This window comes from Sinohyriopsis cumingii, chromosome 5 (genome assembly GCF_028554795.1).
Source record: "Sinohyriopsis cumingii isolate HCF-2022 chromosome 5, ASM2855479v2, whole genome shotgun sequence".
NCBI lineage: Eukaryota > Metazoa > Mollusca > Bivalvia > Unionida > Unionidae > Sinohyriopsis > Sinohyriopsis cumingii.
This window is the reverse complement of record NC_142965.1, coordinates 5401352-5545530: the sequence shown is the minus strand read 5'-3', so window position 1 is coordinate 5545530 and position 144179 is coordinate 5401352. Positions and strand designations below refer to the sequence as shown.

Below are 144179 nucleotides of genomic sequence, written 5' to 3'. Positions count from 1 at the left end.
TTGATTGTGATTGAGGGTAGAGCTTTGGCCTATCTGATATTTGAATTTTTTTTTACAGATGTTTACTTAGATTTGAGTTCAATGTTTACGATTACATGCGAACTTAGAAAAGTGAAATTAACATTTATTGGATGAGGTAAACACATATTCATTCCTGTTTTAAGTTTAGTATGCGAATAATTTACTAATGTTTTCAGATATAAATTTGAGAGATAATTACGTTAAATTATTCGTTGGAATAGCAAGACTTCATGAACATCGCGACGAATCTCTCTGGGGAATCTAAGTGTGCTATGCTCTTTCAATGGCATCCATGGATGACCGTGTCAAAGTCTTTTGTCAGGTCAATTTATTTCGCAAATAGGTTCGAGTTCTTGTTCTTGGCATTTCTGCTTGTGTTGATAAGCTACAAACACCATGTAGGTGGTCTCTCGTACTTTCTCTGAAGCCACACTACTTTCTGGATGCACAGTTGTGGCAAGTATTTTTGCTGACTATTCACAGCACAGAGATCCCTATGGTTGTAGCATAATTGTCTCTTGCCTTTGTGTTAGTACAAGTGTGCGATGTATGTATTCTTGTACTCCTGTGGTTTTGTTCACTGAGTTCACATTGACTTGGAGAGATGAGTAAGTTTCTGTGCCGTATGAAAGCCTCGGGCTTTGTAGACTTCGACTATTAAAGCATCTAGTCCAGGTGCTTTGCTATTTGACAGCATGTCAATTACTTTCACAGTTTCGGTCAGCGTTGGAGGATCAGTAAATGTTATGTTGATTTCCATTTGGGGAAGTGGATCATCATTGCGACTAGTATAAAAAGGGTTATGGTCAAGATCGATAGTTCATTGTGACTACCAAGACCAAGCGAACAAGATGAATACTTTCAGAGAAACACAAAACAAGTTCAGAAAGGCACAATTCAAGTTTTGGGCTTCTGAAGTGGAATGTGATTGTGAGCCTTGCGATGGGAACGATGCTGTACGTTGTGACCTTAGCGATGCCGTAAAGCATCATGGAAACTTTGTTCTCACAACCCCTATCATGGAAAGTGATGCTGTGCGTGTCAAACCTGAGGGATGCGAAAGCGATGCCGCTCGTCCTCTTGGACACTTTACTGGGTTTCGTTTTAAAGGTGTATGTCTACCTTCACGTCTACCTCCCTACGGATGTCATCCAGTCCTGAGCAAACTCCTGTCCATGTCACCCAACCCTCATCGAAACGAACCTGTGAAAGACGAATATTCGTTTCCTGTGCGTTTGTCGGAATACTGCGACTTTGAAAATCGTCTTCAATCGTTCAAAGGAAAATGGCCTAAGTATCTGGGAGGACCGACCCCCGAAGAATTAGCCAGAGCCGGATTGTTCTACTTGGGCGAAGGACATAAAGTCAAGTGCTTCAGTTGTGGTGTGTCACTTCACCACTGGGAACCGCAAGATTCGGCCTACGTAGAACATGCTCGTTGGTCACCGAATTGTCATTACTTACCCTTAGTGGGACCGAGACATTGAAGGAACTTACCATGTCGTTGAAGAAGAAACCAGACTGGTTAGGAATCAAATGTTGGACATCACCGAGACCAGTAATTAAACTTCATTTCAAAAGCGATATTGAATCATTACCTAAAGAACTGCAAGAGAAGATTTACAAGGAAGTTTGGCAGGGACTTGCCAGAGTGAAATCTCAATGGGTCACTGTAGAACTTTTGTGTCGGGAAATTCATAAGAGGAAAGTGAAAAAAGTCAACCAGTGTGTTAGATTTCTTTGGGTCAAGTGTGCATTCGTCCTATTATATTACTCTAGACCGTTTACATCAAAAGAGTTCAGTGAGATTCTTGGACGTTAACCTGAATGGCAGTGGTCAGAAATTACTTACTATGTGGATTACATTTGCTCTAGGAGAAGATTGTGAATTGTACTGACTGACCTATTCATGGATACTTTACAAGAGAACATTCGTACTTTGCCTGTGGAGTTGAGAGAACGCATTTACCGAGAACTGATCAAAATACAAGTGAAACGCAAACGCAAAGTTATTCATCCGTTTTTAAATTATGCTCTGTTCCAAAGTATAAGAAGACTGATTATGAGTGAATATTACATCAGGCACAAAGGTAAACGAGGCTATTGGCCACCTCCCAAGGATTCCAAAAACAGTGTATATACTTATGAATACTTTACAAGAGAACATTTTGGAATTGCCTGTGGAGTTGAGAGAACGCATTTACCGAGAGCTGGTCAAAATACAAGTCAAACGTAAAGAACAGTTGCATCCGTTACGTCACCGGTGTTTGAACCACTGTTACCCGAATGGTATAAAAGAACTGATTCGTCAGAAATTGTTTCAGTGGTCAGACCTTGTTCAACACTTTCAGTTAGTGAATGAACTAAATGTTCGTAATTTTGGTTACTTCGAGATTCACCTAGAGCAACGTATTGAGGAAGACGAGTTAAAGGATTACCAACATATTTTACGTGGAATCTGCTTAGCGGAAGACGAAACATCTAAACAAACTCTGACGTTTCGGTTACAGTATGCAAGATTTAGATTCCCTACTGGAGAACGAAGATGTCTAGTTAGAAAGTACCTTTATTGCTTCCGAAATAAAGAGACTATAAAATCAGGAATCCATGCCACGGCTTATGTCACAAGTGATTGAACAGATTCCGTGGAAGGAACTCAATGACCATATTCAAACCGTGGATCATTACCATCAATTATTACAAGAACTGTATCCATTCAATTTGGGTCGACGCATAGTGTGTGTCTTAGTGACTTGTTTTCTGGGATTTCGTTTACCAGCCGATTCCTTGTGGACTCTTTACGAACAGTACTTACCACCCAAATGTCCTTAAATGGTCACGAGAGACTCCTTTTGCTCAAAGCCTCACGTTTTCATCTGGATACTTCTCGACCTCTACGGGAAAAAAAAGATTCGTCAACTTTTAGCTACCCAAGACGTGTATGACGATGTGTGTGTAGCTTGTGACTTACACTCCCATTGGACAGATGTCCGTGACTGGAAAAATGGGGGTTTTGAGGCTTGGACCCAAGAAGTGGCCCAGTATGCACGAGAGTTGTTCAAGGAAAAAAGTTACTTTTCAACCTGTGTTATTGACAGTGCCAGAAGAACCCGTCACCCAGGACAGGACTGTCGTGGACATGCCTGAAAGACCCTTTCGGGAAGACACTTGTGTGACCTTACCCCCTATAGAACTGGTCAGAACATTATCCAAAACATGTTGTACAGACACTTGTGCTTATTCCACGTTAATGGTTTTTATATGCCTTTTATCCTTGTACTTAAGCCTTTAGCTTTTATGTATTTTTGTCTTTCGTGTTCATGTTTAAAACATTCAATAAACGTGTTCTGAAAAAGTATATAAACTCTTGTCTTGTCTGTTTTCGTGTCACAAGTGACTTTCCTAACACTATGGCTACCTCTGCTGTTTCTGCTCCCTCTTCCTCCACTGTCAAAGTCATCGACGAACACTTAGATCGTGCCAGTTGGGAGGCTTTGTATCTTCGCCATCCCTTTAACATGCTCATTGCTGGACCTAGCGGTTCAGGCAAAACCGAATTCGTCAAACGTTTGATCGAGCATAAACATCATTTGATGGATCGACCACCTCAGCGCATCGTGTGGTGTTACAAAGAGTGGCAATCGGCGTACAGCCTCTTGCGAGAAAGTCAAGGCGATTCCATCGTGTTTGTGGAAGGCATTCCTAAAGAAGACGACGGCATCGTCTCTGACTCCCGTCAAACCCATTTGGTCATTTTCGATGACATGTTAGGAGAAGACGAAGAAGAAATTAAACTGTGGTTCACGCGCAAAGGGCATCATCGTAATGCCAGTGTCGTTTACATCAACCAAAATTTGTTTCAACAAAGTAAAGCCCATCCCACCATCAGTCTCAATGCGCATTACGTGGTCTTGTTTAAAAGCCCTCGAGATAAATCGCAAGTGTAAGTTTTAGCCAAGCAGTTAGGAACGCCTTGGCTGACTCAGGCGTACGACGATGCCACTCAAACTCCACACGCCTATTTACTCGTCGATATGAAACCTAGGACCCCCGATGATTTGCGATTTCGTACCCAATTGTTTCATCACTGGGGCCAAGACGGAGGGCCTGTCTTGTACACGTATCCGTCATCGACTTAACTTCACTCAACAAAAAAATCTATAAAAACTTCAGACACTTTTCGTCTGTCTCACACAGTTTGAACATGACGTCCCTTCAGTCGGATCTTCCCGTCAAATTGATTAGTGCCTTGTATGGCATCAGTCGAGAAAAAAATCCACAAATACGAGCTCGTGTCTTAGAAGCTAGTCTCAAAGAAGTCTTACGATGGTTCACGGTGACTGCACGTCAATTACTGCAAGGGATCATTCAGATTCCTCATCAAACCAAACGCTTTTTTGATCGAAACAAAGTCGCTTTGACCCAACTGGCCGATCCTCGCATCGACACTCAAACCAAAAATCGAATCATTTTGAAACCTGGAGGGAGCGGTACTCTAGGAGGGGTCATCATTCGCTCTCACTTAAGATGGAATCCTAATGCCCCCAAAGTTCTCCCGAAGAAAAAAGTCAAACGAAGCTCCAAGAAGAAGAAGAAAAAGACCAGGTCCCCAAGGAGACCCGTGTCTGCAAGAACTTCTCCAGTGGCGGGACCCTCCTCTTACCAGACACCACCCCGGAAAAAGAAAAGACGCCCCCAGAAAAAGAAGCAGAGAAAAAGTCCCCAGAAAACTCCACAGAAGAAAACTAGTCGCAAGAGAGGCACTTCAGCCAGGACGCAACCTTACACTCGCAAACCACGACCTGCCACGGCCGTGACCGCGTCTCCGGCAGCCTCAAGTTCATCCACTTCCCCGTTGATGACACCAAGAACTGAAGAGTACTTGGAGACGTTGATCACACCAAGAACTTCTCCGTTGATGACCCCAAGAACTTCCCCAGTGGCAGGACCCTCCAATTTAATGGCAGTGGCTGCTGCTCACAAAGTACCTGCTCCCAAAATCAAAGTTCAAGAAAGATAGGGCATGTTATAAAGTTTATTGGATTTGTCCAAGCAAGAACTGGCTCGATTTAGTCCGTTACGTACCCCTGCACGACGTGTCATGCCTGTCCTGAAGTTGATACGAAGTAAAGACAATCAGTGGCGACGCGTTCCAGTATAAAAAAGGTGTGTGACCAAGTAGGGTATCAGTGTTTTGGTGCTCTTGAAGATGTCACCCTCCAGAAAACATCCCTCTTCTAAACAACCCCAAGGAAAGAAAAGGAAAGGACTGCCTCCACGTTTAGTCAAAACATGGGGACCTGTTATCTGTCCTGTCCAAAGATTCTCCGCCCCTACGAAAAAAACTCATTCAAACAGCCTCCAAAGAGGTCATCGATACCGTGTGCGAATGTTGTTTGAACGTTTTGAAAGGCACGATCCCTTTGTCCAAACACCAGAAACAATGCTTAGGCAAACATCGTCACGTTCTTCGCCAAATGGTTCAAAAGAAAATCCCCATTCCTCAAAAGAAGAAGATGTTGGTCCAACGTGGAGGAATTTTACCCCTCTTGTTAGGTCCCTTACTGAAAGGAGTCTTGGGAACCATGTTGGGAGGACTGATGGGAGCAAGATAAAAAGACCCTCTGAAGTCCCAAGATCTCAGAATCGACCCCTGACAACCCCATGGAAGGACGAAAACTAGCTTTAGTGCCTTACAAACGATGGATGGAATACCATCGTTGGCAAGAACAACTCACCCCGCATTTACCTCCTAATCCCCATTTGAGCGAGATGTCCCAGTTACAACACGAATTGCAGTCCTTGATGGATCGCCAAGATTTGTCCGAAACAGAAAAATCGCAAAAGTACGGTCAACTCTTGCAACGACTGCAACTCTTTCACCAGAAAGCTTTAGACGAAACAGCTCTACCCACTCTGAAAGATTTTAAGACCTTGATGAAAAGTCCAGCACCATCACCAGTACCATTACCATCGCAACCAGTGACCAAGACAGAAAAAGGAGAAGAAAAAGAAGGGTTTCTAACTCCACCAGAAAAAGTACGCAAGTTAACAACACCACCTACCTCCAGAATTGGATGGATTAAAAAGATGATGACCACCCCTTCTTCATCAGAAGAGAAAAAGAAGGTGAAGACAGAAGTGAAACAAGAAAAAATATCCCCTGTTCAGGCAACCTCCTCCTCCTCCTCCACACCTATTGCCGGTCGCACATGCAAAGCATTACAATCCAAGAAAATACCCCAAGAGAAAAAGAGTAGCATCTTCCAAGAGTGGGTGCCTTATTAAGAAACCAAAAAAATGGAGAAGGTGTTAGCCAGCATTTACTACGATCCCTCCCATCCTGCAGGTTACGCAGGAGTTCAAAAATTGTATCGTGCTGCCAAAACGCGACTGAAAAGTCTCCGTTTACCTCAAGTTCAACGATGGTTACAAGAACAAGCTGCCTATACTTTACACAATCCCATTCGACGCAAGTTCAACGATGGTTACAAGAACAAGCTGCCTATACTTTACACAATCCCATTCGACGCAAGTTTTCCAGAAGTCGCACCCGAGTGGAAGGCATCGATCATCAATGGCAAACCGATTTAGCCGATGTCTCTCATTTGGCCAGCTACAATCGCGGGTACAAATATTTGTTTTGTGTCATTGACGTCTTTTCCAAATTTGCCTGGGTCGTACCCTTGACTTCCAAATCGAGCAGTGAGTCAGTGCGAGCCCTGCAACGAGTGTTGAAACAAAGCGGCCGTCACCCTCTTCGATGGCAAACGGACAAAGGCACCGAATTTCTGAACCAAGGTTTCCAAAAAGAATTAAAGAAACGTGACATTCATTTTTTTACCACCGAGAATCCCGAAACCAAAGCCAGCATCGTGGAACGTTTTCAACGCACTTTGAAAGACACGGTTTAGGAGATATGCTGAAATCGGCCTTTCGTTCGGTGGCCCCGGTGTTGAAACCGATGGTGACACGCGGATTGCACGCCTTGAAAGATGCGGCATTGACGCAAGGCAAAGAATTTCTCCAAAATGTCATCATTGACAAACAAAACCCAAAAGAAGCTTTCTTGAGGGCAGGCAAAAATGTCTTGCTGCAAACGGGCAAAGACCTTTTGGGCCGACGAGATAACCTATAAATGCCCTGCACGCTACCGAGTCAGGCATTCAGCAAGGACAAGGCAGAAAGAGACGACGAAGAAAACACCCTTTCACCAGACTTTACACGTCTAAAGCTAGAAAGGCAAAGAAAAGAAGAACCGTCCGAGACTTAGACGTTTTCGATTATTAAGACACAGAAAAAATGATGCACCGAGAGTCTTGTGCCTGTTCCAAGTCGTAAATGGATCTGTTTGCCATGCCCCCCACGATGATGACGATGCAAGAATCCCAGTGGGTGGAATTTCACCCCGTCTCCTCTTTGACCGATTCCGCTCCCATCGAGTTTGAAATCAAAGGACAACCGGAAGATTACATCGATCTGAATAGCAGTTACCTGTACTTGAAAGTGAAAGTGATCAAAACGGACAACACCAATCCAGGACGCGATGCTAGAGTAGCTCCTGTCAACAATTTCATGCATTCCTTGTTCAGCGAAGTGGACTTGTACTTGAATAACAAACTGGTCAGCAGCAACATGGATACTTACCCGTATCGTGCCTACTTGGAAAATCTCTTGACACGGCAGGTGTAGGCACGTTTATCGACACAGCCCTAACAGAAGATGACAATCCTCACAATGTGGGGTTTAACGACCGTCGTAAGAAAATTCTGCAAAGGCAAAGTTTAGAATTGATGGATCGTTTGCATTTAGACATGTGGTTACAAGAAAAGTATTTGCTGAACGGGGTGGATATCCATCTGAGACTGAATCGTAGCAGTGCCGCTTTCCATTTGATGGCCCATGCCAATGAATACAAAACTATCATTCAAGAAGCCCGACTTTACGTGCGTCGTGTGGAAGTGTTACCCAAAGTGGGAAACGACGTCAGTCAGACGTTGAGCAGAACGACCGCCAAGTATCCGATACGACGCGTGGAAGTGAAAACGTTCACCATTCCTGCTGGACAGCGATCTATGATCGAAGATCATCTGTTCCAAGGACAGTTACCCAAGCGTTTGATTGTTGGTATCGTCAGAAATTCAGCCTTCAACGGAATGTACAACGAAAACCCTTTTGAGTTTCAACATTTTGGCGTGTCCAAGATTGAAGTCAGTCGTGATGGCAAGACCTTGTGTACCCGACCCTTTGAACCTAAGTTTGGTGCCGCAAAGAATTACTTGAGATCGTACTTGTCCGTGTACGAAGCCACGGGACAGTTAGGAACCAACACCAGTCACGGTATTTCGTACGAGGATTATGCAGGAGGCTATGCTTTGTGGGGTTTTGATTTCACTCCAGACCAAGGCAGCGACGAGGGACATTTCCACCCTATAAAATCGGGTCAGATTCGTGTGGAAATTCAGTTTGCAAATCCACCTCCAGATCACACAGTGAACGTCCTCCTGTATGCAGAATTTGACAATACCATAGAAATCAACAGTTTGAGAGAAGTCATTCTAGACTATTAGAAGCTATGGAAGACTGTTATCCCTCTTTGCCTAGTGGAGAAACTTTGGATATGGAATGTAAGGAGACTGTGGAAGAAGAAGTTATCATGATGAAGTCAAGATGGCCAGAACAAGAAGCCCATTTAGTCTCCTGTTTTGCCAAACACTTGGTCGAAAAAATGACGGAATTGATCAAGAAAGATTGCTATGGATGTCAAAACGATCATCCCAGTCAAATTCAATACGATAAATGCCTGATGCTGAGTCAAGAAGAAAAATTGGACGAGTATCTGGACGAAGCTTGGAGTCTCATCTCGGACGAAGTCGTGTTGCATCAGTGGTATAAAGACTTGCGTGAACATTCTTGTCCACCATTAACCACTCAAGAGATCCATCGTATCGAAGCTCTCCTGAATCAGAGTGAGGAGACGAAGCGAAGAAACGGTTATTTGTCAGACATTTTCAAGCAAAAAGTCAGGATCGAATTGATCACTTATTATTACCTGTGAAGAAGAAGAAAAAAAACACACAAAACATGGATACCTGGGAACTTTATTACCTTTTGAACCACAGTTCGTACACTGCTTCTTGGAATCCTGTCGTCTGTGCTAAAGATGAACTCCCTCGTCGTAAACCTCAAGATCATCTAGCTTATGCGATCAACACGGACGACAGTCATCTCCCAGGAACCCACTGGGTAGCCGTCTACTTTCCTCAAGAAGGATATGTGGAATATTTCGATTCGTATGGATTGCCTCCTTTGGAAGACGATATCATTGACTTTATGAGAAGAAATGCTCAGACCATCCGATTCAATAATGTGAAATTACAAGGCACAGATTCCTTGGTGTGTGGACAATATTGTGTGTATTTTCTGCATCATCGCAGCCTGGGTTATTCCTTAGAACATTTAGTGACTCATTTTGATCCTCGTTCTTCTTATAGAAACGATGTGAAAGTAGATCAATGGTTTTGTGACCATTATGCTTATCTTTTGTCTCAAGCTAGGAAACGTAGTGTCCATCAATGGCCTAATGACTTCCAACAGTGGAAATCACAATTTCATTCACAACGTTGTCAGCCTTGTCCAAAATAATGTGTGAGTTGCAAAAAAAAAAAATGTTTGTGTTTTGAAAAAAAATGTTTGATGTTATATTGTTAAAAATGTTAGAGTTGTTTGTTAGTGTTAAGTGATTTTGAATAAAAAAAATGTTGTTTTGAAAAAATGCCTTTGTCTTTTGTTTGGCTATAAGAATTTTGATTCATGCTCTTTGACTTCTTACTATCCCTCTCATGGCACTCATTGAACGTTCCGGCTCGAAAACCGTGGAGGGATGTTTTCCTTCACGTCCGCTCTTTGACTTTAAAGCCGGGGGTAGCCGACAGTCTAACCATCCATTGTCGACTCATCCTCCTACGAAGATGTGCTCCAGACTAGCTAAGCTACGAAGCCTACGTGAATTTGCATAGGGTCATACACAGTCTGATACCGAAGCCAGAAGAGATAGAGAATGTGAGAATGTTAAAAGTCACTAAAGACCTGATAGAAGAGCTCTTCAGAGAAGAAGTGAACAGGGAGAAAGAAGAATGGACAGAGAAGTACAGACTTCAGAGACAGCAGCAACAGCAACAGCAGCAGCAGCAGCAGCAACCTGAACCTGACAGAGGCTTTGTCGATTGTCGTATCGACACCAAAGAGTTCTTCTTCTCTTTCCGAAGAAGCAGACCTATCGTCAGAAAGTCTATCGTCAGAGGACGTCGCATTCTTAGAACTAAATTATCACAAAACATACCAGCAAGGAAATTAGTCCATCAATTAGTTGAACAACTTCCTATAGACAACCTCCATGCAGAAATTGCAAATCACTATGACAAAGAACCATGGATAAATATCAACCCCACAGTTAACCCCCTCATTACGAAATATGGCAATAAAAACGAACAGGAACTCATACTAAACACAATCTGTGCAGAAGAAATCAACTCAAAATATTGCAACTACAGTAAGATTTACACAGATGGATCCAAAATTACAGAACCACCCAGAACAGCAGCAGCTTACTTAATCCCCGAACTTAACATTAAAGTAGGACGAAGACTACCTAACCTCTGCTCTATATACACAGCTGAATTCTGGGCCATACTTGAAGCACTCAAATGGATCAAAGAGAACAAAATACCACAAGCGGTAATAATAAGTGACTCGCTAAGCGTCATAAACTCAATACTTAATAACAACACCAAATCAAGAGAAAACTATGTTAGGAAAACCAATTTATTGTTAAAAATACTGAACAATAATAACTTACAAGTAGAATTTATGTGGATACCATCCCATATTAACATACCAGGTAACGATATGGCAGATATAACAGCTAAACAAAAACTAAACGAAACCACTCACATCAACCTAGATTATAGCATATGCGAACTCAATAGAATATCTAAAACCCTCATTGATAATAAATGGCAGGAATTATGGAACACAAGCACTCAAGGCAGGAAACTAAAAACCATCATTAAAGAAGTATGTAGAAATAGGAAACCACCCAAAACAAAAGGCAGTGAACAAAAATTCATAAATAGAATACTCACGGGCAAAACCAAGCTGGCTAACAGCTTCGGACAGTACATAGGACCACAACCACATAACCCTAACTGCTACCACTGCAGGGTCCCAGAAGACATAGAGCATATTTTTAACAACTGCCATACACTTGAAAAAGAAAGGGCTAAGTTTAAAGTTAAACAGCATAATATTGGATCCCCTGCAACATACCCAGAATTCTTGATAAACACAAACCCCAATATTAATCTAACATTCAAAAATATCATACGTTTTATACACGAATCCAATCTAATCAAAAAAATCTAAGAAAGTAAATCAAAGACCAGTTAAAAATATTTCAAATCACTCTTTGGGAATTATGACAGCCGGCTCGATCTCGTGGATTCACAGACTGACACAGCCGTTCATAGCCCGAATAATAAAAACCAGTTAAGGACGAATATTACAAAATCACTGTTTGGGAATTATGACGGCCTGCTAGGTCTCGTAGGTTCATAAAATGACATAGCCGTTCATAGCCCGAATAATAAAAACCAATTAAGGCCACAAAAAATTAAAATAGGAAAATAGGAATTAATTAAAACAGGACTCCATAATAACATAAAAACAACCATAAAACAAGTTTTCATTCCAAACCAATAAGATAAGGAATCAAAATAAATAAGGAATTCATAAAAAAAAAAAAATAAGAAAAAGAAAAAAAAGATATACTCCTAACCGTCTCCTTGTCTCTAAAACAACATCTCGCTGAACTTTTAAATAAAGCTTCCACAGCTATTTCTACTAACATACTCAGCCAAATCCAGGCAATGTTGGCAGACGACCCTGAAGAATTTGAAACTTCCACGCTGGCAGCGGCCCTGTAAGTATCATCATCCAGCGGCGATGAAGCTGATGAACCTGCACCACCTAAACAGAGTGGAAAAAAAGAAGGCTCTGTCTACCGGAATATCGGACTGGGAAAGGCAATTGATGATATCAAAAAAGCGGGCCACTTCGTCAATGCCACAAGACCAGGTGTCCTAATGTGACGTTATCGCTGCCGACCAATAGTAGCGGGAGTCACATACTGCTTGGTTTGACACCTGGGGCATTTCGATCCTACCAAGAAACACGAGTGTGTGGTGTGACTATTCCCACTCATGTTTATTAGAATTTCAGTCAGGTTGTTAAGGACTAGTTAGTCCTACACCTGAGTGGCTAAATTAAAAAGTACTCTTTGAGTACATAAAAGCCTGGGGGATGAGGCTCCTTTTCCTTCCCCCAGGAGTAATTAAAAATCACGCAGTGCGTGAATAAACAAGTGGTACATGTTCAAAAGAACGAAAACCACTATAATCCAACTAATTAACTAACTAAGCATTCTTAGAAACTAAAAGATTGCCATAGCAAACAAAAAGAACAAAAACAAAAAAAAAAAACAGCCCTTTTCAGGGCTACCCAATACTCTAGAAAAGAAATAACAATCGATTTGCCAATGTGTGTATGTAGAGTAGTGTGAATATAAACACTGACTCTTTTGTGGTGTGAGTGTATGTGTTTGTGTGGATAGTAGATTGTGATAATGTTTTATTTTTTGCTGTTTGACGTGCGTGGAGAGTAGATTTGGGGTTTGATTGCTTTGCGTATGTGGATAGTATATTATTTGTTTAATGAAATTTTTTTAGAATAGTTATAGGTAGTATAAAAAAGTCAGTGAGTGTTTCTTTTAGGTCCGCGCGTTGTTTGGTCATGATCTAGGTAATATAACTTTTGATGAATGCAAACAAGCCATCACTGATAAGAAAAAAGCCCTCAATAAATTCAAACGCACTAAAAACTCTATTGATTTCACTATATATAAACAAAAGGAGAAAAACCTTAAAAACATAATTAAACAGGCAAAGGAATCAACTTGGCATAATTACTGCACGAATATCAATATCACAACTAGTACCAAACAAGTCTGGGATAAGATTAGATCAATTAGAGGAAAGACAACTAACACCACTCCAAAAATAGCTGGAGCCATTACTAATAAAGAAAAGGCTGACCGACTAGCTCAGCATTTCTCAGATATGAGTAGCAACACCAACCACACCCCAGCATTTCAATTACATAGGGACAAAGTAGAAAGAACCCATAGTAATCTCTTTAAAGACCTCGGTCCCAAAGTCTCGAACCTAAATAAAGACATTACAACTTACGAATGGGACCTAGCATTGACAACCAAAAACGAAACTAGCCCAGGGGAAGATCAAATAGGATACACAATATACAAAAATATCCCAAATAACATTAAACAAACAATTATTAAATTACTAAACCAAATATGGACCTCAGGCAAACTACCCGATAAATGGAAACACGCAATAGTAATTCCAATACCCAAGCAAGGAAAAGACCCTAACGATATTAGCTCCTACAGACCCATTTCCCTAACAAACAACATTTGTAAGATCATGGAAACCATAGTCACCAACCGACTCAAACACCACCTAGAGAGCAATAATTTAATCTCCGATAATCAATGCGGATTTAGAAACAAAAGATCCAAAACGGATCAACTAATACGATTAGAAACCGCAATTAAATTGGCGTTCAACTCCAAACGCAAAGCTGATAGGAATTTAATTGCAGTATTTATTGACCTCGAAAAGGCATTCGACCTTGTATGGACCAAAGGCTTATTAGCCAAACTCAACCACTACGCCATCACAGGTCGAATGTTTAAATTCATTGAAAACTTCCTCGCTGACCGTAAAATATCAACCAGAGTCGGCGACACCTACTCTGAACCACACACACTTGAAAACGGTACACCACAAGGGAGCGTACTCAGCCCAACTCTTTTCAGCATCATGATTAATGACTTGGACACCAACTTAACATCAAAACTAATTGAACTCTCACAATTTGCTGATGATAGTGGATTATGGAGAGCAGGAAACCCTTCCAACCACAAAGTAATCAGCGATATTCAAACAAGTTTAAACAAAATAGGGAAATGGGCTGATAAATGGGGTTTCAAAATATCCCATGAAAAAACCATAGCAGTATTATTCACCACCAAACGTAAATTACAAAATCAGTTTCCCAAACTCACCATCCAAAATCAAGAAATTAAATTCGTAAATGTAACACGATTTTTAGGAATGCATTATGACTCCAAGCTAAACTGGGGACACCACATAAACGAACTAGTCAAAAGGTGTAATAAAGACCTTAACCTCCTTACAACCCTTAAAGGAACCACCTGGGGATCCAATCAAGAAACCTTACTAGCTTTATATAAATCGTTAATTAGATCTAAACTAGATTACGGATGCCAAATTTACAACTCGGCACCGCAAAATAACCTCAAAAAACTAGATAGCATACAAAGAAAGGCCCTAATTATTTGCACTGGTGCACTACCATCCACATCACTAGTGGAACTTCAAATCTTAACTGGAGAACTGCCGCTCCACCTTAGAAGACAAGAACTCACCCTCAGATATGCAGCCAGGCTAACAACACACCCCGACACACACCCCACCCGGCTAGCTATAAATAAATGCAACATACCTTTTAGAACTAAATTATCACAAAACATACCAGCAGGGAAATTAGTCCATCAATTAGTTGAACAACTTCCTATAGACAAACTCCAAGCAGAAATTGCAAATCACTATGACAAAGAACCATGGATAAATATCAACCCCACAGTTAACACTCTCATTACGAAATATGGCAATAAAAACGAACAGGAACTCAAACTAAACACAATCTGTACAGAAGAAATCAACTCAAAATATTGCAACTACATTAAGATTTACACTGATGGATCCAAAATTACAGAACCACCCAGAACAGCAGCAGCTTACGTAATCCCCGAACTTAACATTAAAGTAGGAAGAAGATTACCTAACCTCTGCTCTATATACACAGCTGAATTCTGGGCCATACTTGAAGCACTCAAATGGATCAAAGAGAACAAAATACCACAAGCGGTAATAATAAGTGACTCGCTAAGCGTCATAAACTCAATACTTAATAACAACACCAAATCAAGAGAAAACTATCTTAGGCAAACCAATTTATTGTTAAAAATACTGAACAATAATAACTTACAAGTAGAATTTATGTGGATACCATCCCATATTAACATACCAGGTAACGATATGGCAGATATAACAGCTAAACAAAAACTAAACGAAACCACTCACATCAACCTAGATTATAGCATATGCGAACTCAATAGCATATCTAAAACCCTCATTGATAATAAATGGCAGGAATTATGGAACACAAGCACTCAAGGCAGGAAACTAAAAACCATCATTAAAGAAGTATGTAGAAATAGGAAACCACCCAAAACAAAAGGCAGTGAACAAAAATTCATAAATAGAATACTCACGGGCAAAACCAAGCTGGCTAACAGCTTCGGACAGTACATAGGACCACAACCACATAACCCTAACTGCTACCACTGCAGGGTCCCAGAAGACATAGAGCATATTTTTAACAACTGCCATACACTTGAAAAAGAAAGGGCTAAGTTTAAAGTTAAACAGCATAAAATTGGATCCCCTACAACATACCCAGAATTCTTGATGAACACAAACCCCAATATTAATCTAACATTCAAAAATATCATAAGTTTTATACACGAATCCAATCTACTCAAAAAAATCTAAGAAAGTAAATCAAAGACCAGTTAAAAATATAACAAATCACTGTTTGGGAATTATGACAGCCGGCTCGGTCTCGTGGGTTCACAGACTGACACAGCCGTTCATAGCCCGAATAATAAAAACCAGTTAAGGACGAATATCACAAAATCACTGTTTGGGAATTATGACGGCCTGCTAGGTCTCGTAGGTTCACAAACTGACACAGCCGTTCATACCCCGAATAATAAAAACCAATTAAGGCCACAAAAAATTAAAATAGGAAAATAGGAATTAATTAAAACAGGACTCCATAATAACATACAAACAACCATAAAAACAAGTTTTCATTCCAAACCAATAAGATAGGGAATCAAAATAAATAAGGAATTGATGAATAAAAAAAAAAAAGAAAACGAAAAAAAAAAATAAAAAAATAAAAAAAAAAAAAAAAAAAAATATACTCCTAACCGTCTCCTTGTCTCTTAAAACAACATCTGGCTGAACTTTTAAATCAAGCTTCCACAGCTATTTCTACTAACATACTCAGCCAAATCCAGGCAATGTTGGCAGACGACCCTGAAGAATTTGAAACTTCCACGCTGGCAGCGGCCCTGGAAGTATCATCATCCAGCGGCGATGAAGCTGATGAACCTGCACCACCTAAACAGAGTGGAAAAAAGGAAGGCTCTGTCTACCGGAATATCGGACTGGGAAAGGCAATTGATGATATCAAAAAAGCGGGCCACTTCGTCAATGCCACAAGACCGGGTGTCCTAATGTGACGTCATCGCTGCCGACCAATCGTGGCGGGAGTCACATACTGCTTGGTTTGACACCTGGGGCATTTCAATCCAACTAAGAAACACGAGTGTGTGGTGTGACTATTCCCACTCATGTCTATTAGCCTTTCAGTCAGGTTGTTAAGGACTAGTTAGTCCTACACCTGAGTGGCTAAATTAAAAAGTACTCTTTGAGTACATAAAAGCCTGGGGGATGAGGCTCCTTTTCCTTCCCCCAGGAGTAATTAAAAATCACGCAGTGCGTGAATAAAAAAGTGGTACATGTTCAAAAGAACGAAAACCACTATAATCCAACTAACTAACTAACTAACTAACTTTTGTTTTAGCGGGATGTTTTCCTTCACGTCCGCGCTTTCACTATAAATTAAAAATCACTCGGCAGTCTAGCTACCCTTGTTGATTGATCAAGAGAATGAACACCAGACTAGCAAAACTGCTTGAACTTCATGTACACCTGGAACATGCCAGGCGTATAGTGAATGAGCTGGCTGCAGAGGCCATAGTAGAAGAGGCAAGGATAAAGAAAGAAGAGGAGGAGAGAAGACAGAGAGAACAGGAGGAAAAGAAAATAGGAGAGAGGATGACTTACAAGATACCAGAGACAGAGGATTGGGGTGCTGAAGCCAATCACCCCGCCTCTGCACTCCCAAGAAAAAAAGTAAAAGGAGACTGGGGAAGAAGATGTGTGTGTGGTGCCAGGCCTGGAAGGTGCCATCATTAACCAGGTGTCATTGGAGTTCAAAAAACAAACAGGGCTACCCAATACTCTAGAAAAGAAATAGTAATCGATTTGCCAATGTGTGTATGTAGAGTAGTGTGAATATAAACACTGACTCTTTTTTCTTGTGTTTGTGTGTTTGTAAGCGCTCAAGTACGTTTGTGTGGATAGTAGATTATTGGGCTTTGTAAGTGATCACGTATGTTTGTGTGGATAGTAGATTTGGGTTTCATTTTAATGCTTTGAGTGTGTGAATAGTAGATTTGGGGTTTGTTTATTGCTGCTTCACGTATGTGGACAGTAGATAATATGAAATGAGAAAAGTAGGGGATGTTTTCCTTCACGTCCGCGCGTTGTTTGGTTATGATCTAGGTAATATAACTTTTCTCTTAGGGGGATGTTTTCCATCACGTCCGCGCTTTTCGTATAAGAACCCACAAAGTTCGTCGTTCGCACCATTCTAAGGAATAAAAAAAGAAGATGGAAGTGTCCCAACTGTTTAATGATTTAAGGCATGTTTATTTTTGGATGGTGGATGGTGAATATGGAGTTGAAAGGATTGAAAGAGATTGGAGGTTAAGAACAAGTCTGCACTACGTGAACGAACTAAAATTAGCCAGGGAGATGATAGAGGGATTAAATGAAGAAGAAGTGAAGAGATTGAGAGGGCTGATAAATCCCCCTTATGTCAGAGTGGGGACAATAAGAGAGGCCATGGAGAAGGTAAAAGAAGTAAGAAGGTTCTTGGAAGAGATAGAAAAAAAGTCAGAGTGGCCCTTTGTCAAAAGGAGTGTTGAACAATTGAAAAAAGGGGAAGAAAAGATGAGAAAGGTGATAGATGAAGAAGTGGAGAAAATAAAGGACAGGTGGGCAAAAGATAGAAAAGAAGAAGAAAATAGAAAGAAAAAGGAAGAACTGGATACCGGAAACAGAAAAGAAGAAGAAGAAAGGAATGATGGAAAAAATAAGGGGATGGATAAAGAAGTTAAGGAGTTAGAAGAAGAAGAAGAAGAAGAAGAAACCCAAAGGCCCTTTTCAGGGCCACCCACATTTCTCGAAAAGAGATAGACTTTCAATTGCCTACCCTATTTTTTATTTATTGTTTTTGTTTAAAAAAAATAGAGACCCCTCCCTGTTTCAATTTTCGTATGTTCCATTTCCATAGACCCATCAGGTCGGGACCTTATTAAGATAGGGTCCCGACCCTGTTCCATTTTCCCTTGTCGTTCAACAGATCCAAGATTTTTTTTTCCATGTTCAATTCCCCTTGAGGCTAGAGTTGCCCATGATTTTTTCCCATGTTCAATTCCCTCTGAGGCTAGAGTTGCCCATGATTTTTTCCCATGTTAAATTTCCCTTGAGGCTAGGTTTGCCCATGATTTTTTCCCATGTTAAATTTCCATTGAGGCTAGGTTTGCCCAAGGGGTCCTGTAATGCTAATTTCCACTGAGGCTAGGGTGCCCCACTTCACTACTTATGTATGAATTTCCAAGACAGTAAAAGCGAAAACTGAAATGTCCAAGAATAACCAAGTTGCCACCTATCGAATTTCCAGGAGGTTAGAAAACTGTTTAAGAGAGAGAGAGAGAGAGAGAGAGAGAGAGAGAGAGAGAGATTCAGTCAGTTTGTTTTCTCGACTAGGAGGCAGAAATAAATGGACCCGTCTTTGTTCCACAGTGTGTGAGGTTTGGACCAGTTCAACCAATGTGTGGTTTGAAATTTAAAGTTGTAGTATAGAAAAAAATATAGTATGTGATACAAATACTAAAGTTGAAGTATTACGGAATTGTCTTAAAATTCTGAAAAATAATACAAGTTGGTGTTCAGGTTCCACTAACCTGGGACGATCGGTAATACAAGTTGGTGTTCAGGTACCACTAACCTGGGACGATCGGTAATACAAGCTGGTGTTCAGGTACCACTAACCTGGTACGATCGGTAATACAAGCTGGTGTTCAGGTACCACTAACCTGGGACGATCGGTAATACAAGTTGGTGTTCAGGTACCACTAACCTGGGACGATCGATAATACAAGTTGGTGTTCAGGTACCACTAACCTGGGACGATCGGCAAATATTTTCTATTATGATTCAGATTCAGTCTTTGGACAAAGTCAACAAAACAGGTGTCTTCGTTGACTCATTACAAATTGTACCTTTAGGTACGGCAAGAAATATGAGTGAAGAAATTAGTGACGCAGCATTAACATTGCTTATGTGATTGTGTGTGTGTGTGTGTTTGTGTGTTTGCACGCGCGCGTGCCATAGAGAGAGAGAGAGAGAGATGGGTTGCTGTAAGGTTTGAGGCAAGGGAAACAACTCGGACAGGAAGTATTTGGTCTCAGTGAGAGACCGCAGCCAGTTATCTTCATTTTAAACCGATAGGTGGCAGCATGGAACAAAGCGGTCCAAGATTATTTCTGGCATATATTTCTATCATAACATACAAACAATAAAATATAGCATCTTCATGTTGCTTTACAAAATGTCTCAATCGGATAGTGAGATAGGATTTAAAAAAACACGAGGAGCTAAATTATCCGGGTGAAAATGCAGCGTTCCATTTGTAACTATTGTTTAAGAGATTTTCGTTAGGTAACACTAATCATGCGGTTTTATTAAGGCCACACTAATCAACGGATAAGAAAATGAAGTTACTAGCATTAAAATTTTATATAAGACCAAAATTGGTGAGATATACCATTTTAATTAAACTGAAACAGAAGATTTTATTGTCTTGTAGTGCTAATATAGTATACATTTTGATATACCGAAAAATGAAATAAGACAATAATAGTTTTCACTGATACATGTATTATCGCAGTTTTGACAATTATTTATCGCTCGATTTATCAACAATATATTGTTCCGGCTAACGATAAACTCCGAGGATGACCAAATATTGAGACCGGGTTTTTCTCTGGCTCCACCTGTTAAAAAGATAACTGGCTATGATCCCTCATTGCACTGACACTGAAAATGTAAGAAATTAATTGATGGTAATCTAAATTGTATCATTGTATGAAACCGAATACGTTAAAACTGTAAAATATACAATAATTTATAAAAGATAATTTTATGAAGTTTCCATTTTAAACATTTTAATCATATAAAAATATTTTATTTTCTGATAGAAAATGGCTTAGAAAGAAAAGAACATTGTAAACTCACTGCCATTGAGTTTTTTATTGACTCTACTTCTAAACCTCGAGAAAAAAGAAAATTATTCTTTATTCAATGTACCTTTTCAAAAATCAAAATCCTTAATGTTTCAGTCCACAGTAACAAATATGGTGGACTCTGGGGATTTACGTAATCCAGTCAAACCGAATATTGCGTGTGCATGTCTAACGTATACCAATAACCTTTCTGACATGTCAATCAACTTACTCAGCGAATGCTTATCTACTGTCCATCACACCATGCCTTATGTAAGCAATATAATGACAAAGATGTTACCTCAGGTCTGATGTAAGTAAGATAATGACAAAGCCGTTACTTCATGTCTGGTGTAAGTAACAGGTTTAATAATGTGGGACAACAGGTGTCATTCGTCTCACAAACAGGCCCCGTATTTAGGAAACTAATGAACTCGAGTGCACGATTGAACTGATTTTTAACTATAAATGCTGAAATGAAAAAAAAACAAAAAAAAAAAAACAACGAGTTTATATACTTGCAGTTGCAAGATAGCATTATATTTAGTTTAAGAATATTGTTTAATACGATTGGTCCTATGCAAATGTAAAAAATAAAGCATATATACAGTGCCGGATTAAACCCTGTGGAGGCTCTTAGGCCGTCAAAATCTTGGAGCCCCTCCCCCCTCGCAAATTATCTCCTAATACGTTTTATCAATATTATTTTCAACCGTTGTCGCGGGGCCCCTAGGCCGTTGCTTACTCTGCCCGCAACTTAAGTTTGGTACAACTCGGAAAATCAATGATAAATGGATGAATAGAAAAATATCTCAGGAGTAAAACAAGCCACAGAGTACGGTCGTTTGTCTTCAAAGACGGCAATAGCAGAAGGAAATCTAGGGTCAAGGGTGAGCAAAGTTTTTGGAAGTTACTTACCTTGTCTCTTTTATAGCATGATAGACAGGGTCCTATGTCAGAACGGGTCATGTGTGTAATCTTAGGTAATTTTGTCACTCTGTATGATTTTATTCCTTCAGTTTATTGCTTTTTTTCAACATCAAGCTCGCGCGTGTCGTTTGCAGAAAGGTTCTCTGTTTCACGTATGAATGACTCTTGTGAGGTTTTCTATTCTTCATGCATCTGACCATAGTTTGCCTTACTGTAATGGAAAACTTTACAAAGGGATTTCTTCACTTTGAATGTGTAAATCGCTTCATTTTCCGCAATTGTTGATATGATATCGCATTTGATGATCAATGTTTACTTATTTGTACAGAACGAGTCTAGCAGCTTGGACGAAAATTCAGCGACCAGTGATGATGCATCTTCAATATGTTTCAGGAAAGAGACCTTTGTGATATTTAGTAGCGATAGGCATTAGGTGTTGTTTATTGCTTATGGTGCTGGACACTAATTGTCCCAGACAATATCCGCCAGATTGAAGTCACCATCTAACCAGAGGTGCGCACCACATTGGTTTCTCAGTTCCATTGGTGCACCTTGTTTGGATGGGTTATGGATGGAAATTTGTAGAAGACGCCGACGTATAGGTCTGTTTAACCTTGATCTTGACTCAGAATTTTTTTATATATCAAAGTTAATGTCTGCCTTAATTTCTTCTGACTCGCATATGGCACACTGGTCAGATACTAGGGCAAATACAACGCCATCTTGGGATCCATCTCGACTATTTTTGCGTTAGGACATGATGTTTTTTGGCAATACTTCAGCTGGATTATGCTGCTGTCTAGTCATAGGTCTGTGTCATTGACGATGGTGTTTTGGCTAGAGGAAATTACATTACTAAGCAGTCCCTCTCTCCGCTGTTTGTCAGTAGATGAGGAAGCAGCGGGGAAGCTAAAGCATGTCTCACTGTCTGATAGGGTGCAATCACTAAGGCAGTGCTAGCTGTGTCTGATATAGAAGAGAAAAGTGTCGAATATTCCTGTAGAGAAATTTTGCAAACCTTATTGAATTCATTCCACGCTGACGTTGGAGAAGGTTTTTGACACATCTGGCATACACCCTCGATACCGTACTTTACATGAGTCATATCACGCACAAAGTGTTTTCAATCTACAGGCTTTGTTTAAAATCACACAAGGAAACGTGATGGTTCTTGTGGCCAGATTTTGATTCAGCCACCAACAGGCAAAACTGATAGAGAAGAATGGTTCTTTTACATTCAACATGGCTATTGTATAGAAGGTAATGAGATGGGTGGAGATCGATAATCTTGGACGAACCTTATCTAGTACTGGTTGTAAATAATTAATTTCATCTTCTGGTAATGCATCAGTAAAGGTTTTGTCTATGATGAGGGTAAGGGTGATAATAAAAGGCAAGGATAATTCCTAGGAAATGTTATACCTGCTGTGATTTCTCAAATTAAATGTGTCGGATGCTTACAAGCTGGAGATGCATCGATGGATGTGCAGGTGAGTGACCAGCGTCAGAGTAACAAGGAATGCTCAGAAATAAAATAGTTTGAGCTGGGATACTTTGATGGCCTTCTCAAAAGGTGTTCTCATCAGAAGACAACCATGTTATGATGGTAAAGCTGGCATGATAATATCACCATGGAATATTTGAGGACTTTTTTTTAATAAAGTGCAATTTTTAGGATTGTAATTTATTTTATATAATTTAAATAAAGATAATATTTGTCAGAATTTTTGTTTTGTGTCGCTCAAAACTGCATACCTTTAATAAGACTGTTAGAATTTTAATATTGTAACACAAATTGTATATCTTCAGTAGAGATTAATATTGTTCTTATATACACAACATTTTGTACATTACACCAAAATATATTATTGTGTTTCTGGTATTTTCCAATAAAGAAAGGTAGCAAGACAGTACATACATAAGAAAAACTATTTACTCCAGCAACATTCCTCGCCGCATACTTCACAGGAATACTGAGATAAAGTAATACAGTCAGTCCAAGTTTAGCAATGTATGCAATTTTCGACGAGGCAAAACATTATTCTTGGAAGCGGAATGTAAAATGGAGAACGCTTCGAAAATTTTAGGAATTACGATCGGCTTTCCGATTTCCGAGAACACAAAAGTTGAAGCTAGGTGTTATAATACATTACCTATTAAAGGTGAACCAATCAGTGTAGGTAATCCTATATGTACATTCCGCTCTCGACGGCATAGTGAATTGCTACGTTGCAGACTCCAGGTTTTGACTTCCTTTTGCAAGGTAAGATAAATGTGCTTAGTCTTAGTGATTGCTTTCCTAAATGTCTCAACACATGGACAGTTGAGAAGAAACATATTTAGAAAATATTTCACGCACTTCTAAAGCGTTTGCAATCATTTATTATTATATAATATTAAATTTTAAATAAAGTTTATCATGGATTTGTTTTGTTTGGAATTTATTGATTTTATATTTTTAGGATTTACTTTTGCAGAAATAGTTTGCTATCAACTTCATAATAATTAATTTAGCAACAAAATACGTTTTAAATTACAGAAAATAATATTTAGTTTTAATACAAACATTCAATAAAATATTTTGCAAAATAATTTGGTAATAGTTTGTAACATTTATTTCTTAAGCATTTTTGGTTTATTGGTAATTTATTCGACATTTAATTCCAAAATACATAAATTACATAATTCGGTGTAATTGGTTAGATTCAATAAATATAACAATTTTATTATATAAATATTAAATGTAAAACTTGAGTAGTAAATGGGGATACCCTAGCGACAATGGGAATTAGCATTACAAACACCCCTAGGACAATCTGGCGACAAGGGAAAATTAACATGGAGAAAAATCGTGGGACAATCTGGCGACAAGGGAAATTAACATGGGAATAAATCGTGGGTCACTCTAGCGACAAGGGGAATTTAACATGGAACTATAGTGTGGGTCTGTCTAGCGACAAGGGGAAATTAACATGGGAATAGAGTTTGGGTTTGTCTAGGGACAAGGGGAATTGAATATGGGATTTTTTTTTTAAATTTAAATTTAAATTTAAATTTAAAAAAAGGGGTAGGCAATGGAAAGGCTATCTCTTTTCGAGAAATATGGCTGGCCCTGAAAAGGGCCTTTGGGTTTATGTTAATATTAATATTAACATAGATGGCATCTGTCACATCTTCTTCTTCTTAAACTCCTTCTAACTGCCGGTCCATACACAAGTACCCTCTTGAGACATCCTTGTCTTTCTATGTAAACTCTCCTCATCCATTGACTAGTATCTGTCCTATCAACAACAGTCCACTTGGACCTGACATACATGAGCATGTCCGTCCTAAACATCATGGAAGACACAAGGGTGGATGACCCAACTGTGGTCCACATCTTGAAGCGACGAGAATAGGTGAATCAATGCAGTGAACTGCGCTTATTTATAGGTACAGGAAGGATTGAAACGGATTGAATTCATTCACCAATCCGAACACGCGTTACAAAATTCAGTCAGCCGGCATCCAATCCGAAGAGAGCAGTCTGTGACGTCACGTGGTCTATATAGATTCGTTAGCGCTTGTGTGCAGTCAATCTATGCGACAGTGATTCAACATGACGGAAACTCAGAAAACGATCCATTGGGGTACACCAGCAGGGGAGACTGCCCAAGGGAACCCGGACTTACTTTCAGAAGAGGTACATTGGGATTTTGTGGATTTTCTTACCTCGCAAGAATTTGTTCCGGAACCTTCGTTACCTTCTTCATTACCGCAAGTGGAGAAATTTAGACAGAGACAGAAAGAAGAATTGGAGAAATTTATGCAACGACAAAAGGAAGCGGAACAAGCTTTTCTCCTACAGCAACAGCAACAGCAACAAGAAGAGGTAAGAAAAAAACAACAGCAACAACAGCAAGAAGAAGTAGCAGCAAAGAAACAAGAGGGTGAAAATCAAACGGCTACGGTACTGTTGGACATTTTAGCGGAGTTAAGAAGTCTGAAACAAATGTATCAGACTTCTTTATCACGACCGAAGAGAATACGACCTTCTCGAGCTAAACACGCCAACCCTGTGACTAAGCCTGTCGTACCACCCTTAGTGATTTCAACCCAATCATCAGAAGTAGGCCTTGGCCGTGGCAAAGGCTTAAGGCAGTTAAAGTTGATTGGTTAAACTCACCCCTACACCAAAATAAAAAGGCCCTTTTCAGGGCCACCCACATTTCTCGAAAAGAAATACAATTTCAATTTGCCAATAACTCAAAAATAAACCCCACCCATTTTACCCTTATAGTACGTGTCTGTGTATGAGTGCGTGAGTGTAGCTTCTTATTTTAAAATCAAAACTCAAAGACACTTACCTTATATCATTCATGTATTCTTTTATCCATTTTTTACAATCCAATTCACAACACAACACTTTAATTAAAAGTTCATTGACTTCTTCTTTCTCCTTGTTTAGTCTCTCTGTTTTTTGAATTTCTTCACCGTTTTTTCCTCATTTTCTTCCCTTCTTCTTTTCTTCTCCTGTTTCTTTGCTTCTTTTAAATAGAATTGTCTTCTTTCTTCCTCTGAAGAATCCCTCTCTTCTTTCGAAGAATTCCTCTCTTCTTCCGAAGAATCCCTCTCTTCTTCTGAAGAATCCTTCTTTTCTTCTGACTCCTCTTGTTTCTTTTTTGGGCAATCTGGAGACCAATGTCCTTTTTCTTTACAATAATAACAGGTATCTTGACTTTTGTCTTTTTTAGCCCCTGTTTTTTTTTTCTTTTTTGACGGTCTGGACACTCTGAAGACCAATGCCCTTTCCTCTGACAGATATAGCAAGTATCCTGACTCTTATCTCGAAAGGAAGGAGAGTAGTCTGTCGGCTGGTCTGAAGAGAATTTTCTAATGACCCCTCGCAAAGCTCTGACGAAACGTTCGATTTGGTTAGTCTCTTCCATCGTTCTCCTCGGTTTGAGAGTGAAATGAATAGTGAAAGGACAAGACACACCCTTTTTATATACGCTGGTTTGCCATGACTATAAATTAGTCTATGGTGTTTGAACTTGAGTCATTTGACGTTTTGCACTCAAGATGAAACGATCCTATTCATTCGAGAAGAAAGAAGAAGAAGAAAGTAAGAGGCAGAAACGTGATCTATCGCCTCGTACCAGGGCTGAAATCTTGGCACAAATTCATGCCAGTGATTTTGAAGAGGACATGAGTGAACCAGAATCCGAACCCTCTAAACCAAGTTCACCACCCTTAGTCAACCCTGAAAAGTACTATTCCATTCGAGAGACGGAAAAGCGCTCCTCTAGAAAATTTAGAACCACGGCTTACACCTACACGGTGAAGTTTAAAGATTTCAAGGCCGACGTACCCTTGGAGAAAGCAGAAGGGTTTATCACCGAGATGTGGGATTCTTTGCTCACCGCACTCAAGCGACAATGTCAACCCAAAGAAGACGATCGCTTGACACTATCCATAGATCACGACGGTTTGAAATCCCCTGTTTGGATCGAGTTTAGCAGACCCGCAGAACTAACCCCTTCCAAAATCATGGACAAGATTCAACACGTACAACAATCTAATGACCAGTTTGACATCACCGATGGTAAAGCCACACTGAAAATGGCCCACGTCTCTCTTCCTCAAGGGACAGGACGCAAAAAGATGTTATTGGTGGACAACCTTCGCAACACCAAAACAAGTCTCGTCCAAATTCACAACCCTCAAGACCAGATGTGTTTAGCCCGTGCCATCGTGGTGGGACGAACCTATGCCAACAAGAACGACACGGTAGAATGGAAAAGAACCTGGAAAACTATTCAACGATCCGATCGAGCCAAACAACGAAATGAAGCAGAACTCCTGTTACAACAAGCCGGACTGTCCAAAGACACACCTTGTGGCATTCCTGAGATGCAAAAATTGCAAGATGCCCTAGCTCCACGCTACACCTTGAAAGTGCACCCTCAAGAAATGCGTGGAACTCTGTTGTTTCGAGGCCAAGATTTTAAGGACGGAAAATACATTCATGTCTATTATCACGATGAACATTTCGATACCATTACCAGTATCACTGGATTCCTGGGATACGGTTATTATTGTGAGAAATGTGATTATGGTTATAACAATCGAGAGCAACACAAGTCTTGTGGATGGAAATGCCCAGGATGTTTGGCCTCTCCACCCTGTCTGAGCGAAGAACCAGTGCCTTGTTCAACTTGTCTGCGCACGTTTGTCAGCCCTACCTGTTACCAGCAACATTTGAAAACACAAGGTTCACAGAAGAAATGTGCTTGTCAACTCCTGAGATTGTGCCCTACGTGTGGACAAGGCATACGTACCAATAGTACCAAGGCACACGTATGTCGAGGAAAGAAAAAATGTCACATTTGTCACCACATCGTGGACTTGGAACACCAATGTTACGTGCAAAAATACCAACCCCCACCAGAGGAAGAGGACGGTCACAAGAAGAAAGGCAATTTCATCTTTTTCGATTTCGAATGCATGCAAGAGACCGGCATTCACATTCCTAATTTCTGCGTGGCTCATCGAGCGTGCGAGAAGTGCATTCAAGAACCTATCTTCAGTCATTGCCCTCACTGCAGCAAGATTCCTGGAGGACGTGAAAAAATCTTTCGAGGACCAAACACGTTAGCCGATTTTGCCCAATGGGTCTTAGACCCCATCGACAAGACGTGGAGCCAAGAGGACATCGAACGTTACGGAGATTCTCATCGTCATGCCACGGTGATGGCTCACAATTTCTCCGGATACGATGGACAGTTTCTTCTCAGATACTATACGGAACAAGGCACCGAGCGTCCTAAAGTGACTTTGAACGGAGCCAAAATCATTTTCATGCAAGTGGGACAAGTACAGTTTAAAGATTCGATGAGTTACTTGGCTATGCCTTTGAGTCGAATGCCTAAAACGTTTGGAATGACAGAAATGGCTAAAGGGTACTTTCCACACTTTTTCAATACGGAAGCCAATCAACATGCCGTTCTACCCCATTTACCTGAGGCTCACTATTACGACCCCGACAACATGCGTACCGAACAACGAGAAGCTTTCTACGCTTGGTACCAGGCTCATGCCTCTGACCCCTTCGACTTTCAGGAAGAAATGTTAAAGTATTGTCGTTCCGACGTGGACATTTTACGACGTTGCTGTGGAAAATTTCGAGAACTGTTCATGGAACACGGAGGGGTCGATCCTTTGAAAGAAGTTTGCACCATTGCCAAAGCGTGTTCCTTAGTGTACCGCCAACGATTCATGCCTGAAAACACCGTGGCTGTCATCAGTCCTCAAACGACCCACTATGTCAAGCGTCAATACTCGGTCAAAGCCCTACGTTGGTCACATTCCTTGTGCGACAAGGAAGACAAATGGATTCAGCATGCCCGCAACGGAGGAGGCGAAAAGACCATCGGAACGTATTCGGTAGATGGCTGGGACTTAGAAAACCCCAAGATCGTGTACGAGTTTAACGGTTGCTTATTTCACGGATGTCCCATCTGTTACCCTGACCGTGACACCAAAAATCTGTTTTTGCAACGAACCATGGAATACTTGTACCAGGACACTTGTCAGCGACGCCTAAAGTTAGAACAGCAAGGATACCAAGTGGTGGAAATGTGGGAACACGAGTACGATCACCGTTTGAAAACCGATCCCGAGTTTAAACGCCTCGTGGAAAGTTACCAGTTCATAGACCCGCTGAACCCGAGGGATAGTTTGTACGGAGGAAGGACCAATGCCACCTGTTTGCTGTACCAAGGCGACGAAGAGAAATGAGAAGAAATCAAATACTTGGACGTGTGTTCGCTGTATCCCTTCCTGTAGGGCACCCGCAATTGTTCACGGAACACATCGACCTGAAAAACATTCGACAATACGAAGGCTTGATCAAGTGTAAAGTTTTGCCTCCCACGAACCTATACCATCCCGTCTTACCTCACCATTGTCAAGGCAAACTGATGTTTCCCTTGTGCCGTACTTGTGCCGAAACGTGCAACCAGGACCAACCTTGCCATCACAGCCAGGAAGAACGTGCCTTGACGGGAACCTGGGTCAGCGTGGAATTGTTCAAAGCTCTGGACATGGGATACCAACTGTTAGAAGTGTACGAAATTTTCCACTTTCCCAAGACACAACAATACCACAAGGGTGACCCTACTCAGAAAGGCATTTTCGCCGACTACGTGGATGCCTTTTTGAAACTGAAACAAGAAGCCAGCGGCTATCCTTCCTGGTGTCACACTCCCGAAGACCAAATACAATTCAAAGAGAAATACTACGCACAAGAAGGCATCTCTTTAGACCACATCGAAAAAAAACGAAGGCAGGCGATCGTTTGCCAAAGCGATGTTAAATTGCTTGTGGGGTAAAATGGCACAACGACCGTGTTTACCCAAGACGGAATATTTGACACAACCTTCCCGCTACTTCCAGATGATTCACGACAAAACCAAATACATGAAACACGTGGACGTCGTTCGAGAGGATTTGATCTTGGTCAATTACGAAGAAGATTTGGACTTTGTACAAGACGACCCTTTTGGAAATGTCATCATTGCGGCTTACGTGACAGCTCATGCTCGCTTAAAATTGTACGAAGCTTTAGAACTGTTAGAAGAACGCGTCCTGTACTTTGACACGGACAGTTGCATTTACATCCATCACCCGAGTCAACAGCACCCTGACATCGAAGGAGACCGTTTAGGAGCCTGGACAGACGAGCATCCCGACGACAAGATTCTAAGTTTCGTCAGTGGTGGTCCCAAAAATTACGGCTACGAATACCGGGACAAACAAGGAGAAGTGCACACGACGTGCAAAGTGAAAGGACTGACTCTGAATCATCGTACCAGTCGAGTGGTCAACTTTGGGGTATTGAAAGAAGCCTTGCAATCGGGAGAGGATGGAAACTTTAAAGTGACCACCTATCAACCGAACAAGATTGTACGTTTACCCACTCACCACATCGTCAGTCGACCCTTGGAAAAAGTCTATCAAATTGTATACCAGAACGAGTGCGACTTCCCAATCACTTCACCTTACCTTATGGACACGTCGGTATTGGTCTGTATATAAAAAGGAACCCTAGGCAAGATCGATAGTTCATTGTTCATTGAAGTAACTTACCATGTCGTTGACGAAGAAGAAACCAGATTGGTTAGGAGTCAAATGTTGGACATCACCGAGACCAGGGTTTTGAGGCTTGGACACAAGATGTGGCCCAGTATGCACGAGAGTTATTCAAGGAAAAAAGTTACTTTTCAACCCGTGTTAGTGACGGTGCCAGAAGAACCCGTCACCCAGGACAGGACTGTCGTGGACAGGCCTGAAAGACCCTTTCGGGAGGACACTTGTGTGACCTTACCCCTACTATAGAACTGGTTAGAACTTTACCCAAAACATGTTGTACAGACACTTGTGTTTATTCCACGTTCATGGTTATCATGTGCCTTTTATTCTTGTACTTAAGCCTTTGGCTTTTATGTATTTTTGTCTTTCGTATTCATGTTTGAAAAAAAATTCAATAAACGTGTTCTGAAAAAGTATATAAACTCTTGTCTTGTTTGTTTTTCGTGTCACAAGTGACATATCTCACACCATGGCTACCTCTGCTGTCTCTGCTCCCTCTTCCTCTACTGTCAAAGTCATCGACGAACACTTAGATCGTGCCAGTTGGGAGGCTTTGTATCTTCGCCATCCCTTTAACATGCTCATTGCTGGACCTAGCGGTTCAGGCAAAACCGAATTCGTCAAACGTTTGATCGAACATAAACATCATTTGATCGATCGACCCCCTCAACGAATCGTGTGGTGTTACAAAGAGTGGCAATCGGCGTACAGCCTCTTGCGAGAAAGTCAAGGCGATTCCATCGTGTTTGTGGAAGGCATTCCTAAAAACGACGATGGCATCGTCTCTGACTCCCGTCTAACCCATTTGGTCATTTTCGACGACATGTTAGGAGAAGACGAAGAAGAAATTAAACTGTGGTTCACGCGCAAAGGGCATCACCGTAATGCCAGTGTCGTTTACATCACCCAAAATTTGTTTCAACAAAGTAAAGCCCATCGCACCATCAGTCTCAATGCGCATTACGTGGTCTTGTTTAAAAGCCCTCGAGATAAATCGCAAGTGCAAGTCTTAGCCAAACAGTTAGGAACGCCTTGGTTGACTCAGGCGTACGACGATGCCACTCAAACTCCACACGCCTATTTACTCGTCGATTTGAAACCTACGACTCCCGAGGATTTGCGATTTCATACCCACTTGTTTCACCACTGGTGCCAAGACGCAGGGCCTGTCCTGTACACGTCTCCGTCCTCGACTTCATTTCACTCCCTATAAAAAAATCTATAAAAACCTCAGACCCTTTTTCGTCTGTCTCACTCACAGTGCGAACATGACGTCCCTTCAGTCGCATCTTCCCGTCAAATTGATTCGTGCCTTGTATGGCATCAGTCGAGAAAAAGATCCACAAACACGAGCTCGTGTCTTAGAAGCTAGTCTCAAAGAAGTCTTACGATGGTTCACGGTGACGGCACGTCAATTACTCCAAGGAATCATTCAGAGTCCTCATCAAACCAAACGCTTTTTCGATCGAAACAAAGTCGCTTTGGTCCAACTGGCCGATCCCCGCATCGACACTCAAACCAAAAAACAAATCATTTTGAAACCTGGAGGGAGCGGTACTCTAGGAGGGGTCATCATTCGCTCACTCTTAAGATGGGATCCTAATGCCCCCAAAGTTATCCCCAAGACAGACGTCCAACGAAGCCCCAAGAAGAAAAAGACCAGGTCCCCAAGGAGAACTTCTCCAGTGGCAGGACCCTCCTCTGACCAGACACCACCACCACCCCGGAAAAAGAAAAGAAGCCCCCAGAAAAAGAAAAATCCACAGAAAACTAGTCGCAAGAGAGGCACTTCGGCCAGGACGCAACCTTACACTCGCAAACCACGATCTGCCACGGCGGTGACTGCGTCTCCGGCAGCTTCACGTTTGTCCACTTCTCCGTTAATGACACCCAGAACTGAAGAGTACTTGGAGACGTTGATCACACCAAGAACTTCTCCGTTGATGACCCCCAAAAGAACTTCCCCAGTGGCAGGACCTTCCAATTTAGTGACAGTGGCTGCTGCTCACAAAGTACCTTCTCCCAAAATCAAAGTTCAAGAAAGATCGGGCATGTTACAAAGTTTGCTGGATTTGTCCAAGCAAGAACTGGCTCGATTTAGTCCGTTACGTACCCCTGCACGACGTGTCATGCCTGTCCTCAAACTAATACGACGAAAAGACAATCAGTGGCGACGCGTTCCAGTATAAAAAAGGCCTGTGACCATGTCGGGTATCAGTGTTTTTTGGTGCTCCTGAAGACTCAAAGATGTCACCCTCCAGAAAACCCCAAGGAAAGAAAAGGAAAGGACTGCCACCACGTTTAGCCAAACATGGGGACATGCTATCTGTCCTGTCCAAAGCTTCTCCACCCCTACGAGAAAAACTCATTCAAACAGCCTCCAAAGAGGTCATCGATACCGTGTGCGAATGTTGTTTGAACGTTTTGAAAGGCACGATCCCTTTGTCCAAACACCAGAAACAATGCTTAGGCAAACATCGTCACGTTCTTCGCCAAATGGTTCAAAAGAAAATTCCCATTCGTCAAAAAAAGAAGATGTTAGTGCAACGTGGAGGTATTTTACCTCTCTTGTTAGGCCCCATACTGAAAGGAGTCTTGGGAACCAATGTTGGGAGGACTGGTGGGAGCAAGATAAAAAGGCCCTCGGAAGTCCCAAGATCTCAGAATCGACCCCTGACAACCCCATGGAAGGACGAAAACTAGCTTTAGTGCCTTACAAACGATGGATGAAATACCATGGGTGGCAAGAACAACGCACCCCGCATTTACCTCCCAATCCCCATTTGATCGAGATGTCCCAGTTACAACACGAATTGCAGTCCTTGATGGATCGCCAAGATTTGTCCGAAACAGAAAAATCGCAAAAGTACGGTCAACTCTTGCAACGACTGCAACTCTTTCACCAGAAAGCTTTAGACGAAACAGCTCTACCCACTCTGAAAGATTTTAAGACCTTGATGACAAGTCCAGCACCATCACCAGTACCAGTACCAGTACCAGTCCCACCACTACCAGTGACCAAGACAGAAAAAGGAGAAGAAGAAGAAGAAGGGTTTCAAACTCCACCAGAAAAAGTACGCAAGTTAACAACACCACCTACCTCCAGAATTGGATGGATTAAAAAGATGATGGCCACCCCTTCTTCATCACAAGATAAAAAGAAAGTGAAGACAGAAGTGAAGACAGAAGTGAAACAAGAACCGATATCCCCCGCTCAGACATCCTCCTCCTCTTCGACACCTATTGCCGGCCGCACACGCAAAGCATTGCAATCCAAGAAAGTACCCCAAGAGAAAAAGAGTAGCATCCTCCAAGAGTGGGTGTCTTATTAACACACCAACCAACACAAAAAAAATGGAAAAAGTCTTAGCCAGCATTTACTACGATCCCTCCCATCCTGCAGGTTACGCAGGAGTTCAAAAATTGTATCGTGCTGCCAAAACGCGACTGAAAAGTCTCCGTTTACCTCAAATGCAACGATGGTTACAAGAACAAGCCACCTACACTTTACACAAACCCATTCGACGCAAGTTTGCCAGAAGTCGCACCCGAGTGGAAGGCATCGATCATCAATGGCAAGCCGATTTAGCCGATGTCTCTCATTTGGCCAGCTACAATCGTGGCTACAAATATTTGTTTTGTGTCATCGACGTCTTTTCCAAATTTGCTTGGGTCGTACCCTTGACTTCCAAATCGAGCAGCGAGTTAGTGCGAGCCCTGCAACGGGTGTTGAAACAAAGCGGTCGTCACCCTCTTCGATGGCAAACGGACAAAGGCACCGAATTTCTGAACCAAGCTTTCCAAAAAGAATTAAAGAAACGTGACATTCATTTTTTTACCACCGAGAATCCCGAAACCAAAGCCAGCATCGTGGAACGTTTTCAACGCACTTTGAAAGAACGCATGTGGAAATATTTTACGCATCACCACACTCTGAAGTACATCGACATCTTACCGCACCTGGTGCAAGCGTACAACCCATCTTACCATCGAAGCATCGGACGTGCCCCGCAAGACGTGACTCCCGACAACGAAGTGTTGGTGTTTGAGCGCCTGTTTGGTACGTCCCCGACGAGGGCTGTCCCCAAGAAAAGTGGAGAGTTGGCCGTAGGAGATTGGGTGCGCATTGGCAAAACCAAACGCACTTTCGACAAAGGTTACTTACCTAACTGGACCACCGAATTGTTTCGCGTCACTGGACGAGTGCATGGCCGTCATCCTGCCGTCTATAAATTGGAAGACATGAACGGAGAAGTGCTCAAAGGAACGTTTTATTTGCCCGAGTTACAACATGTCACCAAAATAGAAGACGACGTGTACGACATCGAAAGCATTCTCGAACGCAGAACCCGTAAAGTGGGCAAACGACGTGTCAAAGAAGTCAAAGTACGTTGGAAAGGATTTCCACCCAGTTTTGATTCTTGGATCGACGCTTCGCAAGTCATCGACTATAAAAAGAAGTGACCATCATGCCCTTTCACACAGCAGACGCAGCTACGTCGACCACTCCTCCTTCACCTAGTTCTTCTGTGCAAGATTTACAAAAACAACCCTTGTGGGTGTGGTGTGGAGAACGTGTGCCTAAAACGCAAATCGTCTTTTTCTGCCAAATCTTCGTGGTGTATTGTGTCATCGGGGCAGCCATCGCCAATTTGAGTTTGCAACAAGGAGACAAACAATTGTGGACCATTTTATTGAGCAGTTTCATCGGTTACCTGCTTCCTAATCCCTCCCTGAAATTCACCTCGAACGGGAACCCCGGGAACCTTGTGTCCAGTGCCAGTGCCAGTCACCACTTCAATCACAACCAGAACCCCATTTTAGACGGAGACACGCCTCTGACGTCCAGTAACCCCTCGGACAGCCACAGAACTCTGGAATTATGAGTCACCAAAACCAATTTTACTTAACCTTACCCAGTGACAGTTCCATGGAGGTGTTTCCCAAGAACACGTTGTGCTGTTACACGGCCAAATTACCTCAAGCCATCCAGTTAGATCACGAAGCCCATTGGGAAGTGGCTTTAGTAGAAATGATTCACCCGACCCAAGTCCTCAATGTCCTTCCCAATCAAAATTTTTTTGATGTGGAAGTTCATGACGAGCAAATGCAACAGTGGATGGATAGCAATGTCAAATATGACAAGAAAACCCGTACACAAAAGTACACCACCTATCACTTGTTCATTCCCCCAGGCTATTATTTTAGTGGTCAACATTTGGTCAGCACCATAACCTCCAGGTTTAATGTCGTGTTTCTGAAAGCTTTGGAGCATGTCAACAAAAATGTCACCATGGAGTACCACAAAGCAGCTCGTCGCTTCTTGATGAAATTTGAACGGAGTAAAATCCTGTCCATTTTATTTTGTCCTGAATTGTTTGACATGTTGGGCGGAGACATGGACATGAGAAAGACCATGATCAAGAAAAACGAATTACCCATCGTTTACGACAACGAGTCTTTTAGCAAGTTATTTCGTGCCCCGGTAGAACTGAACCAAGGACTGAATTTGATGTTCGTGTATTCCGATGTGGTGGAGTACAACGTGGTGGGACACACCTCCGTACCGTTACTGCGTGTCATTCCTTTCAAAGTGGATTCTGCCACGAACACTGACGAGGAAGGTGGAAACACTTACCACGTCCACCGCGAATTTGTCCATCCTCACTATTTGCCTGTCAGTAAGTCGTATTTGGACACGGTCAACATTGCTATAAAAGGAGATCTGGGACAAAATATTCCATTCATCAAAGGAAAAGTCACGGTGAAACTCCATTTTCGAAAACGGTTCTCTCACGACTCTTAAGTCATGTATCCAGTGTACCGAGGGGTTGCTCGACAGCGAGGACACGGCTTAGGAGATATGTTAAAATCGGCCTTTCGTTCGGTGGCCCCGGTGTTGAAACCGATGGTGACACGCGGATTGCACGCCTTGAAAGATGCGGCACTGACGCAAGGCAAAGAATTTCTCCAAAATGTCATCATCGACAAACAAAATCCTAAAGAAGCCTTCATGAGGGCAGGCAAAAATGTCTTGCTGCAAACGGGCAAAGACATTTTAGGCCAACGAGAAACACCTATAAATGCCCTGCACACTACCGAGTCAGGCATTCAGCAAGGACAAGGCAGAAAGAGACGACGAAGAAAACACCCTTTCACCAGACTTCAAGCGAGAAAGGCCAAGAAAAGAAGAACCGTTCGAGACTTAGACGTTTTCGATTATTGAGAAAAGAGACAAAAAAATGATGCACCGAGAATCTTGCGCTTGTTCCAAGACGGAACTGGATCTGTTTGCCATGCCCCCCACGATGATGACGATGGAAGAATCCCAGTGGGTGGAATTTCACCCCGTCTCCTCACTGACCGATTCCGCTCCCATCGAGTTTGAAATCAAAGGACAGCCCGAAGATTACATCGATCTGAATAGCAGTTACTTGTACCTGAAAGTCAAAATTCTAGATAAGACTGGAGGTGCTATAGACGATGAAGCAGTAGCTCCCGTCAACAATTTCATGCATTCCTTGTTCAGTGGAGTGGACTTGTATTTGAATAACAATCTGGTCAGTAGCAGCATGGATACTTACCCTTATCGTGCCTACCTGGAAAATCTCTTGACGTACGGAATAGATGCCAAGAACACTCATCTCAATGCCTGTGTGGTATGGGAAGCTGACGAACCTACCAAGTTTGAAATATTGGAAACTGATGAAAAGAAAGACAACAATGATGGATTTGTAGAACGAAGAAAGAGAATCACGGGAGCCGACACAAGTTTAGAACTGATGGATCGTTTGCATTTGGACATGTGGTTGCAAGAAAAGTATTTGCTGAACGGGGTGGATGTCCGCCTGAGACTGAATCGTAGCAGTGCCGCTTTCCATTTGATGGCTGATAGTGACGGTTACAAAACCAAAATCCTAGAAGCCAGACTCTACGTACGCCGTGTGGAAGTGTTACCTAAAGTGGGAAACGACATCAGTCAAACGTTGAGCAGAACGACCGCCAAGTATCCCATACGACGCGTGGAAGTGAAAATCTTCACCATTCCCAAGGGACAGCGATCCATGATCGAAGATCATCTGTTCCAAGGACAGTTACCCAAACGTTTGATCGTTGGTATCGTCGAGAATACAGCCTTCAACGGAGCTGCCGAAAAAAATCCTTTCTACTTTCAACACTTTGGCGTGTCCAAAATCGAAGTCAGTCGCGATGGCAAGACCTTGTGTACCCGACCTTTCGAACCTGACTTTAAAAAGAAGAATTACTTGAGATCGTACTTGTCCTTGTACGAAGCCACCGGAGAGTTAGGAACCAATACCAGTCACGGTATTACGTACGAGGATTATGCAGGAGGCTACGCTTTGTGGGCTTTCGATTTCACTCCAGACCAAGGCAGCGACGAGGGACATTTCCACCCTATAAAATCCGGCCAGATTCGTGTGGAAATTCAGTTTAAAGACCGAGACCCTGATGAAACGGTGAACGTCATCCTGTATGCAGAATTCGATAATACCATAGAAATCAACAGTTTGAGAGAAGTCATCCTAGATTACTAGAAACCATGGAAGACGGTTATCCCTCTTTACCTAGTGGAGAAACTTTTAGTGTTGCATTGTTGTTAAAAAATGTTAGAGTTGTTGTTTAGTGTTAAGTGTTTTTTGAATAAAAAATGTTGTGTTTTGAAAAAATTGTTTGATGTTATATTGTTGGATTATTGTTAAAAATGTTAGAGTTGTTGTTTAGTGTTAGGTGATTTTTGAATAAAAAATGTTGTGTTTTGAAAAAAATGCCTTTGTCTTTTGTTTAGCTATAAGAATGTTGGATTGATGCTCTTTCATTTCTTACTATCCCTCTCATGACACTCACTAAACGTTGCGACTCAAAAACCGTGTGGGGGATGTTTTCCTTCACGTCCGCGCTTTGACTTTAAGAACCGGGTTGTTTCCAGTCTAACTATCCATTGTCGACTCATTCTCCTAAGAAGATGTGCTCCAAACTAGCTAAACTCAACGAAGCCTACGTGAATTTGCATAGGGTCAGACACAGTCTGATACCGAAGCCAGAAGAAATAGAGAATGTGAGAATGTTAAAAATTACTGAAGACCTGATAGAAGAGCTCTTCAGAGAAGAAATGAACAGGGAAAAACAAGAATGGACAGAGAAGTACAGACTTCAGAGACAGCAGCAACAGCAGCAACAACAACAACAGCAGCAGGAACCTGAAGCTGACAGAGGCTTTGTCGATTGTCGTATCGACACCAAAGAGTTCTTCTTCTCTTTCCGAAGAAGCAGACCTATCGCCAGAAAGTCTATCCTCAGAGGACATCGCATTCTTAGAAACTAAAAAGAATGCCATAGCAAACAAAAAAAAAACAGCCCTTTTCAGGGCTACCCAATACTCTAGAAAAGAAATAACAATCGATTTGCCAATGTGTGTAGGTAGAGTAGTGTGAAAATAAACACTAACTCTTTATTGATAGTGAGAGGGTATGTGTTTGTGTGTTTGTGTTTGTAAGTGGTTAAGTAAGTTGGTATGGATAGTAGATTAAAATGATGTCTTTTTTTTTGGTGTTTGAGGTGTAAATTTGGGGTTAGATTGGATTGCTTTGCGTATGTGGATAGTCTATTGAAGTGATTTATAAAAAATTTTAAAATAGTGATGGGTAGCATAAAAAGTGAGTGAGTGTTTCTTTTAGGTCCGCGCGTTGTTATTTTTTGGTCATGATGTAGGTAAGATCAATTTTATGTTTTTAGGGGATGTTTTCCTTCACGTCCGCGCTTTCACTATAAATTGAAACTCGTTCGGCAGTCCAGCTACCCTTGTTGATTGATCAACACCAAAAATGAACACGAGACTGGAGAAACTGTTGGAACTTCATGTGCATCTGGAATATGCCAGGCGCATATTAAATGAACTGGCCGCGGAAGCCATTGTGGAGGAGGGAAGGATAAGAGAGGAGGAGGAAAGAAGAAACAAAGAAGAGGAGGAGAGAAGATATAAAGAAGAAGAGGAAAGAAGATACAAAGAGGAGGAGAGAAGATACAAAGAAGAGGAGGAGGAGGAAAAGGAGAGAAGAAGAAGAAATTTCAGAATCCCAGAGAGCGAAAATTGGGATTCTGAAGCGACATATCCTGCCTCTGCTCTCTCCCCCAGAAAGGTAAAAAGTAACTGGGGGACAAGATGTGTATGTGGCGCCAGGCCTGGAAGGTGCCACCATTAACCAGGTGTCCATGAAGTTCCAAAAAAACCCAGCCCTTTTCAGGGCTACCCAATACTCTAGAAAAGAAATAACGATCGATTTGCCAATGTGTGTAGGTAGAGTAGTGTGATTATAAACACTAACTCTTTTTTAAGATAGTGTGAGGGTATGTGTTTGTGTGTTGGTGCTTGTAAGAGCTAAGGTATGTTTGTGGGAATAGTAGATTATGGGTTTCTTTATTGTTTCTTAGCGTAGGTGAAGAGTATAGTTAGGGTTCTGTAAGCGCTCACGTACGATTGTGTGGATAGTAGATTATGGATTAGTTTATTGTTCTTAGCGTATGTGGAGAGTATAGTTTGGGTTTTGTAACCGCTCACGTACGATTGTGTGGATAGTAGATTATGGATTTGTTTATTGTTTCTTAGCGTATGTGTTTGTGTGTTTGTGTTTGTGTGTTTGTGTTTGTGTGTTTGTGTTTGTACCCGCTCACGTACGATTGTGTGAATAGTAGATTATGGATTAGTTTATTGTTCTTAGCGTATGTGGAGAGTATAGTTCGGGTTTTGTAACCGCTCACGTACGATTGTGTGGATAGTAGATTATGGATTTGTTTATTGTTTCTTAGCGTATGTGTTTGTGTGTTTGTGTTTGTGTGTTTGTGTTTGTACCCGCTCACGTACGATTGTGTGAATAGTAGATTATGGATTTGTTTATTGTTCTTAGCGTATGTGGAGAGTATAGTTTGGGTTTTGTAACCGCTCACGTAAGATTGTGTGGATAGTAGATTATGGATTTTGTTTATTGTTTCTTAGCGTATGTGGAGAGTATAGTTTGGGTTTTTATTATATGAAATGAGAAAGTATAGTTTGGGTTTTATTATATGAAATGAAAAAGTAGGGGGATGTTTTCCTTCACGTTCGCGCGTTGTTTGGTCATGATCTAGGTAAGATCAATTTTACGTTTTAGGGGGATGTTTTCCTTCACGTACGCGCTTTAAGTATAAGAACCCACAGTATTCGTCGTTCAAACCATTCTGCAAAGAATAAAAAAAGAAGATGGCTTCTAACCAAATGGCCAAAATACAAACATTACAAGACGTTTTAGACAACTTAGGAATGATGGAGCAGATGTTAATAAGACTGGTTGAAGACCATTATTCCTATAGTCCCCATCGTGTAAAGATGGAAATTAATAACTTAAAAAAGGTAAAGGACAAGATTAGTGGTGTCATGAAAGAGATAAAGGAGGAGAAGGAGGATGAAGAGGAAAGAATAAGAATAAGCAAATGGAACGAAAAGATTGAAAAAGAAGAAGAAAATGAGAAGAGGAAGAAAGAAGAGGAGGAAGAAAAGAAGAAGAAAGAAGAGCAGGAGAAAAAGAAAGAGAAGAAGAGAAAGAGTGTTGGAGATAAAATAAGAACTTGGTGGAGAAAAAGAAGAAATTAGAAGCAGAAGAAGAAGAAAACCCAAAGGCCCTTTTCAGGGCCAGCCATATTTCTCGAAAAGAGATAGCCTTTCCATTGCCTACCCCTTTTTTTAAATTTAAATTTAAATTTAAATTTTAAAAAAAATCCCATATTCAATTCCCCTTGTCCCTAGACAAACCCAAACTCTATTCCCATGTTAATTTCCCCTTGTCGCTAGACAGACCCACACTATAGTTCCATGTTAAATTCCCCTTGTCGCTAGAGTGACCCACGATTTATTCCCATGTTAATTTCCCTTGTCGCCAGATTGTCCCACGATTTTTCTCCATGTTAATTTTCCCTTGTCGCCAGATTGTCCCAGGGGTGTTTGTAATGCTAATTCCCGTTGTCGCTAGGGTATCCCCATTTACTACTAACTTGATTAGTGTGTAATTTGGCTATATCGAATCGAGTGATGTTTGATTTCATTAAAAATTGCTACGTTGCAGACTTCAGGTTCTAACTTCCTTTTTCCAGTTCGAACCCTGTACCTACCTCTCAGCAAACTAGAGATGTAATATTCACATCGCAGGAGCGTCACCGCCTGCTAAAAGGAGGCCATAATGACATTTTCCTCTCTTTCTTTCTATCTAAGAAGTGTCCCATCAATAAATAGGGCATGAAGAAAATAACATTACTCAAATAAACTGACCACAACTATAGGTTAAACGCCCCATTGACAAAATTTCTATCGTAAAAGTAACGTTGGTTAGTGGGAAAGAATCGAGAGCTAGACAAAAGTCACCTATTATATGTGAAGTTACAATGTCGATTGATCAGGATGAACTTTCCGCGATTCCTACCACAGTATAGCGTAATTATATCAGGGACTAAAAATTTAATATTCTAGGGCAGGGGCCTGTCACGTGCTTTTTAAATTACCTTCTCTTGGTAGATAAAAACTATTTTGCTCTGATTTATTGCAAAATAACGCCATATTATATGCCAAAACCCTATTTTTTTATTAGGACGGAAGTATGATTACCCCCTCCAATGTCCCCTCCCCGTTAGTCTAAACAAATACGAAAACAACTTTGTTGAGACAACAAAATCTATTTCATTGATTACCTAACTCTATGACCTACCACTGAATCATCATATTCGTCATGCAAAATAGGGTTGGCATAGAAACGCTCATTATTCTTCTACTACTTATCGGGTTTATATTATTATTACAAACTTTCGCGCTTAGCGATCCAACAATAGCAAAATTGAAAATCAGCCTGGACAGCCCTCTGAATCTCTAAAATTTCGTTTCGCACTTAGCGAATCACTAGGGGGTATGTTTACGCACAAATGGTAAAACATAACAATTACCCAAGATAAGAGACATCCAACGTCATTCGACCTGATCGTCAAGCACTCCACTCTGCCATATTTTTATGGTGGCTCATACTGTGATTTATATTTCACACACAAATTTTACTATTATTATTTGCACACAAAATTTACTGAGTATCTTTTTTCGAATTTCGCAGCTCTGTTCGATAACATATCTACGAGCAAATCACCTTTGACTCGTAGTTCCTGTATTAGGTCTATCATGATTAATTTCTCACCACGGAGATAAGCTCGAAGTTGAATAAGAATTTTATTATAAGTCGTTATTGCTATTTTACAAGACACAATTTTGTCTGTTATTTATTTTTTCGTCATTATGAAACTGTTTCGGTTATTATTTTAATAGCGGTAGTAAAATTATTTTCAGCTGAAACCTTATTGATCAGAGCACTAAATTTTTTATTGACAGGATCGGCAACAAACTCTCTGTACTTATCATACACTTCAGAGGGGATATCATCATATCTTATATCTAGTAAAACTGGGGATGAAAATGGGGGATCAAAATGCGTTGGTATTTCAGCAATATCATTAACTCTTTCACGATAAATATCTTCTGTTTCGTCGATATAACTAACAACATAAGATAACTGACCCAGTTTAAAATGTTTAAGTACTAGATGCTGCCTGAGAATTGCATAAGCTGTTGCAAAACTCAAAAGACTGAGAATATCAGCTTCCCTTATATATATGGCGGGTAGATTTAGGTATCCAGCAATCAGTTCTTTGACATTGTTGTATTTTACTTATGTCAGTAACTTTCCAGCTTCTTTCGTAGAGTTTTTCAACGCAATTGTTTTAGAACTATTATGTATTTTATAATCTTTAGCAATAATGGGTTTCACAGTTGAAATTTCGTCAAGCTCTCTTGATAAAATACATCTCGTTCGACATCATGATATAACTCAATCTTAGACTTTTCTATATTGCCGGTGAGAGAGACTATCAGAACTAGATATGCTGTGGTTAACAAGTTAGTGTCAGCAGTATTATCTACTATTTCTAAATGCGTCTTTTAATCATAATAGTCCATGCCGAGTACACAAAATACTAGACGTTTAGCAAATGTGTCCTTGAGCTTACTATTTTTGAGAAACTTGTGTTTTTTTCCCCAGCTAGTTTGTCAAGCTCGTCGTCAATCTTCTTTAGTCGCTCTTGTTCTGGTTTCTTAACACCATGAAATTTCGTTTTTACAAGGTTAGATTTATCAATCGTCAAAACATTTTCTTTATTTGTCAACTTTTAATCGTCGCTCCCCGCAGTCACTTACAGGACAGTATTTACTAATTATATCAAAGTCTCTGATAGCGTAATAAAGTTGATGGCCTCTCATTCCTGAAACCCTAGCAAAGTTATCACTGTTCTCGGTTAAACCGGGGGACGTAAAGTTAATATTTTCATTCGAGCAATCATATTTATCGCTCTCGTTTCCTCAGCACGTTCTGGGTCTAGCGAATCAGCATCAGCTATTTCGATCTCCGTTTTCGGGTTTAGTATAAAGTTATAAAACTCTTTTGCGACCCTGATTTATGGAGGATCAATAGACATTATATATCACAGCTACATTAAATCACAGCTCGTTAGAACGCCAGACCTATACTAGGTCGTCAAAAGTAATATATCTTAAACATTGACAAACCTGGGTATGGACCTCAAGCGCCGATAACATAAATCCGGAAATACGAATATTTGTTTGTGGTTTCCGCAGGATAAAGTGTAAATTGCTGAAAAGTAGTAAGGTGACCAATTAATATATCATGCAGTATATTTTTAGCTCGTTTTTTCATACCACCACTCTCGCGATTTGGTAACACTATTCACTTACTGTTTATTGGTAAGATCGGATGTATATACAGGCACGTACGTAGACGTTATCTTATTATCAACCATATCGATAGCACCTGTAACTGTACCACCTGATTTTTTTAGGATAATTAGCATCTGCGGTAGTAATTGTACTCGCTGATGCTGCACTTATTTCAGCATCCACGTACAGTTTATTTGTTACATCAAATCCGTCGACTGGATTATAAGTAGTTGTTATTTTATTCGAGCTCATGTTTAACGTATCTGTCATTGTATCACCGGATTTTGCTAACTCGTGATGCAATATTTCCTGCTATCATATCGTTTATTTGTTAAATCTGATGCCGCTGATGAAATTACCGTAGTTGATATCTTATTCCATCCCATGTCCAGATTTCCCATCATGGTATCACCGGAGTTTCCTACTCGGGATGCAATATTTGTTACTATCATATTTTCGACGTAATTTTTATTTGTTAAATATGATAACGCTGATGCAACTGCCGTAGTAATCTTATTCGATCCCATGTCCAGATTTCCCACCACAGTATCATCGGATTTTATTACAAAGTTGTCCTTGACAAACATTACATTTGTTAAAGAATGTCATTATATGATAGTTAGACGAACAGGATTGGTCGAAACTAACTTTCTTATGGATCTGTTACTTAACGACCTCTTCAACTACGATCAAATTTTTATTTACATATTAAATCCACATCAAGATAAGTACGAACTGCTTAGCGAATATAACGAAAAGCTGAAAAATGTACTTGGCGTAGGCAGTGATATGTTTATCACAGAACAACCGGAAGATCTAATTCCTATTGCGGAGCTAGATTCTGACGAACATAAAATATTTTTCTTGGATGACATTCCGCTCAGCAATTGAGAAATGAACAAGATAAAATCGTATTTTCCCTGTCACGCAAGACAAAATGTAATGCAATATACCTAGCGCAGGGATTTTATAATATTGATCGATTCATTAGGCGAAATACTGGCTGCTTCATAACATTTACCGGACTATACAATATCAACGTACAAAATATAGCCAGAGAACAGTGCGGGTGAGTATTAAAGGATAAATTTGCCGAACTTTATCATAACGCTACATGTGATGGCGGACATAGTTTCGTTTTATTTGATAAGCTAGCAAGAGATCAAAATCGTATGTTCAGATGCGGAATAGACAGGTTTTTAGACCGTGAAAATTAATCTAACGGTAAACTGGTCTTACGGTAAACATCTATAATTAGTCGAACAAAATAAATAAAACGAGAAAATGGACGCAAAACGAATATAAGTTCTAAAGAAGGTTAAAAAGGAACGTCGAGGTCTACAGCAGACAGCAGAAGAAACTGCCATATTTTTAGGCCAGTAACCAAAGCAGTACTTGGCAAACAGCCAGATATTTCTGCGGCATCTCCAGACGATCTTAAAAAAGTTATCAGAGAAAGAATTACTTGGTCTAGTTGACGAAGGACATAAAAAAAGTTTTTGAGCGAATAGGGGGTCCAAAAGAACTAAAAAAAAGTCTTGTATCAGATTCAATAAGGCGACAGGAAGAGTTAGCAAGGGACAGAAAAGCTCCTACTGATAATATGGTCAAGGGAGGATCAAATCAGGCTTTAACGAAAATATGCAAAAGAAGAAATATAAGAAGAACGTTATAACAATTTTTTGAGAGATCATATTCCTAGAGAACAACGTGACATTTATCAAGTTCGAGAAAGGCCAGCATATAAATACAACAATTTCATTGAAATTTTGAAAGAAATTAAATATGCAGGCATTAAAGCTGAATAAAATATTAAAAAAGCACAAACTGAAGCAGAATTTTTCAAATTCTATAATGATATGCGTGCTAGATTTATTGCTGGTGTTATGTTTTATACTGCAAACAATTATAGAAATAGAAAATTACCATATAAATCGCCATTTTATAAGTTATTTAATGAAACTGACAAAAGACGGAGGAAATACCTGAAAAGAACGGTGATGGTCTAAAGATCTTTAACTCGATCGCTGAAATAGTTGATCGACTGACGTTATTAATAGCATAAAAGGAAGCTGGGAATACCAGCGCAGAAATTGACAACCAAATTTTCGAAATTTTCGATCAAACGGTTATCTAACATCTGACTGATATTATATTTTACATAGTGATCTGATTCGTTAACCGCAAAGCACAAACTGTCAGCAGTTCAGTTTTATCTATCAAATTAAATAGGAATGTTATCAAGAATGTTACTGCTTGATTCATCACAGACTGCAGAGGACAGTGCAAACTTCTCTGTTATTTATAATCCACCAGCGATAAACAATACGAAATAGGTTCAGTTTCAGGTACTGCTTGGCACGCTATGGCAACTATTAGAACTAACGTAAATGACGATTTCACATTTCGATCGATCCAGCCACCAGCTATCTGGCCGGATTTGGATTTCTGTTAAGATAACACAAGGCGCTTATAAGGTTACAGATCTAAATATAGCCATACAGTTATTAATTACAACTAAAGTTGAATCTGCATCAGATAATTATGAGCTCATTCTAAACTATAACACACCGTGTGCCTGAATCACTTTAAAAAAACGGTTTTATTATCGATTTCAACACCACAAATAGCATCGGTCCGTCGTTTGGATTTTCTCAAAAACAAAACGGTTCTCAATCGCAAAGTGATTCAATTTCATACGATGGCGAATCACCCGTGGACATAACGGAAGTAAATTTAATTTTAATAAACTGGTCTATTGCAAGCTGGTCTATACAGCACGTGGTACTAAAGGTCAAACTATGTATTATTTTAGTGCAGATGTACCACCTGGATCGCTAATGCAAGTAAATCCAAGACAGATTATCTTTTATCCTGTTAGTGTTTAAATTCAAATATTTTCTATCACAATGACACTGACCGTTCAAATCGGCCATCATCTAAATCTCAATAACGAAATTGTAACATATTATCTGCACTTGAGGTCAGTGAGCTCTGCTCACCACGGTTAAATAATCACAGTGAGCTCTGCTCACCATGGTTAACTAATCACAGTGAGCTCTGCTCACCACGGTTAATAATCACAGTGAGCTCTGCTCAGGCAAATCACATTCATTTTTATCGGACAGTTTTGTTTAATAAAATGAAAGCAGATATAAAACAAGCCATTTCTGAAATATAACCAACATCAGAAACTACTGCGGCGTTAATAAAAACGACAAAGAACACTGCTATCTCCACCAGGCATAACATTATCATAAAATTAGTAACTAAAACGAGACCTGCTCGACCAGATATTTCGGCGTTCTAATTTGTCTAACAATAACAGATAAAGAATGACTGTCAAAACTTATCTTGACCTGACCGAGGAAATACCAACAGATAACTCAACAACAGAATTTGAATATGTTTAATATCTCGGTGAAAATTCAAACGAACGTAACAAAACACTCATTCGAACTTTTAATACGAGACACAAGGACGTATTTCTGCTACCACACAAAGCCGTACTTGAAGTACGAGGTAGTATAATGACAACGACAGTACCACCAGTGGCTATTGCAGCTGGTACACAAGTAACAGTCGTTAAAAACGGTTGGAGTTTGTTTAGAAGTGCTAAACACGAACTAGCTAATCAAGATATTTCCATGCACATGCTAATTGTAAGTACTATTCTTAACGTAGCTTCATTTAGCGACGACTACTCGAGATATATTGCAACAAATATGCTGTGGTTAAAAGATACTGGAGTTGGAGATGTTTCATCTGAATTAAGCAAAAATAATTTTAATTAAATTGCAGCTGGAGCTGGTGCTGCTGTGACCTAACTTTAGTGACAAATTTCCAATTAATAATGTTGTAGAGCTTGGAATTGTTGCACCAGATGCAGATGCAAATGTTAATGTTGTAAGAACTCTGCTGACAACTAAGTATGCTATTCTTGGAATTCCTGCACGAGGTGCGGCAGCTACATCAACACAAAGATACCTTTTGTAAAAGAATAATACGTACACATATCAGAAAAAGAGCGAACGTACAACGAAGGTTACGCTAAATGACGAGCGCTTACAAACAGTTCCAATCAAATAACTATGACGCTGCCGCTTAGTACAATATTCGGATTATGCAGAGACTACAATAAGGTATTTCTTGGTATCAAACATACACTTACACTTGACAGAGCTGATCGAAACTATTGTCTGATGCGAGCTGGTGGTGATGATGCACAATTTGTAATTCCACGACTAGAGCCATGTATGCCACATGTCGTTCCATCGATTGATGAATCAACAGAGCTTGAGACAATGCTAAGGAGCCATCCATTGAGTACGTACGCAAAAACTGGCAAAGCTTGATCTCCCGTCCACATGCGTACTATTTTACACACACCCGACCTGCGTACGTACTCTTGACGCACCCCTCCCCCAATTCTATAGAACGGCCTCTATTTAATCCTCGTAGAAACCATAAAGAATTAATAATATTTACATGTTTAATAAAACAGATAATCTACCGACGCTGAATGTCTGGCTGCATCAAAGAAATAAGCTGCGTAACTTTAAACAGTTTGTCTAGTGTACGCTAAAATTCAAACGCCGACTGATCAGTCGAACAGGTTACGTATTAGACAAATTAATTTCCAGGTCCCCGCCCCCCCCCCCCCCCGTTTCCTATGCGTACGTACAATATCAGTAGACCCCATTCGCAAGCGTATGCATTTGGGTTACCTACCTCGCCCTCCCTACGTACGTACTAAATTGACGGCCCCTTAAAGCATTCACAATAAAGATCCATTTTATACAAAACCAAGTTTATCAAACCGCAATACCGAATTCGATTAATAATACATGGAGAATAACAACTGCACCGAGTGAACACTTACAAAGGCATGTATTTATTGTGTTTGAACGACACAATATACTTGGAAGTCAGCTTCAAAACAATTCTGTGTTTGATAGTCCAGATGTCAGGCGAATAATTGTCAGAATAAATTATAAGCAGTATCCAGAATGAGCGATCGAATGTAATTTTTCAGCTGCTGCTGTAGCGCTAGCTGGCAGAGACGTATCTCGTGCTTACATGTATCTGATGCAAGCAATGCAAAACTATCAGGATGCTGATAGCAGATCTCAAATTTCGATGGAAGAGTTTAGAACACTTTATCCGATATTTATTTTTATATCAGCAAGCATAGCGAACGAGCAATCGGACTGAATTCTGACATTGAAGTCACGTGGTCACTTGGAAAGGATCCAGGTTTTATTAATTGTTATTCTTACGCGCTAATTGTATCTGTACGAAACTTCTGACCAGGGTATTATAACTTGGGTTATAACTTTACCAAACAATCGTGCGGTGGAGAATATTCATTTCCTGGTTAAGAATTACTACCACTGTTAGGTCTTCTGCACTTGAAAATTTTATCAGAAAAGCGGGCAGAATATATTGATTCTCTATCAAGCGGTGAAATTAATGCATTACATAAATTATCCAGCAGAAGGGAAAAAATGCAGAATGAAATACATTGTGCATGAAGTGAATTTATCGCCGGGACAAGTAAAACAAAGCCTAGCACAAGCTATTGTTAAACGACAGTCTGTTTCGTTTAAAGTAGAATTCGGAACCCCGAGTGTTGACTTTTTACCAGCAAAACTAATGAGGACACAGATGTAAATAAGTGAAATACGAATGGAAAACCTTTTATTTTAAATTAATCAGCAGCGCATGTTACTGTTATGTCTATATCGCAAGCGAACCGAGGCGGTTTTCTGGTACCTGCATTGGAAACTATTGCTAAAACGGTGCAACCCAAATTACTTCCAGTACTGGGCACCCTGCTTCCTCAGGCGCAATATCCGGTGCAATATTCGGTGCTACGAAAAAAAGCTGTGTCTAGTGAGGGTATTAAACAGTTAGTATAGCATTTCACTTTTGTCTAACAATTACAAATAAAAAATGCTCCAGACACGAAGCGTTCAGAAACGTAAAACAACAAAGAACCCTAAAACAACCAAAAAGGACGAACCGGAAAGTAGTCCAGGGTGGATTCATAGGGCCGTTGCTAGCAGGACTAGCGGGAAGTCTACCTCCCAATATGCTCGGGATAAGGCGTCAGAGAGGACTAATGTTACCTGCTACTCTGCGATCCATCCACTAAACAACTTCGAGATCCTGGATAAACTAATGGATGTCAGCGGATTTCAAGGAATATTTTCTAAAGATGAGTTATCACTTCGCTCTCTGCTAGCTGCAGCTAGCTGTGTAATAAATATTCAAAGTTTTAACGACGGATCTGGCACGCATTGGGTAGTTCTTCATAAAAAAATTTATTTTGATTCGTTTGGGCTCCCGCCAAGTGACACTATCAAGCAGTACGTGCTGTCGTCCCAAAATTTAAAAAAATCAGTTATTCGTCTGATCAACTACAGCCAGTAGGAACTGCAGCTTGTGGATATTACTGCGTTATGTTTATCAAACAAATGTCCAGGACAAATGGTGATTTTTTGAAATTTATATTACAATTTGCACCTAAAACAAGCTTGGAAAATGACAAAATTACAATTTTATCTAACACGCAAGTATAAAAATGACTAATTATTGCCTGAAATGCAGAAGGAAAACGGAAAATACAACAGAAACCACGGAAACCACATAAAAATAACAGACTAATGACGAAAATTATTTGTGCTATCAGTGGCCGAAAAAAGAGTATGTTTCTCAAACTTGACCCACTATTACAAGGAAATCAGGGAATGCCAAGAATTTCTAATAATATTTTAGTCGACGATTAAATTATAACAAAAATGCAAGGTAAAGCGTGTAAGTGTAAAACTGACCACAATCTGTGTTTCAAGCAGGATAAAATAGTAACTTACTGTCAGTGTTGTAATAAACGAGTTGTAATCGTATCCGGCTTAGATATTCACAGATTAATTGGTGAATTACCAAAACCTAAAGGGGGATGGACCCTGCCACTCCACAAATATACACGGAGTTGGAATCGTCTCGATAAGCAGCTTGGTCAAAATGACATTCCTATCTCGGGATAGGAGACGTACAATCAAGTCGATGAAATTGCAATGCGACATGATATATGTTACCTTGACAACGAAAACGGTAAATCTGGTTGCGTCCGTATTATGCGTAATGAGCTAAGCGATATAAAACCGAAGGGAATAAGGGAGCGAATTGATAATTTATAAGCCTCGACTCGGTAAAAAATGTACTTTATGATGATGGACCGCAGAGCGGTCTCGCACATGAACTTCACAAACCTTAAAAAAGTTTCTACGACGAAAGGTTGTCGCAAACTCACCTGGTGATATATGGGCAATATATCTAGCAGATACGTCATATATTGTGAAGCATAATGACAATAAAAAGTACCTGATGAATGTAGTTGATAGTTTTAGTAAATACGCGTTTAGTTACCTGTTACAGATAAGACACGTAAAACCATAACCAATGCGTTGAGAGAGATTATAATAAGCACATAAAGTAAACCGAATAAGGTAAGGACAGATCACGGAGCAGAGTTATTTAATAAACAATTCGAGCAGTTTCTGGAACAAATTAACAAAACCAAATACATCACAGGGAATGAAGGGAAATGGGTCGTCGTCGAAAGATTTAATCCTATGCTAAAAGGAAAGATCTACAAACAACTCACAGCCAAAAATACTAACAGATACGTCGACGATCTGCCAAAAATCGTGTCAGACTATAATAACACAAAACATAAAACAATTGGATTGTCACCAAATGAAGCTGTAAATAACCCAGTACTGGTGAACGAGAATATGTACCGAAGACACAAGTTTAGCTTGGGTGATAGAGTTAGAATTTCACTAGTGAAGAAAACATTCGAAAAAGGATTCACTCCTAACTGGTCCGAGAAAGTATTTGTTGTGGATAAAATTTTAACAACAATACCTGTAAATTACAAGCTGAAAGACACAGCGGGAGAAGAAATTATTGGCAGTTTCCAAGAACAGGAGCTACAGCGGACAGAGCCGGATATATTTGTCATCGAGCGAGTGATAACAAGAAAAAGAAAGAAACGTTTGGTTAAAAGGAGAGGTTATGTTGATAGTTTTATTAGCTGGATACTAACTAATGAGATCAAATATCTTTAATGAGATCGCTAGCGATCCAAATGCGTGATGAATAGCATCAAACGATCCAGTTGCCATAAATCTTTCTTTTTTCAAAAGGACAGACTTACATTTCACTGGCCGGAATAGTAACATTAAATATTTTCTTCAAGTTGTTGTTTTTGCGCACTCTCTCATTAAGTTAAAAAATCTTAACACACAGAAAATCAGATTTTATATTTTTTCGACGGCCATAAATTTCTAACTGTCCACGGTTCATAAAGGGCTTTAATAACGTAACTCCCAGAATATCGGGCTTTCATAGACTGTAAAATTAAACTTTTTTTATCCTCTTAGCGAGGTGATATTTCACATTATACCGCGATTTTGCTGCTACATAATTTTTCTCGTCTTGATGTACTATACCTGTCTCAACTGCAAATTTATCCCCGTGTACAGGAAATAGATATGTTTCTAGATCGAACTTTAGATGTTTTACATCTTGATGTTTTATACGCTGTCGATTAATAGTGTTGTAATTTGTCGAATCCTGATGATCAGGCTGATCCACTGTATCACGATCAATATTAGCGTAAAAAAGAAATTTGTTTGAAACATCTTATGACTTTTATCTAATTTACTGTAATAGAATGCCGGCCGAAATAAGAAAAATAGTCAAAACTAAAATCTTGAAAATTAACTTCTTATTCGATGCTGTCAAGTTGTTTATGAGCAATAAAAAATTACGTGAATTTTCTAATCGAAAACGATACTTACTCGGCGTTTGGTGTGCTACTAACAGATTCAGAACTTGATAAATATTAAAAAAATATATTTGTTAGATATGATAAACGTACTGTTTTAAAATGGGCCCATTGTTCTTTGACAAGGGAAAATCTGAAAGATATTCCAAAAATTGATCTGGACAGATTTGTTACTCGAGCTAATATTAAAAATCCCTTTGATCTGGAAGAGGCTGTAAGAAATATGTTTCGTGGTGACAACATCGTAGCAGCTCGCTTTGAAGTAGAAAGACAAAAAAAATTAATTTTTTTAAGCAGCACAGAACTTGATCATATGCTGAAATACGAACAGATATTTGTTGAATACGACAAGGAAACCTTAAATAAGTATTTCAATAGTGAGGTAGCAAATATTTTAAATGGCAGGTGATTCATATCGAACATATCTGCAAAAAATTTGATTGATCTTGGATGACTGTCCAAGTATTTTAATGTAGCATAGATTGACGTAAATGGCATTTCTTCACCTGTGACAGAATTATGTGCTATAACAGGGGGGATAGATTGTTTAAGATTAAACTTACCGTTTCCTCGACGAACCTTTTCTTGTTGTGTAACAAGGTCTAAATTCTAAAGTCTATTATTAATTTTAATTCTGTTTCTGTGGTCGATAACTAAACCACTTGGGATAGGCCCATGAAAAACCTCGAACACAAACCTGTGAGATCTGTAACAAACTTTATTAGTATTATTTCCTCTAATGACAATTTGCAGATATCCGGTATTATTAATATTTTCAATATCATTCTTTGTTTTAGTATTTCGGATAATTCCCTGGTCAGAAGTTTCATACAAATCATAAACTGGATGACGTTGAAATTCGTCTGGAATGAAAAGTTGGCGCCTAGAATATCACCGCTAAATAAAGTCCAGATAAATACGTGTAAGAACATCCCGGTGTATTCGCTATCATTAGCGCCTTTCACTTACATCCTATTACCCACCGGCGTTAGAATTCCAATTGCAATTTTGTTTGGTTTTTATATTTATCACAACGCCAAGCTTGTTACCAGCAAAGAGGTTATATCTCTGGTGACACCAGAAAATCTCTTGATGTCTGGCAAGATTGTTGACGATTATCGGCATCTAGTAAAAATTTCCTATAATATATTATTAGCTTTTCCAAATCTTTAATTGCCAATTTTCATAGAAACTCAATTAAATAAATATAAAACAGTATATATAGGATACTGAAACTTGTCGATATATCAAAGAATAGTGTGTTCTTGATAGAAAGATATCGACCTATAAAAATTGCAGCCTCATTTGCTGGTTGCGATTCCATAATAAACTTTTATTTACAGATTTCTCCAAGACAAACTTATATCGTCTGCTTCAGCGAACAATCAAATCCCAGTTAACCACACACAAGGGTCTAAAGTTCATAGTGCAGTTCTATAACAAGCTTTCTAACCTAAATATATCTCTGGATGAGGATACATTTATTGATCAGACCGCTACGTCAAAGCACCTTGCGTCAAAGCAGCTTGCTAATCCTTATATTATATGAAAATCTAATCGAATCAGGGACAGATTTAATGTCTTTGTCAGATAATATATTTCAGGATATATGGAGAAAAAAAATAGATGAGTACACAACATCGGGGTCTGGCTGGAAATTTGAAAAGATCACGAAAATACTGTTCCACACTATGAAATATAGTCAATTGCATGTAGCTCATATGTCGAAATCCCGACTAAAAAAAAAAACTCAAAATGTTGTATTAGTATCCAGAACCATGAAAGAAAATGTTTCCAATGGGCCATACTTTCGGCGTTAATTCCTGCACGAAACCATCCTTATCGAGTATCAAATTATATTGGTTATGTTAACAATCTAAATTTTAGCGGGACTGACTTTCCTGTTGTTGAGAATCAAATTCCAAAATTCGAAAAACAGAACAATCTCCTGATTCCTGGAGGTATTAATGTATTTGGTGTCAATGACAAACAAAAGATATACCCCATATATGTCAGCAATCTAGCATATCAACAGACAGCAAACTTACTATTTTATAAGTATCATTACGCGTGGATAAGGGGGCCCCGAGTGGCCAAGTGGTCTAAAGCACTCACCGTTACGGATCACTGCCATCTCACCTCTGTCTGCGTGGGTTAGAGTCCAAGGCTCGGCTAGCGCGGGTACGTGGGAAAGCCTGCCAGTAGCTTCTCGTGGGTCGGTGGTTCTTCCCTGGGTTTTCCAGGGTTCTTCCTCCACCAGTTATACTGGACGACATGTATAGCCTATCTTGTGCTGAAAAATGGCGTTAAACCCTAGAACAACAGCAACAACGCATGGATAAAAAAGCTTTAATGGGCTAGTCGGAGGTTAGTATACCAAGCATAAGGAAAAACAATATATATGTGTCAGGTGTTTGAATAGCTGTATTTCCCAAAGTATACTTTATTGACACCTCGAATATTGCTTTGTTGTTCAAATATTATCTATGCCTAACGAAGATGAAAAAATAATTCAATTCACAAATTACAGACACAAGATGAAAGTGCCTTTTATAGTATACGCAGATTTCGAACCTATTTTACTTCCGGTGCAAGGAGTAGAAAATAACCCTTACAAATCTTCAACAAGGAAAATACATGAACATATTCCCTGTGGCAAGGTGCATACAATTGTGTGTCCAGTTGGTAAATTTTGTGGTGTCAGGATAATGTGACTGGGTGGGACAGCATACTTCATGTCTATGTTATGATGCCCCAGTGCTATAAATCACTATAAACTGCCACATTGCAGACATCGTAGCGATATGACTGAGAAAGTGTTAAAGCTACGTTAAATAACCAAATCACATCACATCACATCGACCCAGCGTGGTACTATTCAGCACCCGGATTAAGTTGGAACGCATTACTGAAACACAGTAAAAACAAAACTTGAGTTGTTAACAGACTCTGATATGTTCCACTTTACAGAACGTGAAATCCGAGGCGGGATTAGTATCATAAGAAAAAATATGCCAAAGCTTATAATAAATATCTACCCGACTATAATAGTATATAACCATCAAGTTGTATAGCCTAAATAGATGCTAATAACTTATATGAAAACGGCCTATCGGAGTCTATGCCGTGTGGCCGGTGTATGAGGATCACTGAGGATCAGTGTTTTAAAGAAACTGATAAAACTATACTGGATGATATTAGTTATTTCACAGAAATTGATATTGACTATTCCAGTGAGCTGCACGATGAACATAACGACTATCCATTCTGTCCAGAGTCGATGCTGATATATTACAGTTTATTTTCAGAAAAACAGAGAAGTCATTCGTCTAGTGCTAGCACTGGTGGTAAATATGTTGTTACGACGAACAGCTGCCAAAACAAAATTCGATTTTTTTCAAGCTCATGAATAACAGCGTGTTTGGCGAGACCATATAAAATATTAGAAAGCGAGTCAATAGTGATATAGTTAATAACGTGGAACGTCGTAATAAACTTGTAGCATCTGATGATTTTGTCTGTATGAAAATATTTAATTAAAATCTAGTAGCGATTCAACGAAGAAAGTTGAATAAGCCAGTTTATGTCGGTATGGCAGTACCTGAATATTAAAATGGTTAATGTACCAATTTCATTACGATTTCGTCATGGTTAAGTGGCCTGATGCAGAGTTGTTTTTTACTGACACTGGCTCGCCTATGTACAATGTTAAATCTGACAATATTTATCAAGAGTTTTATGATAATATAGAGATGTTTGATCTTTCAGATTATCCAAAAACAGCAGATTCCACTGTGATGATAATAAAAAAAAGTCATAGGAAGATTTAAGGGTGATACAAACTTTGTTCCTATCGTTGCGTTTATCGGAATGTGTGCTAAAATGTACTGTCTAAAACTAGATGATAATAAAGTTAAAAAACGAGCTTAGGGAATCAAAAGAAATGTAGTCGGCAAGGTGATAGTATTCGATAATTATAAAGCTGCGTTAGACCGATTTTCTAGTTAAGTTGAGATGATGGCAATAAGATCAAATTGTCATAAAATTGAGACCGATGTTATCATAAAATCTGGTCTTTGTAATTTTGATGATAAAAGATACTGCTCCGATGGAATTAATACATTTGCGTTGGGTTATTAAAAGTCTGATAGTGTTTATTTTAGTAAGGTGGATTTTCTAGAATTTTTTATTACAATAAATCTCTAGCCGTTTCATGTAAAGCTATGTGAATGTTAGGTATAGTACAGTTTTGTGTGAAATATAAATCACAGCCACCATACTGTAAAATAAATAGCAAAATGGAGTACCTGACAGTCGCGTTTGCTCAGCCCCAGTTCGTTAGTCGTGTATAAACTAAGGTATTATTACAAGCCATGTTTTGATGTCTAAAACTTTCCGCAGACTAGAGTTAATTTCTTACGCAAGGTTACCGTGACCAGAGAGAAGACCCGTCATCTTGGATCGGCACAGGCGTTAGACTTGCCACCTATGTGTTACAGCTTAGTCCTAAGATCAGAGGAACCCGCGAAGGAACGGGGCGTGTTCTAAATCCGTCCCCACGTGGACAGACAGCGAGAAGAACATTGTACACTAAGTTTGACTGTATCGGGTCAAAGCGACAACCAATCAGAATTGTGATAATAATTTCGATCTAGCAAGCAAAACTTTTGTCTCGCCTTGGAAGATTGCTGAGCAATATAGGATTACACTGAGGAAGCCACTCGTAATTTGGCGATACAACTTAGAGAGAAAGGAAAGACAAAGACAAAGCTTCGTAAAGGTCAGTAAGTTATTTACTCGATATTTGCAGAATATTACGGCATTGTAATTTTAATTATGTGTAGTATGTATACTTAATTTGTAGGATCGTTTAGTACGTAGAATTACCTTTGTAGTGTTTAATTTACATGCGTATTTGAGAAATGAGCTTGAGCATTATGTAGAGAATTATGTAGATTGCTAGCTTATGGTCAGAATTAATTTTGTAATTCGCCATTAGGTTACTTCATGGTAGACTAATTCATTTATTCATGTGATATGTTAGATTTTACACATGCTTGAATTGTGAATTTGGAAAATGGTTGAAGCGTGTAAGATTAGTTAAGATGGATGTATGGATATATCAGATTATGGATATTTGAGTATTTGTGTACTTTCTATGAGTTGTAATGTAAATAAATGCGTCTGATTGCTGTGATATTGTTTAGTATATTGGGATTAGGAATACGTACTGATGTGACTCAATTTATTGATGTATGTATGAGAAGTAACTGATACCGTACTTTTATTATGACGTTGTTTTACCATACAAGACCGTATGAGTATTTCGATGTGAATGAATGCGTGACCGCATAAATTTAATAGCTGTTATCTGATGATAGGCTGGATATAGTGTGAGATGAGAGGGATAAGGAAAATATTGTACCGTCCTTGTATTTTTACAGGAAGCTTTTTTTTTTTTGGGGGGGGGGGCAGAACTTTCGGTTTAGTTTAGTCCCGAGTCTCTGATAGGGGAGACGGAAGTGAGCCTAGCAGAGCAGTCGGAGTCGATAAGTCTAATCGGTGGAGAGAGTTGAGGAGGAGGAGGAAGAAAAGGAGTCGAGAAGGATAAAGTGGAGAAGGAGGAGGAGTATAGAGAAGTCTGGAGGAAGAGGAGAAGGATTTGGGAGAATAGGAGAGAAGAATACACAGATGAGTAGAATACAAGAACAGGTGGAAAGCAATCTCACACTACTAATCAAATGATGCAATAGGCTATCACAGGGTCGAGCGGAAGGAAAGTACTTGGGAAATTTTAATCATTAGATTATTGAATTGTCATTACATTGTGATTCGTTGAATTTCACTTTTTGTATATTCAGTCTTTTAACCGTCGGCATTGCTGACTGGGGACTCTGAGCTTTACATCTATCTTTCACTAATTTAACTTCCAACCAAAATCGACTTCTACAATAATTTAAATAGTATATTGGGAGCACCCCCATTCCCCCCACCTTCTCCAAACCATAACACCTACCACAGTGGCGGCATAGCAACCCGACACACCACACTGACGACCAGGTTGAAAGGCGTTGGATATCTCTTATCTTGGGTAATTGTTATATTTTTCAATTTGTGCGTAAACATACCCCCTAGTGATTCGCTAAGTGCGAAACGATATTTTAGAGATTCAGAGAGCTGTCCAGGCTGATTTTCAATTTTGCAGTCGAAAAGAATTGCTCAGCGCGAGAGTTTGAAACAAAATACACCCTAAGCAAAACCAGGACGCTTTGAACTTCGGAGGTGCCAGGCGAGTTGCACCTGGATTTGGTCTTTTATAATTTTAGAATTACCCGTTTAAGTATATCACGTCTTTTTCAACGCTCTCAGGCGATTCCCCAATTATAATAGCTTCTGTCGCAGAACGCATTTTTCTGGATTCGGACGCATGAAGTAGTTTCCGCTAGTCGATCTATCGTTTGTCTGTACGCGTCAACCACACGGCCACTGAGCTTTTACAGATATACACATGAAATTTAGATATATATCTATACGAAGCAGATACTGATTTGTGTAAATCGATTTTTTGTAAAATCTCAGCGAGTTATTAATAGATCATTAATAGCATTAGACATGCGACATGTGGAAAATCCCAGCGAGTTATTAATAGATCATTGATAGCATTAGACATGTGACATGTGGAAAATCCCAGCGAGTTATTATTAATAGATCATTGATAGCATTAGACATGTGACATGTGGAAAATCCCAGCGAGTTATTAAGAGATCATTAATAGCATTAGTGGAAAATCTCAGCGAGTTATTAATAGATCATTAATAGCATTAGACATGTGACATGTGGTAAATCTCAGCTAGTTATTAAACACGGATTTTAATTTTGTGTGAAGTTAGGTATAGCAACTTTGTGTGAAAATATACACATAAAAATCGCCAGAGATTTGAAGAAAAAATCCGCAATAGTAGAATATAATGAGCGTTTCTATGCCAACCCTATTTTGTATGACGACTATTATGATTCAGTGGTAGGTCCGAGAACTAGGTAATCAATAACGAAATAGATATTGTTGCCTCAACAAAGTTGTTTTGGTATTTGTTTCGACTAACGGGGGGGGGGCCTGGGAGAGGGTAATCAGGCCTTCGTCATAATACAAAATAGGGTTTTGGCAAAGAAACCTCATTACAATCTACCACTATATCCATTATTTGCATAAGAAGAAATTATCTTCGGATCAGCTCAACAAAAAAAAAAAAAAAAAAAAAAAAAACTTGCGTCCCTTCACCCGAAAATAAACAGTCAGTACTTTATAAGAGACGAATTTGATATGTTAACGTAATTGCTGGATAAGTTGTAATCTAAAACAAAAGTTGGAATATTAAGCTTACACTATAGGTGACACACCGTGAAAGACATTGCGCTGACATTAGAGATGATTGTTTATAAAACAGAAATGTTGACACTGATGCCTACAATTCATTAGCTACACTATTGACATAATAGACAGGGACACTCTGTGTTGGATGACATCACCAGAGTATGATAGAGAGGACCAGTACACATAAAACACACACATAAAACACACTTACTCGACAAAGGAGAAAATATTTAGCTGATTTGAAACGTTACTTAAAATTCAAACCGAAAACAACTGCTTTCCTAATAATCTCAGTCCTACAAAGGAACACAATTTCTTGACTCATTAGCATACACTAGTAGATAATTAAATGTAGAACATTTATATTTTTTTAAACGGAATGTTTTTCCAAATGTTGGATTTGGCTCGAAATTCTTTCACAACACCTCATTTGGCCACCACGCTAACTTACGTAACACGTGTCAAACAAGTGTCTAAAGAGCGGCTTGGGTTATTGTTACTTATCCGGGTACGTACTTCTTTAAATAAGATCATAGGGACATAACAACGAACCAGCCTGTTCACATCCTGTTCCTATGTATCTGTTCCTAATATCTTACGGCATGGTTATCCATTCATACACTCTCCATCTCTCTTACTCAATACATAAAACGTGTCGTGTCATTTATATATTCCATACCGCCCACTGTGGAAAATAAAATCCGTCCCGAAGTTATGTGAACAGTGGAGTCCCATTGTAATGTTTGATAAAATATATACTAATATCTCAGATGAGACTTGACTAGTTTAACATTGTCTTATTGTCAGCTGTGAGAGAATATCATTTAATGTCAGTTCCGGTAACATTCGACATGACGGTGGTCATCAAGGGTTATGCTCGGCTCGTGCCGCAAGTCAAGAGTTCTTTTGCTAGTTTATCAAAATAACAAATGGATGTGACGCTATCTCAGTCTCAAATGTTCTGGTATATGCTGCTCATCCCCACCCCACCCCAGCCATCCTTATCTATTCACAATAATATATGATTAAACAACTGAATGTTCCATGACTTAAAAAAATATTAGGACCTAGTATCGAAGTATCGAATGCTGCATTCGATACTAGGTCCTAATATTTTTTTACTTCGATCTCGTTCGATCTGTTCAAACCTTTTCTCACATGAAATAATTGTACTGACTACTTCAAACTTCTCTTTTATTGGCATTGTTTTTAACAACGCCCCAGTATAGGCATACTGTTTTATCCCTTTGACTCATGTTCGCATAGTAATAAATAAATAGATAGATAGACAGATGGCCCTTCATATACACAGGGAGACGCGGATGGCTCGGTCATGAATAAAAGATACTCACTGATTCCTGGGTGTTGGGAGAGTGGCGATGGTTCATAAATAAACAAAATAGTTCCTGATATGCTTATTTTCTATAGCAAATGAGTCAATGAGTCAATCAATTAGCTTTGATTTTTAACTGTTTTCATTTCGTATTTGATCTTCATCTGCATAGATACATACATATGATTGTGAAGCATGGTTTTGACTGCATTGAGCAACATATCGGAAATATCATGCAATGTTGGGGTGGGGGGGGTGAGTCTATTAAAAAGCTAGCGGTCATCTTGGTGCTAAATACGATAGAGATGACCTTATCGTTTGCAGATGAAAGATCACATTGGTAAATACACTAGATACACTGGAATCCGACCTCCATCAGAGAACTTACATGTATGTGACCGAATCAGTTTAGTTTGATAAGAAAACATCTTTTTTTTTTCCACAAAAGTAAAAGACATAAGATCTTTTCAATGACCGATATGTTGTTGAAGGAAGGTGTGTTCTAATTTTGGACTAAAAAATGAACTTAAAATAGACTGTGACGAATTGTGTCTTTTTTTTCTTGGGTATTAAACCGTACAACAGTGATAGTCTTGTTACCTGTGACAGGGTTCGAAATAAGGTCACATCACTTCAAGTGACTGACTGGAATTGTTTTGCACGACTTAACCTGCAATATAGAAATGAGGAATTGTATTGCACGATTTGACATGCAATACAGATATGAAAACAAGACTTCGTTTCGTCGCAGCACCACAGCATGGATGGAGAGCAAATGCGCGGTACATATTTTCATTTAGAGAGATAAATGTCTAACGGATAATTAAACAAAGAAAATTCAGTCAGATTTATGATCTGATATATGTTAGCAATGAAATTACAGGTTGAGACAGTATTCTTTAATTGCATAAATGTTGTCTTTGACAAGTATTTAATATGTGATCGATGTTCTTACGAAGATCAATAGAGATAGATGTAAAGCCATACTACAAAAACCCCATACTCTTAATGTTCTTTAATCAAATTTACGATGAAAGTAGTGAATTAGTGAATGAAACATTTGTATTCGGGAAATTATAATAGCAACGTACCTGCAATAATGATATGAAAGCAAGACTAGTTTTTAATCGAAGCAATAAATGAACGAGAATGGATTAAGGTTCAAGGAATTGGCACTTTCTATTTACTGGCCTGCTCATACCAACCCCTAATCTGACGAACTAATAGCTGTAACTAATGTATGTGTGGATTATACTTACGTCAAAAAATATCACGTTAAAATGTCTTTGTATATGACTGTATGGGGTTCGTTAGGAGAATACTTTGTATATGACTGTATGGGGTTCGTTAGGAGAATACTTAAACGGTCAATAAGTTCTTCTCTGACACTTCGAGTGCGGATGCATTGACACTAGAATGCATCAGTTTTATTTGGAAAGTATGAAGACAAGTTAAATGTTATTATTATTATCCCTGAAGACCCCCTTACACCACAAAAGTAGAGACTGTCTTGGTTGTTCAACTTTGATGATGACGATGGTTATGCAGCCCACGGTGACTACGCACGGGGTTCCTGAGTCCTAAACTGGATGTACACAGCACCAAGTATGGGTAGCATAACAAAACCCATGCGGGAGAGCTTTTAAAGTGTCGTTGCACAGGGGCGATCCCACTCTCTCGGCCGTTGGACCCAGGTCCCAGTGGCCCGAAGAATCCCTACGGCTGGAGACTCCGTTGTCCGTATTTGATGGCCATGACTTATGATGTGCCTCATCAATGCCCTTGGTACTCCACATTACCTTGCTGGTCCGCCGTCGTGGCTGTTGGGTCGATTATGAGCTCATCCCCCACCCACCCAGTCAGCCGGATCAGACTTTCATTGGAAGGGTGGGTCCTTCGTTTTAACCCATAGGTGGGGCAGTGGTCGGTGTAACGCCAGGGCGCGTCCACACGCCGGTAGGCCTGCACGCCACACCTCTTGGGCCCACTGCTGCTTCCAGATGCCCTTCAGTTGAATCTGGGGTTAAATGATGCCCTGGTACAATTTGTTGCCACGAGGAGCACTGCGAGAGGCTTGGGGTTGTCGAGGCTCTATACTGACAGGGGGAGGCTTAAGCACTCAGCTCCCCTTTTCGCCATTGGATTTTTGGGGCTAGCCATCGACAGCATCCGGAAAAAGAAAGTGCAAGCACTGGCTACAACTACACTACTACGCTAGAAACATCACATACACCTTGTGGCTGTGTAACAGACTGTGCAAGAAAAAAATATAACCACCACCTCACCACAAGAAGGACATAGTAGAAGAAGTAAACCGATGTAAGATGAATTATAATTAACTTTCTGATGACTCAGGGCTGTACTATATATGTGTTGTTTGATTGAATTTTAATGTATTTTGCTTTTATGTTTTTACTTTCTTTATTATAATGCATCTCAAGATTTCCACATCAAGATTTGGATTTGCTCCTAGACAGATCATCCTAGGCGGAAATAGAACTTAAAGGTACTCTCTCTCTCTCTCTCTCTCTCTCTCTCTCACACACACACACACGCACGCACACACACACATGAACGCACTCACACGGAGGGGAAAACAATTGAGACTTTTTCCTGGACATTTTGTATGCATGTTTGCTTTGAGATGCAAGCAAAGCTCAACATAAAATTTAACTGGACCTGCAACATTAGGAAACAATAACCTAGTTGACTTATGTTTGAATCATTAAAAATTCTTACAATTCCCAGTTAAAATGACGGCTATTTTACATCTCTCTAAGTTGGTTGAAGCAAATTTTTTTTTGTTCTGTAGTTGTTTATTTTGCTGTGTGTAATTACCACATCGTCGACATCCATCTCGCGACCAGTCGTTTCGTTGTTCGAAGAAAAGCAATTTTACTCGTAAAACCTAACAGAAATAAATTGTAAAAAAAAATAAAGTTACTTGAATACTTATAATTTTCATGGACGTTTGGAGATCAGTTGAAACATTCATCGACATAGAAAATGTGAAATAAATCATTAAAGTTCTGTTCTATCGCGGTGTTCCGTTTTTGTTTTGTTTAACGTCAACCTCGGTAAAATATGACTTTCGTTTTGTTTGGCGCTAGTTGAGCCTAAAATATCCAGGTTTAGCTTTGTTTCGAAGAAATGACATGTGCATGACAATGTTGAAAGACGGCATGTAGTTACGGAGGTATGACAGCCGTTTTTATTGGCTCGTTCCGCCCGCGGCACGTTGCTCCTGACAGATTGGCCAAGCCCGATATAGTCTATTGCACATAGGAAAGACTAAATCTTCTGATATTTTCTCTTTTGGGATTCCGTTCTTTAGAGCCTCAAAGGAGTGCATTGCTAGCAGCATGCGTTCATCTAGCTCTTGACATGTTTGAAATCTACGGATGAATTTCGTCAAGTGGAGATGAATCGTGCTTTTGGAAATCGGCAGGGTTGATTTTTCAATACATATCGGCTTGTAGCGCGTTTTGAATTGTACCTGCTTATTTGTAGTACTTGGATTCATCTTTCATTCTAACAACCATTCCATTGTAAGTAGCCGAATCCAACTAATGGGTCCTATTCTTGCACGTCAGTGGAATGAAATATCGGTGGTCTGCGGGATGACCTTTAGTAAATTGGACACACCTGAATTTGATCAAATTATTGCCCTGTGCCTGCGGTTTTATTTCCTTGTGAGGGCGTGAAAGATTGCATGTATTCAATTTTTGCTATTTATTATTTCTGATGTCATATCTTCCTTGTGCCAATTTCTCAACGATAAACATAAGCATTCTGTGTGCACTGAGCTGAAGAAGAGTTATTGAAGATAACAAAGCGTGTTTTTAAAATAGTGTATATGAATGATACAGTGTATCATAGTTTACATCTGATTAGTCTCTGCATGGACTTAATGGACTATATGGACTTATGGACTATATGGACTTAATGGATTTAATGACTTAAAATTGGATGAAATAAATCAAGACCGCCGTCTGTTGAATTCAGTATATGAAATTCTATCAGAGAACGACGAAGATCCTCCGCACTATATGATACCACCAGTGTTACCTATCCATGTCTCGTGTATACTTGTGTGATTCCTTCCTCATGGATAGCATATTTTGAACATAAAGATAACAAATTGACAAGGGTGTATCCAATTCTATACAAATGCAAAGACACTCAGAGGAAGGTAGTCGCACAAACAACCCTGTTCCTGATGGTACCGGTTCAGCGCGGAATGGTTATTACAAGCCATACGAAGAACATATACGAGTGTCTCTTGACTCCAGAAGGGATTCTACTCAAGACCGAGGTTCAGTGGACCCAAGGGGAGAAGATTTTCTCTTACATGGTGGTGTTACTAGAAGAAATCAGTCTTGGCCCTATGTCGATTATTCCGAAACATCTGAGACCACAGTAAGTATGAAACAAACATTACATTCCTGCCGAAGCAGAAATGAGGCAACTATGTCACCAGTGAGAATCGTGTTTTCTTCATACAAAGTATTTCTCATTGAGGTTACAAAAAAATAGGAAAAGAAAGAGATTTAATGTTGTTGTTTCTTTTACTTACATTGAAATATCAACTGAATTAAGTTGTATGTGTGGCATTTACACTATCTATGACAACTGGTATGTCCCATTCTAAATTCTGAATACTAATCGTACAATTCTTTTCTTTATCTTATTCGCTCTTTTTTGATGACTATTAAAGCAGGTTTATGGAAACTCATGACAAATCAATTTCAGTCACTTGTGGAGGGAATGTGTGTGTAGATATATATGTGTGTGTGTGTGTGTGTGTGTGTGTGTGTGTGTGTGTGTAACACGTTGGTATATTGAAGAAGTACCAAAAGAGCAAGGGAATAAACTATTGCACGAAACAGTTTTGACTGTGTGATGAAATCGATATCGATCCAAATTAAAGGCTGTTCTCCTTTTGTTCTCTTATAACTGGATACAAACCTGAAGGCCTGTGCTAACAATTAACCAATCGGAATGCAATGTATCGCATGGTACAGTACGATTGCAAGCACTTCGCATAGCCAGTTTAGCGAAAACAAAATCGGTCATTTCGACAACTTACTTTTTATGGCTGTTAACGTAAGTAATACAGTACATATAAACATCAAATTAAATGACCTTACATATTCGTTCTTTAAATAGCAGGATTATGTATATTTAGCAGTAAAGCGTCTGGCGTAATTAATCAAAGCATGTATCATCGCTTAAATATATAACTACAGTATTATTGAAAACGCTATTTTGCTTGAGTGTCGACTCTACTTTTTAACAGCTAACATGAATAATTTTCACAAATGTGTTTTGAGTAGATCTGTTTTTCCCACACGAAATCCTATAGTGTCCGATATAACTGAGCAGATTGTGTAAAATATATTTGCAGATAAAATTAAACTTATTTGAAGGAAAGTAGTGTTATTTTTACTTTCAGATCATGCATTTTGTTTTGAAACTAGTGTTTAGCACAATTTGACAACACGAATTGCCCCTAGCCCCCCCCCCCCCAACAAACAATAACAGAAAGATAATCATCTATACATGGACACAAATAGGGAAGAGGGCATGATATAAATGATAAAATAGTAGATTCTTGTCTTGTATACTATTTTCTTTACATAGCGAAATTGCCAGGCACACTACTGTCTAATTAACTTTCTCTTGTTTAAAAGTGAGAAAGACAGCTCTAATATTGTGGGGTACACTGTTCTAATTAGATAGTGCGTACTGTGAGACAGTCCAACAAGGAAATTTCCTTCTACTTCAAGAAATATACACAGCCCCGAAATACCTGTATGTAGCTAACCGAATCTAACAAAGAATACGCTGATGATGTATCATCCTCTAACAAGATTAATGATATTTCTCTCTCCCAATTTTATAAAATCATAAAATATTATAATAACGATACTGATATATAATATGCATGCAGAATATGTCGGACGCGGATGTCAAATGGAGATTCAAAAACAGAAATATGCAGAGTAGCACAATTCAATGATAGTGATATGGAATCGAATAAGCAGATGATATATAGAAGTTCTGAGTGCCAACCCATGTTGCACGAATCAAAACATGGACGAAAGAATTATACGAACAATATGCACTCTTCTGCAAACAAGAGACTCATCCACTTAAATTCGATACCGGTTCGAGGTCGAAGTGTTAGTTTGTTGAATAGTGTAAACTCAGACTTGACAGATAGAGAATTACAGTCAAATATGGAAATAATTGTTTTGAATCCTCATAATTGATGATTTAATGACTGCAACATTTGCAGTTTGTGGCACTTTAGGAATCTATTGAACGTGTGATTCGATCCTTCCAATTAATCATTAATTTTAAGTCACATATTAGTACCAAAATAATAGCTACTCAGATCCTTCCAACCATCAGTTTTAAGCCACATATTAGTACCAAATAACATATTAGGACAAAAAAGAACAGCTACTCAATTTAGTTTAACACCGTTTGTCAGTCACTTAATTCCAGGATTTGAAACATCCTTTCATGTTGGTTTATTTATGACAGTATTTTACAAAGTGAATGATGGTCGGCAAAAACAACATAGTCCCCGATTTAAAAATGAATACCGTTAATATGGGTAACAGGCATATATATATATATATATATATATATATATATATATATAGAGAGAGAGAGAGAGAGAGAGAGAGAGAGAGAGAGAGAGAGAGAGATAGTGAAATGCATCTTGATACAAGTATTAGTTAAGTTTCAATTGTTAATTTTATCAATGAAAATCAGCTGGATATCATAGACAGACAGCTGGTTATAGAAAGGAAGTATAGCAAAACGAAATTCAGCAGAATATCACATAAAGATGACTGATGAAAGAAAGGTACAATAGCAGACAGAAAAGGGCTGAATTAGAAAATAGTTAATTAATCGGTAATGTGTGTGTGTGATTTAGATTTTTAACGTAGCTTTAACAAAATTTCAGTCATAACGCTACGATGTCTGCAGTGTGACAGTTTTTAGTGATGTCTGATACTGGGGCATCATGCCGCAGACATGTAGCATCATGTCCCACCCATCTACGTTATCCTTACACCAGGCTGACCAGTCATAACACTACCGCTCTTAATGCTGAGCGCCTAGCGATGCAGATGTTAGTACCATTTTTTAAAATAGTCTTTGGTATGACTCGGCCGGGGTTCGAACCCGTGACCTCCCGCATCCGAGGCGGACGCTCTACCTCTAGGCCACTGGAGCAGTTTCACGTATACACTTAATTACCGTATAACGCGTATTTATCGTGTATTTTCCATATACGCGTATCTATAAGTATACGCTTATTGATCGTATGCGCTTATTATCCAGATTCAACATTATGACGATATTATGTCTTCCATTAAATGTCTTTCCTAGAATAAAACGTGTAGGAAAAGCTTATCCTCCTTAGCAAAGGTTGAAAGATTTCGAAATGAGAAAATACTGGTGTCATTTGATTACTGTCTGTCTGTATGTATGTATGTATGTATGTATGTATGTATGTATGTATGTATGTATGTATGTTATGCGGCAGTTTGCAGTTCGGCCACAGATCTCTAGGAATTTATTGTTCAATTCCGAGGGCAGCTACGTTAAAGGGTTTAACAGTGGTCACCAGTTAAGAAATTCAAGTTTGCAAACCGATATCAAAATAGAATCATCTAAATTTCGACGATTTGCTTACTTCACGTCTGTGCCGTTGTGGTTACCGATCAAGGTGCATTGCAGGCTGATTGTGTCATCGCACTCGTTTTTCGTCATTATTTATGTGTATATACGTTTTTATCATTTTCCCCGCCTAGAGTCAAATAAGTGTGATATTTACAACTGTGGTTAAACATACATTAATCAGCATTTAACAAAATGTTGCTAGATGAAGCCAAACGGTTTACAAACAGGATACGTGATGACTAGTTTGTAGGTTGGTTCAGATTGGTGAAAAGAAAAAACATCATTTAACTTTATATTGTTTTGCGTTTTTTACTTTGAATCGAATTCAGCAAATTTCATGCTTTATTTAAATAATAGCAAATCAGGAATGGAAAATTTGAACAAACCCATAGATTCAGCTAATATCGAAATCTGGCAAGCAGTGTCGGCTGCTATGAATTTGTTGATTCACGTTCCTTCCGCGAATATCTCAAATGCAAAGGAGTATATGAAAATCCATATCCTTTTTTCTCTCAATACAACGATTGATAGTTTATCGGAATATAAACTCAGAGCCAGTTCTACAAGCAATACAAAGACGCTAACAACATTTTTTTATTTCAAGTTAGCATGTACATTTGTTTATTGACACTGATTAATAGGAACCTTCAAAATCCGGACACTACCTCATTTTCCCGATTATGCTGAAAGACATCGATACAATAAATTAAATTGCCATCTGCATCTGACCTCCTTGATCAACCTGCACCGAATAAGTATAATAAATCAGTGTCAGACCTCATGACAATGTAAAGGAGTTTGCGACCTTTATGTATCTATATTCGTCATTTGGCATGTGAGATGAATGGCTTCTTTTAAAATGGACATACCGATGTAAGAAGGCAATAATTTTGACAGCATCTAAGAAGATGGATTAAGTTTCAGATATATAGTCCTTTACAGAAATAGAAGAAAGTAATATTTCAAGGTCGATTATGCAATCGGGTCATCTCAGTTTATCAAATCCACCAATCAGGTCATCTCAGTTTATCAAATCCACCAATAACCATTGATCTAACTCCAAGCTTTATCATTATGTCATGCCCTTTGATCCTTTAGTAAGATCACATTAAATGAGAGAGAGAGAGAGAGAGAGTGTGGTAAGGATGTGTTTTGTCACACGCTACTGCGTGCCGATTAGAAGCCGATATTTACAATGATTTGGAGGACACGCATCCGATACGTTGCCTATTTTAGTACACCGACTGTTTGTAACTTTCTGCAATGGCGATTGTTGATAGCTTGTATAGAGTTATACACCTTATACGCGTCTAAAATTCTCTTAGTATCTTCTCACCGCATATAACATTGAATATCTTCTCAGCGCATATAACATTGTCTGAGTATCTTCTCAGTGCATATAACTTTGAGTATCTTTTAAGCGCATATAACATTGCCTGAGTATCTTCTCAGCGCACATAACATTGAGTATCTTCTCAGCGCATATAACATTGTCTGAGTATCTTCTCAGCGCATATAACATTGTCTGAGTATCTTCTCAGCGCATATAACATTGTCTGAGTATCTTCTCAGTGCATGTAACATTGTCTGAATATCTTCTCAGTGCACATAACTTTGTGTAGGTATCTTTTCAGCGCATATAACATAGTCTGAGTATCTTCTAAACGCATATAACATTGTCTGAGTATCTTTTCAGCGCATATAACATTGTCTGAGTATCTTCTCAGCGCATGTAACATTGTCTGAGTATCTTCTCAGCGCATATAACTTTGTATGAGTATTTTCTCAGTGCATATAACTTAACTTTGTCTGAGTATCTTCTAAGCGCATATAACATTGTCTGAGTATCGTCTAAGCCCATATAACATTGTCTGAGTATCTTCTCAGCGCATGTAACATTGCTTGAGTATCTTCTCGGCGCATATAACATTGTCTGAGTATCTTCTCAGCGCATATAACATTGTCTGAGTATCTTCTCAGCGCATTTAACATTGTCTGAGTATCTTCTCAGCGCATATAACATTGTCTGAGTATCTTCTCAGCGCATTTAAATGTTTCTGAGTATCATAACAGTTGAGTGAATATTTACAAACTTAATCAATATCATGCCACGATTTAGAGAATTATGAGAACTTGAAACCAAAAAATAGACTTCATTTGGTTTCTCAAGGGCTGATAAGTCATTACATTTTTCAATATTAGTCTATTTGGATAAGGCTATTTTTAACACGCGCTTTTCGACACGCGCACTAGTCATAATAAACTTTAAGATAAGTAATCATGTTTATTTAAAAAAAATTAGATTCCACTAATGTTTTAACTTATCATATTGCTTCAAAGTAGTTGTTGTTGTATGGTTTAACGCCATTTTTCAGCACATGATAGGCTATACATGGCGGCCTCTATAGATGGTGAAGGAAGAACGCGAGAAAACCCCGGAAAGAACCACCGACCCACGAGAAGCTACTGGCAAGCTTTCTCACATAGTGATACCCACACTGGCCGAATCGGATACTCGAACCCATGCAGACAGAGGTGAGATGGCAATGATACGTAACGGTAAGCGCTTTAGACCACTCGGCCACTAGTGATCCAGTGCTTCAAAGAAAACAGCAAATCTAAATACATGTTGTAATGATTTATTACTTCTAAACAGACAACATATGAACGAATATTATCAAAGTCCCGAGGATCGTTCTTGGGCCTCTTCATATTCAGGTAAAAGCAGACACAGGGCTTATTTATTATAACCAAGCGATGGTAGTCAGGTGCGGATTTAGGACGGGGTGGGGTTTGGTGGCAAAATCAAGCTAGTGTGAGCCCCTTCAACCGCCCCTTTCTAAAAGTGAGCGCGAAACAACTGGTATATTTCCTAGTTTTATTTAGAGTTAGATGGCTAAAATTGTATCCTGGAAATATTTGCAACGATATTGCTTCTGGAAGATTCGTACTATGGGCACCCACCGGGGTTACATCCTACAGACCATATGCCAAGTTGTTTACCCACCGCCAGCTTAAAATATTCTTCGATCCTCCCCTGGTGATAGCGGGATGGTGTGATGATGATGGGCTTTACTATCTGTATGTAAGAAATGTGACGTATACATTTTGTTTATATTTAAAAAAAAGAACCTATTCGAAATTTTAACTAGATGGACATTTCGGTATGTTGATATAGGTCAACATCGTTGATTTATGCATACCGAGACCATTATCTCATTGTTATCGACGTTCGCTCAGATAAGTCAATTAAGAAAGGATGAAAAACTTTCTTCTTATCTCCCTACTCCTCCGATGGCAGTCATATAATATTCTGTTGTTGTTATCGTCCCCCGACTCGTGTTGTGGAACCCATTTGTTGAAAAAAGCCTCACACTTACGTGACAGACTGACAATAACCTTTCACCTTATGTAACTGGCCAATGACGAGCACTAAGTGCATCATAGCAACACAAGAATACAGGATGTGAATAATATGCAAACGCACTGAAAAATGAGATCTTATGATAGATTAATAATCTTTTAAAGTATTTATGTAATGAAGCGCATGTACACAGGGGCGGATTAAGGCTCACTGGTGCTCTAAGCACTGACAAATCTTGGTGCCCCCCTCCTTTCCACGTACACCTGGGAAGATAACCCTAGGGTGCACCATGATCAAGAAACAGAACATTATGATCAATTTGCACTAGTTTTATCAATTTTTTTTTTATAAATCTTCATTCGTTTTTTTTCTTTTCACCCTTTTCTCAACTTTGTGGTGCCCCCTTTGGCCCTGGTGCCCTAAGCACGTGCTTAGTCCGCTTAATGGTTATTACGTCCCTGCATGTACATAAATCTTTGTGTCGCTATCTTAGAGATTTACAAGCCGACATGGTAATTAGGATGCATAATGAATTGATGTTAATTTTTTTAATTGAAAAGAGAGATGTAGTTATCATTTAAATTCATGTATCAAAGCATTTCTTTGAGTCTAAATCGTTTCCTGCTTGAATGAGTAAAATTAGGCACGCCTTTCCAAACCCATCAGTCAAATCACAGGCAAAACTTATCAATTTATATTTAAAAGATGGCTATCGATTCATCAGTCAAATCACAGGTAAAATTTGTCATTTTATATAAAATAATGGGAACCTATTCATAGTCAAATCACAGGTAAATTTGTCAATTTCTATAAAATAATGGGAATCTATTCATCAGTCAAATCACAGGCAAAACTTATCAACTTATATTTAAAAAATGGCAATCTATACATCAGTCAAATCACAGGTAAAATTTGTCAATTTATATTTAAATAATGGCAATCTATTCATCAGGGTACTATTATATTACCATTCGCATTTTTTTTAATGCCATTTTTTTTCTTTTTAACTATCGCTCATAAAAAGTAAAGTGGATGAAAATACAAATATTTCTAACAAACAATATCCTCTTTGAAAATCGTATTGATACACCTTAGTCTTTTACAGTTATGTTTTAAGCTGTTTAAAACGAGCAAATTACAATAACGGGTGTATTCTGCGCGAATAATACAAACTTCCTTTCTTTGTGAGAGGCAAGGTAATTTTAATCCATTGAATTATAACATATATAATACTACTTGTGCATAATTTCAAGGTTCGAGATAAAAAAAATAGTTAATGAAGTACGCATTTTGTGTTAGCAATTACATGCAGTCAAAACAGTGTTTGCTACAAGCGTGCAGTACAAATTAACCACACAAGCAAAACGTTCCAAGGACTCACGGTACAAACGATATGGAAAAATGGGGACCAGTCTAAAAATGGGTGAAGATAAACCGGAGCATATGTTCGTTTCGACTAGCCATGAATGGCAAAAAGAATTTTTAGGGCGCTTGTCCTATTTGTAACTGAAAATAATAGAGACAACGTTTTATTAGTGGAAGTTGAGTCCTTTTATAGACTTGACTTTGGAACACACATTACTGAAACTATCACCTGATTCTTTAAGTGCTGAATGGAAAACTCGTGTTTCAGATATATTTGGATTAAAAGTACGCCACAGGACATTGCTTTCTCCATACAGAATTATGTATTAAGCATGGGTTTTTACTGAAAAAAATAAATGTAGATCACGGGCATTCAGAAATTAAAAGTTTTTGAATCGTTAATATAATCGTTTATTCATGGATTGACTATGGGAGCTGAATTAATACAGTGAGTCTTGAAGCCAACCATAACTACGTAAAAAAGATTATTCACCAAAAACGCGTTTTTAAAATTTAAGAGGGATAAATGTTATAATTGTCCCTTTATATTATGTAGTGTTGCGAGCATGTCATTTATATTTTGTATGACTTTACACTATTGTCGTGGCCTTGGACAATTGATGGGGACGCTAGTGGTAGTCAGATCTCAAGAAGATGGACGTGGATCTGTCTGAGATTGACCTTGTTGAACTTCATAGTCGTTAGCTTGACCTTGTTGAACTGCATAGTCGTCAGCTTGACCTTGCTGAACTGCATAGTTGTTAGCTTGACCTTGTTGAACTGCATATTCGTCAGCCTGACCTTGTTGAACTACATAGTCGTCAGCTTGACCTTGCTGAACTGCATAGTTGTTAGCTTGACCTTATTGAACTGCATAGTCGTCAGCATGACCTTGTTGAACTGCATAGCCATTAGCTTGACCTTGTTGAACTTCATTTAATTATTCTGAAGTCACATGCACTATACTCAGTAGATCAAATGCGATTCTCATTCACGCCGTATTTGCTGATTCAGATGCAAAACAACAAGAAGAGTAAAACTGGGTATGTAATAAGAACTCACTGTCAAAGAATTTCACAATCAACGTTAAGACGACCCTTTTCAAAGTCAGTACTTGGAACGAATGTGTCGATTTTCAATTTAAGATCGCTCTGTTTAAAGCCAGTACTTGGATCGCATATGTCGATTTTTCAAAGACAGTCGCGTACCCACCCACCTACCCCAAAAAAGCAACAAAAACAAACAATACTGGAATCTGCATCTGTGACCTGGGATTGGGAATTCTGAATTAATCAATGTTTAACCTTAACGCTACTTAACAATTTAATCAGTTCATGAACCGTGCGTAAATCTTTGCCAGAGTCTTTATCCATTTTATATAACTAGAAACTTCACATTGCATTATTATTATTATTATTATTTTTCTCATTATTCTGCAATAACATTTTAATGATACAGTTCAGATACAAACTTCAGCACGCATAATTTTACCCAAATATACGTTTTTGTTCTTTTGTAAGATCTGGTCTTAGCTGAGTTTGTTTTTCGCTACGCATTGTTTTTATTCTGTGTATTTTGCTTGGAATTTGGTCAAATCAATTTGATTATTCGTAAGGATAACACGTAACTATGCTGATAAACCTACCTTGATTATTTATGATCACATCTTGCTATTCTGACCCCAACATTAAATTTTGATACTGTTTTTCTTCTTCTTTTTTACTCATCATTATTGGACTCTTCGTTTTGTAGAATTACCATGTTATTCAATCATCTAAACAGTTTGTTTTCTTTCCACTTTTGGGTTAGGTGTTTATTTTGTGTTTGATAGTTGTTTCTTTCCTGACAGACAGCATCGTTAACTTTGTCGAGAATATATATCACTAAACCAGTAAGCACGTGCTCGTAAAGAATTCAAATGGAAGAGGAGATTACCTCGCATTATACGGTTCCTCAGAATCGTGACACACCTGTCAGAATGGGATGAGCCTGTTGAAATTTTATTGTGTAATACATTAAGCTAATTAGGCTTTTCCTTCCTGTCAAGATGTACTTCTGTATTACTTTATCTTTGCCATTGTCCGAGGTATTTTAATTTGGTTGGAAGATTTAGACCAAAGAATTTTGTTTAAAATATTGTGACGAGCCGCTTATAAGAGCCGCGTTTAATTCAAAGCTTAGTCTAAATTACATCAACTGTACAAGATGTTTTATTCATATATATATATATATCAATGGTTCCCAAACTCTCTCGGGTCACAGCTCCCTTGGTTATCCTCAGCACCCACATACCTTACCCCCCTAAAAAGCATTATTCAGCATTATCGCCCCCCCCCCCCCCGGTAATCCCACCGCCCACTTTGGGAACCACTTATATATAAACTGAAAGATGCAATTTGATAGATATACATAACACCATTGAAAGGAGTGTTTGTTTTTTTACAACATTATTCAATGTTTCTTCCACTTTCTTCTACACTATAATGTTAGAGTCATTTGTGTCGAAGGGTTGAAACTCGGCATAACTATATACGATCACTACGGGGTGTGTCGCGTGGCACACTGGGGTTTTATTTTCAAGGTCAAGGTCACAGATCGACAGTTTATGTTTCTGATTTCTAACTTAAGAGCTGATGAAAATAAATGGACGAAACATGATATGTTTACATATTGTCACTCGAAAATATGTATGCAGGACGCCTTGGGGATGATACCTCCGGTCAATGGCACATATTACTATTATTAGAGCTTTTTGTGTCTGCTTGATATAATTTTAGCCGTGTTGATGTACCATGATGAACCATGGTACACATATACTTTTCAGTCTGACGGCATCGCGTGAAAAGAACAAGGTTTAGTCTTTAATGTCAAGGTCACGGATATTTATTTATTTTTATCTTTCTTCTGCGTTGTATTGTTACTGCTCTTTGATACAGGTAAATACAACAGGATTGCTTTTTGTGTCTACCGAGTAATTTTACACTTCGGGACTAATTGTCATGGATTGGTAGGGAGCTAAAATTTCACTGATATTTCTTGTCTCTCGCGATGACAAATTCGAGAAAATGAAGCACAGGACGATTACTGAAGTATGTACATGTATACGTCATCAGAGGCATAAAACTTGAAGTTATTTATTTTAAAAGTTTGAGTTTTCTCACCTTATTCAGATATCCTTTTCTTGTTCAAGTTATATTCCAATTACGGTATATTGATGGAAGTTATTAGACTTTCTTCGACCATCCAAGACAAAGCCTGATTATCATTTGCATGCAGGACAAAACGGCTACTTAAACAAAACCACAGAGAGATTTTCCATGATTATGTTTTCGAACCGAATAACAGCCATTAGCATACGAACAATGTGAATTTCTCCATGTAATCTTCGTCTTCAGTGTAAATACAGATACAATTGTCATTATGTCTGCCAAAGACTCCATTAGTGAAAATATTTCTATCAGTTCAGAAAAATATAAATTTAAATAAAAACTCCACTTTGTGCTTTTAGATTAAGCGTTTTCTAAGAGTTCGTGGAAGGCAACAAAGGTCTATAGGCTTGCGATAACTCTGATAATTGTACCGAAGAATTATTTTCTTCTCTTTTGCACCAAATGCTTGGTGAACATATTCTCGTTTCTCTTTTACGACATACATGTTGTAATGCCATCAGGTTTCTCTGTGTTAAAAACTTCGATAATGTTACCTTAAAGTTGAAACAATCCATGGTCGTCTGCTGGTTCAGGTCTCTATTTAAATGTACAATTATTCAGACGATATGATAACTAAAAACTAAACTACTAAACTATTAAGTAGACAAGATGGCGGGCTTGAATAAAGTTCAGGCCTGCTTCTGAACCTGACTATACACTGCCGCCGCTCTGTAGGTCAGTAACAATGTATAAATGCCCTCACGTAGACATTCAAAACTTGACCTATTTACACCATCAAACGACCCGTATGAACTGATTTGTCCGCAAGATATTTAAATCCATCAACTGGTTCTTATATATATATATATATATATATATATATATATATATATATATATATATATATATATATATATATATATATTAGAGGCTCTTTTACTCTTACGCGTACTTTAAATTAGTTAAAATATACCGTATGTAGTCGCGTATAAGTCGAGTCAAACTGCACAAAACAAAGATACTGATCTGCCTTAGTATAATGCACCTGCAGATCAGGGCTAATGCTATTTGTTCTTCTGATTACTCCTAACAAACTCCATAGACCCAGATGTGCGACCGCTGATCTGGGTCTGCAAAGTTTGCTGTTGGTATCGTCTTATAAGCGAGTACAGACGGTTCTTTGGCTGCACCTCTACAGCATTGGAAACCACGAAACGGGCAACATTGCTCTTCTTTACAAGGTCTTAATTTCAGGAGGCAAGGATGTATTGATACTGTTACCCGAACATCTTTCCTAATCTATATTCATCTCCTAATTTTGTTTTATGTCACTAAATTAAATACTATCTCTCCAAGATTAGGAAAATCGATCATTCCGGTCTTCATTTCTGATTATGTGCATATGTATACGTATATGTGATTGTACTTATAACAAATGGAAAGGATTTATTTTTATAGAATGACATGCTTGATCGAGTGACACGTTTATCCGGTTTTGATCGAGTAACACCTTCGTCTGATTTTGATATTTGATTGAGGGACACCTTTATCTGGTATCAGCGTTACATGGTAACAGTCTTACAAGTCACGTAACTTGATGAATGAGGGTAATTAATAGACGTACTTTGGGCACAGTATCGACCGTCTGGTACTATGAAGAATTGGAAAATTGAAACAAATTGCTTTAAACATTTTTTCTTTTTGCTCTCAGATAAAGCTGTAGGTAACAATTTATCACAATAAACAAATTCATGTCCAGTACAATAAGTACTAAAAAGATAAACCAATTTCTTAAAAATAAAAAATAAGTATAAATAATAAATAGCAGAGATAAATGTAATAAAAATATGCAAACGTAACATATAATGGGGAATAAAGACTTCTTTACATTATTCTAAAAAGGTCATATAAACCTGGTGACAGTGTTCTTGATGATACAATCACTCCTTATCTTGCAGAAGCAGAAGCTTTTAAATTCGTTGACCAATAAAAATGTTCCTGTTTGATGATACAGTTACTCTTTATCTTGGAGAAGCTTTTAAATTCCTTGACCAATAAAAATGTTCCTGTTTGATGATACAAGCACTCACTATCTTGGAGAAGCTTTTAAATTCATTGACCAATAAAAATGTTCCTGTTTGATGATACAAGCACTTCTTATCTTGGAGAAGCTTTTGAATTTGTTGACCAATAAAAATGTTCCTGTTTAATGCTTAGCTTGTTGTGTGCAAACTTACACCGCGGTTCTTCCTTCGGCACAATATCGACACGACATAATTTGAAGGAGTATAAGCTATAAGTGAAAACTGGTTTTCCTTTTACAGTCCTCTGACAGACCAACAAATTGTGTACGAGTGCTATTTTTAAATGATTTATTAGCAAGGACATACATTATTTATCAAACATCATCACTGAATATTTGACATATCGCTTATTATTACTAATGAAAGAAATACGTTAAACGTGGAAGTTCCCATAAACACACAAACAAAGATACATGCACCCCCCACCACCCCAAAAAATGTCGATTCAAGAATGTGCTATTCTGATGCGTGAGTCACAAAATTAAAACTGGCTTGATGTCGTTAAATGCGTGCAAACTGCCTAAATAAAACTGGCTTGATGTCGTTAAATGCGTGCAAACTGCCTAATTAAAACTGGCTTGATGTCGTTAAATGCGTGCAAACTGCCTAATTAAAACTGGGCTGATGTCGTTAAATGCGTGCACATTGCCTTTCAAAGTGTGTATGTATGATTTGGATTTTTAACGTAGCTTTAACAGTTTTTCAGTCATATCGCTACGATGTCTGCAGTGTGGCAGTTTATAGTAATGTCTGGCACTGGGGCATCATGCCGCAGACATGTAGCATGATGTCCCACCCAGTCACATTATCCTGACACCAGGACGACCAGTCCTAACACTAACCTCTTAATGCTGAGAGCCAAGCGAGGCAGCTGTTATTACCATTTTTGTAAGTCTTTGGTTTGACTCGGCTGGGGCTCGAATCCACGACCTCCCGCATCCGAGGCGGACGCTCTAACCACTAGGCCACCGGAGCGGTCCTTTTCAAAGTAGTTTCCATGACACGTTTTTGTTTGTTTGTTTGTTTGTGTGGCGTTTAAGGACACATAAGTATGGAAGAAATCAGAATAAAGTGTCTTGTACAGAGACACACAACAGCCGACCAGGAAGGATACAACAAACCCGTGACCACTGAGTTCCGATACCCATTACTCTGCCCATATGAAGTAAGAGATTTACCGGAGAACGGTCGATTTTGTTCTAAAATACGCTTGTAGTACTCATATCGTGCTCTTGTCTTTGCGTGATAAATACTGTTATTAGTTTCAACTCGCCTAAACAATGTCTACTCACATTAAAAAAAGTGCAAGATGTCAGCGATTAGACGCTGTAGATATTCGTCAGCTATTAGACGCTGTAGGTATGCATCAGCTATTAGACGCTGTAGATGTGCGTTATCTATTAGACGCTGTATATATGTGTCAGCTATTAGGCGCTGTTGATATGCGTCAACTCTTAGACGCTGTAGATATGCGTCAACTATTAGACGATGTAGATATGCGTAAGCTATTCGACGCTGTAGATAAAGATCAATATTTAATACAAGTTCAAGATAATAAATTAGAATGAACTTTATAATCAAACTGTTGTACATTTTCGTTAAATAATAAAATTTAGACTTTTAATAGATGAACAAAAAATTGATTGCTTTTGCACGCAAGGTGTCTTCTGTCAATTCTAAGAAACGTTGTGTACTAAACAGCCTGATGCAATTCAAAAATAGTTGCCATCCAGGGATTTAAAAAAAAGAGAGTTTCTACTTGCCTTGAACCCGCACGTCTTCTGCTATGAGTGGCTAGCTTTTTTTATATAGCCGACTCTTGGTATTTCGCTGTTTATGAAACCTCTTCAGATTGAGAATTACGGGAGGTGTACAAGCCTCATAAAATTTTCAAGAATAACTTTAGCTCGAAATACCTAATTAACAAACATATACATATCTGTAATTATTAAACAATAAGAGCTGAAAAATTCACTCCATATCTTTAGTTAAGAAATGTGACAGGGACCAATTTACGAAACTATCCGCGGCCATCCATATTATGTGATTGCAGTGACTAAAGCCCCCACCATCATTACAAACAGCCATGAACTTGCAGAAATAAAGTAAGCGTAGCGACCATAAACCTGTCTGAAAGAACATATGCATATGTGATTGATTGCAATGATTACGTCTTGATTCTCATCAATAAACTGAAAACGTTCTTCAGCCTGGGATCTGCAGTATTAATAATTACTTTGTCACCGATGAATCTTTGAATGTCATATAATGATGAATCATTACATAATATCAAGAACAGTATATTTTTTAAGTACGAAATACTTATTAAAGTTGTGAGCAAGTGCTTAATTGCACATTTGTAGAAGCAATATATCTTTATCAGCCATGAACCCTAATCAGTTTAAAACAGTTCAAAGAAATTTTGCAGATGCTGTCAAAATATGAACCAAAACTTATCTGAATAACAATGCCTTAAGCAGGGGTAAGATTGTTTTTTTTTGTTTTTAGATACAGCTTTTTCTTTCTGCTTTGTCCACACATACTGTTTTAGCACGACGGAAGCGCATGCACACAATACAGTCTGCACCCATTATTCCAAACCCTCGCTAAACCCAGAACAAATTCACCACAACAGATTTTCAGACTTATGTAATCCCGCGTCATACAGCCACCTTCGCCTACCGCCACCCGTCAGACTAAATTTTGACACGAATGCCATTTTATGCACTAATTTAACTTTGTTATGACGCAAGTTATTCCGGCAGGTATTCTGTTTTTAATCATTCTTTCAGGAATGAATTGCCAACAGTATATTCCTTACACTCTCGGATGGTATCAGCAATAGATGTGTTCCTTAATGACGAAATCTACCATCAGCAACAAGTTTTTACTTAGCTCCAGCGACATGGGATGCTGCTTTCTGCTTCCATTGACGCATCTCACGCTCACTCACGATTATCAAATGAAATAGATTTAAGTTTTACATATTGTTGTCAAATATAAATTATTTTACATTTAACTTATGTTTAACTTATCAAATTTTCTTTATGCTATATGTATCAATCGTCAAGTGAACTATATATTTAGCTGTCGATGTTCTTTATGATAGGCGAACTCAGTACCCCTTATAACGCGAATCTCTTTATAAAAACAATGGTACGAACAAATTGACATTCTAGAATAGATCATACATACATACAGACAGACAGACAGACACATGCATACATACACACACATGCATGCATACATACATACATACATACATACATACATACATACATTTGAAAGACTGGTAGAAGGAATCTTTGTACAAAATGTACATGAGAATACAATGGTACATACGCACTAATTCTTAGCAAGGCAATCATTCAGTGCAATTGACATTTTTGATTGTTAAATGAATTTAAATACAAATGCACAACTAGCAAAATCGTGTCACATGAATGTTGTTAAACATAAGCTTATAATTTCGTAGATATGTCATAAACAACGACTGAATCATTTAGAAACATATACATAATATAACGAATAAACGTTGGCAACAATGTTGATCTTTGTGGTTTTGTCACTAAGTGTTATGACGAAGTTCACGATAGACACTTGGGCACGGTTTACAAGAACGTGACACATTCTCAGAATGGGATTAAAATGTCTTTTTTTTAAAAAAAAAGAAAGAACTATAACAATTCTAAATAAATTTGTAAATTGTGTAACTAACATCAGAAAACTGAATGTAAGAATAAATATCGCTGTAAAAAAAATTGTGCCTAACCTCAATAGATTTACGTAAACTATTTTAACATCTTCTGATTAGATAATACTGGTATCGGTCGATGTACGTAACGTTGTGTAACGTCTTCTAGTTAGATAATATCAGTATCGGTCGATGTACGTAACGTTGTGTAACGTTTTCTAGTTAGATAATACCAGTATCGGTCGATGTACGTAACGTTGTGTAACGTCTTCTAGTTAGATAATACCAGTATCGGTCGATGTACGTAACATTGTGTAACGTCTTCTGATTATATAATATTGGTATCGATATATGGACGTAAAGTAGTTGAACGTATTTTAATTAGGTAATATCCATATCGGTAGAAGTACGTAAACTGGTTTAACGTCTTCTAGTTAAATAATAATACCAGTATCGGTAGATGTACGTAAACTGGTTTAACGTCTTCTAGTTAAATAATACCAGTATCGGTAGAAGTACGTAAACTAGTTTAACGTCTTCTAGTTAAATAATACCAGTATCGGTAGATGTACGTAAACTGGTTTAACGTCTTCTAGTTAAATAATAATACCAGTATCGGTAGAAGTACGTAAACTAGTTTAACGTCTTCTAGTTAAATAATACCAGTATCGGTAGATGTACGTAAACTGGTTTAACGTCTTCTAGTTAAATAATAATACCAGTATCGGTAGATGTACGTAAACTGGTTTAACGTCTTCTAGTTAAATAATAATACCAGTATCGGTAGAAGTACGTAAACTAGTTTAACGTCTTCTAGTTAAATAATACCAGTATCGGTAGATGTACGTAAACTGGTTTAACGTCTTCTAGTTAAATAATAATACCAGTATCGGTAGAAGTACGTAAACTAGTTTAACGTCTTCTAGTTAAATAATACCAGTATCGGTAGATGTACGTAAACTGGTTTAACGTCTTCTAGTTAAATAATAATACCAGTATCGGTAGAAGTACGTAAACTAGTTTAACGTCTTCTAGTTAAATAATACCAGTATCGGTAGATGTACGTAAACTGGTTTAACGTCTTCAAGTTAAATAATACTAGTATCGGTAGATATACGTGAACTGGTTCAACGTATTCTAATTAGGTAATATCCATATTGGTAGATGTACGTAATCTGGTTTAACGTCTTCCAATTAAGTAAAATATCGGTATCGGTAGATGTAAGTAGAGTATTTTCTTCTGATTGAGTAACATCGGTATTTAAGAAGTAAAATTGTTAATACCGACGAGTATCTAACAAAATCATATTGCTTTATACGTTTTTCGCATTTATGCACACATTACTGAAACAATCAAAAGGAACAATTTATTGATTGATCCGGTTTTTCCGCTTGACTTGCACACTTTTTCACTTTTCATGTGGGTGGTGTTAGGAAGTCTGATTCATGCCAGTCCTTGTGTTAACACTCAATCACTTGTCTTTACCGTCTGATACATTTTATGCAATACGATACGTAACCAGTCTTTGATTTCACACAATCCTCGGCGAGGTATTGTCTGGCTCGAACGAAATAAGCTTGTTGTCTAAGTGATGTGGACTTGCGGTAGGTAGATATTCATTTCTAACACGGTCGTAAAATGCATCTTAGATCCATTGTTACTCATTTTCAGTGTTAATTATAGATGCAAAACAAAATGATTTTATTCAACAGGATGTTGAGTCACATTCTATCAACGAAGTAAATTTATCATTTATTTTATTTCACTAATAATTTCTATTATCTTAGCTTATCTTATAAATCATATTATTTGCTTTAGTTACTCAGTGTTTTATTCTATTTTTTCCCCTTTTTCTGTTTTCCATTTATATTGCTGGAAAATATTTTTGTTCTGTATATAAGGAGGTACTCATAATTGAAAGAATTATATTTTCATCAACAATCACTGCTTATCTAATATCGTAACATCTCGTTGAGAATGGAAACTGAATGACTGAAATAAAAGTCATTGTACTCTAGAGCGGCTGAATTTAGTCTGGTTCCGGGCCTGTTCCATGCAATTAGAGTGGTTCAGGAACAAATGATCATAAACCAGTTTGTTGGTCAAACATAATGCTAGAACAGAGAAGCAGACTTCCTTGACAGCACTTAAGTATGACCAAGCGGTCCATTTGGAAAGGTTTCAATACAGATAACCCACACTGTATGGATTTCACAGTTTTAAAGGAACTTGTTTTTCTAATTATGTTTTAGATATTTGCGGAACAATAAAAATCATAAAGGATATTGAAGTTTGGTGAGATAAACACGCCTGTGCTCGTTCTACATGGCGTCAAGGAATAATGTTATAGTACAGACCTATTGACGCCAAGTACGTTGATTTCTTCTACTTTGTGTTGTGGGTAGGTGTGTTCTTAAGATAGTCGTCTGCACACGTGAATCGTCTTACATGGATATAATCAGGCACTAAATTCCAGAGAAAGAAGCTTAACAAACTGCAAGAAAATAATTTATTCATAGTATTCATTTTTAGAGTAGCTATATATTTGCCTTCAAATACATGTACTTTAGAAAAACAAAATTCAATCGACGCCCTCTAATTCTGTAAGAACCATTTTCAATACACGTCAGAACATACAAGGTTTATCCAAAGTTGGCGGAGAAAAAAACTCCGCCAGGCTGCGATGTAGTTTATGATCGGCACTCATCATTGAAGAGAAAAACACGTCAAAAGCCTTACATGGACTAAATTCCTCCAAATTAGTTGTGACAGCATTAGCATTATTATGATCAGAAAGTAGTTCTGGTAAATGTGGTATATAGTTTTAACGGAATAACGCATGACATTTCAAACGTTTTGGTAGAAAAATAACTTTATGCAAATTAGGAATGAGCGGTTTATATTGTATGTAACGATATTCTTGGAATTCGCACGTGGACGAAGGCGTTCATCACAAATAGTATTCTAAAATAAAAATAATAAACTTTAAAGGATTTTTTTTTCTCTGTTCCATTCTGGAAGTAGAACTTATTTGAAGTTGCATGGAAATTATTAATTACATTTTAATGCACCATATCTTGCACAGGTGCATGAAAACTGTTATGTTTCTCCATATCTTGTCAAGCTGCATGAAAACTGTTATGTTTCTCCATATCTTGTCAAGCTGCATGGAAACTGTTATGTTTCTCCATATCTTGTCAAGCTGCATGGAAACTGTTATGTTTCTCCATATCTTGTCAAGTAGCATGAAAACTGTTATGTTTCTCCATATCTTGTCAAGTAGCATGAAAACTGTTATGTTTCTCCATATCTTGTCAAGCTGCATGGAAACTAATGTTTCTCCATATCTTGTCAAGTTGCGTGAAAACTGCTATGTTTCTCCATGTCTTGTCAAGTTGCATGAAAACACGTTTCTCCATATCTTGTCAAGTAGCATGAAAACTGTTATGTTTCTCCATATCTTGTCAAGCTGCATGAAAACTGTTATGTTTCTCCATATCTTTTCAAGCTGCATGGAAACTATTAATGACATTCTCCATATATTTTCAAGTATTTATGACGTTTATTATTTTATATAACCCATCTCTTCGTTTTTCTGCCCGGTATGAAAGGTTGTTAAGATTCTTTCTTTAATGACTATCACAGTACAATAATTTAATTAACTATGCCCCTGTCCACGCTGTAATTATCAAACATTAATACATTGATGTTATACCTTTTCAAAACTCTATCCATGATGTAATTATCAAACATTAATACATTGATGTTATACCTTTTCAAGACTCTATCCATGATGTAATTATCAAACATTAATACATTGATGTTATACCTTTTGTATGCCCCTATCCATGATGTAATTATCAAACATTAATACATTGATGTTATACCTTTTGTATGGCCCTATCCATGATGTAATTATCAAACATTAATACATTGAAGTTATACCTTTTCGAGACTCTATCCATGATGTAATTATCAAACATTAATACATTGATGTTATACCTTTTCAAGACTCTATCCATGATGTAATTATCAAACATTAATACATTGATGTTATACCTTTTCGAGACTCTATCCATGATGTAATTATCAAACATTAATACATTGAAGTTATACCTTTTCGAGACTCTATCCATGATGTAATTATCAAACATTAATACATTGATGTTATACCTTTTCAAGACTCTATCCATGATGTAATTATCAAACATTAATACATTGATGTTATACCTTTTCGAGACTCTATCCATGATGTAATTATCAAACATTAATACATTGATGTTATACCTTTTCAAGACTCTATCCATGATGTAATTATCAAACATTAATACATTGATGTTATACCTTTTCAAGACTCTATCCATGATGTAATTATCAAACATTAATACATTGATGTTATACCTTTTCGAGACTCTATCCATGATGTAATTATCAAACATTAATACATTGATGTTATACCTTTTCAAGACTCTATCCATGATGTAATTATCAAACATTAATACATTGAAGTTATACCTTTTCGAGACTCTATCCATGATGTAATTATCAAACATTAATACATTGATGTTATACCTTTTCAAGACTCTATCCATGATGTAATTATCAAACATTAATACATTGATGTTATACCTTTTCGAGACTCTATCCATGATGTAATTATCAAACATTAATACATTGATGTTATACCTTTTCAAGACTCTATCCATGATGTAATTATCAAACAGAAAACATTGAAGTTATACCTTTTGTATGACCCTATCCAAGCTATAAATATCAAACAGCAATACATCTTATGTCTCTATCCACACTGCAATTATCAAACATCGTTGATGATATTCCTTTCGTGTACTTCTGTAATTATACAACACCGACAACGTCGATGTTATACCGTTAGTATAACTATATCCACGCTGCAGTTATCAATCACCCAAGACATTGATGTAAAATGAGTTGGGACATATCACTGGTGTAATCTAGTAAATGAGTTGGGACATATCACTGGTGTAATCTAGTAAATGAGTTGGGACATATCACTGGTGTAATCTAGTAAATGAGTTGGGACATATCACTGGTGTAATCTAGTAAATGAGTTGGGACATATCACTGGTGTAATCTAGTAAATGAGTTGGGACATATCATTGGTGTAATCTAGTAAATGAGTTGGGACATATCACTGGTGTAATCAAGTAAATGAGTTGGGACATATCACTGGTGTAATCTAGTAAATGAGTTGGGACATATCACTGGTGTAATCTAGTAAATGAGTTGGGACATATCACTGGTGTACTCTAGCAAAATGAGTTGGGACATATCATTGGTGTACTCTAGCAAAATGAGTTGGGACGTATCATTGGTGTACTCTAGCAAAATGAGTTGGGACATAGCATTGGTGTACTGTGTTAAAATGGGTTGGGTCATAACAATGGTGTACTCTAGTAAAATGAGTTAGACACATCATTGGTGTACTCTAGCAAAATGGGTTTTAGCATATCATTGGTGAACTCTAGTAAAATGAGTTGGGTCATATCATTGTTGTACTCTAGTAAAATGAGTTGGACATATCACTGGTGTTCTCTAGTCAAATGAGTTGGGACATATTGGTGTACTTTACTAAAATGGGTTTTGGCGTATCATTGGTGTACTCTAGTGAAATGAGTTGGGACATGTCATTGGTGTAATCTAGTAAAATGAGTTGGGACATGTAATTAGTGTACTCTAGTGAAATGAGTAATGCATATCATTGGTGTCCTCAAATAAAATGAGTTTTGGCATATCATTGGTGTACTGTAGTGAAATGAGTTGGGACATGCCATTGGTGTACTCTAGTGAAATTAATTAGGAGATATCGTTGGTGTACTCTAGTAAAATGAGTTGGGACAGATCATTGGTGTACTCTAGCAAAATGGGTTTTTGCTTATCATTGGTGAACTCTAGTAAAATGAGTTGGGACACATCATTGTTGTACTCTAGTAAAATGAGTTGGACATATAACTGGTGTTCTCTAGTCAAATGAGTTGGGTAATATCATTGGTGTTCTCTAGTCAAATGAGTTGGGACATATTTGTGTGCTCTAGTAAAATGGGTTTTGGCGTATCATTGGTGTACTCTAGTGAAATGAGTTTGGACGTATCATTGGTGTACTCTAGTGAAATGAGTTGGGACATGTTATTGGTGTACTCTAGTACAGTGAGTTTGGACGTATCATTGGTGTACTCTAGTGAAATGAGTTGGGACATGTCATTGATGTACTCTAGTGAAATGAGTTGGGACGTATCATTGGTGTACTCTAGAAAAAGGAGTTGGGTCATAACGTAGGTGTACTCTAGTACAATGAGTTTGGACGTATCATTGGTGTACTCTAGTGAAATGAGTTGGGACGTATCATTGGTGTACTCTAGTACAACGAGTTTGGACGTATTATTGGTGTACTCTAGTGAAATGAGTTGGGACATATCATTGGCGTACTCTAGTGAAATGAGTAATGCATATCATTGGTGTACTCTAGTAAAATGAGTTGGGCCATATCATTAGTGTACTCTAGTGAAATGAGTTGGAACATATAATTGGTGTACTCTAGTGAAATGAGTTGGGACATATAATTGGTGTGTTCTAGTAAAATCAGTTGGGACGTATCATTGGTATTCTAGAGTACAGTGAGTTGGGGACGTATCATTGGTGTACCACAATACTGTAAGTTAAAGAAATATCACTGCATACTACAGCCCAGTAAATAGGTGACTCTTCGTTGATGTACATGCATACAGCCCAGTAAATAGGGGACACTTCGTTGTTGTATTTGCATACAGTAGGAAAGGGCCATACCGTATGTGTACTCATATGTTTCAATAATTAATAATAATAATTTTTTTAGAAATTTTAATTTATATCTTTTATGTATCTTGCAACAACTTGTATTATGTTTTCTCAACGGCTGATGTGTAGAGTTGTTTTTATTTATATGAAACCACAAAACATTGAAAAGATCACCGACAGTGGATGGGCGATCTCTTGTTATGACAAGTGCCCGATCATATTCAGTTTTTGTTTTCTCGATGGTTTGGAGCATGAAATTCAATCGCAAGCTTAAAGTCGAATAATTGTAATTGTCTGAACCTTAATCAGAATAAAATCTGAATAATAAAAAATCCCCCCCCCCCCTTTACTAGCTTTTAATGACATTGATGTATTCCAAGTGTCATAATTGAATTTCAGGTTTTGAGCTTGGGCTGATATTGTATGCTCAAAATGTTTTGAAAATATTGTTAGAGCTGGGTACCACGGACATTGTGCTGACACTAGACAGCTTGTTGATAAAAACAGGAAGTGTTGACACTGAAGCTTACAATTTACTAGCTACGTTACTGACATAATAGGTATGGAAAGTAAGTGCGATGCCTAACCAAGGCAAGCTAGCTATCGGACAGGGCCAGTAAACATAAAACACACGAACCCAAGAAACTAGAAAATATTTAGTGGACTTGAAAAACTATGCAAAATTCAAACACAAAAATCATCACTCTCCTGAAATCTTAGGTTGATTCGCAGTCTTACAACGGAACATATTAACATACGGTAGTAAATAACTAAAAATGACATTTGTGTTTGTTTCATTTTTAATCAGAAATCTTTCCAAGAATTTGAATTTGGCCTGAATCTTGTTTACAACATATAATTGGCCACCACGCTGGCATCCGTTACACATGTCAAACATGTGATTAAAGGACCACAAATATAATTATATTTGTAACATTCAAAATGAAACTGTGGCAAATACAAATGTTTTGTAAATAAATCAATAAATAATAATTGTTGTAATTTGTGTTGTCATGTAAAATGAAAATATGCTGTTATTATCATTAAATTTTTAACAAAATCACTCGGCAATTTCCGTACATTCCTTACTAATGGAAACTTCCGAAATACCGGGACAATTAAAAAGAACTTTGATGCGTACCACCGAAAAAGAGTATCGGGGTAAATCGGTATGCCCATAATACCCAACATTAATACCAACTGGTGTTTTCTATTTTCAGCAGTCCGTCCATACAAGTCAATCGTACAATGACTTTGGAGTGTCCAACAGCTCAGCATCGGGAAGCTACATTGTGCCTCAGAAACCCCAGTTGCACTCTGCTCCGTCCAGTACGGCAGGCCGTAATGAGCGGAGGGTCCGACGAAAAAGGATGGGGAACTCGTCGGACGAAACCTCCGGTTATAGCACAAATAATTCCATCAGCGAGTTGTCGGAGCTGACCCCCATACGTCATCCGAAGGACAGAAGGACTAGATCTGTCCCCTCAAATGAATATCGTCATAGTGACCAGGTAGACTGCGGTGGGATAAGGGATAGTTCACACAATTCGCTTTCTAAGAGCAGGGAAAGACTCTCAGGGCGCATGGGTACGCCGATGAGTGCAGCTGTAACTAGAAAACAAAGTGATTCTAACTTCAGTGACCAAAGGCTTGGCAAGAGGAGTGAATCGAATTTAAGTGTAAATACAAACAGTGATATATCTAGGAACAGTCGTGACAGAGTTGAAAAATCGCCAGGCAGAAGTGAAGGACAATCAAAACGGTCTTCTTCCACGCTTAGCCTGGATTCTAAACATCCCATAGTTCCACGGAACGGAAGTATCGGAGTGACAGTGACTTCAGTGCAGTACGATCCCAACGATCCCTTCGCCTTTATCCAAACAGTCAAGTTACCTCTGCATATTCGTGTCCGGAAGTGCCTCTGGCCCATCATGGCATTGTTATTAGTTCTAATTGTAGCTGCAAGTCTAGGAGCAGCTATTTACTTTGCATCGGCTTTAAAAGGTGAGTTTTCAATACATTCAGTTTGGTACATCTGTTTATTCTAATGAATTTGAAGATAGGTAAATTTCCCTCAATTTTATTTAATGCATATGATAGTTAGCACTTTTTCACCGAGCATCACAAAAAAGAGTAATATTTTAGTATCCATCCTCATTCTGTGGAGGGTGCCTGCAGCGACACTTACGTGTCGCGGTATGTCCATCACTTCCGTTCATGATCACGGTTTTATATGACGCTCTGTAAATTGTGAAGATGGTCACAGACTGAAATCAAAATCTGCGTTGAGGCTCATTTTTTAAAAGCCTTTCGTCAAAGTAGATTTTAAAGTTGTCCATTAACATTTGACTGGTTCTGTGTTTGACATAGGAATGTGCCCTTCCATTATAAATTTATTTCTACTGTGCAACGTTTGGGGACTTCGTGGATCAAAACCTAACTTAGTATAAACTTGATCTTTAGAAAATCTAAATCATGTTTGCTATAGCATCGGTCAAAGTTAATTTAAACGTTTTTTCCTTTAACATTCGACTGTGATTATATGGCTACATATTTGACTTCGAAGTTAGTCCTTCCGTCATAAATCTATCTTCTATTGAATAACTTTTGGGGACTTCGTGGATCAATACCCTGCTTGGTATAAACTTGAAACTGAGAAAATCTAGATCGTGCTTGATTTTTTCTGTCTTTTCCATTAAAAAATAAACAGGTTACTAATAAGGGATACACGAGACCTGGCCAGTCAAAGCAGATTAAACTGGATTAAACCAACCAGTCCTATTATTGTGTATCGACATATCGTCTCGGGTGGGGGAGGTGCGCGGGGTACGTGAACATTAAAAATCAAATTGCATCAATCACTAGACCAACCAGAGTCAGATATATTATTTCACAAATTTTGAAAAGTACTTTACCAGCAAGACACTGAAGACAAGTAACTACAAATAATTTGAAAGTTTCTTTATATTTTACTAAGCACCAATAATGGCACTTGGATATCTTATTGATTGCAATAGTTAGCTATATAAATATTTAATGTGTTTAATATGAAAGCAACAATGTGGTAACCTATAGATAATGCTTACTCTTGACGTGTTTCGACGGAATCAAATCATGGTCACAGCTAGTCTAGTTGAGGACTAATATTCAAGAGAATGCAAGGGTTAATTGGATGATTTCAAACATGAAAAAGACATACTCAGTTGTTTAACAAATGATGCAGATTTATAGATTACATCTAATGATGATAACATGGCACTGTTTATCAACCCTGATCATTGAACAGTACAGTTTGAAGAATGAGTAAAGCTTTATAAAATATGTATTGGATTTAGGTATATACACAAATTAGAATGTACAGAAGTTCGATTCGATGCAACGAAGAAATCGACGCGTAGACGTCACTGAATTAATTAAAAAGGTTCTAATGAAGGTTTGCGATATATTAGCATTGATCGAACAACAAATCAACAGTTTGGAATTAAATGGGCATGTAACACACACACACACACACACACACACACACACACACACACACATGTCTAATAATAAGAGGAACTAATTGGACGAGTCTTTAGAAGAGATAAAAAAGCAGCCAATTTGACGTATTGACACTCTTTCAAATTGTCAAAGACAAACCCATTGACAAGATGAATTGCTTCATTCGTTATTAGCGTTGACACCCTTTTATTTAATGACATTGTTTATGTTGGCCCCTTCCTTCATCTGTAAAGATGTAAAGACATTTCCTGTTATAAATCAAGATATATCATTCTATTCATTTCACCTGAAGTGAATAAAAGGCAGATAAAACAAGTAAGGTCTTAGTTTAATATTGACTATTAACATCAGCATGATTCCTATTTTACATGTTATATTCAGCATGTTGTTCAGTATGGATGACATTTGTTCGTAATTCTCATTTTATTGCTTTGGCTATCGCTATCGTTTGATTCTATCCGTCTTTCTGTTTCTATCTGTGGCTATCTATATCTCTTGTTTCTCGCCGCCTTTCTGTTTTGTCTCTGTGACTATCTCTATCTCTTTGTTTCTCTTCATCTTTATGTTTTGTCTCAGTGGCTGTCTGTGTCTCTTTGTTTCTCTTCATTTTTATGTTTTGTCTCAGTGGTTGTCTGTGTCTCTTTGCTCCATCTCATCTTTATGTTCTGTCTCAGTGGCTGTCTGTGTCTCTTTGCTTCATCTCATCTTTATGTTTTGTCTCAGTGGCTGTCTGTGTCTCTTTGCTTCATCTCGTATTTCTGTTTTGTTTTTGTGGCTATGTCAGCATCATTGATTCTCTCAGTCTTTGTGTTCCGTGTATGTGGATAATTTATATGTAAACCATTGAAAAGAATTATGCGCTATAACTTTTTTGTATTTTATGGTAATATAATATCATGCTTGTCTTCAGTAATTTGAATTTTAAGACTTGTTTGATTTTTCGTAAATTTGGAACTCTTAATTCGGACTGCTGGTTGGATTCAATTTAAAAAAAATATAAATAACATCTATAATTGTGCTATTTCGTCGTCACTCCAATTCAACCAATCAGAAACGGATTTTTGGCTCATTCGATAAGGTAATTGACTCAGGTTGTATCTCTATAGGCCTTTGCCATTGATGACGATATAAATCCTTTTGAACTGCCATATTCTCTCATGACTGAATATTTATTGCAAATAACACGTTAATACTTTTTCCAGGGATTTTCAAGATATATATATATATATATATATATATATATATATATATATATATATATATATATATATATATATTTCCGAATCGGATTTCTTTTGTATTATCGATACATTTTAAGCTTTAAACTCTCAACCCAAAAATCGGGTGTTATGCCCGGTGTGTGACTATGTAATTCAGATGTTCTTCCTGGTATCCGTCTATTATTACGACTTAGTGGTCGAAATCTAAATAACAACAAGTTTTGTAAAATTTAACAAATAATTTATTTCCCTAGAGCAAAAAGTGAAAATTTGAAACGAACTTACAGCATTGTGAATTAAATCTCAAATAGTCATAATTTTTTTATCATGGATCCAAATGTATATTGTTCCAACAGAATTCCAGTGGTATTCCAAATAAGTTCTAATATTGGATGTGTTGATGTGCTTGTAGTCTCGAACATGGTATTGTGCCAATGGCCTTGATTGTGGCGATGTGCTAAAAGTCTTTTGATGTATCAAACAATATAATCCAAAAGTATCCTTGTCCGAATTCACTATAATTCCAAATTAATGGTCTGTCCAAGAATGGGGCCCTGAGTGGCCGAGTGGTCTAAAGCGCTCACTGTTACGGATCATTGCCATCTCACCTCTGCCTGCGTGGGTTCGAGTCGCGGGGTCGGCCAATGTGGGTCGGTAGTTCTTTCTGGGGTTTTCCCCGGGTTCTTCCTCCACCATTTATACAGGCCGCCATGTATAGCTTGTCTTGTGCTGAAAAATGGCATTAAACCCAACAAAAACAACAACTATCCAAGAATATTATTGTTGATCACTTAGTATTTCCATTGAATAATCATTTGAATAAATAATTCCCACCAAATGAAAAACTCAACACAACAATAAGACTGACTCCGCTTCAAGATGCTAATGCAAGAATGAATATTTCTCAAGCAAACAAGTGTAAAAATATCTACGACACAAAAATCGAACCAGGATGGACGGTGGTCATAAATTCGTTCTTGGGCATTATAAGTTGTCAGCAGGATAAGGTCTATAACTAAAATATAATAAAAAACATGGCAAAACATCAGGTGAACCAGGTTTCTCCATGGGAGAATACTAGTGTCATAGACTCTGATTAAGCTAAACATGTTTACTTCCATTGATAATGATCATAATATTTAATATATAGTCACAGAGAAATATTAGCTATGTATTATGTTGTTTACAAAAGCAATGCCCCTAGTCAGGTACACAGTGAATTTAATTTTTGGACTAAGGTCAGGCACAAAATGCAAATGTATGTAACAAAAAATCATTAATAAAAACCAATAAACAATACAAATTAAATAGATAGTTTACTATGACAATCAGATGTTATACCTGCTGTGTACCTACGTAAATGAGATATTTTACACAGTTTTGAAAATCATATATTATACCCAGTATGTGCCAATGCAAATCACATATTATACCCTTTGTGTGTCTGTGTAAAATCTGATGTCATACCAGGTAAAATGCCTATGTACATCTGTTGTCATACACGGTTGTATGCCGATGTACATCTGTTGTCATACACGGTTGTATGCCTATGTAATCTGATGTCATACCCGGTATTATGCTTATGTACATCTGATGTCATACTCAGGGTTATGCCTATGTACAGCTGATGTCATACCCGGTGTTATGCCTATATATACAGCTGATGTCATTACCGGTGTTATGTCTATGTACATCTGATGGTATACCCGGGGTTATGCATATGTACAGCTGATATCATACCCGGTGTTATGCCTATGTACATCTGACGTCATACCCCGTGTTATGCCTATGTACATCTGATGTCATACCCGGTTTTATGCCTATGTACATCTGATGGTATACCCGGGGTTATGCATATGTACAGCTGATGTCATATCCGGTGTTATGCTTATGTAGATCTGATGTCATACCCCGTGTTATGCCTATGTACAGCTGATGTCATACCCGGTGTTATGCCTTTGTACATCTAATGTCATACCCGGTGTTATGCCTATGTACATCTGATGTCATTCCCGGTGTTGTGCCTATGTACATCTGATGGTATACCCGGGGTTATGCCTATATACAGCTGATGTCATACCCGGTGTTATGCCTATGTACATCTGATGTCATACCCGGTGTTATGCCTATGTACATATGATATCAGGGGGTGTGCGAGGCCTGGGCCTCTGATGTCATACCCGGTTTTATGCCTATGTACATCTGATGTCAGGGGGTGTGCGAAGCCTGGGCCTGACGTCCCGTTTGCCAATGGAAAGTGAAGCGTCTCTCATAGCCTCTCCTTTCAGGTGTAATGATCACCGCAGGACCACTGTCTCACTCTGCTGGGCAGGAGGTTACTTGCATATGACCTCTCCTACACTATTGTGTCCATAGCAGCACCTTCACGCGGGGCCCCTGTTTTCACAGAGCCTGCTGTGTGGCGCGACCGAGTGCCCGGCGATATAACTGGGTGGGCAGACTGGGCTTGTTAGCCTTGGCAGGCAGCCAGTAAAGAGAAGGGAAACTCTGACTCCAAACCCGGGCAGATGAAGCTAATTAGCCTTTTCAGGCAGTTCGTCTAGGAGAAGGAAACTCTGATTCATAACCCACCAAGTCCCATCCATTGGATGATGACTCCACTGCCTTGTGGATATCTTCGGGAAAAGGAAAGGCTACGGGAGTAAACCCAGACAGAAAATCCGGAGTGGAGCCCCCAAGGCGGCTGGGTGTCGACTACGACTTCCTTCCGGCAGCTCCTGCATCCAAACTGGTGCTCAACATTCCTTTGGACCCCACCAGCAAGGACGAGAGGGGGATCCTGACGTCTGGGCAGCCCAGGATCTCCATACTCCACGCCCAGGCTTGCACCCTGGAGAGGTCACTCCAGTCTCGCTACTGAGTGAGGAAACAACACGGAAGCTGACAGTTTACGGGTTATAAGTCCCACCCGATTGGCGTAGGGAAGGGGCGCCACAGGTCAGCTTTGACGGTGGGAGGGATCATCGTGTCCCACTGGCCGACTACCGCCTGCCTCAAGCCGGGCAGTCCCCGGTCAATAAGGTGTTGACCCGCCATCGTCTGCCTGCTCCAGTGGGTGTCTGTACCTCAGTGTGTTGCTCAGTATGACAAGTAGACGGAAATTCCACACCAGACAAAAGAAACAAGAAACCAATAAAGAAGACTCCAGCTCTTCGATTCGCAAGCTGGAATGTGCGCACCATGTGCACAGGCATCTCCGACGGCCTCAGAGAAGTGGACGACACCAGAAAGACAGCCATCATCGATAGAGAACTCACCAGACTAGCATAGCTGCCCTCCAGGAAACCAGGCTCGCCTCTAGCGGCTTCCTCAGATAGGAGAACTACGCCTTCTTCTAGAAGGGTCGAGAACCTGAGGAGCCCCGCCACCATGGAGTGGGCTTCGCCATAAAAAACAATCTCCTGGCCTCGGTTGAACCTCCCACAGGGGACACTAAGCGTCTCTTGTCCATCCGTCTCACCACTTCAGCAGGTCCTGTCAACATCATCAGTATCTACGCCCCCACCCTCACGTCTTCAGAAGACACAAAGGATCAGTTCTATGGGCAGCTGAACGAACAGATCAAAGGATGCCCCAAACACGAACCACTACTCCTCCTCGGCGACGTTAATGCCAGAGTAGGTGCGGACCACGAGTCATGGCCTACCTGCCTCAGATATTATGGCACTGGGAAGACCAACGAAAACCGTCAGAGACTGCTTGAGCTGTGCACTTACCATGGCTTGTGCGTCACAAACACCTTCTTCAAGTGTAAGCCACAACACAAAGTGGAAACACCCCAAGTCTCATCGCTGGCACCAACTCGACTTGGTCATCACCAGGCGCTCTGCCCTTAACAGCGTCCTCTCCACCAGAACCTACCACAGTGCAGACTGCGACTCCGACCATGCCCTCGTGAGCAGCAGGGTGCGACAACAGCCACACAAACTACACCACTCAAAACCAAAAGGACGCCCTGGCATAAACTCTGCGCAGATGTCAGTCCCCTCCAAGGTGGAGGAGTATGTGTCCGCCCTGGACAAGGCTCTCCAGGACCTGCGAAAACACGATGCCACAGCGAAGTGGAATGCCATGGAGGGTGCCATCTACAGTACAGCCATGTCCACGTTTGGCAAGAAGGAACGACCCAGCCAGGACTGGTTCAGCGCACACCTATTAAGGATGGAACCACTAATTGAGGAGAAACGAAAAGCCATCATAGCTTACAAAACAATGCCTTAATGAACGGACGCTTGCTATCTCAGAAGTGCCCGAAGCAACTTCCAATGCATCGCTAGACAGTGCGCGAACGAGTACTGGCAACAACTGTGTGAAGGAATCCAGCGCGGTGCCGAGTCCGGAAATATCCAAGATATGTACAGTGGCATCAAGAAGGCTCTAGGCCCTACAGTGAAAGGGGTTGCTCCCCTGAAATCTCTGATGGGAGAGAAGATCACAAACCGTGGGCAACAGATGGCCAGATGGGGGGAGCACTACTCAGAGCTATACTCCCGAGAAACATCAGTCACCGATGCAGCCCTCAGCAGCATAAAGAATCTACCCACCATGGAAGAGCTCGACAAAGTGCCAACCTTAGAGGAGCTCAGCAAAGCAATCGACTCCCTCCCAAACGACAAAGCACCAGGTAGTGACAGCATCCCGCCCGAAGGTATCAAACGTGGGAAACCAACATTGCTTCAACCACTGCATGAGCTACTTTGCCTCTGCTGGTAGGAAGGAGCAGTCCCCCAAGACATGCGCGACGCCACAATTGTGACCCTTTACAAAAGCAAAGGCGACCGCAGTGACTGTAATAATTACAGAGGGATCTCGCTCCTGAGCATCGTTGGTGAAGTGTACGCCCGCATCATACTCAACAGGCTGCAGTTGCTGACGGACCGAGTGTACCCGGAATCCCAGTGCGGCTTCAGAGGAGGCAGGTCGACGACAGACATGATCTTCTCCCTACCACAACTCCAAGAGAAGAGCAGAGAGCAAGGTCAACCACTCTACATGATGTTCATCGACCTCACCAAGCCGCCTTTGACTTGGTCAGCAGGAAGGGCCTTTTGGAACTTCTCAGTAAGATCAGTTGCAGCCAAACCTCCGCAGCATGATAATCTCTTTCCATGCAGATATGAAAGGAACAGTCCTGTATGGTGGATCCCCCTCAACCTCCTTCCCAATTAACAGCGGCGTGAAACAGGGCTGTGTGCTGGTGCCAACTCTTTTCGGTATCTTCTTCTCCCTGCTCCTGTCCTACGCCTTCGACTCGTCCACTGATGGCATATATCTACACATCATGTCCGACTAGAGGCTGTTCAACCTGGCACGACTGCGCTCGAAGACCAAAGTGAGGGCAGTGCTCATCAGGGAGATGCTTTTTGCAGATGACCCACACCGAGGAAGCCCTCCATTGACTGGGAGACTTTTTCGCTGATGCCTGCATGCAGTTTGGACTCACCATCAGCCTGGAAAAGACAAATGTCAGCGTGCAAGATACCATCATTTCTCCTTCCATCAAAATCGACGGTGTCACCCTGGAATCAGACAACAACTTTACCCACCTGTGGTCAACCATCAACAACACTCTCTCGCTTGATATGGAGCTGGACAGAAGGCTTGGAAAGGCAAACACCATCGTGGCACGGCTAACGAAAAGGGTGTGGGAAAACAACTCGCTGACAGAGCACACCAAGGTCCAAATCTTCCAGGCCTGCGTTCTCAGCACCCTTCTAAATGAAAGTGAGACCTGGAGTACCTACATGAGGTAAAAGCTCCGGCTCAACTCCTTCCATATACGGTGCCTAAAACGCATCCTGAAAATCAGCTGGCAAGACGGTGTCCCACACAGCGAGATCCTGCAGCGTGCAAGTACCCCCAGCATGTACTCCCTGCTGAGCAAACGCCGTCTTCGATGGCTGGGACACGTCCGACGCATGGAGGATGGGAGGCTGCCAAAGGACATCCTATATGGACAGCTGGACACTGGCACGAGAAGTCTCGGCCGCCCCTCACTCCGTTTCAAGGATGTGTGCAAGAGGGACATGAAGGCATGCGACATTTCACCCGATGGCTGCGAAGTGCTGGCCGAGGACCGAGGCACCTGGAGACTCACGGTAAGGAAGGGTATGTCAGTCACTGATGCGAGGAGAGGCCAGTTGGCGGCAGAGAAACGTGAGAGAAAGAAGAACGCGGCAGCAACCACAGTAACTCAGACTTCCCAGTATGTCTGCACCAACTGCAGTAGGGACTGTCACTCGCGTATAGACCTGCACAACCACAGCAGACGATGCCAACACCCCAGAGACAGACAACACCCCAAGGGCGCTATTCGCATGGTCTCTCGAGACTGAGTCGCCAGTGATGACATATGATGTCATACCCGGTGTTATGCCTATGTACATCTGATACCATTCCCGGTGTTATGCCTATGTACATCTGATGGTATACCCGGGGTTATGCCTATGTATATCTGATGTCATACCCGGTGTTATGGATATGTACATCTGATGTCATACCCGGTGTTATGCCCTTGTACATCTGATGTCATACCCGCTGCTATGCCTGTGTACAGCTGATGTCATACCCGGTGTTATGCCTATATACATCTGATATCATACCCGGTGTTATGTCTATGTACATCTGATGTCATATTCGATGTTATGCCTGTGTACATCTGGTGTCATACCCGGGGTTATGCCTATGTACATCTGATGTCATACCCGGTGTTTTGCCTACGTACATCTGATGTCATACCCTGTGTTATGCCTATGTACAGTTGGTGTGATACCCGGTGTTATGCCTATGTACATCTGATGTCATACCCGGTGTCATGTCTATGTACATCTGATGTCATACCCGGTGTTATGCCTATGTACAGCTGATGTCATACCCGGTTTTATGTCTATGTACATCTGATGTCATACCCGGTGTTATGCCTATGTACATCTGATGTCATATTCGATGTTATGCCTATGTACCTCTGATGTCATACCCGGTGTACATTATACATTTCCTGAAATGTAACCAGAAACACACACACACACACACACACACACACACACACAAGACATTAAACATAACTAAGAACCAGGAGCAATTGGTTCATATGACTTCCAGGAATGTTTCCAAGAATATTTGCTATAAAATTATACAATTTATTTCAGTGTTTTATTGAAATTATGCAAGTATATATTTAATAACTTCCCTTTTGTCACTGTCAAACTGTAACGCTATTGCTCTGTGCAGATTTATGACTTGGAACACAAAGCAGACATTTCAATCCGCAGACCCACAATTCAATCTGAGAAGAAAAATAAGCAGACGGATTTTTACCCAGCAGTTTTAATTTGCAGGATAAAGAATTTATATTTTCTATGTATGACTTACCAAGCGGATCATAATCTTTATAATTACAGGTATTTAAAAAAGAAGGTATTTGATATTTAGTATATCTTGCAGACTCCTGAAAGGTCCTGTTTATGATATGTAACTGTCTCATGTCCCTATTATGGCTTACACATCAATGTATTGATTCTACGATACAATACATTGACAATAGATACATGTATTGATTTTATGATCAATCACACATGATACATTGACATTAGATACATGTATTGATTGTATGATCAATCACACACGATACATTGACATTAGATACATGTATTGATTCTATGATCAATCACACACGATACATTGACATTAGATACATGTATTGATTGTATGATCAATCACACACGATTCATTGACATTAGATACATGTATTGATTTTATGATCAATCACACACGATTCATTGACATTAGATACATGTATTGATTGTATGATCAATCACACACGATACATTGACATTAGATATATGTATTGATTGTATGATCAATCACACACGATTCATTGACATTAGATACATGTATTGATTCTATGATCAATCACACACGATACATTGACATTAGATATATGTATTGATTCTATGATCAATGACACACGATACATTGATACATGTATTGATTGTATGATCAATCACACACGATACATTGACATTAGATACATGTATTGATTTTATGATCAATCACACACGATTCATTGACATTAGATACATGTATTGATTCTATGATCAATCACACACGATACATTGACATTAGATACATGTATTGATTCTATGATCAATGACACACGATACATTGATACATGTATTGATTGTATGATCAATCACACACGATACATTGACATTAGATACATGTATTGATTTTATGATCAATCACACACGATTCATTGACATTAGATACATGTATTGATTCTATGATCAATCACACACGATACATTGACATTAGATACATGTATTGATTCTATGATCAATGACACACGATACATTGATACATGTATTGATTGTATGATCAATCACACACGATACATTGACATTAGATACATGTATTGATTTTATGATCAATCACACACGATACATTGACATTAGATACATGTATTGATTCTATGATCAATCACACACGATACATTGACATTAGATACATGTATTGATTGTATGATCAATCACACACGATACATTGACATTAGATACATGTATTGATTGTATGATCAATCACACACGATACATTGACATTAGATACATGTATTGATTGTATGATCAATCACACACGATACATTGACATTAGATACATGTATTGATTGTATGATCAATCACACACGATACATTGACATTAGATACATGTATTGATTGTATGATCAATCACACACGATACATTGACATTAGATACATGTATTGATTCTATGATCAATCACACAAGATACATTGACATTAGATACATGTATTGATTGTATGATCAATCACACACGATACATTGACATTAGATACATGTATTGATTGTATGATCAATCACGCACGATTCATTGACATTAGATACATGTATTGATTCTATGATCAATCACGCACGATTCATTGACATTAGATACATGTATTGATTCTATGATCAATCACACACGATACATTGACATTAGATACATGTATTGATTCTATGATCAATCACACACGATACATTGACATTAGATACATGTATTGATTCTATGATCAATCACACACGATACATTGACATTAGATACATGTATTGATTCTATAATCAATCACACACGATTCATTGACATTAGATACATGTATTGATTCTATGATCAATCACACACGATACATTGACATTAGATACATGTATTGATTCTATGATCAATCACGCACGATACATTGACATTAGATACATGTATTGATTCTATGATCAATCACACGTGATACATTGATATTAGATACATGTATTGATTGTATGATCAATCACACACAATACATTGACATTAGATACATGTATTGATTCTATGATCAATGACACACGATTCATTGACATTAGATACATGTATTGATTCTACGATCAATCATACGTGATACATTGATATTAGATACATGTATTGATTCTATGATCAATCACACGTGATACATTGATATTAGATACATGTATTGATTCTATGATCAATCACACACGATACATTGACATTAAATACATGTATTGATTTTATGATCAATCACACACGATACATTGACATTAGATACATGTATTGATTGTATGATCAATCACACGTGATACATTGATATTAGATACATGTATTGATTCTATGATCAATCACACAAGATACATTGACATTAGATACATGTATTGATTGTATGATCAATCACACACGATACATTGACATTAGATACATGTATTGATTCTATGATCAATCACACACGATACATTGAAATTAGATACATGTATTGATTCTATGATCAATCACACACGATTCATTGACATTAGATACATGTGTTGATTCTATGATCAATCACACACGATACATTGACATTAGATACATGTATTGATTCTATAATCAAACACGCACGATACATTGACATTAGATACATGTATTGATTCTATGATCAATCACGCACGATTCATTGACATTAGATACATGTATTGATTGTATGATCTATCACACACGATACATTGACAATAGATACATGTATTGATTCTATAATCAATCACACACGATACATTGACATTAGATACATGTATTGATTCTATGATCAATCACACACGATACATTGAAATTAGATACATGTATTGATTCTATGATCAATCACACACGATTCATTGACATTAGATACATGTGTTGATTCTATGATCAATCACACACGATACATTGACATTAGATACATGTATTGATTCTATAATCAAACACGCACGATACATTGACATTAGATACATGTATTGATTCTATGATCAATCACGCACGATTCATTGACATTAGATACATGTATTGATTGTATGATCTATCACACACGATACATTGACAATAGATACATGTATTGATTCTATAATCAATCACACACGATACATTGACATTAGATACATGTATTGATTCTATAATCAATCACGCACGAGACATTGAAATTAGATACATGTATTGATTGTATGATCAATCACACATGATACATTGACATTAGATACATGTATTGATTGTATGATCTATCACACACGATACATTGACAATAGATACATGTATTGATTCTATGATCAATCACACGTGATACATTGACATTAGATACATGTATTGATTGTATGATTAATCACACACGATACATTGACATTAGATACATGTATTGATTATATAATCAAACACACACGATACATTGACATTAGATACATCTATTGATCCTATGATCAAACACACACAATACATTGACTTTAGATACATGTATTGATTCTATAATCAAACACACACGATATATTGACATTAGATATATGTATTTATTCTATAATCAAACACACACGATACATTGATATTAGATACATGTACTGATTCTATGATCAATCACACACGATACATTGACATTAGATGCATGTATTGATTCTATAATCAAACACGCACGATACATTGACATTGGATACATGTATTGATTCTATGATCAATCACACGTGATACATTGACATTAGACACATGTATTGATTCTATAATCAAACACACACGATATATTGACATTAGATATATGTATTTATTCTATAATCAAACACACACAATACATTGATATTAGATACATGTACTGATTCTATGATCAATCACACGCGATACATTGACAATAGATACATTTATTGATTCTATAATCAAACACACACGATACATTGACATTAGATCCACGCTGCAAAATGTTCTATTAAACTGTACCGGCGAAAGGAAAATCTTTTACTCTTTCCGAACCTTCAGTATACATAAATCATTGTTTTCACTGGACCATATACATAACTCATTGTTTTCACTAGACCATGTACATAACTCAGTGTTTTTAATAGACCATATACATAACTCATTGTTTTCACTGGACCATATACATAACTCAGTGTTTTCACTAGACCATATTCATAACTCATTGTTTTCACTGGACCATATACATAACAGTGTTTTCACTGGACCATATACATAACAGTGTTTTCACTGGACCATATACATAACTCAGTGTTTTCACTGGACCATATACATAACAGTGTTTTCACTGTACCATATACATAACTCATTGTTTTCAGTGGACCATATACATAACTCACTGTTTTCACTCGACCATATACATAACTCATTGTTTTCACTAGACCATATACATAACTCAGTGTTTTTAACAGACCATATACATAACTCATTGTTTTCACTGGACCATATACATAACTCAGTGGGGCCCCGAGTGGCCGAGTGGTCTAAAGTGCTCACCGTTCCTGATCACTGCCATCTCACCTCTGTCTGCGTGGGTTCGAGTCCAAGACTCGGCTAGCGTGGGTACGTGTGAAAGCCTGCCAGTAGCTTCTCGTGGGTCGGTGGTTCTTCCCTGGGTTTTCCAGGGTTCTTCCTCCACCAGTTATACTGGCCGCCATGTATAGCCTATCCTGTGCTGAGAAATGGCGTTAAACCCTATAACAACAACAACAACAACATAACTCAGTGTTTTCACTAGACCATATACATAACTCATTGTTTTCACTGGACCATATACATAACAATGTTTTCACTGGACCATATACATAATAGTGTTTTCACTGGACCATATGCATAACAGTGTTTTCACTGGACCATATACATAACTCATTGTTTTCACTGGACCATATACATAACAGTGTTTTCACTGGACCATATGCTTCTGGTGATGAAATTCCGTAAAGACTTAAGGACTTAGAAGAGTGTTGAAAAGAGATGATGTAGGAGTTAAAATATATTTGACATTTAAAATCGCTGATAGTGTACATTCTGTAAATTATTAACGCCGATAACATTTCGTAGTTCGGGAGTAAGCGGACGCACAGTTCTTGAGGTCATACAATTAACCTTAACGCCGAATCAAAAATATTATCCCTTTGGGTTGATTTAATTTCGTATAAACTTGTTATCCGCGAGAAGTTAATTTTGTCTTGGTGGCTAGTCCTTACAGATCACTGCCTCCGCAGATCTCACCTTTGCGTGGGTTAGAGTCTCACGCTCGGCCAATGTCGGCACGTGAGAAAGCTTGCCAGTAGCTTTGGTTGTTCTTACCGGGATGTTCTCGGGCTCTTCCTTCACCAGTTATACTGGTCCCCATGTATAGCCTATCGTGTGCTGAAAAATAGCGTTAAACCGATGATTTTTTTTCCCTAGCTTGCTGTGTTACTTTAGCTATATTTTCTCGTCTGCTTGAGATTCCACAGTTCTGTCAGGTTATGCCACTGGGATGTGTCATAATGCATTTTGGTCACATGCAACTAATTAATCTAGAACTAGAAACGAGACCAAGCCTATGTGTTGTGGTATATAAATACCGTATTAAAGAGAATGAAGTTCGCTGACTGGCTGCAATTAATTACCATAAAAAATTACGTAATATTTTGAAGACTATTACATTTTGGTAAAACTATCCATAATTGAAGGTTTGAACTAAAAACTATGTTCGTTTTATCGCTGTCGTGGCACATGTACTACCGGATGTAAATGTGTGGATTTCACTGGGTCTGATTGCAGTGGGTATATACAAGACAATTTATCCAAAACAAGCTACGCAATGTGTCATTTACACTGCGTCAAACGTTTCCTCTTTGATAAATCATACATAGGGTGCAATAGTTATCTGCCCATCGTACCATAAAACTATAGTAATTTAACAAAATATTAACAGTGCAGTTTGTGGGAATTGAATTAGTTGTTTGGGTCCATTTACGGACAGTCTAGTAAAATGACAGTTTTAAAAAAGTTCACATGTCATACATACCAATTATATGCAAGAATATGTGTTTGTAACGAGATAACATGGTTGCAGCTTTTTCTCTGCGTGTTCGGAAAAAATGACATCGACAAAAATAATTGCCTTTATTTTTGCCTCGCCATTATGCATTGTTTCTGTGGCGACCTCTTGATTATTAGAATACATTGTGTAATAATTTCTTTATACTGATACGCTTGAATTTTTTTTTTTACAGAGACACAAGAAAAACAAATAGGTAAGTTTATGTGCTGCTTCATTCTACGTTGATGTAGTATTGTTCTTTCGTTTCTAAGCCACAAGCGTGTGTAATTGACCGTGCATGATTGTGTGTTTCGGTTTGCATGTATCTGCGTATTGCTTGCGCACATGTGAAACCGAATGCTTGCGAACACAGTTTTTCACAGATTGACGCGTACACTCTCCGTAAGCTACAATTTCTCCGAAGTGAGAGTCAGTTTATGCGAATCATCCGCGCTTATACTGAACTATTAGCCAAATTTAATTGCTTTGTACTCATAGTGTAAACCTGTATAAACTGGGTGAAATTTGTTCAAACGAGATTGATGTTTTACGTTGAAGATAATTATTTTTGCTAAAAAGACGTAAACATTTTGAGATTGGTATGCGGCAGGATTAGCTGTAAATAATATGAAACAATTTGTTGCACAGGATGTTTTTTTTTTAACAACGAGCAAGCAGACCACTTGACTGACACTTAATGGATAGTAGAACCTTGATCCACCAATGAGGACCCGCGTTAGGTTAGTAGAATGGCGGTTAGTCCAAGCGTCGCGGGTTCACTACCCTCCGGGGCTAGCCTGTTGTCTTAATTTCATTTGCCTCCCAATTTCCTTGATGTGATGTATCCAGTAATCTGTTAAAAGTGCTGTTAAAACCAAAAACCAGGCCAAAGCAATCAACCACGATAGTTTGGTACCATCAGATTAAATATCATACAAAGCCCTCGAGGCCGCTTTGAAAGGGAAACCTCTTTTACTTCTAGGGCAGTGGTGCACAACCGAAACCTCTTTTACTTCTAGCGCAGTGGTGCACAACCGCGCCCAGCGGGTCTGATCCGGCCCGCGAACGTGTTCTGTCCGGCTCTCATGGCAGATTAAAACAACACAGAAATCTGGCCCGTGAACAGTAATTATATTAAAGAAATTAGTGTTTGCGGCCCTCGAGTATTCTTAGAAAATGCAGTCTGGCCCTTGGTTGGAAAAGGTTGTGCACCCCTGTTCTAGCATAATACAATTCTGTTGACCAGATCAGCATCAGAGTGGTGATGGAAAGGAAGGCGATGGGAGTCTTGATATCTGAAACTAGGCGTACGACTTAATTCAGAAAGCGTCCATTTTTTCCTATTTCGTACAGCATTTGACAATTAGATCTGCTTTTATTCCATCTTCATTTTGATTTTGTGCTCAATCAGATAAGACTATACAGAATTATTTATAGTAATACGGAAGAGGTATAGGGATGCAAAACATTTTCTACGCGGAAGTGATCACATTATTAATTGTCTCGTGAGGAAATTGAAAAAGAAGGAAGAAAAGAGAAGTGTAACTAAAACAAATAAAAATTTTAGTATTGCAAAAAAATGGAATGAAGGAGTATTATTATAAAGTTATAGAATAAAGCAGAACGGCGTTGATCATACGATAGGTTGTCACTATAGATTTTATGACGTATTATCAATCTGATGAGATTAATAGAATGGCTTTGTGAAGAAAACAAAAACCCATTAATATGACAAGTCATGTTGTGTGCATCTCATTTATTCATCATTAGTGCTAATACATAACAAAACTGCATACGTGTTTTCTTCTGTGTCGGTGGAAAGAACGAGTTTGATATGGGATAGGGATACGTCGAGGCCATCGGGCCGAGACATATTCACGAGTTCGTTCCCCCAACTCAGTACGAAACATCGAATCCTGTTTTGTAATTATTACACTCTCACTTTTTGTCGCTTTCGAATTATTTTTAGATTTACTGTATGAATGAAATGCAGATAAAGTTAGATTCACTGTGTATAAAAATATATATGTGTGGACGTCAAAGAAGATACCGAAGTAGTTTGAATCTTGGTGTGTGATACGGAAATACGGACTGAATGGCTGTATCGTACGGCATATCAAGCATGTAAGATTAAATGGGTACGTCATAACATGTTTGAATATTTTTTCCCCCACCAACCGCAAGTTGATGACGGTCTCTTTGTACCAAAGGATTGGTGAATCTTTTTCATGTAGATAAGGGTGAGGTGGGATGAGGTTGGGTCATTCTGGCAATATAAGACTAGAACATATACACATATTACAAAAGAGATTTTTGTATAAAACACAAAGAGCATGCGTAAAGATGGCGAGGTGTTGACATATATCCAATGAAGAAACACCAGTATATTAGTCAGTATCGGGTGTCCATGTCAGATCTTAAAATATGAAACGAATGCTAAATTATAACATACCTAGAGCCCCAGTGGATTAATGCTCTATTTCCCTAATGAAGATATTTTGAGATCATGGTCACTCAGACCAATAGGACTGATATGTGTTCCTGAATACTTATGAGCTAATATTTCTAGGTCAGTCATAAAAGTAATAAAGAGCAGGAATTCCCTGTTTTGGCATAGAAAAGTAATTACAGCGGCGCAGAACTAATCTGAGCTAATATTGACATGTTTTTGTTATTTATATTATTTTGTCCTATTATCATAAAACAGACCAACTTTGATGAAACAACGGGCTCCCATATATGTGTATGCGCGCGCGCGCTCGCGCGTGTGTGTGTGTCAGAGAGAGAGAGAGAGAGAGAGAGAGAGAATTGTATCTTGCTAAAATAGTGTTAGTACTCATTGTAATGGTAATATAAGCTACGGGAGATGGTGATACTAGCGGTGGAAGTAGAGATGCTCGCAGTATCAGTAGCGATGGCAGCAGCAACAGGGGTAGAAAAAGACCAAATTGAAAGTATCGGCAGTATAAGATTGTATTGTACTAATAGAAAATAGAAGTTGCAGCAGCAAAAATAATAATGATAATAATAATAATAATAGTAGTAGTAGTAGTAGTAATCGTAACTGTAGTACTTTTAGCAAAGTAGTAATAATAGCAGTAGTAGTAATAATAGCTGCAATAGTAGATGATATTAGTTGCAGTAGTAGTAGTAGCACTTATATCAGTAGTGGTAGTAATAACATTAGTAGTAATAGTGGCACAATAATATTAGCAGTTACAGTAGTAGTAGTAGCTGTGGTAGCGGTAGTAGAGTAAACAGTTGTGGTTTTACTGGTTGAAGCAACAGTTATTAGTGGTAGTTGTAGTGATGCAGACAGTATTTTTGACGCTTTACATCTGAAGTTGGGAGTTTGAATCACTGACACATAGTTTCATTTGATTCTGAAATGAATATAAAACAAAAGTACTAACTAAATAAAATGTACTAACTAAATAAAATGTACATAAATATGACGAAAAATCGGAGTTACGTTCGTCATCTTTCTTACTATGTTTAATTTACTTTAAATTTGTAATCATTTTCTACATTGTTTAAACTTCCCATCTTTTCATTGTTTTTTTAGATGCCATTTATTTTTAAAGTTATTATTTGTCAACTTTTCATGACCTTTCTTATGTTTGATATATAGAAAAGAAAGAAGAGATTAACACACACGTCTTAAGCAAACGATGATGTTTATTACATTGAAATTGTGAACTTATTATTATTATTACATACATCGGCCTCTGAATAAATCAGTACATTTATCGTATCAATGCCGTGAACATTAGAACCCAATTAAAAGCCAGTCTTGGTTCATCTGAGACAATAATTTCATCGGCACTTATCCTTGATGCTCCTGTGACGTCAATGGCAAATACAAAACTAAAACACAGGCACGTTTTGATTTTGGATAAAGTTTTATCACTAAAAACAGTAAAATTTATTTTCTCGATTTCTGATCTTTATTTAAAATAATATGGACATAACTTATATGGAGATTTTCAGATATTAGTGTAAATATGGTTCGAGTAAACTGATTTGATTTCACATTCCAGATACAGTGGCTTGGAGTCATGCCACTCCCCCCTCCCCCCCCCCCCCCCCCGGACTTTAGGGCTTTATAAAAATATCCTTTGTGAAGTATACAAATATGTCCCTTTGAGATAAACTTATAAATATGATGCAGTTATCAGTTTGTTTTTATTTTTACAAAGTCTTGAATTATGCTGTAAAGTCACAAAAATCGGCGTCACAAGTAAAAGTAGGTAGATTGAAATATTACCTGTTGCTCAGGTGTGACTTGCATTTTAATGTGATTACAATGAATATGATTAATGCAATTACACATAATAAATTATTATTTTGACATACAGATTTTACATAGAATACGAAGTTGTAAACAATCTAAGTATACATATTTCCTGAAACGGAGAGGATTGTAATATACAACGTGTGTATTTGACACGTTTGACTAATACAGCTAATAATAAAAGCTGATGTAAACTGAGCAACTCGATGGCAGTGTATTCATGTTGACATGCGCGTGCTGTGGGTGTAATTAGCAAACTATAATTACTAAATGGCTACATAAAATGGAAATAATTCATGAAGCGGTCCAACATTTATGTGATGTTCTTGGGCGTACCTTCTCACAATTTAACGTGACTGTTTTGCTGAAGAAGCATACATTAATTTTTTTTGGCATTGCTATGGCGTTTCAGGTCACATAGTTAATTTAGTTCATGAGCAACAAAATGTTTCTCTGTGAGAGCAAAATGTTTAGTTTTAAAGCAAATAAGAACACTGAAAAATAAATCTGTTTTGTCTTAATTTTGTTCCTTTGCCCCAGCAGAATGAAAATATTTCACTTGGGATACAGATTTTTTTTTTCTTCAGTCTTTGAACTGAGGTCAGTTTTGAAATTTGTGTCTGGGGAAAAGAAAGAGGCCCGAAAACATTAGCGTGGACGCGTTTTGTAACAGAGCAATGTCATTTTGATGTTTAAAGTTGGAATATGAGAGGTATGGGCAGATTATAATGCGTTAATCCGATTAACTGAGTCAAATTATTACAAAGGACACCACAGTTCCTACATTAGTGTCATTACTGATGATACATTCTCACAATTTATAAATTTCTTGTCTGTAATTGGAACATAATTCATATTTCCAGTTCCGAGATTTTTTTTAGACATGTTTACCATTTGTTTTATCTTTAACTGCACCAGCAGAAGACAGCAAAAAGTCTTAAAACACGTTTGTCGTTTCAGTTAATGGATTGTCTCGAATGGAATTCGTAATGTTACGTAATTAATGATGCTTAATGGAATTTGACGGAAGCTTTTTAAATATTTTGTCTTCAAAATAAACAACTCGAATGAAAAGCATAAATAATATGGTGAGTCTACTCAAGATCTTATCTTCATATGTGATCAGAACTATTTAGATTAAAACGAAATCATTGGACTTTAATAAGCTTTAAATGTTAATTAAGTACAGAATGTGTTCGCCTGGGTTTAAAATAGCGCACATAGAACCAGAAATATATATTTGACATCAATTGTGATTAATAAGCTGTTTGACGGTATGTTTATAATCAAAAATGAAGGATTGTTTTTTTTCCCCTGGTAGATTAAATGATACATAATTAGAATGCTCCTCTGAAGAGTGACAGTTATTTACTGTAACCTTTATTTTCATGACAGCTGACATTATTATTTTCAATAGCACCATTTTAATACAAGAAAATTAAATTAATTTTCAATTAAAAATAATATGTATAGTAGTCAGAAACATTAATTAAAATAAAAAATTTAAATTTAATAAGCTCAGAATTATGCAAAAGGGGCGTATTAAGTTGCATCCAAATTAGCAGTATATTTGGAATAGAATAATTGGTAGTAATTATCTACTCACCCAGAAGACTCAACCTGCCATAGTGAATGGACAAAGACAAATGCCTTTGTTCCCGATACGTAAATTCATTCAGTGTATTCTTTTATATTACCAAAGGATTTATATTTGTTGATACTAACCATCATTCTTATGAAAGAAATATATTATGCATGATTGACATTATTCCTCGTAACCAAATTAAATTAATCTACAATTGGACACGAAGCTATATTTACATTTTGCCTAAATGGAACAATCACAAGCACGTATTATTTGGAATAAATCACTGCAGGTGTATTTATAACTGATATTATTTTTTGTAAATGAAACACTTTGATATCTAAATTATAAGACTGTTAGACCTTTTACATGTCAGAAAGTTTCTTGGCTGTTTTGCTGTCTTTAATATTGTCCTAGTATAGTAGTTACGGTGGAAGTTTCTCCACCAAACGGTAGAGAATAGTTTCTGAAGAAAATGAAAGAAAAAGGTAAATTTGATTTTATGACAGTAACTTAGCTGACTTCAACCGATGCAACTGATACCGATCGGCCATCAGGAATGACCACCATTATTAAAAAGAGAAAATTCTTCAATCCAGACTCTCCTGTAATTAGCAAATTTCAAAAGAAGTATTAGCTAAAAATGTTGTTGTTTTTTTTTTTGCAACCATTCTAAGTCATTTATTTCTTGAGAAGAGTGAACTGAATTTCGTGAAATTTAAACTTGTAAATGATTTTAAAAGAATCACGTTCTATATATTGAGCAAAAATTGTTAAAGTTTAAAAATGCATTCAGAAATGTAACATAATTTATAACAGCCTAAGGTATGGTGAGGTTATTTTTGTTTAACATATATTATATTAACGTAACATTCTCTGACAAATTATATCAATAAGAAATTTGAACATTGTTCTCATAGGATTGTTTTTAATGATACTATAACATTAAAAGCCAGAACTGTTTTAAAATGTGCTTTGAATCTGAAAAGGACTGTAGTGTTCCTGTTGTGATCGTACTTATTCGAGATAATTTTCACTACAGTAATTTAGTATAAATAAAGTTAACGCTTAGTTGTAACTGGGTTCCCTTGTCACCTGTTCTGTTATTAGAGTTTGCTTTCGAAATCGTCATTGATTTACCACGAAGTTGTTGGCATGGTTACTGCAGGGCAGTTTGAACCACCTTTAATATTTTTTAAACATCTTTACATAATGCACAGTAAAAACTGTATTTAAAAAAGGCCAAGGTCATCTGCCAGTAGGACTTTTAGTTTCCAATCTGACTAAAACCAGATCTCCACTGTCATACGTGTTTATCTGAAAGCGACCGCTTAGGGGTCAGGTTCTGGTGTTCATGTTTTGTTATTAAAATAATCGCAAATTTTATCAGCCAATCAGATGAAGTCTCATATCTTCGCTTTTAGGAAATTGAGCAGTATGGCTGAATAACATCAAAGTGTGTCGTACGATTTGATTCACTTTCAAATCTCTGAAAGCTGCATTCCCATTGGGTTATTCAAAGGTCACAAGAACACTACCCCTTAGCGCCCGCTTAGATCTTCACGTAGGACATTGGAAATCTAAGTTTAATCAGATTGTTTGCTTTCTTGATGTCACTTCTTCAAACATAAATAGGCCATGGGCCGACTCGACAAGAGTAAGGCTGAGATGGGATATGCACAACTATCAAAGGTGGATGCTGGATCCCATGATAGTCATTACACTCATTTCGACATTTGCAATGATATAAGCGACCTGTATTCTCTAAGTAGAATCAACAAAATGCATTAATAATATAATTTATTGAATTTGATCTTTGATAAAATAAGAGATATTGATATTACAGAAACATTGGAGTGGAATTGTTCTAGTTTACTTCGAATCAGTTTCCTGTTGTGAGGAAGTCAGCTCAATCAGATCTTATAACCCCTGGTCTGTAGTGAGATAAAAAAAAGGTCCACTTGCAGTTTCTCGTGATCGTGGGGAGGGACAAGAAAACGTTCGCTCATGAAACGATCTTATTTCAAATGCCGATGAAGAGGTTTTTACGCTGAAACCATTCTCACAATAATGCTTTAAAATAAGTGATTTTAAATCTTCATCAGCTAGCAGCCTTTACTAATTATATAAAACTCTTCAAACGTCTTCTGTTAAATACCGCTAGACAGAATTTAGATCATTGTAACAGGTGGCATCCCATCCTGGCATAAGCCCATTCAATTCTCTAAGAAAAATGAATTCAATATATCCGTCTTTACTAAGAACAGGCAAATAATTAAAAATTATTATTCGTCGCTTCATCATCTCGAGCATCACTGTCGTTATCATGATACTACTACTACTACTACTACTACTATTATTATTATTATTATTATTATTATTATTATTATTATTATTATTATTATTAATATTTAAAATAATGATAATAATAATAATAATTATTATTATTATTATTATTATTGTCGATGTCATTATTATTATTATCATTATTATTATTATTATTAATATTTAAAATAATGATAATAATAATAATAATTATTATTATTATTATTGTTGTTGTTGATGTTATTATTATTATTATTATTATTATTAGTGGGTCGGTGGTTCTTCCCGTGATTTTCCCGGGTTCTTCCTCCACCATTTATATAGGCCGCCATGTATAGCCTATCATGTGTTGAAAAATGGCGTTAAACCTTATAACAACAATTATTATTATTATTATTATTATTATTATTATTATTATTATTATTATTATTATTATCATTGATATTAGTATTATTATTTATTATTATTATTAGTATTATTTATTATTGATATTATTATTATTATTATTATTATTTATTTATTTATTTATTTTTTTTTTTTCTTCAGAATTCTTAAGAGCCAATTTAGTCATGAAAATACGAAATGCTGGGGATATTCAGAACTTAGAGGAACTGTCCCCTGAAGACTTTGAATTCCTGTCGTCCTCCTACTGCAGGCGGGTAAGTATACAATACATCCGTTTGTCCTTCTCTTTTTCCAAACACCGCCATTAATTTATGAAGTTTAAGTAAATAAAACACAAATACAACTGATATTATTATATTGTATTCTCTTATCTATCTATCTATCTATCTATCTATCTATCTATCTATCTATCTATCTATCCATCCATCCATCCATCCACCCACCCACCCACCCGTCCGTCCGTCCGTCCGTCCGTCCATCCATCCATCCATCCATCCCTCTATCTATCTATCTATCTATCTATCTATCTATCTATCTATCTATCTATCTATCGGTCTATCGATCCATCCATCCACCTATCCATCTATCCATCTGTTTGTCTTCCTCTCGATCAGAGAGATCGTGCCAGAGATCGACCCTTTATGTTGTATAACCATTTGAACAATAACCAGTTGCTTGTTTTCGATATAGGATCGTCACTATCGCAGTTATGAAAATCGGATACATCAAATATTTTTAAACATGAAAGTTATTAATTGCTCGGACATTACTTGATGCATGTAACGCCACGTTTCTAATTATGGCGGAACCTGTAATTAAGTAGGTCACAACTGTTATCTTGATATTAATTAGCTCAGACATCTGGATATTACAATAACGTGTAGACAGCATTATCTTTTATCAGTCTAAATATGTATTACAAATGTTGTAGAAACGTAATGCATGATTTAAATTTAAAAATATTATCGTCTGATTAGCGCTGTACCAAATATCAGTTGTCGTTCAGTAATAAAAGTGATCCAGGTGAAAAATAAAATCCCAAATTTATATATTTCCTGTTTCAGATGGATGACTTTTATGGGAATAGTCAGTTTAGCGTGTCATATAGAGGATGTGAAGTTATTTCCATAAAGTAAGTAAATCTTTTCTTCCTTATACAGGAATGATATAAATATGCCAATATAATGTTTCATTTTTGATACGCTTGCCAAAAGGAGATCATATATTAAGACATTGTCCGTCCGTCCATCCGTTCATCTGTTGACTTTACGTTTTTGCATAATAACCTTGGATCAGCATCATGTACCTGTTGACTTTGGGTTAATAGGACAAAGGTTAGGTTGACTGGCTGAAAAAGACAAATTTAGTATGTTTAATAACATTAGTTCTTGTTCGACGACCTGGATACAAAAAATGCTCATGGCCTACACAGGGAGTATGTAAGAAATGGGGTGGGGGTGGGGTCAAGAATCAAAGCTTAATGCCATTCTGACTAAAATTTTAGAAAGGATTCTGCAGATAAAGGTCGGCCCAGTTTGTAAATGGCTCACATTTTTGAACATGAAAGAGGCCTATTGATTTGTGGATCAAAAGGTCAAAGGTCAATGTCATTGTGCCTAAAAGAAGACATATGTTTGCGGTTTTCTTACGTCTGGACCAATCACTATGACAATTACCTGTAAACGGCCTGCACTATAGATATGTAAGAAAAACATTGCTTTGGGGTCAATGGTCAAACTTCAGGATATTTTTACCTCATAGAAAAATGGGTCTTTGCACCCAAAAAATGTTTGTTCTAAAATAAGTTCCACGATCAAACTTTGTGGATGGCTTGAGGAAAGAAATGTTTTTGGTTTTTGAGGAGTTTAAAGGGTGAATGTCAAGGTAAAGACATGTCTAATAAGAAAATAATGGTTTCTGTGCAGTAAATTTAGTTCCCGACCCCATATCTTGAGTTGTATATTATCTCAAACAGGAAGAAAAAAAAAAGTCAAAACTTTCGAGTTGGAAACTATTCCAATTTGGTAATTTCCAGTCACTCATGCCATGCCAGTACTTATAAAGAGGACTATTAAAACACGATATACGGTAATATGTATCATTCACGCTATCCTTGTTATATACGTAATGCACACATACATACGTACATACATACATATACACACATACATAGATATACACACATACATACATACATATATACATACACACACACACGTACGTACATATATACATACATACATACATACATACATACACGCACGAACGCACGCATACATACATACATGCACTCACGCACGCACACATACATACATACATACATACATACATACATACATACATGCACACACACACGTACGTACGTACATACATACATACATACACACACACATATACATACATACATACATGCACACACACACGTACGTACGTACATACATACATACATACATGCATACATACATACATAGCAACCTGATATACTCTTTGTTGAAGAGGTAACTAAGTCATTTAGACAGTCAGTCATAGATAAATGCATGCACGCACGCATACGCGCAAACAAGTATATATATGCATAAATACATGCGTCATATGAAGAAAAAAAAAACTACATATAGAATTACACTGTTATAAGTTTTTCATTTCATTTTCGTTACTATCTCGAACTTAATGTTAAGCACATAACACTATAGACGTATTAACGTTTCGAAATATTATCATCATCAAGCAACTGTTAAAAGATTAGTGCCTTGCTCCGCCAAATGACTGCAGATTTGCATAATTGCAGGCATTGAGATATTTCGTTTTGTCAATACGGTAGCTGACACAGTATTACTATTGTATTTTTGTCAATTTTCTGTTTTATTTTATGATCTTGTATTATCATGAATTTGTTTATTCTGATGTAATCTTTTTTTAAAGAGGAAATAAAGTCAGTCAGTCAGTCAGTCAGTCATACATACCCCACCAGAGAATGTGAGAGTTCCCAGGCCACTTCTGTTGTCTGAGGCCCTAGTTATACTGAAATTTGGAAATGAACTGAATGCCAAACAAACACATATTATTTACTATATACACATTGAAAGACAACTAAGTACGCAATGAATTACATGTATTTTTGTCAGAATTGTTTATTTGAAGAAGAAAAGAAACGCCTCTCGAGGACCTTAGCGGCTTAGGACCGGGCAATATGGCTCCATGTTCCCACAGATTGGGCCTGCATGAACACACACACATATATACATGCATGCATGCACGCACACACACACACATATATATATATATATATATATATATATATATATATATATATATATATATATATATATATATATATATATACATTCCTTCTTACCTGCCTACACACTTATCTAGTTAGCTTCCTATCTATAAAAGTCTACGAATCTAAACTATCGTACAAACGTATATACAATTACAGAGAGGACATAATTGACTCTTACTCAACTGTGATGTATGCATTCAGCTATGATATGTATATTATTTAGAACTATTTTGTTTTACTTCAAGAAATCAGCATATCAATTTCACCTTGTTCTTCATGGAGAGGGGCGCTTCTTCACGTGACATCGTGTCAGTTATAGAGAAATCCGCACCAAAGATTGAAGAAAAGGACGCAAACTTAGCTCAAGTAGATACCTTTCAAGTAGAGCTGGACTCTGTAAAAGTTAACATTGACACCAGGCGCGAACCTGAAACATTTAATAAGAAAACTCCCGAAGTTATCCGAACAACACCACCAATAACACCCACTGGTGCTTCGAAAACACAAGCAACATCTACAGCGTCACCGGCTAAAAGTTTTTTCGTCACAACGGAGAGACCAAAGTTAACTAAAATAATTCAAGAAAAAAAAATGCCAACGACGAAGACAGCCACAAGTAAAGAGGTTTCAAGAAAGAAAACTACCCCAACTGATAAACCTGGTAAGTTAGCGTCATAGTTGTGAATCATTCATTAGATGAATATCATTTTTAATGTAATGTTTAAATTCTTAGAATACATCAATAAAGTATTAAAGACGGAAGTCTGTTTTTGGTAAAGTGCTCTAAGCTTGTTTGTTTTGTTGTGGCTTTTTCCTTGACTGTTTGATGTTTTTGAACATTATTTCATTGCAATCTGTATTTCATTATTTTCAACTACAATATAGGTGCTGATATAATTTACTTTCATTATTGTACATATTTCGACCCATATTAGTAAGCTCTAGTTCTTGGTTAATTTATTTTTATACCTTTTCTCTACTCAGCCAGCGCAAGTTGCTGTGCATTTTAGTTTCTTGTCATCAGTCCATGCAGTCAAGCGTTTCGGATAACAATTAAAGTTCTAATGAATAGATTTCAACGTAGCGTCGTACATGCGTTTTCCTTAGCCCATATAGAGAACTTTATTGTTTGGGTTTCAGTTGCTCGTAGATGAAGGTATCTTTTATTAAAACACATTTTGCCTACGTACTTCATTTCTAGATAATAACTTCTAGAAACAGAAGTCAGCGAATGTTGGTACATTTTGTTTGATCCATATATAAAAAGTTTCCACGTGAAGGCCATTCTAAAACTGGACTGTGACTGAATTTTGTCAGGATGATAAGAAATTTTATATAACGGGATTTTCAAAACAAAAAAAACAAGAAAAAGTTGGTCATCTGCTTCTCCTCTCTTCCAAAGAACATTCTGTTGATTAGGTGGTCAGTGACTACAAAATCAAGGTCATTGCTTCTAAAAATACATGGATAGTATATAAAGAATGTTTATCGCGGTGGATGTGTATATGAATTTTTCTTCATCATAATAGAAACAATCCCTGTGTTTTTTGTTATTTTTTGTGCCTGACGTTGAAGTAGTAAGCGATTGTGCGTAAATAGTCAACTACTTTACGTGTCGTTGCAAGCCCACACAATTGTGTGTGTGTGTGTGTGATTATGATTTTTAACGTAGCTTTAACAATTTTTCAGTCACATCGCTACGATGTCTGCAGTGTGGCAGTTTATAATGATGTCTAGCACTGGGGCATCATGCCGCAGACATGTAGCATATGTCCTACCCAGTCACATTATCTTGACACTAGGCCGACCAGTCCTAACACTAACCTCTTAATGTTGAGCGCCTAGCGAGGCAGATACTAGTACCATTTTTGTAAGTCTTTGGTATGACTTTCGAACCAACGGCCTCCCGCTTCCGAGGCGGACGCTCTAACCACTAGGCCACTGGAGCGGTCCCCCCCCCTCCCAAGTCAAAATATAAAACATATTGAGGTTTACCCGCTTATTTGACCCAATGAGCTTCAGATTCTTTAAATGAATCCATGTTGATAATGCTTGCTTCCTACGTGGTGGGAGTCATTGATACAAGATCGTCCCGCATAAAGATGCCTACAAAGTGCTTGATTGATTTTATCATCAGTGGTAAATACAAACCGGTCAGTGGACGCGCCTTTGTGTTCATTAACGGTTATACAACAGCCGAAGACCTCTTCCCTTTCGATTCGTCCCTTTTAGATGAAGACCTTTTTTTAAAATTATAGGTCACAGAGAGGCTCTGCTTGACAGTGTGTCTCACATTCGCGTTTTTAAAGCAATCTAGTGTGAGAGCCGCAGCCGTCAATAGAGCTGAAATCGCCGCAAGCTATAGAAATATTACAGTTTGTTTGCATTTGTGAGCTGATAAAGTCACATTTTGGTTGGCCACACGGGGCTATTTCTGGTCAGGTTTATCGGAGAAATTATCAATGTGACCCCACACCCCTTTCGTATTACACTCTTTAAGTGTGCAAGCTCTTTGTCGCTAAGGCCAATCTTAACTCGATGGTGTGACATTATGTTTTGAAAACGTAACGTTCAATAACTAATTTATAGTTTCCCACAGTCGCGCCAACGCTCATTCAGCCGCCTTTGCCTTCCAACAAGACACTTATCGAAAGTATCACAGCAGTACACCTGTACATGAAACAACTCGCACCTGCTTTGAACTACATGTTGACCAGGGACTGCTTGACCAGTTTTAGATTCTCGAGATAAAGGTAATACATCAGGTGCAACGTAGTGAAAGGTCTTTGGAAGAAATCTGCAGACCCGGGTCGACGTTTTGATACCGATCCAGGACTTGAATGTACAGCATGATAGTTTAAGCAGTGAAGCAAACTTTATTCGGAGGATGCCTGATGACCATGTAACCGCAAGAAAACTTCAGACATTCATAGTCGATCAAATATCAATTTACTAGTACACATAATATTTAGTTTGAAACACTTCAAACACGTGGTTTGATATGATGATACTATGTTAGGTACATATTGGCCATGAGAAGTGCTGAACGTTTTGTTCTGTCAAGTCTTAGGTGAAAGTACGAAACGACAACGTTGACGTGTTTCCAGACCCCATAAATGACAACACACGCTTTTTTACAGTCAGCAAAAGGGTTAGCTCAGATATCCATAATGGCAATTTCAACAACATAACGTTTCCATCACCAACAACATTGGCATGCTAAATTGCAGTGTTGCCGTTTGTGTTTGGATGTAACACAACTGTCTGTTTGACTCGGAAAATAACCGTACGAACATATTTGCAAAACCCAGTTGATTTCAGGTAAGCATCGTTGTATTTAACTCCGAGAATTGTCAGCAATGCTGACGTTGTCGAAGCATACTTCGATGCTTCAATTTCGTTTTCATCATTGAGATAAAGGGCGCTGTTGAACAACGCCATGATGCCGTCGTTGACAAATGCAATCTTGTTAGTGACAACGTAATTAGATTCCTCAATGCATACAAGTTTCCCATGATTTCAAAGAAGGGTTCACATGGGGAAACACCGAGCCGTGTCCTGTACTTGTAACTGTTTTCGGTCTTTTTGTTCAATGCAGAAAATCTCGCTTGTTTGGATCTGCTTAAGCAAGCGCGTCCATGTCAAACGTGGAAATAGGAACGTCTTTTAATTTTGTCCTGATGACACTTTATACATTATTGGTTTCGTCCAAGACCTTTTTGCGTCCTACCCACAACCGCAATCCACTTCACATTGCCAGGTTTGAAAGCATATACTCAGTACTGGCTTATGATAACTCGACTCTTTCATTGTCTTACTGCTCGATGCGGACATTATTGATTTGGATGAAAGCGCAACTGCCTTTGGTTGTGCTTGTCACTAATTAGCTTAGTCGCTCGGGAATCGATTGGACTGTCTGCAATCCAATCTTTTGCAACAAATCCATAACAGCGCTTTTGACACTACCTTCGAATCGTTTATCTGTTGCTTGTCTACAAAGACGCATTTGGACCCTGTTGACCTGAAAATTTCTCGTGAAGTGACAGTTTTGGTGCTCCACGTTTGCGTCCACGGGTTCCGCTTCCCCGACAAAGAACTTTTACACGTTCGGGTGGTTCATTCAGGGAGATCCTGTGTGTACGGAAATTTAAAGTCCAGACCACTCCCGGAATACCCGTCCGGACAAGTCACTTTTGATGTAACCTGTGCACGTACTAGCGGATGGTTCTCGCTCCAAGATAAAGTCTTTTAATCTTTTGGGTGCGAGAACGTTAGTATCAAACTCTATGGGTTTGCTCAAGATTATCTGCCACTCCTGTTCATTACATGTATGAGTTTTTTTGGCACCTTTGTCTAGTACCCGGGTGGCTGCTGTTGTGGGAGAATCACAAGTCCATCTCCAATATCGTTTTGCATTTTCTCTCGATATTTTTTAGGAGTACCAATAGTTCTGGCACATGCCTCATTATCGTAACCGTGTCTTCCGTGATTCTGTTGATATCCTCAATGCGCAACACCGTCGTGACTATTGGGTCAGGTTATTTTTCTGTTCCCATCATCGCTGCCACATGCGCCATGGTTTCGAGCGTGGATTTGATCAGTAGCGACGTCTTCCCGTGTGGATTGCTACGAGTGAGTCTTGTCTCGAACTCATTCCCGAATATCTATTTCAGCGCAGAGAAGTTCCATTTGCTCGCGAGCAGCATTGCGGCGTCGGTCAGAATACTCTGCCATTACATCACTGGCGGGAAGCGAAGCTTGGGTTCGTCCATATACTACGTACACATGGAGGGGGAGGGGGTAACCCAAATGCATACGCTTGCGTGTGTGTGTGTGTGTGGGGGGGGGGGCTACTGATAATGTACGTACAAATAGGAAACGTGGGTGGGGGAAACCTCGATAATAATTTGTCTAATATGTAACCTGTTCGACTGGGTTCAGTCGGCGTTTGAATTTTAGCGGACACTAGACAAACTGTTTAAAGCAAGGCAGCTTATTTGTTTGATGCAGCCAGACATTCAACGTCGGTAGACTATCTGTTTCATTAAACACGTTAATATTATTAATCCTTTATGGTTTCTGCGTGGATTAAATATAGGCCGTTCTATAGAATTGGAGGGGGGGGGGGCGTCAAGCGTACGTATGCATGTTGTGGGAGTTGTAAAAAATGTATGCATGTGTACAGGGAGGGGGGAGGGGTCAAGCTTTGCCAGATTTTTGCGTACGTAATAAATGGACGGCCCCCCTTCTTGCTCTGCTGCTTACGGGTTTTGTCCTTATATCCATTTATCGTGGTCGTTAAATTTGTTTGGGAGGCAGCACCTCCAACTGCGGCTCCAAGGTTGATCGTGCGGTAACTTTAGGGATCCCGAGTGGCCTCCGGAAACATATTTCGAAACTCATCCTACGACTTGTCTGTTGTACGCCAGGTCCAATAAATGTCTGCGGGGCCATACTCATCAACCCCATGAAAGACCATCCACACGGTTTCAGTTGACCTGGATCACTTTGGGCACGTGAACGTATCGTTGTATTATATAAATCATATCTTCACTTTTGTGTCGGGCCTGAGAAAATAAATTCTTGGTGTTGTCATGGCGGCCAAGTACCACATTGTCGTACGCGACGATATTATTCACGTCCGAACGAAGGTCGTTAATGGTGGAGACTACATCGAAAAGAAAACAGACCCCCCCCCCAAAAAAAAAACCTATAAAAAAAACCCAAAACAATTACACCCCCCCAAATCGATATACTACTTAACGTTTTGCCACTATAAAACCGAATCCATTAAAAATGTCCTGCTATGACTTACTCTTTTTTGTATAGCGAATTATCTCTTTCTAGCTTAATTTGCTCTTTCTGTAACTGGCTTTTTTTGACGAACGTAGTGTACATGTCTCATTTTATCAGTGTTAGCGATCGGATGGATGGTTGCACATACATTATCAATCATTATAGTAGCTGCTATCTAGTATGGCAATTTCTATGTCTTAAATTATTAAATTAGCAAGACAAACAGTTTTTGTAGTTGTTGTAGGGTTTGACGCCATTTTTCAGCACACGATAGGCTATACATGGCGGCCAGTATTAATGGTGGAGGAAGAACCCGGGAAAGCCCCGGAAAGAACCACCAACCCACGAGAAGCTACTGGCAAGCTTTCTCACATACCCACATTGGCTGAATCCGAAACTCGAACCCACGCAGACAGAGGTGAGATGGCAGTGATCCGTAACGGAGAGCGCTTTAGACCACTCGGCCACTCGGGGCCCCAGCAAGACTAACAGCAATAATTTGAGTCGGTTTCATACTGGCGATAGTCACTTTGACCGTTGTGGAGACTTTAACCTGAAGTACTCCTGTCCATCTATGAAAAAAATATTTCAGACGAATCAGTCCGTCACATGTCAAGCTTGTAATGCTGTTCTGGTAATTCCACAGCGAATCATTACTGAAGCGTGTCGTTGGCAAAAACAGTCTCCAGGGCGCTCTCAGTGACGGTAGTCGCGCTGATCCGACCGGTGTTTATGTTTGCATGATAATCGTTGGTGATTTTCCAGGGTAAAATCGTGTGGAAGGAGGTTAGAAGATTCGAGCCCTGATAAATAATATAAATTTCAAATCATTACTGTGCCACTTCTACATAATACTGATAGTTACGATTGTGAGCACTGTGTTGCATCCTGAACGAACCATGGGACAAATCCCGACCCTAAACTGCCAGTGTCCTCCTAAATTGAACATATCGTGATGATTATAGGGGGAATAGAGGTACATGAAGGGTCCCCTTGATAGTTCTTCAATCAAGGTGAAATACTGCGGCTTTATAAATAATAATGACATGTTATATAACGTAAACTAGATGGTACTAGTTAACAGTCACTGCGAGAGTTCAAGCACGAGAGCTCTAGCTAGTAATTCAATTGTAAGACCGTCAGTAGGCATCCTTCTATCGATACACGCAGATTCAGGAAACAAATTGAAGGATCTACATTACTCAAGATCATATGAAACTGTCACTAACAAATGTTAGTTTTCCGCGTCGCAAATAGTAACCAGTCTGTCCATTGTGTGAATTATGTGTATCCAATGACCTGTGAAACAATAAAATACAATCATAGACATTTTCAAACGCTTTTGGAATCGCATTAAGCTCTAACAATGGTATGACTGTAGAAAGGTGCATAAAATATGGAAACAGTAACTTCTTTCTATGAGAGGGAAGCAACTTATTTGCGCCATAAATGCCTAACAAAACCTACACGTTGACAAATTGCCGTGTTAATGGAGGAATATGCGTTACAGTCTACATCTCCTCCCCTTTTCAAAAAGCATTTTCAATATTAGGGTGTGTTGCTTAACTTTCAAAGCCCATACATCTAGAGTTCCAAATACATACTGCATGAATCACGGGTTTTTAAATGAACCTTTAGTTTAGTGTACTTGAAAAATATTTTTTATACCAAATTACAAGACAGAGCCATTAGTTCACAATCGCGAACGTCACTGTATCTAAAACATAGCTGTTTAACATTTCCAAATGAGAACCTTTAGTTCATAAAGTTACCAACGTGTGTGTGTGTGTGTGTGTGTGTGTGTGTGTGTGTGTGTGTGATTAGGATTTTTAACGTAGCTTTTAAAAAAAGTCAGTTATATCGCTACGATGTCTGCAGTGTGGCAGTTAATAATGAAATCTAGCATTGGGGCATAAGGTTGCAGACATGTTGCATGATGTCCTACCCAATCACATTATCCTGACACCAGGCCGACCATTCATAACACTCACCTTTCAATGCTGTGCGCCTAGCGAGGCAGCTGTAAGTACCACTTTTATAAGCCTGGTATAACTCGGCCGGGGTTCGAACCCGCGACCTCCGCATTCGAGGCGGACGCTCTAACCACTAGGCCACCGGCGCGGCCCAGTTACAAACTTCATTGTATCTCATAGTTGTATATTATATCAAACAGAAAAAAAATCGACAAAACTTTCGAGTTCGAAACTTTTTAAATATGGTAACGCCTGAAAAATAATATTTGCATCGTTATTGTCCAGAATGCATTGAGACAATGACGATGTGGAACGAGCGGGGGCATGGGGAACCGTGGGGGTATGGGGGGACAGGGGGGTATGAAGACGTTCTTGTTGAATATGAAATAGCAAGGACCATTGTTATTATTAAGAACATAAACTACCCTAATTACAGTAACCTAAACTACCACAATTACAGTAACCTAAACTACCCTAATTACAGTAACCTAAACTTCCACAATTACAGTAACATAAACTACCCTAATTACAGTAACCTAAACTACCACAATTACAGCAACATAAACTACCACAGTTACAGTAACATAAACTACCACAATTACAATAACATAAACTACCACAGTTACAGTAACATAAACTACCACAGTTACAGTAACATAAACTACCACAATTACAATAACATAAACTACCACAATTACAGTACATAAACTACCACAATTACAGTAACATAAACTACCACAGTTACAGTAACCTAAACTACCACAGTTACAGTAACATAAACTACCACAGTTACAGTAACATAAACTACCACAATTACAGTAACATAAACTACCACAGTTACAGTAACATAAACTACTACAGTTACAGTAACCTAAACTACCACAATTACAGTAACATAAACTACCACAATTACAGTAACATAAACTACCACAATTACAGTAACATAAACTACCACAGTTACAGTAACCTAAACTACCACAATTACAGTAACATAAACTACCACAGTTACAGTAACATAAGCTACCACAGTTACAGTAACGTAAACTACCACAGTTACAGTAACCTAAACTACCACAATTACAGTAACATAAACTACCACAGTTACAGTAACCTAAACTACCACAGTTACAGTAAGATAAACTACCACAGTTACAGTAACATAAACTACCACAGTTACAGTAACATAAACTACCACAGTTACAGTAATTTTCATTTTCATAAAGTATGTTAATCTCCATGTTTATTATCAGAATTTTAAAACAAACGCACAGAGCAGAATTTCTTTTCACATCTATGTTTAATGAATTAATTATAGCCAAAATTCTAGTCAATAAATCAATTACAACCTTGGTCTTAATTGGAATGTTTTACTTGTCTATACAAGGTGTAACTTTTACAACCTTGATTAATGACAATGAGATTATTTGGAAATAACATGACCTTAGTGCAGTTGATTTTGAAGCAGAAATAAATAATTAAGTAATAATTTAAAAAAACAAAAACGAAAACAAACATGCACCATCATATGAACATTACAATTTATTAGAAAGGTAAAACAAAATGACAAGAAGGACACAATCTTGGAGCGGTCAGTCAGTAGACAACAGGGTCTGCAGGAGAATTAAATCATATTGTATTGCCCAACCGGCTACTTTGTTGATGGGGAGGGGGGCATACATAATTACTAGTCAGCATGAAGATAAGAGTAACTTCAATAAATGGTAATCATTACTCATAAGACATTTATTACAATAAAACCGTTTGTATAACGGCAGGTCTTTTGGGGAGTTTAGATGTATTTTTGAGGCGAGTAATGTTAATTTATAACATGGCCGAAAAATAGAGGCACAGAAAAGTCCCTGCACTTTCTTTGTCCGTTTACTTGCATGTGCGTCCGTTTATGTGTTTACTCATGCATATGTTTGAAAGAGAAACTTCTTCGCAAAAGCCTAAACAAACAAAATCAATAAGTTTAACACAGATATACTTTCATTTCCTTTTTCAGTGTATTCCTGGGACCCTTGTGTAGAATATGAGGGTACATACTTTCCCCATCCAGTTCGCTGTGACTGGTTCTTCCAGTGTAATCACCATATATCACTGCTACAAAAGTGCACAAGCGACCTGCTCTACGACTGGAAGAGTCTCGCGTGTGTATCCAAGTTCACCCGCGGGATAAAGTGCCCCGACCCATCCATGGCTCCCCCGATGCCACAGACCGAAGCAGCCACTACCACGATGGAAATGATCCCCACAACGACACTGACCGTTACCTCTAAATCTACTACCACAGTGGATGAGAACAGCGTATCTGTAACCCAGACTCCAGGTCCACAAATTCAAAACACTCCGGAAAAATTTGATCAAAACCTATCAGCCGTCGCTGGGAGGTACTCTGGAAGGGGAGGTAAATACAAACGTGATGTCTGTAATCCATTCCTACAGGACACACGGTACTAATTCAGTTCCTGTAGTAAACCTATGCAAACACCAGTATATTACATATTCAATAACTTAAAATTTCTGAGTGTTCATGAACCTATGTTTCTCAGTGTGGATGAAACCTGGATGTCAGCTTCTGTGTAGAGGAAAGGATATGAGCCGTGGCATTTTCTGGACCCGCATGTGTTTGAAACATGTGCTTTCAATTCATAACTTATATTATTAACCAATCCTGGTCAGCCAAACCCATATATACCCTATTTAATGTTAACCCATTTCCAGGATGGTTCCCATTTTTCCATATTATTAGTACCGTGTGTCCTACAGGGATAATTGTCATACGCATGCGAATAAAATTCCCTCAATTTAGTGTCGAACGATTAATAACATGATTGTGGTCTATTGTTAGAGTCAAAGTACTCCTATGACGTCATTTAAAGTGCGTTGTCTAGTATCTTAAGTTAAATTAAATTGGTATTTATATGTATTATTACTTATTAGATTAACCAGGATTAATTATATTCATATTCGACTTGGGATCACCTGTTTGTACGAGTTGTTTACATTTGTGAAATTTATATAAGCAGTGTATTTTAAAGTAAGAGAAGCAACGAACGTAATGGCTAAAGAAAATTTGGAGCGGAAACCAATCTAAAATTTCAGTTTATAGAATACTTTACTTGCCCAAATTTTGAACTTCGGCCACTCAGAAATTAGATAAAATGATGTGCTGAACCCAGATGCTAAACCCTGTATAAAAAATTGTTTTTCTTATCGCATGAGTAGATTATTAATTTTTTTGGTGAAGACTGTGATATTCCTTGAAAAGTGTTGTGTAAAGATGTATTCTTTCCACCGGCTCTTCTTACATCATCACATGTCATCACTTTTTAATCACTACCTCCACTTCTTGCGTTATCACCACCAACGCAACCACTCCCTACAACACCACCATGTCTATCATTATCACCACCACTACTTCTTACATAACCACTACCACCACCATCACTGTTTACATCACCATCACCACCACTAATGCTGCAGCTACTACCGTCTATACTCTCTCACAATACGATCTCAATTGCAAACTGTACGGACTCAGATCTGCACAATGATCCAACCGAGCTGGATCTTTGCAGTTTGTTAGAAATAATCAGTAGAATAAACAACATATACCCTGATCTACAGGCGCATTATGATATTGTAGATCAGGATCTCTGTTGACTCGACCAATAAGCGAGTACATACGGTACTTATACTAACACTGCTGATACTACTAATTATATCTTTCAGACATAAAGGCTGATCCCTGTACATCCATGCAAGATGGGAACCTTTATGCGCATCCTAATGACTGTGCTAAATTCATTCAGTGTGTAAATGGAAACGCCCATGAAATGGGTTGTGCTCCGGGACTGGTATTTGAACCCACCAGTAATGTATGTATTCTGCCCAAAAATGACTTGATTTGTCCGGATATTCATCCCTGCAAAGGTCACAATGACGGCTACTTTCCACATCCGTACAATTGTTCGTTGTTTATACAGTGCCAACACAACGCAGAGAAAATAATTTCGTGCAGACCGGGTTTGGTTTGGAACACGACCGTCAAAAGTTGCGTTCTAAAAACGAAAGGAATGAAGTGCGACAGTGAACAAGGTTAAAAAAAAAAAGACTTTTAAAGATCTCGTATGTTTGGCTACATGCCAAGTTTAGGGGATGTTCTCTACATCGATGTTCATGAATCGATATTTGTGCCTTGTAACAAAGTATAAACTTTGGGATATCGTTGCCGTTAAGTTATTGATGTGAAGGTTTGCGTTGTCTGCCATGTTGTAAGAAGATACTTTGTGGGGGTCGTAATTTTGAACTGTGATTAATCATGGACAACATAAACTGATGAACAAAAAAAAAACATACCTTTAGTTCTTATTCAGAGAGGCAAAGGGCTATACTTAAGACCCGAAGTCATTGGTAAAATAGGACGCCAAAATATAGAGAATGTGAATCTCAACCGTTGCAAAGGAACAATACCACTTCGATTTCTTATTTTATCCACATTATTTTATCCTGAATAATCAAACAGCTTCATTTTCGTTTACAAAGTTATCGGTACTGAACTGAAGACTTTTTGTTTGAAACGATTAAAGATGCATTGTTTGGACTTCTGTGGGAAAAGATTCGTGTGGTTACAGTGCTATACGGATAAATAAATAATAAAATTCGTCTGGTTATAGTGTAATAGAGTTAACAATACAACTCGTGTGGTTACAGTGTTATACAAAAAATAATCAATACAATTCGCGTGGTTACAGCATTATGCTGATAAATAATCAATAAAACGTGTTGTTAACAGTGTTCTACAGAAAAATAATCAATACAGTTCCTGTGGTTACAATGTTATACAGATAAATTATCGAAGACAAATAATCGGATCTCCCGCTTGACCTACCAAGGTCATATCCTGTCAGCAAAAAAGCTTCCAGGTTATGAAGATCACCATAAATTGTTGTAATTAACTTTTCTTTGTAAATTTAAAACTTAAGTGGCATTAACTTGTCGGGGAAAAGATGGATTCATGATTTTTTATGTTTCTTCTTCAGTTACTTTAAAGTTCTTTATATATTAAACCTTGGAAAACACAATTTAACCCTTAATCACAAGAAAAAAATATGACAGTCAAACCTTCGATTTTAAGGTTTTTTTTCTCCCTCTCTTCTTTCTTTTAGCATTACTGATTTTCACGCTTATAACCTCTGTGTACAAATTAAAGTGATATGATTACGCTTACAAATACAGTTTGCTTAAGTTTTCTGTTAATAATCTCTACCAGGGTTATCTAAAACACCACAACCAATCAGCCTACGTGACTTTCGATGCAAGCAGTAATCAGTTACAATAAAAAGTCAGCAGGTGACATTTTGATTTTCTTTATTGCACCTACGATGTTTCTGCTATTTATCTTTCATTTTTCTTTGTCTAAGAATTACAATGAATTTTTCTTTACAGTTCTCTTTCACTACAGTGTAGAAAGATTTGAGATACCATATAAATGATTTGTTTGGTAAGGTGCACAAATCAATAAATAAATATTTTGTAAAAACTAATGTTGTTTATAGAGCTGACATCTGTTTCAAATTGGCACATGTTTTACATATATTTTGACATTTTATGTATAATTCGTTCTGTTTAAGTTCAACTGTTTGACTTTATTTGTCATACTCCTTGCTACAACGCGTACATTTTGTCCGCATAATCCACAAGAAATAAAAGCGTCTTCGGAACTGCACGATGTGGTGTTGAAAAATTGCTGATTCCTAAATCTAATGAAATGAAGGAACATATTGGCGTTTTCAAATTGTATTTGTTTAGAAATTTAAATAATGTAATACAACTCTGTTCTCAACATCTATTCAACAACGTATTTGTTTTAACCGGTATAAAATTGTTCCTTGAATCTTCTAAGATGTATGAGGTTTTACATTAGAGTGATTGATATCTTGTAGTGTCAGTGACTGGCAGTTATGAATTTACTTTTTCCTGGAAGAATTCGTGGTTATGAAGGTCTGTGCTATTTACATGACTGTAGGTAATACGTTCATGCTATTTTGTTGTTGTAGTTGTTGTTGTTTTAGGGTTTAACGCCATTTTTCAGCACACGAGAGGCTATACATGGCGGCCAGTATTAATGGTGGAGGAAGAACCTGCTATTTTGTAATTAGCACTCATAACAGTATGCAGAGTCAAGGATTATGAGTGTGTTGTAAGGAAGGCCAGCTCATAAGCAATCGAAAAGTTTTTATATTTATGTTGCATTATGCTCATACAAATCTCAAAGTCTGATAAAATAAAAACTAATTAAAACAATTAACGGGTAATCAAGTTTTGGATCTGCCAACACTTTTCAGAAAAAAGGCTGAACAGTTTAGATACTGAAGAGGGGGTGGAGGATAGGCATTATATGGCATTCGTAATACTTTTGAAAACCTGAAGCTGGCTGGATATAAAAGATTTCTTGTTGATGGAAGGTATCCATTGCGAGTATTGGGCTTTTATAATTTACAAGTTTTATATTTGTCCGCAGCCTTACGTTTTTGTTTTTAGTTTTTGGTGATGTCATTGTTGTTGTTTGATTGTTGTTTTTTATTTATGTAATTGTTCAGTCAAAGAATTTCGTTGTTGACATCGTTAATTTCAATCATGCTTGTAATGATCGACTATCATTGTTATTTAAGACATTCGATCATCACCGAGTGGAACATTGTGTTAGCAAATATTTAAACGGATGAAATATTTATTATTTATTTTTCGAATTTTTTGAATAAGTTATCCTTTCAGCTGTTATTCTGTTGGATGTATTGTATTTTAACTCCAATGAACAGCTTGTTTCTTATATTAACGACATTTGTTTCCCGATCAAATGCAGAATTTCGTTTGTTTGTTTGCTTATTTGTTTGTGTTGTGTTCAGTGACACACGGAATAAATCTCAAACTTTGACCAGAATGTTAATTCTGAAATTATTCACGTATCTTTCTGGCGGTTGAAAAGACTTGCTAAAGCATACAAACTGCAAACAATTTCACGCAGCTACATTTTATTTGTAAGCCTTTAAAGGTTATACTCTACAGCGCAAGAAATGGAGCTGCATTTCGCTTTCAGCCAATTAAAGTTTTTTTTTCTTCTATTTTTAAAAAAGCGAAATGCGTATATACACTAGTGAGTGATATGATTTCTCATTAAATTACGTTATGTGAAACCACACGAGCGTTGTTATCAATTCATCATTTTTCGGCGTCGAAATGTTTCCAAGTAAAATGATCCCATAAATATTAAGATAAACCAAAGTCGAAAAAAACGTATTTGTTCGAAATAGCTACGCCAGTTTAGATTTTCAACGCTCCAGTGGCTTGTGATGTACAGTATCCTGTAGGACAGCTCCGGGCAAGATGTCAAATTTAGCGGCTAAATGCAAAACTCAATTGAGGCCATGACATCGGAGTTACGGCAGTGCTATACATTGGAAAGAGATGTAGTATTTGAAATAACTTTTAGTTATATCAAACAAAACAGTAAACTAAATAAGATCAAACACAATTAAGCAGCTGAGAAACAAGAAAATCATCATTGTGTGTTATTTATTTTCGAGGCTGGGTTTTATGCTTGCAATCATCACATGCATTCGTAAAGGCTTGAACTCAGAATTAGAGCTCTTATTTCACTTTCCAAGGACCAAAAATTTTGAGTTGAGAACAATATTATCAAGATTAATAAGTAATCCCAGCTGTTGAAGGCACACATGGACCTGCCAACATGTTATTTCAACGCACATATTGCTTGGGCCTGCCAACACGTTATTTCAACGCACAGATTACTTGCACCCTTTGTTATTATGATTTGTAGAGTAACTCGAGGAAGTTGCTGTAACTAAATGCTCGTGCATCCGAATCAGAATACAGGTGACTTGAAAAAACACATTGCCCTGGTAATTGTCACATACGCGGCATCATGTTTTAACAAAAGTATTTTACGAGTGTGATTTTAGTACTAAACATTTACAAATCTCAAAATATTTAAATTCTTTAATCACAAAAATAGTAATATTATATTTATCCCGAATAAAAAACCCATCATCAAACTATTCACAATCTGACCCTCTGTGTGAAAAATACACATGTTTGCATATTTGTAATTACGTTGTCTATTTGTTTATTACGTTCAGATATATGTATACATTTGAGTTAAATCACATATTGTGCACGAAGGTTCTTATAACATTGATCGATGTTCTTTGGCCCGAGGGATTTAAAATTAATATTTATTAAACGCTACAAATTAATTTAAAGACACATCACTTTATTACTGTGTTTGCCAATTATATGCGACTGTATCACATTCCAGACGTTTTAGGCATGGCGTGTCTCGCCCACAAAACGATTCGATTACATTAGTTGTAAATGAAGGAGTAGCCGCCTCATTTGCAATTAAAGGTTTTCTGATATATTTCATGACTTCGATAGCAAACGTCAGCAATTCTTCATGTACAACAGATAATTTATTTCGTACAACATATCCATCGATTGACAAAAAGCCTGAAAGATAGATAACCATATAGAAAGAAAATAATTATTGTTAACGAAGAGGTATGTGAAAAAAAAATAAATTAAATATGACAGTTTAAAAGAATTAATACTAGCTAGAAATGATATTTTGTAGTTGAGGTTAGTTTTACTGGAGACTTCCTGCCATCCATGCATATATATATATATATATATATATATATATATATATATATATATATATATATATATATATATATATATATATATATATATATAGTTTTTTCTAATGGTTTCTGACATTTGTCTCCGATTGATAATACAGACTGTTCCATCCAATGTCCTGCAACATGCTAAAGATTAAGACATGCTCCATCTAATGTGCCACAAGACCATTACTACTGTTCCGTCTAATGTTTTAATGTTTTACAAGAATTAGGATGATAAAACTGTCCTGTCTGATGTTCGAAAATATGTGTACGACAAAAACTGTTCACGACATTGCCCCACAAGATGAAAAATTTTTATAATAATGAGGACTTTGTAAAGCGCCTAATCTTTAGAAGCTCTAAGCGCTTTACAACATTAGACAACAACTATAACATAAAAAAACATATATAATGATATGATTACAAAAACAAACACCATGAAATTAGAAAACATAAAAACATGCTGAAAATATTTAAGGTAGGAAACATTATTAGGTCTTTAAGTTTGTTTTTGCAGTCGAAATAAGTGAGTTTTAAGGGCACTCTTGAATGAGATCACTGTGTCTTTCTGTCTAAGTTCAGTGGGCAATTAATTCCAAGTTGCTGGGCCCTGGTATGTAAAAGAATGTTGTCCATATGACTTCGTTTTCATAGTGGGAATAATGAGTATACGATTGTCAGAAGAGGAGCGTAAGTATCTTCCTGGTGTGTACACATGGGTGAGGTAGGATAGGTATGTTGGGCTCGAGTCCGTCAGTGAAACGTAGCACAGAGAACAAATTTTGTGTTTGATTCTGGATCGAATGGATAGCCAGTGTAGGGTACAGAGCAGCGGGGAGGTGTGCTCTGATCGTGGTACTCTAAGTATGATCCGAGTAGCTGTGTTTTTAAATTTCTGACGTTTTTGGAGTAGATATTGAGATGAACCAGACATAATTGAGTTACAATACTCCAGTCTTGAAAGTACTAATGAACACATAAGTGTTTTAGTGGCATCATCTGAAAGATATTTGCGAATGGAGCTTATGCGTCTCAGCTCAAGATATGCAGCCTTGAAATACAACTGTTCAGTCTAATGTATTACAAACCGCTTATAATAATAAATACCCTTCTGTCGAAACTTTTGCAAATGCTACATATTGAATCTGGACCATCTAATTTTCTACATCATGCGTATGACTGTTACGTCAAATGTCCTACAAGAAGCTTATGTCCTACAAGATGCTTATAGCTATTCCATTAAATGTCCTACAGGATTCTTATAACTATTCCATTAAATGTCCTACAGGATTCGCACGACAAAGCCTGTTCCATTTAATGTTCTACAAAATGTTAAAGATTAGACCTGGTCCGTCTAATGTCTTACACGATGGTTCAAGCTGTTCCGTCCAAAGTCCTACAAGATGCTTATCACTGATCCTTCTAATGTCCTACAAGATGCTTAAGGTTGTTCCGTCATGACCCAAGACAAAATTCTATTTATGATGGACACATGTAAAACGCCACATTTCTTTTAATACAACGAAGCTGAAACGTTTTGCTATATCCATACGCTTACTTCCAAAGAAAACAATCACAAGATTCTAATCGGATGGAGAAAAAAAAGGAACGCTCTCAAAGCAACTGATTTATACAAATGATGTGATAAATGTGACAGTGTCACTTATCAAGCGACATAAAGTTGCCAACAGTAGATTGTATGTAAGATACATTGTCTATAAAAAATGGTCATGCGAATGATTGTTCCGTCCAATGTCCTATAAGATGTTTATAACTATTCCGTTTAATGTCCTACAATATGCTCGCAAAAAGCCTACTAAATCTCATGTTCTAAAAGATGTTAATAATTTAAATTTTTCCGTCAAATGTCCTAAAAAATGCCCATTACTGTATATCGTCCAATGACCTAAAAGATGTCCATTACTGTATCGTCCAATGTCCTAAAAGATGCCCATTACTGTGTCGTCCAATGGCCTAAAAGATGACCATTAATGTATCGTCCAGTGACCTAAAAGATGACCATTACTGTATTGTCCAATGACCTAAAATATGACCATTACTGTATCGTCCAATGGCCTAAAAGATGACCATTACTGTATCGTCCAGTGGCCTAAAAATGCCCATTACTGTATCGTCAAATGTCCTAAAAGATGACCATTACTATATCGCCCAATGTCCTAAAAGATGGCTGTTACTGTATCGTCCAATGGTTTAAAAGATGACCATTACTGTATCGTCCAATGTCCTAAAAGATAATCAAGACAAAAACTGTTCAGCCTGATGTCATATAAGATGTTTATGACTACTCCGTCCAATGGTCTACAATATGATCATGAAAAATTGTCTCGTCTCATGTCCTGCATGCTATCTATGATAAAAATTGTTCCGTCTCATGTCCTGCATGCTATCTATGACAAAAATTGTTCCGTCTCATGTCCTGCATGCTATCTATGCCAAAAATTGTTCCGTCTCATGTCCTGCATGCTATCTATGACAAAAAGTGTTCCTTCTATGCCCTACAAGATGTTTATGATAAAAGTCGTCCCGTTTAATGCCCTACAAGATGTTTATGATAAAATACGTCCCGTTTCATGTCCTACAAGGTGCTTACGATAAAAGCCGTTCCGTCTAAATTCCTGCAAGATGCTTATGATAAAATCCGTTCCGTCTAAATTTATACAAGATGCTTACGATAAAAGCCGTTCCGTCTAAATTCATACAAGATGCTTACGATAAAAACCGTTCCGTCTAAATTCATACAAGGTGCTTACGATAGAAACTGTTTCTTCTAATGTCCTTTAAGACACTCATGATAAAATCTGCTCCTTGAGATGATCTCTAAGATGCTCATGATAAAATATGCTCCGTGTAATGATCTCTGAGATGCTCATGATAAAATCTTCTCTGTGTAGTGATCTCTAAGATACTTATAAAAACTACTCCTTGAAATGAGCTCTAAGATGCTCATGATAAAATATGCTCCGTGTAATGATCTCTAAGATGGTAAAAAAATCTGCTCCGTGTAATGATATCTAAGATCTCATAAAATCTGCTTTGTGTAATGATCTCTAAGACGCACATGATAAAAACTGTTCTAATGTCCTCTAAAATATTCATGACACAAACTACTTCGTCTAATATTCTACAAGATGCTCATGATAAAATCTGTTCAGTCTAATTCCTTACAGGAAGTTCACCACTGTTCAGTTTAAGATCCTTCAAGATGCTCATCAAAATAACGGTTCCGTCCATGTGCTATAAGATACTCGCAATACAAAACTTAGGTCTAATGTGCTATGCTAATGATAAAACCTCTCATGACTAATGTACTACGAGATGCCCATGATACATCTGTGCTGTCTAAAGCGCTATAAGTCGTCCATGATCAAACGGTCTCGTCTAATGTGCTATGAGGGCAGATGCTTATGATAAAAACCGTTCCATTTAACGTGCTATAAGATGCGCATCACTGTTCCGTCAGATGTCCTACGAGATCTTGATGATACAAACGGTTCCGTCTAAAGTGCTCATCACTGTTCCGTCGGATATCATACAAGATGCTCATGGTAAAAACCGTTCTTTCTAATGTGCTAAAAGATATTCATGATACAATTATTCCGTCTAAAGTGCTATAAGATGGCCATAATCAAAACGGTTCCGTCTAAGGTGTTATAAGACGGTCATAATCAAAACGGTTCCGTCTAAAGTGCTATAAGATGGCCATAATCAAAACGGTTCCGTCTAAAGTGCTATAAGATGGCCATAATCAAAATGGTTCCGTCGAAAGTGCTATAAGTCGGTCATAATCAAAATGGTTCCGTCTAAAGTGCTATAAGATGGCCATAATCAAAACGGTTCCGTCTAATGTGCTATAAAATGGCCATAATCAAAACGGTTCCGTCTAATGTGCTGTGAAATGGTCATAATCAAAACGGTTCCGTCTAATGTGCTATAAAATGGCCATAATCAAAACGGTTCCGTCTAAAGTGCTATAAGATGGCCATAATCAAAACGGTTCCGTCTAATGTGCTATAACATGGTCATAATCAAAACGGTTCCGTCTAATGTGCTATAAGATGGCCATAATCAAAACGGTTCCGTCTAAAGTGCTATAAGATGGCCATAATCAAAACGGTTCCGTCTAATGTGCTATAAGATGGTCATAATCAAAACGGTTCCGTCTAATGTGCTATAAGATGGTCATAATCAAAACGGTTCCGTCTAATGTGCTCTAAGATGGCCATAATCAAAACGGTTCCGTCTAATGTGCTATAAGATGGCCATAATCAAAACGGTTCCGTCTAAAGTGCTATAAGATGGCCATAATCAAAACGGTTCCGTCTAATGTGCTATAAGATGGCCATAATCAAAACGGTTCCGTCTAAAGTGCTATAAGATGGCCATAATCAAAACGGTTCCGTCTAATGTGCTATAAGATGGCCATAATCAAAACGGTTCCGTCTAAAGTGCTATAAGATGGTCATAATCAAAACGGTTCCGTCTAAAGTGCTATAAGATGGTCATAATCAAAACGGTTCCGTCTAAAGTGCTATAAGATGGCCATAATCAAAACGGTTCCGTCTAAAGTGCTATAAGATGGCCATAATCAAAATGGTTCCGTCGAAAGTGCTATAAGTCGGTCATAATCAAAATGGTTCCGTCTAATGTGCTATAAGATGGTCGTAATCAAAACGGTTCCGTCTAAAGTGCTATAAGATGGTCATAATCAAAACGGTTTCGTCTAAAGTGCTATAAAATGGCCACAATCAAAACGGTTCCATCTAATGTGCTATAAGATGGCCATAATCAAAACGGTTCCGTCTAATGTGCTATAAGATGGTCATAATCAAAACGGTTCCGTCTAATGTGCTATAAGACGGTCATAATCAAAACGGTTCCGTCTAAGTGCTATAAGATGGCCATAATCAAAATGGTTCCGTCTAAAGTGCTATAAGATGGTCATAATCAAAACGGTTCCGTCTAAAGTGCTATAAGATGGCCATAATCAAAACGGTTCCGTCTAAAGTGCTATAAGATGGCCATAATCAAAATGGTTCCGTCGAAAGTGCTATAAGTCGGTCATAATCAAAATGGTTCCGTCTAATGTGCTATAAGATGGTCGTAATCAAAACGGTTCCGTCTAAAGTGCTATAAGATGGTCATAATCAAAACGGTTTCGTCTAAAGTGCTATAAAATGGCCACAATCAAAACGGTTCCATCTAATGTGCTATAAGATGGCCATAATCAAAACGGTTCCGTCTAATGTGCTATAAGATGGTCATAATCAAAACGGTTCCGTCTAATGTGCTATAAGACGGTCATAATCAAAACGGTTCCGTCTAAGTGCTATAAGATGGCCATAATCAAAATGGTTCCGTCGAAAGTGCTATAAGTCGGTCATAATCAAAATGGTTTCGTCTAAAGTGCTATAAGATGGCCATAATCAAAACGGTTCCGTCTAAAGTGCTATAAGATGGTCATAATCAAAACGGTTCCGTCTAAAGTGCTATAAGATGGCCATAATCAAAACTGTTCCGTCTAATGTGGTATAAGATGGTCATAATCAAAACGGTTCCGTCTAAAGTGCTATAAGATGGCCATAATCAAAATGGTTCCGTCTAATGTGCTATAAGATGGTCATAATCAAAACGGTTCCGTCTAAGTGCTATAAGATGGTCATAATCAAAATGGTTCCGTCTAAGTGCTTTAAGATGGCCATAATCAAAATGGTTCCGTCGAAAGTGCTATAAGATGGTCATAATCAAAATGGTTCCGTCTAAAGTGCTATAAGATGGTCATAATCAAAATGGTTTCGTCTAAAGTGCTTTAAGATGGCCATAATCAAAATGGTTCCGTCTAAAGTGCTATAAGATGGCCATATCAAAACGGTTCCGTCTAAAGTGCTATAAAATGGTCATAATCAAAACGGTTCCGTCTAATGTGCTATAAGATGGTCATAATCAAAACGGTTCCATCTAAGTGCTATAAGATGGCCATAATCAAAATGGTTCCGTCGAAAGTGCTATAAGTCGGTCATAATCAAAATTGTTTCGTCTAAAGTGCTATAAGATGACCATAATCAAAACTGTTCCGTCTAAAGTGCTATAAGACGGTCATAATCAAAACGGTTCCGTCTAATGTGCTATAAGATGGTCATAATCAAAACGGTTCCATCTAAGTGCTATAAGATGGCCATAATCAAAATGGTTCCGTCGAAAGTGCTATAAGTCGGTCATAATCAAAATTGTTTCGTCTAAAGTGCTATAAGATGACCATAATCAAAACTGTTCCGTCTAAAGTGCTATAAAATGGTCATAATCAAAACGGTTCCGTCTAATGTGCTATAAGATGGTCATAATCAAAACGGTTCCATCTAAGTGCTATAAGATGGCCATAATCAAAATGGTTCCGTCGAAAGTGCTATAAGTCGGTCATAATCAAAATTGTTTCGTCTAAAGTGCTATAAGATGACCATAATCAAAACTGTTCCGTCGAAAGTGCTATAAGTCGGTCATAATCAAAATTGTTTCGTCTAAAGTGCTATAAGATGACCATAATCAAAACTGTTCCGTCTAAGTGCTATAAGATGGCCATAATCAAAACGGTTCCGTCTAAAGTGCTATAAGATGGCCATAATCAAAACTGTTCCGTCTAATGTGGTATAAGATGGTCATAATCAAAACGGTTCCGTCTAAAGTGCTATAAGATGGCCATAATCAAAATGGTTCCGTCTAATGTGCTATAAGATGGTCATAATCAAAACGGTTCCGTCTAAGTGCTATAAGATGGTCATAATCAAAATGGTTCCGTCTAAGTGCTTTAAGACGGCCATAATCAAAATGGTTCCGTCGAAAGTGCTATAAGATGGTCATAATCAAAATGGTTCCGTCTAAAGTGCTATAAGATGGTCATAATCAAAATGGTTCCGTCTAAAGTGCTTTAAGATGGCCATAATCAAAATGGTTCCGTCTAAAGTGCTATAAGATGGCCATATCAAAACGGTTCCGTCTAAAGTGCTATAAAATGGTCATAATCAAAACGGTTCCGTCTAATGTGCTATAAGATGGTCATAATCAAAACGGTTCCATCTAAGTGCTATAAGATGGCCATAATCAAAATGGTTCCGTCGAAAGTGCTATAAGTCGGTCATAATCAAAATTGTTTCGTCTAAAGTGCTATAAGATGACCATAATCAAAACTGTTCCGTCTAAAGTGCTATAAGACGGTCATAATCAAAACGGTTCCGTCTAAAGTGCTATAAGATGGCCATAATCAAAACGGTTCCGTCTAATGTGCTATAAGATGGTCATAATCAAAACGGTTTCGTCTAAAGTGCTATAAGATGGCCATAATCTAAACGATTCCGTCTACAGTGCTATAAGATGGTCATAATCAAAACGGTTCCGTCTATAGTGCTATAAGATGGCCATAATCAAAATGGTTCCGTCGAAAGTGCTATAAGTCGGTCATAATCAAAATGGTTTCGTCTAAAGTGCTATAAGATGGCCATAATCAAAACTGTTCCGTCTAAAGTGCTATAAGACGGTCATAATCAAAACGGTTCCGTCTAAAGTGCTATAAGATGGCCATAATCAAAACGGTTTCGTCTAATGTGCTATAAGATGGTCATAATCAAAACGGTTCCGTCTAATGTGCTATAAAATGGTCATAATCAAAACGGTTTCGTCTAATGTGCTATAAGATGG

At 38.1% G+C, this 144179-nt stretch overlaps 1 protein-coding gene across 3 annotated transcripts; it reads left to right on the top strand.

Annotated features, from left to right (window-relative positions):
• Positions 1-64251: 64251 nt before the first annotated feature.
• Positions 64252-134966, top strand: LOC149798564 (uncharacterized). 3 transcript variants are annotated; one of them, XM_089957378.1, is made up of 8 exons: positions 64252-64392; positions 91281-92064; positions 108297-108317; positions 116854-116966; positions 117777-117844; positions 120241-120656; positions 129770-130171; positions 131500-134966. In XM_089957378.1, exons 2-8 carry the CDS (start codon positions 91431-91433, stop codon positions 131868-131870), a joined length of 2025 nt encoding a protein of 674 aa, XP_089813504.1. In that variant the 5' UTR covers positions 64252-64392; positions 91281-91430; the 3' UTR covers positions 131871-134966. The 3 variants fall into 3 exon arrangements, with proteins under 3 accessions (XP_089813504.1, XP_089813503.1, XP_089813505.1); XM_089957377.1 differs by lacking the exon at positions 64252-64392 and adding an exon at positions 65163-66305; XM_089957379.1 differs by lacking the exon at positions 64252-64392 and adding an exon at positions 84794-84851.
• The last annotated feature ends 9213 nt before the right edge of the window (positions 134967-144179 follow it).

Excerpts from the sequence above, each read along its gene's own strand:
- LOC149798564 (XM_089957377.1), top strand. The coding sequence starts at position 66,057 with ATGCAAAGACACTCAGAGGAAGGTAGTCGCACAAACAACCCTGTTCCT. Across the intron at positions 66,306-91,280 it reads CCGAAACATCTGAGACCACA|CAGTCCGTCCATACAAGTCA; the intron begins GTAAGTATGAAA and ends TTCTATTTTCAG. Across the intron at positions 108,318-116,853 it reads GACACAAGAAAAACAAATAG|AATTCTTAAGAGCCAATTTA; the intron begins GTAAGTTTATGT and ends TTTTTTCTTCAG.